This window comes from Coturnix japonica, chromosome 4 (genome assembly GCF_001577835.2).
Source record: "Coturnix japonica isolate 7356 chromosome 4, Coturnix japonica 2.1, whole genome shotgun sequence".
Taxonomy (NCBI): Eukaryota; Metazoa; Chordata; class Aves; order Galliformes; family Phasianidae; genus Coturnix; species Coturnix japonica.
In genome coordinates, this window is record NC_029519.1 from 26870229 (window position 1) to 27013965 (window position 143737).

General features: G+C 39.2%; 2 protein-coding genes, 2 long non-coding RNA genes and 1 pseudogene across 7 annotated transcripts; 4 read left to right on the forward strand and 1 right to left on the reverse strand.

Annotated features, from left to right (window-relative positions):
- Positions 1–1354: 1354 nt before the first annotated feature.
- SMARCA5 (SWI/SNF related, matrix associated, actin dependent regulator of chromatin, subfamily a, member 5) lies at positions 1355–23402 on the forward strand. 2 transcript variants are annotated; one of them, XM_015861134.2, is made up of 24 exons: positions 1355–1592; positions 4035–4109; positions 6889–7055; positions 7748–7848; positions 8954–9054; positions 9930–10109; positions 11146–11301; positions 11414–11545; positions 12280–12348; positions 12907–13016; positions 13286–13512; positions 14639–14760; positions 14841–14993; positions 16390–16522; positions 17194–17342; positions 17581–17700; positions 17948–18058; positions 18578–18691; positions 18850–18972; positions 19123–19255; positions 20224–20342; positions 21425–21637; positions 22070–22180; positions 23102–23402. In XM_015861134.2, the coding sequence occupies exons 1-24, from the start codon at positions 1470–1472 to the stop codon at positions 23165–23167; spliced, it is 3108 nt and encodes a 1035-aa protein (XP_015716620.1). In that variant the 5' UTR covers positions 1355–1469; the 3' UTR covers positions 23168–23402. The 2 variants fall into 2 exon arrangements, with proteins under 2 accessions (XP_015716620.1, XP_015716621.1); XM_015861135.1 differs by lacking the exon at positions 1355–1592 and adding an exon at positions 3931–3948.
- Positions 23403–25763: 2361 nt separating this feature from the next.
- Positions 25764–27871, forward strand: NCR3LG1 (natural killer cell cytotoxicity receptor 3 ligand 1). Its single transcript, XM_015861090.2, has one exon. The coding sequence runs from the start codon at positions 26315–26317 to the stop codon at positions 27842–27844; it is 1530 nt and encodes a 509-aa protein (XP_015716576.1). The 5' UTR covers positions 25764–26314; the 3' UTR covers positions 27845–27871.
- A 278-nt stretch (positions 27872–28149) lies between these two features.
- On the forward strand, positions 28150–31461 carry LOC107313134 (annotated as a pseudogene).
- Positions 31462–32379: 918 nt separating this feature from the next.
- On the forward strand, positions 32380–38228 carry LOC107313170. Of its 3 annotated transcripts, XR_004307257.1 has the most exons (4): positions 32380–35062; positions 35138–35193; positions 35472–35606; positions 37696–38228. It is a non-coding gene; the product is annotated as an uncharacterized LOC107313170 (long non-coding RNA). The 3 variants fall into 3 exon arrangements; XR_001554855.1 differs by having other exon boundaries at positions 32380–35193; XR_004307256.1 differs by lacking the exon at positions 37696–38228 and adding an exon at positions 36265–36361 and having other exon boundaries at positions 32380–35193.
- A 3988-nt stretch (positions 38229–42216) lies between these two features.
- Positions 42217–70370, reverse strand: LOC107313168. Its single transcript, XR_001554851.2, has 5 exons — positions 66822–70370; positions 51705–51811; positions 46729–49133; positions 44780–45250; positions 42217–42450 (listed from the first exon to the last, which is right to left on the reverse strand). It is a non-coding gene; the product is annotated as an uncharacterized LOC107313168 (long non-coding RNA).
- Positions 70371–143737: the final 73367 nt, after the last annotated feature.

Genomic DNA, 143737 nt, shown 5'->3' on the forward strand with positions numbered 1-143737 from the left:
TTGCTTGTTAACTTTGAAGCAAAAATTCTTCTCTGTTTATGATGAAGGAGGAAGCGAGAGAAACAGATAAACTATCCAGGTAGTATCTAGGAAGAAAAAATAATTTTGCCATAGAGGTGAACATCTTTAGTGGCCCACAAGGATCTCAGCACCACAAAGTGCCTTGTTGGATGACCAGGATGAACAAGGCTGGGGTGGAGATGGTACTTTCCTCCCTTCTCTCTACAACTTCTCTCATCTCCCACCAGCTGGTATGATCCAACCTGGTGATTTTTAAGCCAATAAATGGTGGTGTTGAAACATCTCCATCTCTTCCCAAGTGCCCGATTTCTTCCTAAAAGCTGCACTATTCTTCACCAGGGATCTTCTACCTGTGCTTTTGAGTGCTTTTCCTGGCAGACAGAGAAATCAGGTGGGCACTGTGTGGGGATCCCAGCCCTCTGTCCTGCCTGCAGTATGCAGACGGTGCAGCATCATTGGAGGCAGCTCTAGAAGAGCCCTAAGAGCAGAGGAGAGCAGGGAAAAACTGCAACCAGGGTCCTGTTAGATTGGTACCAGTAGCAAAAATGAATTATATCGCTGTGATCTGCAGCTGCTTATATTGAAAAACGAAAGTTGCCTCCCTGAGACTGGCTTCTGTCATGAGGGAAAACAAGCAGCGGAAAACACGAGGTTTGAGAAGGTGATGAACACTTCTGCCACGTTATTCTTGTTTTCAGACACCGGGTGACACAATGGCCGGGCCGTGTCAGAGCAAATTCCTTCCATTCCTTGGACATCTAATTGCAGAGCTGTAATCACAGCACAGCTGTAATTGCGTCACTCCTCCCTGTGTGGTTTCAGGGCTGCTCAGCACAAGGGCCAGGCAGTTTTCTACGTGCACGCTCGCTCCGTGCCTCCATTACCCGCTGGTGTAGCCATGTGTACCCGTACCGGAGCGCTGTGTCGCGGGCTCTGGCCCCGTGAGTGCCCGTTGTTTAGGATCACCATGTGCGCCCCATCCGAGCCCCGATCCGGCTGTTCCTGCCCGCCGTGACGCCGCCGCGCTGCTCCCGCCCCTGCTCCTGCCCCTTCCCCCGCTGCTGTCCCTCTACACGCGGTGTCGCGGCCGTTACCGGCCCGCGCGAGGCAGCTCCGCCCCAACCCGGCTGTTGCGTGGCCGCGCTCGCGAAGGCGGAACGAGACGAGCGGCCCCAACGGCGGCTGAGGAGGAGGAGGAGGAAGGAGGCGGCCCGCCGCTGAGGCCGGGCTCTCGCGAGAGCTGCTTGCCGGCTCGGTTCCTGGTTGGTGGGATCGCGCCGAGAAAGCCGGGGCGGCAGCGGGACGACGGGACGACGGGCCTCCTCGGCCGGCCGCGCACCGGGCTCCGCTCGTAGCAGCCCGACCCCGCCGCCAGGCCGCGAGCGCGCAGCCGGCCGGGAGCGGGCCCGGCCCGTGTCCCGGCACAGCGCCGTGTGCGGGGAGCGATCATGTCCGCCGGGCAGCAGGGAACGCCGCCGCCGGACGAGCCGCCCGCGCCGCCGGGGGCCGGAGGCGGAGAGGCCTCGGGAACGGCTGCCGCCGGCACTGCCGGAGCCGACGCCGCGATGGAGGTGAGCGCCGTGCCGGCGGCGGCCCCGCGTACCGGGCCGGCGGCAGGTGCCCGCCACGAGGGCGGCGGGGCGGACCGGGAGACAATGGAGGGGCGGGCGCGGGGCCGCGCCGTGCGTCGCGGCGCCTGCGGGGGGCGGCCTGCTGCCCTGCTGCCTACTGCCTTGCTGCCCTGCTGCCCTGCTGCCTGCCGCCTTGTTTTGCTGCCTTGCTGCCTTACTGCCCTGCTGCCGCGGCGGAGCTCGGTGTGTCCGCTCCCGAGGCGGGATGGGGTCCTGCCCCCGTGGCCGCCCCGCACGGAGCCCGCAGAACTCCCGCGTGGGTTCGCCGCGCGCTGCTTCCGAGTAACGCTCCCCGGCGGCGCCGGGCGCCTCGGTGTTGGCAGCGAGTTGGCGGCGCTGAAACTTGGTGGCTGTGAAGCGGTCTGTAACTTTTTTGGGTTGTGGGTGCAGGGAGCTGCTGCGGAGCTTTTTAGCGCTGTTTTGGCGGCAGGTGCTTATTTCGGGCTCCTCCCGGGTCCCAGGGATGCGGGTTTTATCGCGGCGCCGTGTCTGTGGCGATAGGAGGAAACCGGTCGGTCCTGCTCCCCGCGCGGAGCTCTGAGTCACGCCGCCCTCCGCCATCGCAGCGCCATCCCAGCGCCGCGGTGTTGAGCGCCGTGTTTTCCGGCTGGGCGAGGAGCCGGGGCGCTGTGCGAAACGGGTCCTGCCGCGACCTGCGGGAACGGGCCGCCTCCGGGCTGTGCTGCCGCGTGGGAGCTGCGAGGCGCGGGCTCCTCATGGGCCCGCCGATCAGTTCCTGGTTCGTGGGGAAGGGAAGAGCTGTGCGTGCCGCAGAGCTTCTGGTTGGGCGGCTCTTGGTAGTCCCGGACACCTCAGAAGCACGCCGGCTTCCTGCTCTGAGGCTCAGGCTGTAGTGTGGCACTGTGCTGCGGTGTGCCTTGCTGCAGGCCTACATGGAGAAAGGGGAATTTGGCATGGAAGTTCCAACAGCCCTGTCTGCAGAACAGAGGTGGCCGGCTGTCAGCTAAAGCAGGACATGGGGAAATGGTTTTAAGTTAAAAGAGGGAAGATTTACGTTGGATGTTAGGGGAAGTTCTTTACTAGGAGAGTGCTGAGGTCCTGGAACAGGCTGCCCAGGGACGTTGTGGATCCCCCATCTGTAGAGGTATTCAAGGCAAGGTTAGATGTGGCCCTGGACAGACAGGTCTAATAAATGTGGAAGATAGGTGGCCCTACCAGGCAGGGGGAGTGGAGCTTCATGATCCTTGAGGTCCCTTCCAACCCGGGTCATTCTGTGATTCTGTGAAATCCAGCGGGTGGAGGATAGAAAGATTGGGTGTAAGGTTAGGAGACCCTTAGCCGTGACTTTACGTTCTCTGTATTTTGGCTGGTGAAGGAGGTAGCTGTGTTAGCACTGTTCCGTTTCCACGGGCTGTACCTGCGGAGTTGTGCGAGGAGCCGCCCACAAACAGCCCGTGTTTTGCCTCCCTTTGTTTAGCGGTGTTTTGTACTTGTGCCTTTGTTCTCCGCCGGCTGGGAAGAGCCGCGTTCAGCTCTCACTCGGCTCAGCCGAGCAGATGGTTAACGGTGGCTCTGAGGGCACTGCTTGTTTCTGTTTCTGAGCCTCTCAGGAGTTAGTGCATAATGTGCTGTTTTACTGTGGTTTAGCAGAGAATGGTTGCCCTGTCGTTTGGGTTCTAGGAGCAGGAGGTGAAATAATTATATGTGGGAGATGATGGGGAAAGAACTGACCTGGTGTAACGGGCAAGATGAGGACAAAAACACACTGGTTGGAAGGAGCAGATGAAGGCAGGAGGTGAAGGATTTGGCACAGATGGGCTGAAGGGAGGGCTGTCCCTCCTGCCAGCATGGTCTCCTGTTACCAGCCCTGGTGTCAGTGATAACAGTTGTTTGACGTTTCAAACCAAACAATGGAAAAAATGCAGTTTCTCTAAATTCCCATGCTGCGTTCATGACAGCTGCAGCCCAGGTTCTTAGTTAGATTTGTTCCTTTGATACAGTATGATGAGAAAGCGGGATATGCTGGAAAAAGGGAAAATGAGGGAAGCACTCTTCCTTCAGGACCAGAGCTAGTTCTTCCCCAGCACTCTCCAGAGCCAGCTGTGGGGGCGCTGGCTCAGCACTCCACGGTGGCCTGAAGAGCTGCTGCACCACAGCTGGTCCCTCATCCACCTGGGTGGGATGTGGTTACGATAGAGCTGAACTGGGTCAGAGGGAGCTGTCTGACACCCTGCGGCAGGGATCTTTGATCCAGCCCCGGGTCACATTACAGTAACAGGAGGCTAACTGCATCAGAGCAGCAAAAGGTGGATGTGCCGGCTGATGTGGATAGATGGTAATTTGCAGCGAGCTTATTCTTTTCTATATAGGTATGTTTTCTTATTCCGGAAATAAGTTTTTTTTAATTTTTTCTCCTATTAGGAATCTTTTAATGATGCATCACCAGGAAAACCAAAAGAAATCTCTGAAGCAGATCCTACATATGAAGAGAAAATGGTATGTAACACTGAGAAATCCATACAGCTGTCCTGTCTTAAGCACTTGTCAGAATGGACTTAGTGTTCTGCTCTTTTGAAATCTGGCTTTGTAAACCTTTGTTGGGTCATTCAGAAATATCTCAGTAATTTAAAACAAACAACCCCTTCCTCTCTGCCCCCCTCCCCACACATACATACACACACAAGAAAACCCCACAGCATTTTGTTTGGTGTTTCCCTGTGGTGTTCTGTGGGAATAACTATGAACGTGTTTTGGTGTTCTTGGAAACATTGTCGGAGAAGCTTTGAAGTGCGTACAAGAAGGCTTACAAGAATCGTGTAATGAGAATTATTCCAGTGTCTTAAACTTAAAAAGCGTAATGAAAAGGAATTGGTCACATTGCTTTTGATGTTGAGTAGAGAGTTGTAGACAAGGAGGAGGGCAAAGAGTTTAGCATTCAATGTCTCAGTCAGAAGGATCTGTTGGTTCCTAGATGGCTGCTACTTCAGTTTCTTCAGTATATGGCATCATTTGAAGGCTAGGATCTTTCACGTGTCACTGTTTAGCACAGGAAAATAATTCCAGTTTTGTTTTTGAACTGCAGGAGTAGAGTCCTCTGTAGGAAAAGTACATTAATTTTAATGTGAGGAGAGGAAAATCAGTTTTAAAAAAGGGAGGGAGGGCATAAGGCTTTGAGGAGTCACTGTGTTCATTCTCAGTTGAAATGTACTCTGGTGGGGGCACTTCAGAGTAGGGAGTTTCTTTCAAGCAGTGCAGTATATGAGCAAAGTAAATAAAAGCCAGCTTTGAAAATACACAGGAGGCTGAGAAGAGGTTTGCTGTGAAGTGTGAGTGGTGCTGACTGTAAGCCTTCTCCAGCTCTTCAGCCCTTTCACATTGTTTAGACTGAAAGGGATTTTATTAGCTTTTCAGAAACCCAATTTGTTCCTTATGAAGCTTCAGTTTAGATTCCTTAAACTTGAAAACAGGTAGTTCCATGTCTCAGATTAGATAGGAGGAAACATCCTTTGTTTCCTTTCACGATATCCCAACTGTAGGAGATGCAACCTTCCACTCCTTACCGTTGTATCACATTTTCTTTCTCTGTTCCTTCCTGTTTTCCTGCTCCTAATCCCAGAGATCCCTAATGCCTGTGACTACATGTGGAATTTCTTTATAGCAAAGCGAAACTGATTCTTGTAATCTGCTACTTCCTGTGTTTCTTCTTAGCACTGAAAATAACCCAGTCTTCTGCTGAATTGTTTGTGCTACTTCCTAGAAGAAGGCAAACTTGGGTTTGTCTCATCCAGGCTCTAAATAGGCACACTGTTAAGGAAGATCGTATTTTACTGTAAAAACAGTCAGAAGATGCACTGCAAAAGAAAACAGGAGAAGTTTCTATCTCTGTTGGTAGAAGAATAGCTCAAGATTGTGTAGTGCAACCTACTGTCTGTGTCCTGCCTTAAAGACACAGACAACGTTTGTTATCTTGTTACCTGAAGCACCTTGAAAATGGTTGTGGTGTATTTGTGCTCTGCCAAAAATTATGGCTATTTCCTTGCTAACATGTTAGAACAAGGAAGCTTCTCGAATGCAGTTTGTATTTCTTATCTTTTGTGCTCCCAGTGAAACAAATAAGGGTTGGCAATAAGGCAAATAAGACAATAAGATCCCAGCTAGTTTAGAAACAGTAATAAACAGAAATGATCTTTGAGGAATAAACAGAAACCGTTCATTGGCTGTGGAATTGAGCTGTGTCAGTCAAGCTATAACTGTGGTTAGAGTGTCTCTAACTCCTCTGTAGCACAGAAAGGATTTTATTGTCTCATCTCCTCTCATCCCATCTTTCTGTCTTTCATGTAGCACAGGATCTGTTTCAAGAGTTGAATATACAGAGGGCTGGCACTGTTCTTGCCAAAGTCTGGAGCATGTTCCTTTTTACCAAGAAATGTGACTTCCTATAACTGTATGTTGCTAAATACCAGGTTATGTTGTGGCAGCTGGCAGAAGGTCTGAGTGGTTGCTTTTAAGCTTGGAGCTGTCTTCTGTCTCAATTGCCTATTCTCGAGTTCCTGCAAACTCAGGATACTTGGAAGAGACGTTAATTCTAAAAAGAACCTGTCTCAAAGGACCTAAACCTTTTAGGTATTGTCTCCTGTCATCTTTATTTGTTCAGCAAAGATGGTGAGCAAAGGGTGTACTCAGTCATCTTAGGCTGAGCATATGTAACAGCTCTTCGTTGCTGAAATTGGTTTACTGGCTTTAGCCATGGGCTTTTCTGCTATCCCCAGCCCTTTTTCATGCCAATTGTAATACTTATCTGACACTACACGGTGGTCATTATCTCACTAAGCAGCCAGGATGCTAATGTGGTAGAAAAGAGAATGGTTGTTGCCAGGTGGGTGAGGCGAATGAGTTTGATGAAGAATCCTGTGCGTGTTGGATGGGTGTACATCTCTTGGAATAGGACCATAATTTTTGCTGGGAGGAGGTTGTTAAAGGGGCTCTACTGCTTTGCTTGGTGACACTCACATGCTCTTAGTGCCAGTCAGATTTCAGTCTTAATGCAGGTTCGTTTGACAGCTTTGATCCTAACATGTAGCAGCAGCTGGCCTTGACTTAGTGAAAGAATCTGTCAGCAACAGCTACATTGCTGAAATTAATCATCTCTTTTTTGTTATCATAGCTATGTATTTGAAGATACAGGAATCTGTATTGTTCAAAAAGCATTTGTTGTCTTTTAAATGAATGCATATTGTAACGTCTCACACTTCTGCTTAATTTCCCTTATCAACAGCAAACAGACAGAGCAAACAGATTTGAGTATCTGTTGAAGCAGACTGAGCTGTTTGCTCACTTCATTCAGCCTGCTGCTCAGAAAACTCCTACTTCACCTTTGAAAATGAAACCAGGACGTCCGCGAATAAAGAAGGATGAAAAGCAGAACTTGCTGTCAGTTGGCGAGTGAGTGATGACATGTAGACCAGCTTGTACTGTAATTAAGGATTTTATTGTGCTTTAGAAGCGTAAGTTAACACTGTCAGCCTTTGTCCTGTTTGGAGGTGTTTTACACTGTACAATTGTGGTGTTTTTTTCCCCCCAACTACCCACTTGTAAATTGTCAAAGAATTCTAGGAGTTACAAGGAATCTGTGATGGCAAAGTACTATCGCAATTTAAAGTATTCCAGTACCAAGGAAAGCTGGGGCAGAAGAGTAAAGCAGTCTTGGCTGTAATTTGTAAGAGTTCACAGGTAACACTGTGTGTCCTAGAGGCACCTTGGAAATCACATCCACAAAAGTGGATTGCCTTCATGGCAGCGTGTATGTCTGCACTACTCCTGCAGCTTCTGGCATATGTTGCAGAACCTTGAATCACAGGTGTCATTTCTTGCCTTGTAGTTCCAGACCAGTACTGGTGTGCAGTGTCTTTTGTGTTTTAGCCCTTTCTAGTCACTTTGCCCTAACACATGACCTTGTTCACAATGTGAGGCATCCTATCATTAAGAAGCTCTTGATCTAAAGAACTAAATTATTTCAATTCATCAGCTTACCTTAAGAGTTCTCTTGCAAGAAGCTTCTTTAGGTGCTCACGTGTATTGCAGACCAATTAAATTTTGGAATCGTTCTGAACAAATCTTCTTTTCTGCACTTTCAGCTATCGCCATCGTAGAACAGAACAGGAAGAAGATGAAGAGCTGTTAACAGAAAGCTCCAAGACAACGAATGTCTGCACTCGGTTTGAAGAATCTCCATCATGTGTGTTTCCTCTTTTATTTTTCTCCCCTCCTTCACCCAAAGTGCTTTACCCTTCAAAAGTTAAGCTTGAAACTCAAACTTCATGCTACTCAATGAGAAAAAGAGTCAACTGGGAGGGAGGAAAATGGGAGGGAAAAAAGTCCAGCACCATTTTGATGAAACATAGTAGGTTGGCATGGGAGTGTTTACATTCAGGCTAGAAAGATGCTCCAGTCTTGTCCTTATGAAATCCAATTGCTATACTGTAGTTAATGAGAAAAAGCTAGCTTTAAGTTGGCGGTCTTAAAATATTCACAGTTCTAACTCATCTTGTGATTCAGCTTGAAGTACGTAATGGCATCCAGTCTATTTGACAGAGAAATGAATATTCTGCCATTTTAATGTGGTACTGTTGTAATGCAATGGAAAGCACAGCAATGACAGCAGAGCAGCAAGTTCCCAGGCTGCAGCAAATAAGGATTTACTCAAACATAACAGCCGTGGGCACAGAAATAAGGGAAAGAAAGCCTCGGGCACATAGGAATCTGCAGAGAGATAGCCTCCCCTCCACTGCCAGCCCTTAAATGAGGTCTAGAAAGGGGCATTGCATGCACCTGAGCTCCCCTGGGTTGGCTCTGCCTTTCCACCATGTGCTCAGTCACTGCTTTAAGCTGTGACAGCATTTCTGCTACAACAGTATTCCGATTTGGGGAGGATTATAGGATTAGAATGTCTGTAATTTGCATCATTGCAGAAATCAGAAATAAAATAACCTTTCACTGTCTCCAGTCTGCTTTATCCTTGGAATATACTGCATGATATTTACTACTTGATTTAGTTCTGTAGCTTAGATGATCAGTGTCAGTTGGCATGCAAGGAAAGGTGAAATTCTTGGACAAGTCTTCCCAAATCATAGAATGGCATGGGTTGAAAAGGGCCTTAAAGATCATCTAGTTACAACCCCCTCATGGTGGGCAACCCTGCCCACTGCTAGATCAGGCTGCCCAGAGCCATATCTAGTCTTGCCTTGAATGCCTTCAGGAATGGGGTGTCTGCAGTCTCTCTGGGCATCCTCTTCCAACATATCATCATCCTCAGTCTTTGTCTATTCTTTCACGTCTTTTAGATGTTAAATGGGGAAAGCTGCGTGATTATCAGGTCCGAGGATTGAACTGGCTCATTTCTTTATATGAAAATGGCATCAATGGTATCCTAGCAGATGAAATGGTATGTATGTAACCTGTGTTTCTACTGGGGGACTTATTGACACCTGTAATACAATGGAATTTTAGTACAGCCGTGGATGTTTTTCAAATTCTATTTTTAAAATACAATATATTCTTCCCAATTTTGTTTTTCTATTATGCTTTAGATTGCTGATATTCACAGGTATGTTAATTCAAATAAACGCAGACACTTTTAGAAACATACATATGAAGGAGGAACCTGTTAAAGTTTAGAAAAGTGAAATCAGGGTGAAGCATTCTATGGAGTGATGTGCTCTTTTTATTTTCTCTACATCATGGCTATTTTGTTGTGGTATTATGAGGCTGCCCTTGTAAAGAGAGCTTCCTGTATGAAAAGAGCAAGAAATGCAGGCACACTTCCTGTATGGATGATCTGGGTTTTGAGTATTTTCAGTTTTGTTTTAATTAAAGCAACACAGTGAAGATACAAGGTAATTCTGTCCAATAGTCAACAGTGCCTAAAAAAGAAATTCTGAAGCAGCTCAGTATCTGTTTTCCCTTTTGATACCGTTTGGCTTACCAAGGTCTTAACTTGAATATTTAATTTCAAGTGAATATTTGTGTCATTTTGTAATATTGACCTCTAAATAAATAAACTGAGTATACCTAATCTACAAAAATAAATTAAGAACTTGCCTTACTTGAAGGAAAAGACAAAGTTCTAACTTCAAAATTCCACATTTGAAAATGCTACTCTAGTACTTTTTCTATTTTAAAGTTGTGCGAAGATACAGAAGCTTCCACTAACTAAAACATTGATGCCTTTTGATGTCTTTCAGTGTATCTTATCCATTTGCTGAGGCTGCTGTGTTTTGTATAGTGTGCTCAGAGCTGACATGTTAATATCTTTTAAAGGGTCTTGGGAAGACACTGCAGACAATCTCTCTGCTTGGATATATGAAACACTACAGAAATATTCCTGGTCCTCACATGGTGTTAGTTCCCAAGTCCACCCTACATAACTGGATGAATGAGTTCAAGAGATGGGTACCTACGCTTCGAGCAGTGTGTTTGATAGGTGACAAAGACCAGCGAGTAAGTTTGGATGTTATTATTGTTCCTGTGTCCATGCGCAGTAAATCCAGCATGTGATCATGCTGCTCTTATCATTCTTTCACAGGGAAGGAAATTGGATTTCTAGGTGTTGAATAGTTTAAGATATGAATGTAACTGGCTCCGAATTCACACGTGTGTTTTGCAGCTGTGGCTTTGTCACCTTACATTTCTTTCCATGGTAAAACAACAGAAACAATTGTAAAATAAGAAAGTGAAATGATTCATCTACAATGCTTTCATTTGTGTGAATATATACATCTGGATATAAGTCATTTGTGTTCTGCTCCATACAGTTTATCATATTGAGTGTAACAGTGCTTTTTAAGAGGATTGTGGGTTCTCATCAAGGAATGGTTTCTGAAAATGTTTGTTAACTTAATATTAGGATGGAACAAGGGGGGTTGGTTGGGCAACTAACAAATCCTGTTTGGCTTGAATTTTGTCAATTAGGAGATACTGATCAGCTACTTACAGCCTCACTATTTCAATCATTTGGTTTTTGTTACTTCAGTATCATCAGTTCCTTGCTAGTTTTTCAGCAAAGAAAATTTCTGTTTTGAAGAACATGGACTGCGACAGCACATGGTAGATTTGTCAGCTGTTCATTTATGGAAGGAGTAATTGCTGATTGCATTAAACTTACACTTTTGGAAGCACAATGTTCTAATTATTATTCTAAGGGCACTTGGGTCGGTGTTTGTTGGGTCGGAAATTACAAAAATACTGAGACTTTTAAATAGTTTAGGAAGTCACTGATCCAGATGTGGTACCCTGTGATTTTTGCTGTGTGTCTTGTTAGAATCCCAAAGTTTGTTCTTTGCTGCATTTCTCACTTTGAGTGAGTTAACCTCTTAACAACTGCCTATCCTTGTAATGGTTTATGTTAAATTGACTCTATAGTGTGTGCAAATTTAGCAGCAATGGTTTTATTTGTTTTATATTTAATTTTAGCAGCGTTACTGCTCTGTTTAATTTTGACAAAGCCTCACTAAAGAACTGTCACCTTGCTGTCTAGGCTGCCTTTGTCAGAGATGTGCTGATGCCTGGTGAATGGGATGTTTGTGTAACATCGTATGAAATGCTTATCAAAGAAAAATCAGTATTCAAGAAGTTTAACTGGAGATATCTAGTCATAGACGAAGCCCACAGAATTAAAAACGAAAAATCAAAGGTAATTTATTCTTTTACTCTGTTGCTTTTTTTTTTATTCTTTTTTCTGTGTTGCTAGGTGATGGCAATACTAGTAATGTATTTGTACTCACTGATGTCTCAATCTCCTTCAGTTATCAGAAATTGTGAGAGAATTCAAGACTACAAATCGGCTGCTCCTAACTGGAACTCCACTTCAGAACAACTTGCATGAACTCTGGGCACTTCTTAACTTCCTTTTGCCAGATGTCTTTAATTCATCTGAGGTAAGTCTTAATTGATGTTAGAAAAATTAAGTGACTGGAAATTAATTTTCAGATTTGAAAACATCTCAACGTATGTGTATATGTACTTTGTATTATCAGTTACTTATGGTGATAGATTGACAGTCAGTAAATGCTTCCAATATTGTATCTTATAAGATAGTAGGTAAGCTAATTTTTACAGCTTTGCTGTTTCTAAGGGCTAATGTGAGCATTGCAGATATGAGGTGTCTCAAATTACAGTGTGAAGATGATCTTTACTGTGTTTCACAGTAGGATTAAATATTGGTGTAGCAGTTTACTTATTACATTTAACTGGAAGTTGCTGTATTATTTGTTTCCTATGAGTTGGGAGATACTATGTACTCCACAGTAGACTACACTAAGAGCAAGAGAACTGCATCACAGTACTGTTTAATTACTTCTTTGTAATAAGTGTAGAAGTCGAAGCCTCATGACTTGTTAGATTAGAATTGTCCTTCAATTATATATATATATTATATATATAATATATATTATATATAATGCTTTATATTTTATATATAAAATAAATAATATATATATATATACACTATGTAGTATATATTTATTTTATTTTATTTTTTAACACCAAAAGGGGTTTTGTGATTATTTATTTTCTGCTTAACAGAATGACTTGAGTCTTACCTATTCCCCATTGTAATGGTACTGCACCTTGAAAGAACAGCTCTTACATGTCAGTCATTTTGTTGTTACAGGACTTTGACTCATGGTTTGATACGAACAACTGTCTAGGGGATCAAAAGTTGGTGGAACGTCTCCATATGGTAAGTCTTCATGCTTTCTGTGTGTTACATTTACCTAAGTTAGGTTGTAATTTTTCTAGTACTTCTTGTGATGAGATTATTAAGGTTATAAGAGCTTATTCCAGAAACTGTGTCACGTTTTCAGAAAAAACCAAAGGATGTCAGTTTGTTCAAAATAAGGTAGTTTTTCTGGGGGAGAGAGGAGAGTATATTCTTCTGGCTCTCAAGGTTCTGAAGATACTTGCATTTAAAATGTTAGCTTTCAAGGCACTGCAAAGATTTCAGCTAAGTGAGGTTTAAAACAAAATTACCTAAATGGTCAGAAGTGTTCTACTAAAAGATTGGGAAAACTTCATAATTCTTGTCCTGAAAGTCATGACCTAGAAGATTTGGAGTCTTCCTAGGAAAACTGATGTATGTTCCCATGTATAACAGCCCGCCTATGTTGAGAGCTTTTTCAGATGATCGGGCAATGGCACTGGCATTTGGGTACATAGAGGAGAAAATAACTGCAGTGCTGTTACTGATTGGTTCAATGTTCAGTTTCCAAACTACAGTTAATGATGCTTTCTTTTTCAGGTTTTACGACCATTCCTTTTACGTCGCATTAAAGCTGATGTAGAGAAAAGTTTACCTCCAAAGAAGGAAGTTAAAATTTACGTGGGTCTCAGCAAAATGCAACGAGAATGGTAATTCACATACTTGAGTGTGCTGTGGTTAAGGCTCAGAAGGAATGTGCTGATTGTGGCTCAGTTATTGTGTGGAACTCAATTCCTTCCACTATACTAGATTCTTCTTTCTCTTCTTATGACATTTATGCAGACAAAACTGTGCAGATAAGAGTGAGAAGAGTGAGCTACCCAATTAAATTAAAGGGGGTGAGCTTTTGAATATACCATGTTATTTCACTTTGCTTTATAGTTACTAAAGAGTTTTTTTTTTTCTTTCTTTCATATAGGTATACAAGAATCTTAATGAAGGATATAGATATTTTGAATTCTGCTGGAAAGCTGGACAAAATGAGACTGCTGAATATCCTGATGCAACTGCGAAAATGTTGCAACCATCCCTATCTCTTTGATGGAGCAGAACCTGGTCCACCTTACACAACAGATATGCATTTAGTCACCAACAGTGGCAAGATGGTAGTACTGGACAAATTACTACCAAAGCTGAAAGAGCAAGGTATGCATCACTTCGTTGTTTTTTAGGTGTTGTTCAGTTCAGGTATAAAAATGAAAATCAGAGTCTTCGTGTCTCCTGCACAAAAAGGAGCACGCTATGAAGGATTGTGGTTGATTTCTAAGCATTACACCAGCTTCTTGAGCACTGTATCTTAAATAATTGATAGTGTCTTCATAAATAACTGAGTTGACAGTCCATTACAGCTTTTTGTGGCTCTGAAGGAGGTTTTGGTATGTGTAAGTTTGTTTTCCAGGGAAGCTGAGGCCACAGAAGCATCAGTTGGTCTGGGCTTTAGGTTTGGTTTCTCAGTAACATTGGCTATGTGTAACATAAAGATGTGGTATATTAGCCACTGCTTTGGTTCACCATCGTGTACCATTTCATATTCCAAGTCTTCACGTTGGGTTAAAGTCATATCCTGTGTGCAGTGTTGTTCTTTCAGGATATGACTTTGTACGGCATATGAGTTTTTTCAATGGATTCCTCAAGACAAACATGGAGGAACACGTCAGCTATTTTGTTTTTTTTTTTAATTTTAATTTTTTAAGTTTTACCAGGGACAAAGCTATGGAGTATATTACTGTTAAGTCACCAAAGAAGCAGAGGAAAACTTGTGACTGGGGAGACATTGCTGAAAAACAGAAAATCCAAACCTCAGCCTTAGATAACATAAAAGTCATTTGTGTTTAGTATCCAACGAATATTCAGGTGGAAGATGCAGATCACCACAGCTGTGTCTCTGTCATCCTATTTAGATGTCATTTGAACAGTGAATATGCACTGTATTTAAAGAATAATTGTGTTTAAAGCATTGGGAATTCTTTGCAGTACTTGATAGCAACTTCTGCAGCTCTGCATTCTGTAATATACAGAAGGGTTTGAAGTCACACTGGATTGCTAATTCTTTCACGTTCTTATAGCTGCTCAGTAAAATAGCATATTTTCAACATATTCTATTTTATGTGTATGTATAGTACTGAAAACTTTTTAAATCAGACTTTTAATTATAACTACTGTTGTTCATGGTATATGCAACTGCTCTCCTTCCCTTTCTAATTTGGCAACTTGGAGTGTTTGATGAAGCTTAAGCTTTGGAGAAAACATAAAGGCTTTTTATCCCAAACAGGTTCACGAGTCTTAATCTTCAGCCAGATGACCAGAGTTCTGGATATCTTGGAAGATTATTGCATGTGGCGAAATTATGAATACTGTAGACTGGACGGACAAACGCCTCACGACGAAAGACAGGTATATAAGTATTTCTCTTACACAAAAACAGCATTTATAAAACATTTAGTGCAACTGATGATAATGTTCTCTTTATTCAGGCTTCTATTAATGCGTATAATGAACCTGGTAGCTCAAAATTTGTCTTCATGTTGAGTACACGGGCAGGAGGTCTTGGAATCAATTTGGCTACTGCTGATGTTGTAATTCTGTATGATTCAGACTGGAATCCACAAGTAGATCTTCAGGCTATGGTAAGAACCCAGATACAAATGTTCTTTTTTCCTCATGTAACTTTCTTATAAATGTGTGTGTTATACAGTGGTGGCATTTTTAAGGTTGAAGTGATCTTTCTCCTGTTTTAGCATAGAAGTAGTATTTTGAAGACTTAGTATTCAGTTCCAGTGCAGCTTAGTCACATTTGGGCTATGCAGTGATTCAAGTGGGGGGAAGGGCCATGATACTCCTAGTAGTGTTTAAAAGTAAAGTAAAAGAGGACTGCTTTCACTAAAAACTAAACTAATGGCATGTCTTAATTTCCCAACTATAAACCGTCCTTCTCTGAGGAGTCAAGTTCAATGTACTTTCACTGTCTCCACTGAAACCTTAGAAAAGAGGTGAATAAAAACCTGAATTAGAGTTTTCAGAAATTGCTTCTGGCTGCTAATAAACGTGCAAGCTCCTGTTGGCAACCAACTTTAATTTGCTGTAATTTTCTTTGAAGTAAATTTTTATGCATCTCCGGACATTGACAAAGAATGTTCATGATGGCTAAAGAAAGAAAGTTGGTATTTAAAACCTACAAATGTTAATTGGCAAATGAAGTCTTTCAGTGACGATTGTATGTTCTCAAGTGTTCTAGCAAAAATAGTTTAAGAGAATGATGAAAACAATGCCTGAAAGCCAAAGTGATGTAGTTCAAATTACCACTAAAGGTGTATGTTTGGAATACTAATTCTTGTAGTGGTTAATGATTTGCCAGTCAGGTGAGGTTGCATTGTATTTTTTTATTCAAATACTCATAGAAGGACTGAATGGTTTTTAGAAAGGTAGCTCTTGGTCAGTACAGAGACAATTGCTAAGGTACTCTGGTTTTACAGGAGGTTGCTTAATGCCAGAAATATCCAATCTTCCCCTTTGGTATTTAACCAAAAGAACCCCGGGCTATTTTGAGGAAAATTGTGTTTACAGACTTCGTTATTATTGGGATTACTTTAAAAAAGAAAGAAAGAAAAAAAACAACACCAACTTGAAATGCAAAGAACAGTGTTGTCCAACCAAATGAGAGAGACAAGAGTACCCAAAGTAAGAGTCGAACCAGGACAGTGCGAGGGAAAGTATGTGCTTTTCTCTGCGGTAAGCTGAGATGGCCAGAGGCAGAGAGTGGCTGGGCTCCGCTCTGGAGACCCAGAACATGAACTCTTTAGCTGCCACGGTTCTGCATGATGTTCTAATGTGGAATGCTGATACCAAAAATCACAGAACCACAACACATGCTATCTTGGGTACTCATGCTACTTGGACTGCTATAAAGCTGCAACTAGCCTACACTATTCTGTGTTACAAACTAGTATATTGAAACTAACTAAATTGATGGTAATTATATATTTGGGTTAAAGCATTAAGTTTTTGTTATGTTATTTTGTGTAGGATCGAGCTCACAGAATTGGTCAAACAAAGACCGTAAGAGTGTTCAGATTTATCACAGACAATACAGTGGAAGAAAGGATAGTGGAGCGTGCAGAGATGAAGCTCCGCCTTGATTCCATAGTCATTCAGCAAGGCAAGTATATGGGGGCAATTAGTTAAGTTTGTACACAGGATGAGTTTTTTGTTTTGTTTGTTTTCAACAATTAAAGAAGTGAAATCAAGTGAATGTTAATGGGAATGTTGCTTTTGCCCCAGCTGTACTCTGAAGATGGAGTGCAAAGACCTGATCCATTTGAAAACTTACAACAGGGGTAGGCTTCTCCTCATTAACTTTTTGATTACTTGCCCAGAAATAAAGTGGATATAGACAGATGTCATTTTTTTAAATTATTCTGTTTAAGAAAATTAGTGTTGAAATGGAAGAAGTAAGACCTTGGTTTTATTTAATATGCAGGGAGAAGTGGTGAGGATATAACCTCATACATAGGCTATAATGGAAAGATTATTCAACAAGGTTTTGTCTTGAAATTGTAAAAAAAAAAAAAAAAAAAAAAAGACAAAACACCATCAACCAAAAAAAAACCATGCACCAGAACAGCCAAAATGGTTCAAATGCAACTAATGTACTGTGAAACAAAATGTATGTCATTCCTGGGTAGATTTTGCTGGCTTTTTATTTATTTATTTATTTTTCCCACATGGAATTTCCCTGCATGAGATGCATTTTCAATTTAAGGCTAAGGGAAGGGGGAAGTCTTCTATTGTTCCTCCTTATGTTGTTACCTTCCAATGCTTTTCTCTTAGGAAGACTGGTGGATCAAAATTTGAATAAACTTGGGAAGGATGAAATGCTGCAGATGATCAGACATGGAGCGACACACGTGTTTGCCTCCAAGGAGAGTGAGATTACAGATGAAGATATAGATCACATTTTGGAAAGAGGTGCAAAAAAGGTGAGATAAATGAAGTATTAAAAGCAAAGAAAGGCACTTCCCTGTAAACTTAGATGTTAGGCATATATTGCTGGCTGACAGCTTTATTATAAGCTGGAGAAAAATATGGTTGTTCTTAGAAGTTTTATATTGGTTTTTTTTTTTTTTTTTTTTCCTACTGTTGCAACTGAGTTTTTGTAACTTTTTGAAAGCACTTTTCTAAATTGTTAATATTCTTTTCTCTCTCCCCTGCCCCCAGACTGCAGAAATGAATGAAAAACTCTCTAAGATGGGTGAAAGTTCACTCAGGAATTTCACAATGGATACAGAATCCAGCGTATATAATTTTGAAGGGGAGGACTACAGAGAAAAACAGAAGGTAACCTTCATGTTTCCTTCGGAGGAAAGCAGTGATCTGCAAGATTGTGCCATACTTTAAAATGTGTTGGTTAAAATACAAGAGAACTACATAAACAACTTTGAATTTAAATTATTTAATAAAGTAGATGTGCTCTTCATTTTATATAAAATTAATAGCTGGACTGAATATTATATAGGACTTAGTCTTGATAATTCTTGGGGGTAGTAGGATTTTATTTATTTATTACTATTATTATTATTTACAGATGGCATTTACAGAGTGGATTGAGCCCCCTAAACGAGAAAGGAAAGCCAATTATGCTGTGGACGCTTACTTTAGAGAGGCTCTGCGAGTCAGTGAGCCAAAAGCTCCCAAGGTGAGTTGACTAATATTAAAAATAAATTGATCAGATAGATGTGGGAAGTTAAAGCTGAAAGCAAGAAATTGGCCTTAATTTATTAATATCACTCTGTTTGCTTTCATAAATTGGGGTGGCACTTAGAGGGTTAAATTTTAGAAAAATTCAAAGGATTTGAGAATTTTATATGGGGAAAGAGCAAGAGAGTGATGAAACCTGTAATGTAAGAGTTCAGGAGGGTGAAGACTTGACTTTGCTTTTTAAGTGGCAGTTGTTTTTCTTTACCTATGGACTGTATGCTTATTTGGTGCACGTGTGAGTCTTTTTCCACCAATCTCTTCCCCTGTCTTCTCTTGTCACCTTTTTACTTGCAGAAGTCCTCATGTTGTAGTGGACACTTGCATGGTGTTTTAATGTGACCTTCGTATAAGTAAAGACAGTATGTTTTGGCAAAAATAAAGGGTTTTTTTGCTCACAAACTAAGCTCAAATTCTGGCTGTGAACAGGAGACAAATAGAGTCATTTTATGTATTTCAGGCACCACGGCCTCCAAAACAGCCAAATGTACAGGACTTTCAGTTCTTTCCTCCACGGCTCTTTGAACTACTGGAAAAAGAGATTCTCTACTACAGGAAAACAATTGGATACAAGGTAATAACATTCACTCCTTGCATCAATACATTAGTAGGGTTATACATACTTGTCCTGCCTTTCACATGAAGCTGAACAGATGATTAGGCTGTATTAACGGAGAGGCTGCTAGCGTCTGTGAAAAGTCATCAAATTTTACTAAATGTAAAACCTTTCAGGTACCTCGTAATCCTGATCTTCCAAATGCAGCCCAAGCGCAAAAGGAAGAGCAGCTTAAGATTGATGAGGCTGAACCTCTTAATGACGAAGAACTAGAAGAAAAAGAGAAGCTTCTAACCCAGGTATGGTTGTTTCTTTAATGACACTGACATCATCTAAAGCTTGATTTGTTTTACTGCTTTATATGAACATTTAAAAAAAATTCTGTTAAAACAAATGTGGAGATGGACAAATCCTGAACTTTGCAATGTTTGCTTTTAATTGCTGCAAAGGGATTTACCAACTGGAATAAGAGGGATTTTAACCAGTTCATCAAAGCTAATGAGAAGTGGGGCCGTGATGATATTGAAAATATAGCACGAGAAGTAGAAGGAAAAACCCCAGAGGAAGTAATTGAGTATTCAGGTAACTTATTTTTCAAGCGCAGTCTACTCTGTATCTAATGCTGCTTTCCTAGTTTAAAATGCCTGTGAACATGCTGACCACCTTACTTCTGGGGCTCTTTTAAGTCTCTCGCTGAATTGTACTGATGGAGTTGAGCTCTACTGATACAGATTTCAGCAGGTTTAGCCCCTGCATAGTTAAAGCTGTACTGAGACTTGCACACAAGCAGTTACTGACATCCTTTAATATATTCTAATTGGATAGCGCTGGTTGCAATTCTTACTAAGTTTTACAGAAGGCATTACTAAGCAAAAAGTGTTGTGGTGGAGAGATTTATTTTCACCAAACAATAGCAGTCTCAAATCATTATACCTTTAATATGAACATCCCATTGTTAAAGCATAAGAGCATGTAAATATTGTGACTGAATAACAACCACTGGTTTTGTGACTGAGGACCAGTTGGCCCCTTAGCCCTGGCCTGTCAGAGAAATGCCTTCTGTGGAGTGCAGCTGCAAGGTTCAGCAACTACTGGTATACTGCTGCTGGTGTACATTCTTTTGCACATCATAATGATGTGACATTCTTTTTTTTAAACAGCTACTTGACTTTTAGACACTTGTTCCTGTCTTTGGCTACTTACTTACACTGTCTCTCCATTTCCTTCCCTAAAGCTGTACTGCTATTTTGTCACTTCCAATTTTAAGACTTCTAAGACTTTTTTTTCTTGCTTTGAGAAGATTAGCTAACAAGATTAGACTTTTGGCCTATGTCACACCTCCTTTAAAATGGAGGTTCCTAAATCTACCGTCTTCAAATTAGTATTTGCAATACTGCAACACAATTTCAGGCACCGAAGTTAGCTATCAGGTAAAGGCACGACCTTTTTTATACAGCAGTGAGCTCTGGTAAAATGGAATAACATCTGCTGTCTATTAAGGCTAACACCTAATGCCATGAAAAGGATCTAACCAGTTTTTCTTCTCTTAGCTGTGTTCTGGGAAAGGTGCAACGAACTCCAAGACATAGAGAAGATCATGGCTCAGATAGAAAGAGGAGAAGCCAGAATTCAGAGACGAATCAGCATAAAAAAAGCACTTGACACAAAGGTATCTGTGCTGTATTTCTTGCTGCCCTTATTTCCATGTGCCAGTAAGGTGTGCTCTATCTCTACCCATGTTACCTATGTTATTAGGACTTTAAGATGACATTGTTGGGCACCATATTGCTGTCTTTCACATATTCCTCAGTGGTTGTTACCTTTTCCTTTTCTGTAGAAGCACAGTTCCTTTGCAGTTTCTACTTCTGAATTTAAATGCTTTAGGTGGGTTAAAAGTTCCTGTTTTGGCTGTTAGCTGTGATGATAACCTCAGGTTCAGCTGAGCCACATACCTTACTTTTCCTGTGATTTTGACCATCCTGATCAAAAAGAATCGCAGCCAGACTGGCAGATTTCGACAGTTTTCACATGTAGTGTCCGTTCTGCAGCATGCAGTTATCAAACAAACTTTTCTTAAACTGCTTGTTTAGATAATATTAATAAATTCAATGTCTAGAAAGTCTACGGTGTGGTGATGTTAGAAATCTAGTTTTCTAACATGGTACTGTTCATCTGCTGAAGAGTGAGGAAAACCCCAGAATAAAGGAAAAGGTAACACTTCGCTATAGAAAGGGAAAGGGGGACTTCACAGAAACCAAGACAAAGGGTAACTGCAGATAGTTTACATTAAAAGGGCAGAGTCAGGGGGAATTACAGACACTTAGTCTAAAGAAAACCAGGGAAGATGCCAATGTGTGAGGGCAGTAACAGCAAGAACAGCAAGAACAACAGATAACATCAAAGGTAAACAGAAGAAGAATTTCACCCAAACAACGGCAAAGGGAATGGGGTCACAGGGAATGTAATGAATATGTAACCAAACTGGGGAGGAGACTATTGATTATGTATTAGTTTGACCTATATCTGTAATGCGCTTTTCTCCTTACGGGGCGCAAGTTTGGAGTGTTAACCCCTTGCGCTAGGGCTGTGTGCACATCTCTTTATTAAACATACTTGCTTTATATCCTAACAGGCTATAGAGTTTGTTTCTGCAAATCATTGCCTGTCGTGATTATTTTGCTTTTATAGAAAACAATTCTATGCTAATTCTACACGATTTCTTAGTGTGTATATTTTACTTGTTTCACTTAGATTGGCAGATACAAAGCCCCTTTCCACCAGCTGAGAATATCGTATGGTACTAACAAAGGGAAGAATTACACTGAAGAGGAAGATCGCTTTTTAATCTGTATGCTTCACAAGCTTGGATTTGATAAAGAAAACGTCTATGATGAGTTAAGACAGTGTATCCGAAACTCCCCCCAGTTCAGATTTGACTGGTTTCTCAAGTCTAGAACTGCAATGGTATGTATTAATCTCATGTGCTTCTTCCCTGTGAACACCCGCACCAACACACCACAGTTATGCAGCAGGTGTGTGCATACATACAGTATAGTCAATTTTTATAGACTTTTCAATGATTTTAAGATGGTAAATGCAGTAATCTTACAACTCTCATGGGAGATGAAATTCACATTTCAAGTCACGGCTGTGTTTCACAATAAACATGAACTTGAATTAAAATAGATTTGATTTAAAAGCCAGCGTCAGTGATCAAACCCGTTCCCGTGAAGCCAGATAATGACTGTCATAAAGTATTTAATTCCTTTTTCTGCTCCCAAGGATTTGCATGAAATACAAACAACATACAATTTAGAGGTATTTGTAGTGTTCTGACATGATGCTGTTTACACTGAGTGGCTGTTTAAAGTAGTGAGTGACTGTATTGTGATTTAGGAGCTACAAAGGAGATGCAATACTTTAATCACCCTGATTGAAAGAGAGAACATGGAACTGGAAGAAAAGGAAAAGGCAGAAAAGAAGAAACGTGGACCAAAACCATCTTCGGTAAGATTTAATAAGATGCTGGTTTGCTTTTGGTTGTGCTTTATTTTTTGTGAACCACTTATTTGAAGACAGTTGGTTTTTCTAATTGTATGGGCAAAGTGATATCTAAAATTCCTTTAAAATAGCATCTAACAAAAAGCCTTATAGGGTAGTGCTAAGAGCTGCTTAAAGTTCACACGGTTACTCAGCTATTACCCTTAGTGGATGGGAAATAAAGTACAGGTTCTAAACTGCACCTGGAACAGCTAAGGTTGCCTTGTTTTTTGATGGCTGAGTTGGTAGACCGTATGAGTTTACCTTTATAAAATAAACTTGGGATTTATTTAGCCTTTCCATTAATTTTTACCCATAACAAAATAGATGTTTCCCAAAGCAGGATATGCAGGCAGGCGGTGCAAACCATTCAGTTCACTTTGAGAATGCTACAGGTGTGTTAACAAATTAGACATTAGAGCCTGCCTTCACTCTCTTTGTGTAGAGGCTCCAAGATCTAGATTTGGGAAATCAAGTGCATGTGCTTGATATAGTAAGTACTCCAAAGTACTGCTAAACACACAGGTCTTTTTTTGTAAAAGAAGTAATCACCTGTTTTCTTGCCTGGATTTTGTTGTTAAAATTGTTGCTTAAAATGGCCCATAGAAGTGGTGCCTAGAGCTATTATTCTATAAGTAAGGAAGCTTTATAACATCCTTACTTGTTTCTAAACATTTCTTTCCTCTATGAAATTATGCCCTTCTAGAACTGTTAGAATATAAGACAGCTGCTATCCGGAGTGGGATGTGTATGTCTGCCACATTGCATTTGTGATTTATCACATTTCTAAAGCTGCCCGGGTTAAACCACCTCCATCTGTTTTGGCTCAAAACGTGCTTATGGATCTTTTTCTGTCACATTAACTTACTCGAAAAACTTCCCTTCCAGGCACAGAAGCGCAAAATGGACGGCACTCCTGATGGTCGTGGAAGAAAAAAGAAGCTAAAGCTGTGAATGCGGAAATTTTATAATCACTAAATTTAAAAAGTAGTTCTTTAATTTACGGGTCTTCATAAGATGTACTGTATAATGCTCAACTATTATGTCATTAAAGGACATCGGGTTCATCTGTTTACTGAACTAGAAGCATAGTACTTAATGTAGTTTCACTTTTTTAAATGCGACAGCTGTGCTGACTTTTTTTTACCATTAACACTTGAAATAATAAATAGACTTCATTTATTAATAATGCTTTACTTGGCTATTTTTTCTTTTTTTCCTACCTCAGTACCTGTTATTTATTCGGTCACCTCAGAGTGGCAGGGTTTGTGCTTTTTGTTTAACATCTCACAGTGTTACAAACACTGAACAGGTAAGGTGGGTTCTTGGGTTTGGTTTGGTTTTTGCAGAGCCATCACCAATCAACCCCCCTTTTTGGAATTTCTGTGGCTTTGATTTTAACATTATTGAACCTAATTTATGCACAAGTATACTCTGTACTTTGACATTAGAGGTAATGCCAGGCATTTCACTTGAGAATGAATGAACAGCAAGACAGGAACAAAATCACACTGACTTTTTGCTTACCATTGGTAACAGCGTAAAAGTAAGTGACACTGAAGCTTGTTCTTCCTTAGATGGCAGAAATACATACTTGGTGATAAGATTAATTTTTAACACAGCTTTCTGAAGTAGGTCAGGTAAACTGTGTTCTAAAAGAGCCTGTTTCTTTCTGGTGGAAATGTAGAAAGGTGACTGCAACTACCCAACGCTCTGGTCTTAATGCCTATCTTCACATACCAGAACCTTGAATTTGTGCAGGAAGAGGGGGAGGCAGCCTGACAACACTCTCCCACTCTCTGGGCTGTTCTTGGGCACACTGCTAACATGTTCACCGTGCTGAAGCTGAAGAAGTCACTGAGGTTCTGAACTGGATCCACCATCGCTCAGCCACCGATTTCAGATTCCAGCAAACCAGATTGATACACTTTACGTATTTTCAGTCAATCTGAAATTACTAAAGCCAGTTATTACCTAAGTTGAAGTGTATTTTCCTTTGCACTTCCTGATAGCCATGTTCCAGGACTGTTACAACTAATTTATCGTGGGCTTCAGTACTTCTTACCTATTAATATTTGCACTGACACAGTTCTCACAGTGCAGCTCTAAGTAAGCTTTTTCGGACACTAGAGGGCAACCCACATTCACGTATAAGAAACTACCCACTGATAGCCTACCGGCAGGCTAAACAAAGCTCTTAGTGGAACTGACTTGAGGAATAAAACTCTATAATCCAGAGATGGGTTATAAAGCAGGTATGTTTATTCCAGCGCCGGGTGCAAGGGGGATAGCTCCACCAAACTTGCACCCCGACTTGTAAAATCGTGACACAGATATAGGTACATCTAATACATAGTCAATGATTTCTCGGAATTCTGATACATATTCAATAGTTCTTTAGCATGCAGACCCCCTCTTGTTTTTATCAGGGGGATGCTACTCCTGGTATTTACAATATCTACTCTCCTCCTTGCCTGATGTCTTCCGTGAGGTCTCACTCCTTATCTGCATCCTTCCTGCTCTCCCAGGCCCCTTGTTTCCTTTACTTGTTTTCCTAACTAACTAAATCATTTTTCTATAAACTACCTTTAACTATCCTCCTTTTAGCCCCCCTTTATTCCGAATTCCAGCAGAGCATCTGTTTCCTGATTCACTGTTCATTTGAATTGAAAAAAGGTGATGAAAACCTGCATCTGTAGTGAAGGGTGAAAAGGGCCCCATAATAAAAGAAAGGGAACACTTTGCTACAGAAAGGGGAAGGGACCTCACAGAAACCAAGACAAAGGGTAGTTGCAGATAGTTTGTGTTAAGGGGGGCAGAGAAAAGGGGAATTGCAGACACTAAGTCTGGGAAAACAAGGGGAAGAAGGCCATAAAGATAGGAGTGTGAGAGCAGCCCGAAGGCAGCCTGCAGAAAGGTGATTAGATACTCACAGGGCAAGATGACACTGATGTGGGGGTGCTCCTCCTGCAAGGACAAAGGCTGATAAAAACAAGAGCTCTCACAGCAGCAGGAGGGGAATCTTCATCCCAAAGCGAGGACGGAGAGAGAGACCCCATTCACCAATGGGGTCGCGGGGAATGTAATGAATATGTAACCAAACACGGGGTGGGGGGAGACTACTGATTATGTATTAGTTCGGCCTATATCTGTAACACACTTTGTCTTTACGGTGCGCGAGTTTGGAGTGTTAACCCCTTGCGCCAGGGCTGTGTGCGCGTCTCTTTATGAAATCATACCGGCCCTGTATCCTAGCAGGCTATAGTTTGATTCCGCAAGTCAATTTGGCACCCCAGATGGGACCTCCTCTGTTCGGCTGCAGGACCAGCTGAGAAGGGGGACGCCTTTGGCGCGCCCCGAGATTTCTCGGAAGGACTCCCCTTCCTCATCCGATCTCTGCAGGAACAGACAAGGACCATCCATCAGCGGACCAGGTATGTGAAACGGGGAACCCGTAAGTCGTGAGGAGACGTCCTGCGCAGGGGGTGAAGGAGCATGTAAGCTCCCCCCGGGAAACGTGAGCTCATGGCTTTGGTTGCCAGCTGGGGTAGGAAGACTCCTTGGGTGAGTTCCTACAAAGGGGCCAGTAAGTTGTATGCGTGGATGGGCATTTTACTGAAGGGTAGTTTGGGTAATCCTTGCTGGGATAACTAGTATTGCACGTTGTGTTGTATGTGGTTCTGCAATCTGTTGTAGGTTACCAGTACTGTGATTTGAGTCAACAGCTAACACTGTTATTCTTGAAATTCTGGTTAAGCTCAACAAACGCTATATACCCCGGTTCTGTTCGAAATGTCAGTGAGTGTGGTGTGAGTGAGACACAGAACAGCTGCGGGGCGAGTGCGGAGTCCCGACCCACGGTTCCATCCTCCCACGAGGGAAACTGCTGGGGACGGACATAGCAAAAGCCATATACGTTGTTTTTCAGTGTGTGTTTGCTCTTGTCTTGTTGCCATTGTAAAGTACATAATCATAAGGTGCATACAGGGGGTGGGAAAAGGTAAACCGCAACTAAAGTCGGGGTAGTGCTACCTCTATTGTAAGATAGTACTGTGGTCTAAGTGTGATAAAGTTTCATCAGATTTGATAGATTGAGTTAAGATGGGGGGATCACAGGGAAAAGAGGTCCCTGAGCGCACACCCCTGGGTTGTATACTGGCACACTGGCGAGATATTGCTGGGAAATCAAGAGGAACCCTGAGCCGGAAAACTCTGATTAAATACTGTAATCAGTGGTGGTTGGTGTATAAGTTGGAGGATGGGGAAAAGTGGCCTCTGAATGGAACTGTAAATTATAACACACTGTTACAGCTTATGCTCTTTTTGAGAAGAGAGAGTAAATGGGATGAGGCAGCATATGCAGATATGTTTTTCACCCTCCGTAACCATCCCGAGTGGCAGAAAGAATGTGGGATGGGGCCGCCGCAAGATCCATTTGTATTAACTGTGGAGAAAGAGCGGTGTGAGACAGGGGAAAGTAAAATAAAACGCTGCTGCTCATCCTGTAGTATCGGACAGCAGTGCACAAAGACAGGCAAGGTTAGGGAGCCTGAAGAATTGTCGGAATATCTCCAGGCTCCCTGGGCAGCGGGGGCGATAGGTGAAGAAGCCCCACTAGAAAGATCCCCTGAGGTGCCTCCTCTTGAGCACCCTCCTTTGCCCCCTGATCCTCCTGTTCCTCCCGCGCCCTCGGCACCTCCTGCCTCCCCTGTAGCCTCACAGACCCTGAGGCAACAGCAACAGCCGTTAGTAATAGCCCCGCTGAGGGAGATGGTGGGGCCACGTGGAATAATATTAGTCAGAGTCCCGTTTTCTTTACCTGACTTAGAATCCTGGAGAGAGATTTGCAAAAACTACCGGGACGACCCACTAAAGGTAGCGAGACATTTGCAGTTTATAATTAGACAACATGATCCGGACTGGGATGATATTCAGCTGCTGTTAGATCAGCTGACCGAAACAGAGAAACAACTGGTCTTAAAAACAGCACAAACCCTCACTGAGGACAGTTTGCAAGGAACAAATGAAGACATTAAAGACCATTTCCCATTACAAAATCCTCGCTGGGACCCAAATACAAAACATGGAAGGGAGCTTTTGGAGAGATACCGAGAATGGGTAATAAAGGGAGTAGAAAGAGCTATCCCTAGAACAGTGAACTGGTCTAAATTATTTGAAGTGAAACAGGGTCCCCAGGAGACTCCCTCGGAATTCCTTGAAAGGCTGAGGAATGTAATGAGAAAACATACCTCCCTGGACCCGAGGTCTGAAGAGGGCATACAGCAGCTCGTATCGTTGTTCACAGGGCAGTCTGCAGGGGATGTAAGAAGAAAACTGCAAAAACTAAGAGCACCAGCTAGTTGGAACTTGGAAAGTTTGCTAGAGGAGGCTTGGAGAGTGTTTAGCAATCGGGAGGAGGTAGATAATAGAGAGGACAGAAAGGTATTGATGACAGCTTTGCAAGAAACAAGAAAGGGTGGGATGAACAAAGTGAGGAAGCCCCTGGAGAAGGACCAGTGCGCCCTCTGCAGGAAAAAGGGGCTCTGGAAAAATGAATGCCCGCTGAGAAAACAGAAAGAAAAAGGGGGGGCATGGAATAAGATCCAAGCCCCGGTGGAAAAGGACTGCTAGGGCGAATCTACCCTAGCAGATTCAATGGTTAAGATAAAGCTAGGGAGTAAACAGCAGAGCGTGGAGTTTCTAATAGATACTGGTGCAGCCTGCTCAGTACTAAATGAAGAATTAACTCCATTAAGTAAAGAATTTATGACTGTAAAAGGGGCCACTGGTCAACCCGAAAAGGCTTTACTTCCTTAAACCTCTGAAATATAAATTGGGGAAGCAGGTAGGGATACATCGATTTTTATACCTACCTGACTCACCACATCACCTCTTAGGACGGGATCTCTTAGAATTATTAGGGGCAGAAATAAAATTTGAGGCAGGAAAGATGCGGTTTAAAGTAAGGGATGATTCTTTAATTGAGGTACTTAGTCTGGCATTGATAACAACCCCAGGGAATACAGGGATGCCTGAGGAAATTAGTAATCAGGTCTATCCAGGGGTATGGGCAACGGAAACCCCAGGGCGTGCAAAAAACGCCCCTCCTGTGGTAATTAATATAAAGCAAGGAGCTCAACCCCCACGAATTAAACAATACCCCCTAAGGATAGAAGATAGAGAGGGAGCACAACCATTAATTGATAAATTCATGAGACATGGGTTATTAGTGGAATGTGAATCTAAACGTATGTAACACCCCAATACTCCCGATTAAGAAACTGGACAGGAGCTACCATATAGTGCAGGATCTGAGAGCAACTAATAAAATAGTAGAGGATCTGTATCCTCTGGTAGCAAACCCATATACACTGCTTACAAAACTATCTAGTGAATTGGCTTGGTTTACCGTACTGGATCTAAAGGATGCATTCTTCTGCTTACCTCTGAGCCCTGAAAGTCAGCTGTTATTTGCATTTGAGTGGGAAAACCCCAAATCACAAAGGAAAATGCAACTGACATGGACAGTGCTTCCCCAGGGATTTAAAAACAGCCTGGATATCTTTGGGAATCAGCTAGCCAAGGATTTGGAGCAATGGGAACACCCCTTGGGGAAAGGAGCTTTGTTACAGTATGTAGATGATCTATTGATAGCTATTGAGACAGAAGAAGCATGTGTAACATGGACTGTAAGTCTGCTGAATTTTCTGGGGCTCAATGGGTATGGAGTCTCCCCGCAGAAATCCCAAGGGGCCGAACAACAGGTAGTCTGTTTAGGCTACGAAATCACAGCAGGACTAAGGATGCTGGGAACAGCGAGGAAGGAAGCCATTTGTCAGACCCCCGAGCCCCGGACTGCAAAGGAGCTGCGCACATTCCTGGATCCATAACTATGGACTTCTGGTAAAACCACTCTTTGCACTTTTAAAAACTAACCCCAATACTCTCACTTGGGATGGGGAAAGCAGAAGAGCCTTTAAACAGTTAAAGCGTGAGCTCATGCAGGCTCCTGCCTTAGGGTTGCCAGACACAACAAAACCATTCTGGCTATTCTCATATGAAAAACAGGGAATAGCCTTGGGAGTTCTAGCTCAGAACTTGGGGCCCTATCGAAGGGCAGTAGCCTACTTCTCCAAACAACTGGATGAAGTAAGCAAAGGGTGGCCAAGCTGCTTGAGAGCAGTAGCTGTGCTGGTGTTAAATGCTCAGGAAGCACTAAATTTACTTTAGGGCAGAAAATCACAGTCTTGACATCTCACACTGTTTCAACTGTGTTAGAAGTGAAGGGTGGGCACTGGCTCTCACCACAGAGACTCCTTTAAGTATCAAGCCATCCTAGTGGATCGGGATGATGTGGAAATGATAGTAACTAACATTATCAACCCAGCAGCCTTCCTCGGTGGAACCTCAGGAGAACCAGTACCACATGACTGCCTGGTGACCATGGACGCTGTGTATTCCAGCTGACCAGACCTGAAGGAGGAACCACTAGAGGATGCTGAGGATTCTTGGTATACTGACGGTAGCAGCTTTGTGCTGCAGGGGGTACGCAAAGCAGGCTATGCTGTGACAACTACAAACAAGGTAATAGAATCAAAAGCCTTGACCCCAAATACCTCTGCACAAAAGGCAGAGATTATAGCTCTAACTCGAGCATTAGAGCTGGCAGAAGGAAAAAGGATCAACATATGGACTGATTCAAATATGCCTTTAGTGTGGTACATGCCCACGGAGCAATATGGAAGGAGAGGGGACTATTATCAACACAAGGAAAAGGCATTAAACATGCTGAGGAGATTTTCAGGCTCCTGTAAGCAGTACACCAGCCACAAAAGCTGGCCATTATGTATTGCAGAGTGCATCAGAAAGGGGAGACACCGGATGAAACAGGAAATGCTTTTGCAGACCAAGAGGCAAAGAGAGCAGCAAAGGAGGATCCGGTAGAACTGCATTCTCTGATTCCAGATGGTAAAATCCAAATTGATAGTGAACCCAGGTACTCGAGGAAAGATAAACATCTCATAGAAGATCTAGGAGGGCAAGTGGGAGAGGGAGGATGGGTCACTACTCCACAGGGTAAAATAATTATTCCCACAGCCATACTATGGGCAGTGATAATGGCTGAACATAGAAAAACTCAATGGGGAACTGAGGCACTGTATAAATATTTGGTCCAAAGAATAATTGCCCGGAACTTGTATTCCACAATTAGGCAGGTGACACAACAATGCGAGATATGTTTACAGAATAACCCCAAGTCAGGTCATAAAGTCACCCTAGGGCAGATAGGGAAAGGGAATTACCCGGGACAACAGTGGCAAATTGATTTCTCAGAACTCCCAAGAAAAGGGGGGTTCAGATATTTATTGGTATTAACAGACACCTTTTCGGGATGGCCAGAAGCGTACCCCTGTAGGACTAACAAGGCTCGAGAGGTAACAAAGGCTCTGTTACATGAGATTATTCCGAGGTTTGGGGTCCCTGCAGCAATTTCATCAGATCGTGGCCCACACTTTAATGCTAAAGTGGTCCAACAAGTAAGTTCACTATTGGGAATTGATTGGCAGCTACATACACCATACAGGCCGCAGTCCAGCGGTCAGGTGGAAAAAATGAATCACCTAATCAAATTACAGATAGTGAAATTGGGCCAAGAGGCTGGGATACCCTGGCCTCAGGCATTACCACTGGCACTCTTACGAGTTCGTACCAAACCCCGAACCAAGGAAGGACTGAGCCCATTCGAAATCCTTTATGGGAGGCCTTACCCTGTACAAAAGGGAATCTCTATGCAAACTGGGGAAGAAGTATTGAGTGAATATGGTAAATCTGACAAAGCAACTAAAGAAAATTGAAAAAACAGTACTTGGGGCCAGGGCACGGGGCCTAGATAGCCCAGTGCATAATATACTACCAGGCGACTATGTTTATGTTAAATCCCTCTCAGATTCACCAAAGTGGAGTGGGCCCTACCAAGTGCTCCTGACCACCCACACGGCAGCAAAGGTGAAAGGACTGACGCCTTGGATACACCACACCCGCCTGAAGAAAGCTCCCAGACAACAGTGGACGGTGAAAGAGGAAGGACCACTGAAGATCAAAATCCAAAAACATGTATAACAGCTTGGTAATTTTTAGCATGACCGTGACAACAGTCGTAGCCTGGCATGGGAACAGCTACCTGAAAATGACTGAGAAAATTGGCCAGGCTTTCAATAAATCTTGCTGGATATGCACGGCCCTCCCTAGAGGAGAGGGAAGAGTGCCTATGTATGGGGTGGCAACACTAAACTGGACAATTCCAAGCTGGGTGGAATATGGGAAATGTAAGTTTGGTCTAGAAGACAAGACAAACCACAGAAAGGTCCTAGGTTTGAGTTGCTAATCTTAGATTCTACTAGGTCAATCTTTGTAGATAGAAAATTTGATAAGGGGGTGGGGGTGGGATGGCGAAACTTAACGGGCATAGGGTGTAGTTGGGAATATGGGAATTCAGGAATAGTAACAGGGATTGTTAGAATTGGGAAATGGGCACAAGGTGAAGGAGAACAGATGAGGCATCATACTGGGTCTCAGATAAGAATATTCTCGGAATTGCAAGGATGGCTACATCATTTGCCTATCAAGAAAAGATGCCCAAGCCATGTAAATTACCAAATGGGTATTGGTGGCTGTGTGGGGATGGGCATGCTCGAAAAGCATTACCTATAAATTGGACAGGGACATGTACTGTAGGATATTTGGTACCTCAAACTACAGTACATGAAGACACCCCACGAGGACTTTTAAGAACTCCCTGGATTCGAACTAGGCGCACATACAACCCTCTAGCTAGGTACAATACAGGATTCCATAGCTTCCTGAGAGTCCTTATCCCAGCTCTAGGAGTAGCTCAGCTAGAACAGGCAATTGTGAATATCTCAGCTACTTTAGAAATAGTAGAAAATGCCACAACAGATGCATTACGAGCAATCCAAGAAGAGGTATTGCTGTTTATCTTGCTCCACAGCTGCTGCTCTGAACAGAAGAAAACACCAGAAGAAAACAGGAGCTCTCACAGCAGGAGAGGAATCTTCATCCCAAAACAATGACTGGGGGGGAGGGGGGAACTGTTTTGCCAATGGGGTCGCGGGGAATGTAATGAATATGTAACCAAACTCGGGGGGAGACTATTGATTATGTATTAGTTTAACCTATATCTGTAACACGCTTTTTCCTCATGGTGAGCAAGTTTGGAGTGTTAACTGCTTGCACCAGGGCTGTGTGCACATCTCTTTATTAAATCATACCTGCTTTATATCCTAACAGGCTATAGAGTTTGTTTCCAGAGCAGTCTGGATAGAGAATATACAACAGTGATTAAGCTATTATTCAATGACAAAGAATGAAAGCTCACTGACACCTGGCCTAAAAAGGCAAACATCTTGGTTAGAAAGCACTTGAGTAAACAATAAGAGAACTCTTCTTTACACTGTTTTATTCAAAACCAAATGATCCAAATGTCATCACTTCACTTGCCTCTTTTCTGATCTACTCTCTGTTCTTTTCTCACCGGACTAAAGCTCCTTTCACAGCTCCCAAACGTAGCAGTAGAGAGGCATTTACATAGTCTGGAAGTACTTTCCATATTTCTTTATCACTCATTGCCTACTTAGTGTCACTTACTGTATTGTTTTGAAATGTACATGGGAAAAAGATAGAGCTGAACGCTGTAGGTTCCATTTGTGTAGCCTCCAGTAGCAGATGTGCCTTCATTACAGACATTTGCCCAGGCACTTACAGAGTTTTGTTCTCTGGGGATATCCAGAATCCACCTGGATGCCTGTCAGTGTGAGCTGCTGTAGGGAACCCGCTTCAGCAGGGAGGTTGGACATGACTATCCCCAGAGGTCCCTTCTGACACCTATAATTCTGTAATTCATTAATCTTTCCAAGCTCCTGAGTTCTGAGAAAACTGCTGAGAAGTGCATTACAAGCTTCAATTTAAAGTGATTCAGCTCTAGAGCCCACGTGTGTAACTGTCAGGGCCCTAACGAGCCCCGGCTGCTCCAACGAGGCAATGACTCCCAGGTGCCTCTTGGCCCCGGCCATCCACCCACAGCTGCACCCAGTCGGGAGCCCAGGGCAGGGCCCGCCCCAAAGCCTCTTAAGCTCCGCCGGAGGCTGCTAGGAGCAACCTGGAGGTTCTTAGCCTGCAGGAGTGGGCTTGGTTCCTTTGTCCTGTCCTGGCGCTGTGGGGGTTGAAAAGCAGCGTGAGGGTCTGCTTTTGAAACGGAACTTTGGGGTTTCGTTTAATGTTCTCTGTTGTGTTGTTTCAGGCTGCTGTGAGCCCTCTCGTGGTAAGGATCAGCACAAACCGGTGAGCACTTCTAGCAGTGGGGCCGTGGAGTGCTCGGGAGCTGTTATGGGCTCCCCGTCTGCAGCAGGAGCCTGCCGGGCTGTCACCCTGCTCTTTGTAGGTGCTATTGCCAGGCTGCCCTGGCTGTTTGGAGCCGGTATAGTGTTGTTGCCCGGCTCCCATTGCATTTTTTGGGGGGGTGCTGCTCAGTTCCCCGAATCCAATCACAGCCCTGGGTGCTCTCAGCCCCAAAGGGTTCTTCAGTGGGTGCTTCAATTCTTCCTGTTGTCACTGGTGGGTGTGAGTGGGGTGAGACCCTATTCCTCCAGCCTTGGTGCTGCTGGGAGTAAGAAATAACACAAATGGCTGCTGAACCATCGGTGTTCTCCTATTGCAGGCTGAATGAGGGCTGCAGCGCGGCCTCTTGTCAGCCTGAACTGGTGAGAGTTGAGAGTCCCTAAGTAAGTTCTTGCTTTTTAGGGCTTGTGTAGGGTCACTGCCACATGGCTTTTGAGGTCTGCCAGGAGGCTGCTGCCCAGCTGCCTTGAGACTGAGCACGGCCCTGGGGTTAGTGCTCATGGTAGACTCAAACCACTATGTCAGCAGTCAGGTAAGCAAGTCTGCCAGGTGTGTGTGTTCCAGAAGGCTCCTGCAGTGTCTTGAAGGTAAAATGTCTGAAAGAGGCTCCTTCATCCACCATGAGGAGAGGGGTGCTTCTGGAGCTTGCCCTCCCTGTTGAGGAAGGGTGGGTTGGGGATGTAAAGACTAGGGGCGGCCTCAAGTGCGGCAGAGTTCAGGATCTCGTGTGGAAGATGTAGAGCAATAACTAGGACTGAAATACTGGGCTTTGAGGGAGACGTCTTTGTCCTCTTAAAGGACCCATGTGGAGGTGTCTCCATTGTCAGAGCATTGGAAGGGGTCCCATGAGCAGTTGTTGATACTGGAGTGTTACATCCTCCATGCTCAGGAGCACTGCATTCCAAAGGGTACGAAGCTGAGCAGAATAACAGGAGAACTGCGGGGTGAACGAGGAGCTTGCAGATAAACTCTAAGGGGAGAATGTAGAGATGGGATGAGGAAGGCTAAGGCTCGCTTAGTGCCCCCTTTGGGAGCGGGATCAGGGCTAACAGGAATTTGAATGTTTCTCAACAGCAAAAAGGAGATTAGGAAACACATGGGCCTCTGCTTTACAAGGTGAGGATGTGAGAAAGAGGAGCAGCCAAATGCATTTTTTACTTCAGTGGTTGCTGCTGAGATTGCTCCTTGGGAATCCCAGAGGAAGGAGTCTTTGAGGAAGGACAACTGAGCCCTAATGGAATATGCCTGTGAGTACTGAGAGAGCTGGCAGAGGTGATTCCCAAATAGCTCTCTATCACATTGTCTATGATCTTTTTTGTAGGAAAGATGCCTGAGAACTGGAATACAGCCAACATCACTGCAGTCTTCAGAAGGGGCAAGAAGGATAGACTGTGCAACTGTAGGCCAGTTGGCCTCACATCCATCCCCAGAAAGGTGACTGAACAACCTGTGTGTGGAGTCTGCCACCCTGGTGGCCCCCAGAGGATGTTCATGGAGCTCTTCCTACAGTTTCAGGGCTGGAGTGAGGATCTTAGCAAGCAACTGTGGTGCCTCTGTGGAGTGAGGTGAGCTGTGTCCTTTTGTCCCTGACCTGTGTGTGCTACCCCTGGGATGAAGTTTATGGATGGAACTGGGTGCCAAGGGAGAAAAAAAAGCCTCTTGTTTAAGGGTGATGGTGTGCTTTCCTTTCAGGCAGGTATTCTCCTGGAGGAATGGAGCTGATAGAGCAAGAGGTGTGGGATGTGTCACATGCAGTGGTGGTGGGGCTCTGGCAGCCCTTTTCTGCCAGAGTTTGGGGTCCTAGTGCTGTTTTCTGTAACATGGGTGCTTGTTGTCTTTGTAGGTGAGGTCCAGTGCTCCAGAACTGTTTGCCTCCCTGCAGTCCCAGTGCAGCTGGTGTCCCAAGAAAAAGGTCATGATCCTGGGTTGGGAGCTTCAGTGCTGGACTCCGTAGATGTTGGTTCTGCTGCTTCTACAGGTAGGCATGGGATGTTGTGGTGTGCCCTGTAGGTGGTCTTGTGGTTGGTGTCTGTTTCATACTCCCTAGAACCCTATTTATTTTTGTTCCCTTTGAAGTGCTGGATGAAGTAGTGTCATGTGTGGATGGTAGGTTGTGTTGCAGCTTGATTTTGTTAAGTTTGTGTTGGTTGTTTTAATCTGGGGCTTGTGTGGATGTAGAGGTGGGTTGCTGTGGAGGAGTCTGACTGGTTTATGTGGCAGCTTGGTTTCCTTGCCTTTGAGGTCTGTGTTATTGTATGTTCTGTGGCAAGTTGGTTTTCTACCCTTGGTGGTGGTGGTTTAAAGCTGTGGAGTCTGGATTTGTGTCTGCTTAATTTCTTTGGCTTGGAGGTTAGTGGTTGTTGAAAGAGTGGCTGTAGAGGTGGGTGAGTTGGGTGCTGATTGCTTTGAAGCTTCAAGGTGTGGTGGCTTGGGCTTGGTCTATTTAGCTTTGAGGGTGTATGGCCTTTTTTTTTTTGGGGGGGGGGGCTGTTTCCTGGGTTTTGTACTATCTTAAAGAGATTTTTTTTGGGGGGGGGAGCAGGGGGGCAAGTTTCTTTGGCTTGAGTGTGGGTAGCTGGGGGGGGGGGGCTCACTCAGTGCTGGAGTGTCTCCTGTGTGGTGATATCTACTTTAAGGTGGTGATTGTGGTCCTGGGCTGGAATGGACCAGTATTTGGGTGGAGAGGAGCTGGATTCTGTGCTCTGAAGGAGGAGAGTTTATTTCAAACTTCAGGTGAACTCCTTTTGAAACAACCCTTGGTCTGTGAAATGCACCTGCAGTGTGTGTCTGAATAGGCATCCTGTGTGTGCTATGGGTGGTTTACAGTATCAACACTCTAAGTAGGCTGAGTGATTATGAAGGAGGGAAGTCTCAAAAAAAAAAAAAAAAAAGCTGCTCTCTGCAACTTTTCCCAAGAGTAGCTGGCAAAGAAGTCAGACTAATAGAAAAATAAAAAATGGCAATGCCTATGAAACATCCTCTCTTAAGAGGCCTGTGAGGCCAAATCACTTTTTCTTTTTAGCTCTGCTAAAAAGAGCTTTCTACATTTGTCTATCTCTTTGCATGGGTGAAGTCTTAATCATAGTATTTAAGATGATGCCTCTTGTGAAATATCCTGAACTGTAGAAAGACTGTTTCTACCAAAGGCAGAAATGCTCTGTTAGGTGTAAGAACAGCTATTCCTAAGGATCTGTACTAAAATGGAACAGCTAGATGTTGCTAGCTGAAGTTTTTGTGGTGGAGACCTTTCTGTCTTCAACTTGAAACAACAAAACAAATCCTGGCTTTCCACAGGAAAAAAAAGAGGCTCTGGTTTCTAGGTAGGTAACTCAAACTAGTGCTTCTCAAGGGAATCCTTTAGGTCAGTTCTCAGTAAGTCAGTTCCTGTGAACTTTCATCCCAAACTGAGACCAAACTGTAATGCAAACAACGCAAAGATGTTCCCTTCTGTATTTACCTTTTTAATAAAAGAAAGAGAACTGCATTTGGATTCTGCCTCTGTGTTAAATGTTTGCATATAGTGTATTGTATTTCTATATAAGAGATAATTACTAATTTGCTTCACTGTTAATTAATTAATATCTCATTCAGCCAGACAATTTGGGATAGAAGATGGAGTTAGTTTGCTTAGCTGTGATACTGCTTCCCTAATGACTTAACTGATTGAAACTCTGTTGAAGTGATTAGGTTATTTTGCTCATTAGTTCACGATAGCTGCAGGCAGTTAACATGTCACTCCTCATGATAAATAGAACACATACATTTTAGACAACTCTCTGGGGGAAAAAAAATTGTTACTGAGCTTCGAGAGGAAAGTTTTCATTAAAAAAAATTGTGAACTCAATGAAGTGCATGTTTACTTTGTTTATAGAATCATAAAGCAGGTAGGGTTGGAATGGACCTTCAAATTTTGGGTGGTCTCATGCAGAGCTAGGAGTTGGTGTCCAAACACTTGAACTCAGTCAAACTGGAGCCATGACTGTTCCAGGGCCCACCTCCATCTGGGAAGAAACTTTTTGCATCTCCCATCTGACCATTCCCTGACACAGCTCTATGCTTTTCTTCAGGTTCTGTCATGGCCACTGGAGAGCAGAGTCCAGTGCTGCCCACCACTTCCTTTGTGAGGAGCTGTAAGCCAGTGTGAAGCCTTCCCTCGGCCTCCTCTGCTTTGGGCTGAATGAACTGTGGGACCTGAGCAGCATATAGAGGGCTGCTGGACAAGATTTATTATATCTTGTATCATAGAAGCACAAAGGTGGTTGGAAAAGGTCACTAAGATCATCTAACCCAACCATCAACCTGTCATGGTGTTGTAGTGTTGCTGTCAATATTCCACATCATAACATCATGTGCAATATGGATCATTAAAAGGTTCATACTCCAGTTCTGTGGAATAACAACGTCCTGAATACTTAGCTCTTAGAAGAAAGCTATGTATCCCAGAGGACTTCGCGGCCAGAGATAAGTCACAGGAGGGGGACATATATAATCTCACTCCCAGGCTGGAGTTTTCTCTCTCACGGAGAGATGTTGCCTAGTGTTCACAGTAGGCCTCTCGGTTTTCGGGGGCTCTCTCTCTCTGTTTTGTTTAATTTGTTTAACCTCAATCATATTGTATTATATTGTGTTATCTTGTAGTATCATATTTAGTAAAATAAGCTTTCCTCCTTAGATTGCTGCTGCTGTTCTCGCCAGCTAGGAAGCATTGCCAGAGACCCAGCTATTGACAGAGGGATTAGCAGATGTTTGGATGAAGCTGCCACCCTCTGGGACTGACCTAACAGCTGTGAGGGAAAGGTACCCCTTCAAGGATGCTTTGAAGCCTCAGATTATTAAGTGGGATACCATCGAAAAAGGTATCCAGTACCTGAGGGAAATGGTTGTGGTGGGAATGTTGTATGACCCTGATCCACAAGACCGTGATCCTGAGAGTGAGGACCAACCCTAGCATGTGGCAGACTCACAAGTACAGCACCTAGATTTACCTGTGCCTGTGACACAACCCCTCACTGCCACACCAGTAGCCTCTGAAACAGTCCAAACACCTATCCTTTTTATGAGCATCTCCAGGGGCAGTGACTCCTCCAGCTCCCCAGGCAGCCTGTTCCAATGCATCACCATTCTTTCAGAGAATATTTTTTTTCCTAATGCTCAACATGAATCTCCTCTGTCATAATTTAAGGCTGTTCCCTATCACTAAGCTACTTAGAAAAAGAAGCTGACCTTTACCTCATTGCAGCCTCCTTTCAGGCAGGTATGGAAAGAGAGTTTTAGCCCTCCTTTGGACACTTTCTAAAAGTGGTTTTTTATTTTATTTTGTTTTTTATTTTAATACTGTGGTATTAAAACAGCACTCAAAGTGAGGCTGTAGAGCTCATCTAGTATGGCCAGGCTCAATGCACCCCAGGGTGCAGTTGGCCCTCTTGGCTGCCAGGGCACACTGCTGACATGAATTCAACTTGCCATCAACCACACTCCCAGATGCCATCCCAGGGGGCAGCTCACCAGCCTCTAATCCTCCAGTCTGCATATATGACCAGCACTGGCCTATCCCTGGTGCAGAAACTCATCAAACATCAGGTGGTTGGTGATTTAACAGCCTACTACTGTAACAAGATCTCTATGCAAAGCACTTCTACCCCTGAGGAGTCAAAAGATCCTCCTGACTTACTGTCATCAGCAAACCTGCTTGGTGAAAATGATCAGCTTCTTACTGTGAGCAGTTTCAAAGATCTGACCCCTGATCCTTCCTTACTAATACTGAACACTGATCCCTAATTGCACAAGGCATGAGGAACCTCTGACCTTCTTCAATATGTGTGATAATTACATGCATAGTAATCTCACGTCCACATCAAGTTGGGTTACTAAGCTGAGAAGATAAATCCCTCCCCACAGACCTTCACAGTGAATGTTGAACTACAGGGATTTTTAAATAAGGAAAAAAAAACCAAACAAAAAAAAAAAACAACCAACCAGCCAAGGACAATAGTAGGTCTTTTAAATTTCTTTACCAAATACAACAGTTCATAGGTTCTTAAGCACTATACACAACAGAAAACAGTGATAGAAGCAGGAAAAAGAAGGAAAGAGAAGGGCTTCAGATACAGTCATGCAAATGTTACTGCTTACAGTATAAGCTATTTAGACTGAGACACACTGGCCTTGAGATGTCAGACAGAACTGCTTCCCTGAGGGAAGCTGAATTGCTTATCCTTTTACATGCATTTCCCAAGGGACAAGATCTTGTAAACTTCACAAGCCTAGCAAGAACTGGTTAAATGAATTCCAAGGAAAAGAAAGGATCTCATTAGCTGGTAAAATAAGATGCTCAAACAGAAAAGTGTGACTCGCTGAACCCTGAATCATTTATGCTGAGAAAGGAGGTCAAATCTGAGGTTTTACTTGGAGAAGTTGCAGAAAAAATTTGCTTGATACCATGACGAAGCAATCATCTAACTCTTAAAGCAAACTCAATTGCCATATCATTAATCCAGGGAATTAATTTAATTGATTTAATTGATTAATAACAAATAAGAAAATAAAAAATCTTCTAAGAAAAAAAGGAAATAAAGCTGTTCCAGCGGTGTGCTGAAACAAGTACACTTTATCTCAATGCAAACCTCTGTGTCCATCTTCCAGTTTTGCTAAAGATAGGGAAAGAACTTTGAACTTGGCTTCTAAACACTGAATTACTGTATTAGCCAGTTTATCCCTCAAGCTAAAGATCAAAATGATCCCTGTCCAGAAGAATCCCTCATCACTTGGAATTTCAGCCAAGAGGCAAAACATTCACCTTCAGAGAACAATTCTTATGCTTTGAAGTCTAATCTTAAAGAGGCACTGAAGTATGCACAGAATCCCTATAAAATGCAAAGCATGTTTGAAGCAGTTCTCTCCACAAAGGGATCAGGTAACACTATACTTATCTGTCAGGACTTGACATTGAATGAAACAGGTTCTCTGTAAGGTCCCCTCTGCCCTCACAAGGCCCCACCTGTAGTCCTGTGCCCTCAGCATGAGAAATACTTGGAGCTGGTGGAGTGAATGGGTGCAGAAAAAGGCCATGAAGAAGATCAAATGGCTGCAGCACATCTCTTGAAAATAAAAGTTGATGAAATTCAGTTTCTCTTGGAGAAGAAAAGGCCTCACTGCTGCCTCCTAACACTCTAAGGGAGCTTTTAAACAGGAAGAGTATCAACTTTTTACGTGGTCTGTGTAATGCTGTAATGTGATACAGAGCACAGCAATAACAACAGAGTAGCAAAGTCTTCAGCTGCAGCAAATGAGAACAAGCCTAAATGCAGCAGCTGTGGATAAAGAAATGAAGGAAAAAAATAAATGCTTACCCTCAGAAGATCTCAGATAGGTAGGGATCCCCAGACAGATTACTCTCGCCTCCACTGCCAACCCTTAAATGAAGTCTGGGAAGGTGTGGATCCTGGCTCCACCCCTTCTGATCATTCAGGTATATTGCATGCACCTGAGCTACCCTGGGTTGGCCCTGCCTTCCATCAGGTGCTCAATCACTGCTTCAGGCCATGACTTGGCATTTCTGCTACAGTCTGACAGTGATAGGACAAGGTGGGATGTCTTTTAAACCGTGATCTTTAAGGTCCTTTACAACCCAAGCCATTATTTTATGATAGAAATGGATTGAGGGAGGCTAAGACAATTTTTTTTTCTTTTTGTTTCCACATTTCACAATATATGATTGCATAGAGGTAGAACTTCGCAAGCCATTCCTAAGTTAAGAGCAGAGCACTGATGTGGTTTTTGACCAGAACTGCTTTTGATAAAATTTTATTCAGTTTTGGAAAAGTATTCATTGTACAAGTGATGCATCAGTATCTCCAGCAATTTTCAATTCCTCAGGAAGGCTAAACATTGGAATTAGTCAATAATCGCATCGCTGAATTCACAAACTTCTATTACCTTTTTTCTAATCAATGTTCTAACAAGTAATAAAAAACAGACCATAAACTTGTCATCTAAATTACTTACCAGGTTGGAGGGACTGATTCATGACACAGTATTTAAATAATAAAGATGTAAAGACTTGCCTAAACAAGACTACCAAAGAAAGATGAAATGGATAATCAAATATACAAGTATTTTTTCATCGAGAAAAGCGATCCAATTAAAAAGTCAACATTTGACTATCATAACCACTTAACCTGGTAAATGATTTAATATCATATTTTGAAATGCTCTACTTACTTCCTTGGATCATGCCAACTGGCTTGAGGTAAGCTTAGGGGAGTCAGAAAAAAGGGGAAAAAGAAATGCCAGTTCCTTCCAAAAGGATCAACAGATCCTCTTTTCAAACAACTTTGCGCACACACACACATATATATAGTGTATGTACATATATATATATATAATATAGTGTGTATCCACATATACACTATATATACTGTGTATATATACACACACAGTATATATACACACTATATAGTGTATACTAGTATACAGAGTATATATATATATATTCTATATACTCTCTCTATATAACTATATATACACTCTCTCTCCCTATATACACACAAACACACACACAACTAGAAAAACATACAATCTATACTCAGTACTGTTTCAAAAAAGTACATTTAATACATTTTGCATGGGTAGTCACATTTGAACCCTCTTTGACCTTTTTCCATCTGTGATGTAGTCTGTGACATCATGCAGGTGGCATAATGCTGAATCCAGTTGGTTGGCAATTGGAGCTTTTGCTTTGCAGTCGGAGCTGGTGCCTTGAAGTCAAGAGCTGCTGGTTAGACTTTGTGCCAGTTCTGGGCCTTGATCAGCAGTATTTATGGCTGTAAATGGGTTAGTGACTGGTGAGTAATGTTTTCGCCACCATCTTCCTCTTCTGTTGTGGTAAATAGTTCATAGCTCAGTCTGTGGGTTCTATTTTGTTTCTAGTTCTCTCCCTCATCCCACCTGAGAGAGCAAAGGGTGCTATGGTGCTGAGCAGCATAGAGCCACTAGGGCACAACCTGTGCTGCTCTGGTGTCCTTGTCTGTAGGAAAGAGGCAGCAATGCAAAATCAGGTGCATCTCAGGCCTGGCCATTAGAGACCAAGGTGGTACACATCATCTCTGTGATGTCAGGTAGTTTCTTGAACTAGAAAATAACCCCTCCATTAAGAACTTAAAATGGAAGATGCCATAGTGTATGGCAGAACTGTAGGACATGGGTGAAGAGCAAGCACAAAACTTACCACCATCCCCTTTCTGGGATGACGATTTTGAAGGAAGCCCCAAATATTTACCCAAGATCTTGCTCAATTTTAAGTCCAAATGGTCTCAAGGTCTCTTTTTCTCACCTTGATGTAAATGTAACTAATGTACTTCCCCCAGCTCCCTCCCTTATAAGAGCTGTATCAGAGTATGATTTTCACCATTGGATAAGTGATACAGCATTTGGGCCTAAAAAGGCCCTTCTTGCTTTATTTCTTTGAGTTTATGCAAACAAGCACTGGGAAGGGGCATCTAGGTTTGGTTCTCTGATGGGCAGCTGCCCTGAGCACTGCTCAGTGCTACTCAGTGCTCAATACTACTGCCTATTACGTGAACATAGAGACAGCAGCGACATGGTAGATGCTCAAACAACACTTGCTATTGTGACAGGGCTGCTGCCTGCCACCTGGCTCTTCTGGGAATCTACTAAGCCACCTGCCTCTTCTTGGAATCTACTACACTGCCTTCCTCTTCTTGTAATCTACTATGTTGCCTGCCTCTTCCTGGCAACCGGCTCTTGTGATCTACTATTCTCTCTGCCTCTTTTTTGGAATATACTGCACCGCCTGCCTCTTTCTGGGAATATACTGTGCCATCTGCCTCCTTCTGGGACTATTCTATGCTGCCTGCCTCTCTTTTGGAATCTACTACTCCACCTGCCTCTTCCTGCAATCTACTACACTGCCTGCCTCCTTTTGGAAACTACTCTTCAGCCTGCTGCTTCTTTGGAACACGCTATGCCACCTGCATCTGCTTTTGAATATGCTACACCACCTGCGTCTGCCTTTGAATATACTATGTCACCTTCGTCTTCTTTGGTATATTCTATGCTGCCTGCCTCTTCTTTGGAACATACTGAGTCACCTGCCATTTCTACAGAAGACACTACGCCGCCTGGCACTTCTATGGGCTCTACACCACCACCTGTCTCTTGTATGGAACATACTATGCCACCTGTGTCTTCTGCGGAATATACCATGCCACCTGCCTCCATCTGCAATATACCAAGGCACCTGGCTCTTTTTAGAATAAACCAGGCTGCGTGGCTCTCTTTGGGCCATACCGCTGCGCCTGGCTCGCTTTGGAGCATACCATGTCGCCTGGCTCACTTGGCATACACACCAGCTGGCACTCTTTGGAACATACCATGCCACGCGGCTGTCTTTGGAATATACCTTGCTACCTGGTTCTCTTCAGAATACACTGCACTGCCTAGCCCTCTTTGGACTAGAGTATGCCACCTGGCTCTCACTGAAATAGAGTATACCTCCTGATGCTTACCATTAAATTTTCAGCATCTCTGTTTTTATAACTGTACTGAATTATCTTTGTTGTATCATAGAATGGCTTAGTTTGGAATGAGCCTTGGAATCACCAAGTTCCAATTCCCCTGCTGCTGGCAGGTGCTCCAGCTGGGGCCCCAGGAGGGCAGAATAGAGGGGGATAATCACCTCCCTCTCCCTGATGGCCAGCCCTCTTCTGATGCAGCCCAGGATACCAAGGGCCTTCTGGGCTGCAAGCACACACTGCTGGCTCATGTAAGTCTTTCATCAACCAGGACCCTTTAGTCCTTCTCAGCAGGTCTACTCTCTAGGAATTCTTCTCCCAGTTTGTATATGTATCTGGGATTACCTCAACCCAAGTGCAAAACCTTGCACTTTGCTTTGTTGAACCTCATTAGGTTCACAAGGAAGGACCCACCTCTTGAATTTATTAAGGTCCCTCTGGGCAATGAACGCATTCATAGCAGGAGTTTGGGATGGGGTGCCTGCTGGAAGGTTCTCATTCACCACATTCTAAACCTTTTAAAATATTGCCTACCAAGATGGTCACTCACAAGCACTCATACACAAAGTTCATCTGGCACAATGCTCTAATTAGAGTACACTCAATGAATATAAGGTACCTCTTGATGAAGTTCCATCAGCTGCCTCCTCCCCTGGACCAGTTATTGCAAATTTCTACTCCTTCACATTCCTCCTTTTGTTTTGATACTGAGAAAGCCAGTATGGCCATGTTCTCAATTTCCCTTCCTTCCATTCCAGTAGGGGAGAGCCCACCAAGCCACAGTCTGAAAAGACAGTGTGTCGCTTCTGTTCTCCTCACAAAGAAGTGAAGAAACCACATTTCATATATCAATCCACATGTCTCTGCTCCAGATTGCTTGGGCATGGGTAGTCCAGTCCTGAGTGGCCCACCATGCAATCCAAAGTGTGAGCCTCTTGGGTTATAACTAGCCACAGCGCTCATAATTCAGCTCACTGGCGACCCTGCCCCTCTTCAAACCAGATGATTTCAGCTGAGGTATGAGATGCCATTAACTTGGATTTCCTCTGCTGGACCCATCTGTGTACCAGGCATCTGGATACTCAGAACTCTGCAAAAAGAAACTCCATATGAAACACATATTTTACTATTCCCTGATGATGAGCAGATGTCAAAAATTGGTAAATGGTTTAATATCATACTTTGAAATACTAACCTTCTTAGATCATGCCAATTAGTTTGAGATAGGCTTAGGGGAGTCAGAAAAAGGGGGAATGCCAGTTCCTTCCAATAAACAGATCATCTTTTCAAATAACTGAACCACTGTACATTACTTTCACAGTTTTATGATTTTGGGTTATTGGTATTCCACATCATAACATCATGTAATGCACAGGGAGTTAAAAGAGTTAATGCTCCAGTTCCAAATGCCTATCCAAAGAGGGAAGAACAACAACAGAACAGTGTGAACTGGAATTTACTATTTGGAATAAAGATGTGTTTGCTGCTATATATAAACAAGTAGTTCAAACCAGCTATACATGTATCCTCAGGCACATTTAATTTTGATGACACAATATACTTGCCAACTGACCCATTTTTTCCACATTTGGCTCTCAGCATTATCATACACTGCACCTTTTTGTATAAACTGACATGTCTAGACACAATATTACATCTCTCTAAATCTGCATATTCAATATTTTATGCAGATGATTAAGTTTCAGATTTGATGTAGTAACGTGCATCACTTTTTTCTTTGAATTAGAACACCCAGATCTTTCCAGTTCATTTAATTCTCTAAATTTCCTGGTGAGATTGCCAGAGAAAAAGTACTATCATGAGTCTGGGACATCCCCCTGCAGTATCATCATCTTTGTCCAGATAAGACCTAACTTCCCAAACACTGTGCATACTGCTGGATGTAGCAAAACACAGACCGCATCCACACGTGCCATCAGACCATGCACAATGCTTGTCTCATACCCTGCCTCAAAATCAAGATTCCACTGAACTCTTGTTAGAAAATAACTTCCACAGAGTGGACAGATAGTTAAGACCCAAACCCACTCACCTAACACAATAAAGGCATCAAACATACACATTACCCAGAAGCTCTCATTCGTGTCACTGGCCAATTCTGGTTCAGTTCTTGTATGAGCAGAAGTGTGGACTTTTAGGGAAAGAGCTGATGATCATCATATCACAAGAACTGGACACAGAACTGTTAGCCAGGTAACAAATCCACTGGCACTTAAGGCAAGCTCGACACACAGTTCAATCAAAACATTTGCTATTGCATTTGCCACCCACAAATTCCTGCACATGCTCTAAAAAGCTTTAAAGGTTCTGACATCTACCCAAAGTCGCACCAGCATGACTGCCAAGGAAAGGTGGCATCAAAGCACTCAGCCTCCACCACTACTACCCTGGGTGCAGGAAGAGATGTGAACTCAAAGCGCTCACTACTCCACACAGCAAAGCTCCTGGCAAGGGCTCGCTGCCCAACCCCTACAACCTCTACTCTCCCAAAGCACCCGAGAGCACAAGGACAGTTAGAGACAAGTGTAAAAGGGTAACTTAACTTACGAAGTATAGACTGGGAAAGGACCGCTGTGATTTCTTCAGTATTTTATGCTGACGTTGGCAGAGAAGACATTCAAAACAGCACACCTACAGAAATCTCTCTTCACTCCTCTCTCTCTGTTCAGCTACTCGAGTCGCTCAGCCTGAAGAAATCCAACAGTTAAAAGTTTATCTCCTTCATTTCCGAGTGATACGGCCGGCTCTCCTTGAACGCGTCCCACCGACGCAGTAAAAACAAACAAAAGCAGGGGAGGGGAGAATCAATCTAGTTTGCGTCTGAATCTTCTTAACTCAGCGTTTTCTGTAACGGCTGCTCTTCTGTCAGCAGCTCCCATCCCCACAACAACTTGCAGAGCGTGGAGTCATCCGTCTGGCTCTCATAAATCGCATATCACAAGCAAAGCAGGGAACAAACACAGCCTGGTTTTCGCTGAACTCCCCAGGCACCAGCCGCACAAGTAACCTGAGGTACAAAAACGCTTTGAAAACAGTCAGCCAGCCCCACGCTGTCTGCTCTCTATCACGCATGTGGCTGGGCTGGCTGACTCCTCCGACAATCACTGCTCGCAGGGAGGCGCCGGGCAGCCCTCCTCCCCCCGGGGAAATAAAGCGAGCCTGCAGCATCCCTCCGAGCATGAACAGCCTTTCAGGAAAGGGGATTTAAAATAAAGACTTGTTTAAAGAAATAACAAACTGTGAATTACTTAAGACAGTTCAACAGTTTAGCAAGTCAATTAGAACCACCTGATGTTTATGAACAGCAAACAGGACGCTGACTCACATACTTCAAACACTTACAGGCGGGAAGTAAGCACACTGCAGGTTTCTTTGATTCATGGACTTGATTTGCTGTTGTATTTTCCTCTTAGAATTAGTGGAGAGCTGCCTGATGGAAAACCTCTGAGATGATCCTGTCCATTAATTACAACAACCAGTATTTTAATCAAAAGCATCATAAAGCCTCTAAAAGCGCTCGGAGAGACTGGCGACTTGAAGCTCCTTAGGCCACTTTCACACCCAATTTTCAGGCATTTAAAGGTCTATGGCCCTGATTAGATTCAAATGCCAGAGGCTTGAGGGCTCATATACGGCTTTTTTTTGATAGCTTAAGGTCAGTACTAGACTGCATTGTTTTTCTAACGAAAAACTGGGGAATCTTTTTTTTTTTTTTTTTTTTTGGCTATGCCAGATAAAGCAATTTTGTGTTACTTGAAATAAGAAAGTTTTTTTTTTCTTTTTTTTTCCTCTTAAAAAAAAAGAAAAAAAATCAAGCTTTATTTAGCCTTTAGTTTCACCAGAGGAGCTTTGCAAGCCATTCTACTGGGAACGATCTCACTCAGTTAAACAGTGAGAATCTCTAAGCGAGGCAGCTTCCATTAAAGCATGAATCGGGGCAGTGAGTCATTAACAAAATGAAAACATCACTGTAAACAGTTTGCATCAAAATTCCGAGTCTTGTCACTTGCCCCATCTCTCTTTGCTAGATCTGACTTGCGGAATCAAACTCTATAATCCAGAGATGGGTTATAAAGCAGGTATGTTTATTCCAGCGTTGCGCAGCGCCGGGTGCAAGGGGGATAGCTCCTCCAAACTTGCACACCGACTTGTAAAACCGTGATACAGATATAGGTACACCTCATACATAGTCAATGATTTCCCGTAATTCTGATACATATTCAATAATTCTTTATCATGCAGACCCCCTCTTGTTATCGCCCATCTTATCAGGGAGATGCAACTCCTCTTCTGATACTTAAAACATCTAATCCCCTCCTTGACAGGTCTCAGGGAGATCTCACTCCTTATCTGCATCCTTCCTGCTCTCCCAGACCCACTGTCTCCATTCCTTGTTATTCTAACTAACTAAATCATTTTCTGTAAACTACCTTTAACTATCCCCCTTTTAGCCCCCCTTTGTTCTAAATTCCAGCAGAGCCTCTGCTTCTTGCTTCACTGTTCACCCCTTTCCTCCTTTTCCACTTTGCCAGAGAAAGCTGAGATGCATAATAGACCCCACTGTCTGATCTGATGTCTCTTACACCTGGGCACTGTCAGTGCTTTGCTTTATATATCATCCAGATTTAGAAGGATCACAGTGGGACCTACAGAGGTAAGGAGAACCAGCAAACAGATTTATGTAGCATCATCTAGTTACCTAAAATGCTCTATTCGCACTGATGCCTAAAATCATTTGACTAATCTTGTTCTTTTTGACACGCTTTCTTTATGGGAGCAGTACGTAATCTCTTATTTTCAAAGACTTCTTGGAAGTCTGACTTCTTCAGCTTCACAGTTGACTTACTTTGTTATATCTGAAATGTGTGGTTTTAACAAATCCCACTTGTGTCTAATCTTTTCTTCTCAGACAATCAATAGGTCCAATAGTTACATCAGCAACTTGAAAAACTCTGAAAAATAGGAACAAAAGCCATATTTCTCTCCACTGAAGGCTAGTCATTAATTTATTTCCTTGCCATTCATTTGTCTCCTAGCTTTAATACAGAACTATAATCCTTGAACATGGCACTCAAAGTACAATGCTTAATTATAACAAAGGAACAAATACCAAGTTATTTCATGATTAAGTTTTCAAACTGCTACAGGAGAAAAACTCACTCTGCTCTCAGCACAGTGCCACAGCTCACAAGGGTCGTTGCATCTTGCTGTCCAGGCAAAGCTCCTTTCTCCTAGTGCTACATGACTGACTTAACTTTGTTTTTACCCACACTACCAAAACAATGGCATAAGGAACTAATGGAGTCTTCTGCAAGTAGTCTTCCTCTTAAAACTGATTCTGCCTGCATTCTCAAACAGATGAAGGCAATTAAAGAAAAAAGGGTATGACTTTTGTCACCACTGACTGGGCAAACTTGAGGCAGGAGGAAAGGGATTTTACTGAATGAGTCAGTGTTTTTAACCTTCGGAGTTTAGGTGCTAGTTACAAAATGAAATAGTCCAAGGCAGCAAAGATTGTCTTTGAAACGGTAGCTTACTCCTCTTGGGACAATGACTCCAAATGCAAAATTATCATAAAAATTTGCAGACTCAGAACAAATGCAGTAAAACAAATTTAAAACAAATTTTAAAGCAAATGCAGTAAAACAAACTTAAAACAGTAAAACAAAAATATTTATNAAGACCGTTTCCATTTATTTTTATCATTGACAAATGTTATTTTCAGGTTTCAAATCAGGATGCTTTATGTACATGATTTTATGTAGATGAAGAGCAATTTCCAAATGATGTTTTAAACCTGTTCTCTGAGTTTGGCACAGCTGGGTTCCACAGGTGCTTACTGACTGTGTTACATGTAATGGCAAAATGCGCTCTGATTAAATAACTATGCACTTGGCAACCAAAATATGAAGCTTATCTGGCAACTCCCCGAAAGCCTGGAAAGATTCTCTTTTTTTTTTTTTTTTTTACTTCCTTCTCTTTCAAACAAGGAATTATTTTCAACAATGCAGAGAACAGAAGAAAAGAGGAACAAAAATTTTGAAGCAACAGAGAAAATTAGAACTTTATATAACTATCTTAGTAACTCAGATGTTTGTATGTTCAGCATCACGAAATTGCTTTGGTTTTAAGTAAAACTCTTCACTGCAATGGCAGGTGGCCCATCTTAGAGTAAATCAAGTGGTGCAGATTTATTTGAAAGCTGAGATAAGCCATAATTCCTGTTCAACTGAAAGATGTGGCTGATATGGTGAATGGTTTAACGTTTTCTTACTAGTCTTCTACATCATTTGAACAGTAATAACAACTCCGAACTGTAGTTTACAAGCTGGTTTCGCCAGAGAGATATTCAGGGAAGCATCCCTGGAGTTCAGGCTATAAACCACTCCAATTTAGAGCATATAAATGAATATGAAAAGCAATTTATTCACTACCAGAGCTAATGAGATAAAAATCTGTATACCAAATACCCTGAAAGCATTCAGGAATGAAGTGGCAGCAAATCCCTTAACTAAAAGTCTGCATTCATAAGCAAACCTGCAACGTTTATTATTTCCTATGACTTTCCATGCTGTGTGAAACTATTTTCATCTCATCAAGGTTTCATAAAAGCTATTTACTAGCCCATATGAGAAAAACATCTCATATTAAGCAGTAGCTGCACTTAATGCAGGACTACCAAGAAGACCTTACAGTTAACATCTTCTATCATTTTGTTTTTCTATACAAGAAAACTTAAGTTTCAATTCCCATTAATCCCACACTTTCCATTTCGCATTACACATTTAATTTAGTAATTATTTTGGAATAATTTTGATTAAAAGAAATTATCTGTGTGTCTGTAGATGAATGCCTAGTATTTTCTAATTGAGGGGTCTAGATGTCAGCTGTTTACAGTCAAATAAGCCTTACATTTGGAGTTTAAGGCCTCTTTTAGAGAGAAACATTGCATTTCTGTGCAAGTTTAAGACATTTTTGCAGTATTTTGCTGTAGCTTTGTGTGGTGTGAAGATACTCACAGTATTGGTAAGTAGCTGGAAAAATCAGATACATTTACAGACAAACAAACTGTTTTTCAGTAATTCCTTGTATACGGTGACAATAATGAAAATAACCCAAAAGGTTATTTACAGGAAAAACTCACCCATATGGAAGCCTTCGGTCTGCTGGGAACCACTGAGGCAATCTCCACCAAGGAGCAATCTCCAAGAGATGCTGCCTTAGTGGTGGTCAGCCCTTAAATGAGGTCTACAGGAGGTGGAGTCAAGCTCCAACCCTTCCCAGAGCACAGCTAAATTACTCTCACCTGTGCTCCCACAGCTGACCCAATACTTGCCTCAGCTGATTAATCAGATGTTCAGGCTCTGATTACCAATTTCCCATACACCTTGCATGCCCAAAGTTGTCCACTTTTCCTTATTTTCACTTGAATTTATTGGAGATGTCATCTCTACCTATGAATTTTATCCTGCCAGGTATCTTTTGCCTTCTGGACCATTCTCTTAGTCAGGTTTTATTCTTACCTTCTGTCCAGGGTTTGCTCTGCATTCTGTTTTCCCACATCTTCTCAGGGTAATACTTCACTGACAGTCAGAGTAAAAGATGACTTTTTCAAAGCTTCCTAAGAAACCTGCAATTTAAAACACAGGATTTGACAATGGCCCATTTGCTAATATTAGTCAGATTTGACTCAGGCAAGCTTTATTTATTTCAGATGTGTTTCCTTCAATCCAAATAATTCAAAAATTCTAGATGAATTTTTCTCTATAATTTCCTCTGCCTTCCATTTTTTCTCCAAGATGTGGGTAATATTCGGAATAATTATTGTGGCAGAGCTTGTAATGAGAGATCGAAAGAACAGTAAAGAAGGATCAACAAAGAGAACGTAACAGATGGTTAACAGCCCAAGAGACCATATTTCAAGGTGTTAATTAACCATCCTGTTGTAGCAATATGGGAATAAAAAAAAGCATTTAGTTCTTTTAATATTTGGTCATATCTTTCAGAGTATGGATATCAGTATATCTTCCAGAGAATGGATTTATTTGTAATAGTTGCTTATTGCTAAATGAATAACCATAAAATATTCTTAGCTCATGTTCTCTTCTTCAATAAAAAGCTGTATTTTTTTAAATTATATTCCAGAATTTGCAGAGAATGAGTGCTATTTGAGACCTGTACTTCCATACCAAGAAGCACACACAGCCTTAGTGATACTTGAAACTGTGAATTATTTTTTCTTTTAGTATCTTTCTTGGGGCCACTCTGCCACCTGCCTACAGCTTAATAGAACTGTGCAATACTTCTCAGATTTGCAAAAGCTAGCTGTATTAAACATATGCAAAAATACACATAGGATGAAGGCATGAACCTGTGCTTCTCCACCTGCATTTTGTCAAGATCGTACTCATAAATGCTTTAGTCAATTGAAAGTAAAAAGAGCAGTTAAACAATGTTCTTTTTAATAATTTGCATAGATAATTTGCAAGAGCAACGTAGGGATGGCTAATATAAAGATGTTAACCAAGATGGTGGTAAATAGTCAAAGGTTATTAGCAAAGGAAAACTCACCAATGTTGATACCTTGACCAGAAAGCTGAGGCAATCTCCACCAAGGAGCAGTCTCCAACAGATGCTGCTTCAGTAGCGGTCAGTCCTTAAATGAGGTCTAGAGGAGGTGGAGTCGAGGTCCACCCCTTCCAGGAGCACAGCCAGATTACTCTCACCTGTGCTCCCGCAGCTGACCAACACTTGCCTCAGCTGATTAATCAGAGGTTCAAGCTGTGATTACCCATAAAAGTAAAAATTCACCTCAACTCATTCACATCATAACCAGCTCCCACAGCCATCAGCTTTGACAGATGTTAGATTCTTTAGCTTTCCTACACTTGTCAACTCCATGTAGCTATTCTGCCCATACCTAAATGACTTAGTCACCACATAAAGGAACATCTTGTCACTTTTCTGCCTTTGAAAAAAAGTCCTTCCTTCATGCTCTGTGGTAGGCAGAACTCAAGCACATGAATGGAGACATCCTCTGATGGTAAACTAGGAGTATCTCAATCCATTCAAGAAAAGACATACTCTATTTTTATTCAAATAACATTTGTAATTGTTCAGAAAAATCTTATACTTTGTTCTCTTCAACTTTTGCTCATGAATTTGTCTAACAGGTATTTATCCAGTATTTGGGAACATGGACTATAGTTATTGAAAAAGGGCAATGAGAATTTAGGAACAGATCCTGGGTCTATCAAATGGGAACAAATACAGATAGATGAAAAATAAAACACAGCTCAGGAACAATTTACCACAAAGCAAAATAATTATGTTTAGTAAAACATAGTCTAACTACATAATCCTAACTTCTAAGATCTTTTACAAAAACTTGACTTGGGGTCAAGTTGCATTAATAACTAAAGCAGCAAGCTGTATCATGATTTGGTGCTGCGGTTCACTGTTAGCAGTCAGCCTGTGATAAGATGCAATTTTAAGTCTACAGTGTAGACAGTAGATATAGAATTGGGTATCTGCACTTGGATTTTATTCTAGGGAGCACCACAAGAAGCCAGTGGGCATGCTATGGATGATCTGACTTTGGGTGGCAGCTAATGGTAGACTTGTACTTATTTGATAGGCTAAAACAGCACTGAAAATCTAGACATTTCCTACTTAGTCATAATAAAATACCTTTCCAAAGCCTCATGGGAAACTGTAAGGATATGTTCATAGGACTTCAAGAAAAAATGAGTGTTCTAATTTGTTTTTGCTTTGGACTTATAGCTACAGTACATCCACGAAGCACTGGATTATTTCTTAGCATATAACGTAAGTAACTTACTGTAATGACAACCTCAGTAAAAGTTGTCAGCATTTTTCAAAGTAAATGCTTTTGCCTGCAGTCTCTGAAGACACAATTACAACCAGGCCAGGCTGATGCTTCAAAATCTGGCTTTAATAAATCACTTGTGAAGCCAAATGTCACCTGCATGAGAGTAATGCTATCGTAACAGTAAAATTCCAAGTTCAGAACTTCAAAATTCATCCTGCTAGACACATTTCACCCCTTTCTCTATTCTGTAGATTATAAATAATATTTCTATGTGCTCAAACAACAGATTTGGATCAGATGTTCAGCCACTCAATCCTTGCTCATCTTCATAAGCAGTTCTGCTCAAGAAAGCACCTGGGCAAGAGATTCCCAATAGTACAGGACCTAAAGCATGTTCACTGGCACTTGAACTTGGAAGCTTCTGGAGATCAAGAAAAAAGTTTGTCCAGAACTTATTAACAATTTAATACAACTTGTAAATGATCAGACAACATCAGACTTTTTAAAAGTGACCCAAAAGGGGCATTGTACTGAGTAGCAGAGAACATTTTTGCTTACTGGAATGCATATTTCAGCACAGTCCCTAATACTTCAGCTAGGATTTCCAGCTTCAATAGTTGTCTCCATTTTTTAACTTTTAAGCCCCACAGAGCAGAACTCACTTTATTTTATCTGAACTGAAGGTGTGACAGCACTGCTGTTATTTCCTAAGAATGACTTAAAGTCTATGGTACCAACTTTGAATCTTGTCTAATAAACGTGGTTTGGGAAAAATTACAGAGTAGGAACATTATACATAATGTTATACCCTTTCTATTTTCTGAGACTGCACATGTAAAACTTCATCCTTGACAATGCATGTCAAAGTGATCCATGAGAGATTGAGCTGGTGTTTGAGATGTCTTCTCCTGTTTGTAGTTCCACAGCTGGTCTCATGTTAGATCCTGTAACACTTGCCTTGGTACTGACCTGTAAGCCTATAGCTGCAGGGGTAGGAGAAACAAGGCGCATGAACAACTGCACAATTGGACATTTCAACAGCACTTTGCAGTGTGTTCATAACTTTTTTTTAAGAGCTTAACAAGTACAGAACTTGCCACCCACTCTCTTTCCAAGCAGACAAACCATATGAAGTCAGGTCCAAAAAACATGAGTTATTACAGATCAAGAAGCAGTACGGTAGGGCAAGGGGCCAGACACCTTTCTGCTTAGATTCTGCTTGGCTTAACAGAGAGGAAGATTTGAAATGGAGTAACACCCACTGATGAGCTTGGACGACAGCACAGAGGTCCCTCGGGTCTCGCTGTGCTTTGTGAATGTACCATAGAGCTGTGGAGAGCAATGAGGTCTTTGCCAGGTTCTCAGCCTTGAAATAGTGATACTGCACTGTTTTCCTGTTCACTTCAGCTCACAGATCCCAACAAATGTAATAATCATACTAAAAGTTAGAGGAAGTTTTAAAGAACTAATTTCTTCTGGCTTTGAGCTCACTTTGGTTTTGTATCAGAAATGTCCTGAAAATTCTGCCTGAACCCAGGAGTTACCCCTTCTTTCAAAAGGGAGTTGCATAAATCAAGACACTGGCTGTTCCCATGCTGATTTTCCAGCCCTCTCCTCCTTTTGCAAAACATATGTTCTCCAGCTTAGCTAAAGGAGAAAAACTACATCTTTCTTTCAGTTGTACAAGCCAGCAAGGCAGTGCTCTGCATCTTCCCCTGACCACCATGAAGGAAGCAAGATCTCTGGCATCCAGTTAGGAACACCCAGAACTTGGATATTCCCAATGGTTCATACAGTAATATATATATATAGCAGGGTTTCATTTGTTACTTTTCTGGCATACAGTCATTCTGTGCTGGCGAGCTCATCAGTACTTAGCAATTGCTCCTTGCATATGTGAAAATATTTCTTGGATTAGAACTCAGTCTCTGTGCAGCTTATTTGTTAAATGATACAGTAATAGAAAATTTATTTCACACTTAATCATTGTTAACAGAATCATAACCGTGACTGAACTATCTTGGACATACACATTATATTCAATATCATGTATAACAAAAAACACTGTATTTAAAATTTCTATTGAGTGTCAATGGTTTAGTTACAATCTACAAAATTACACATAATGAATCTCATAACATTTCACTTACTAGCATTTCAGTCTATAATAAATACTGAACTGGGAAGTGCAAGAAGAGTACCACATTAATTTTCATAATGGCTGCAGTCAATCTACATAAGCCTATGTAAAATGCTATTTCCAACTCTGTGAGCCTTTGATGCTTATTTGGTTTTAAATGCTTATTTGGCTATAAAAGGAAAGCCACGTCTCCAAATAATGAAGGAAAAGGTTGTCCTGGGTCACTAGTCCATGGACCATTCAATTCTTTCATTGATTACAGCTAGTTTTGTATAGGTTCATAAAGATTTTGGCAAGAGAAGCCTAATGTGCAGGCTTATTTCTGATGGTCGTACAACCCATAACCATAATGAACTGATTATCTTTGTGAAGCAGTTGCACACAGTAATTAAAAAGCAGCTAAGTCTAGCTTGTCAAGCACTGTTGGAAGGACATTTGGATCCCCTGCAGATCAAAAAAGAGAAGAGATAGTGTCAGAGTAAGAATGTACAGTGAATCTTACGATAGATTAACATCTATGCCACTGAACTAAAAACAGGATTGAAATAAGGCCACAGATAAGACATCTGATATTGCTTCAAAGGGATTCAGACTTCTGGGCCTCATTTAAATGAAAGTAAGTTATATTTTACCCCAGGACCAGGGGTATGTTATACCTGAACTGATGGCTCAAGGAAATATATGAGTAGACTTGGGGTGACAGCAAAACAATCTGTCCATTCTTACCCAGGAGGGGAACAGATCTTGTTCTCAGCTAAGAGTAAGCTTGGTAAGGAAACTGACATGTGAGATCTTGTTGTGAATATGATTTTCTGTAGGTAAAATATATATATATATATTTTTTTCTGGAATCACATCTGAAAAGTAGGCTCTCTGAGGACAAGAGCAATGCACTTAGGGGTTCATGAGAAACCAGAGATCCAGCCTGAAACTACAACCAGGGTCTGTCCCAGCCTTCCAGAGAATGGAATGGATTTCTGAAGGCGCATATGTGACCGTCCCTCAGCTCCTTTGGTGCCATGCACTGCCATGCAGAAGCAGCTGAGATCAGTCTGGCATAGCTGTGTGCTATCAGTTTCTTTATGGACAGAGGTCTTTAAGATCTTGCACTAAAATACCAACCAAATCCAACAGGAGAATGGAAAGATATAAAATAAGCTTTTGACTTCTGCATTGCAGTTAGCCATCTATGACAAGAAAGAAATACTTCTTGGTTCTCTAGTGATAATTGCTACTGAAAATCCTGAGCATTAACAGTATGTAAAATCCCACCTGGAAAATCCACTGTATGTTTTCATTGCTCACTTGATAGTTCTCAAAACATTCTGACTTGGCAATGGGTACAAAAATAAAGATCCAATGAATAGTTTCTAAAAAAACTTGATTTAGTACAGATCGTGTTTAATTCTGTTTACAGAGAATCCTGCTGCTGGGAGAAACTGGTCTTAGCATTGACGTGTTAATATAACATTACCGAGGGTGAAAATGAACCGTGTCACAGCTATGAGAATGTTTAAGCAGTACTGGCTACTGAATTTAGTAGATGTGTTATGCAGATATGCATATTTATTATATCAGAACCACTCACAGTGGAGCAAAATGTTTGCAGGAACAATTAATACTGCTACTGAGAATCTTTCTCTCAATCTCTCTACGTACATAACAAAAAACACCTTGTTTTTTGCAGCTATTTTCTACCTGCTAATTCCCAGGATGATGCATGTTGAATGTAGGATATTTTAACACCTGGAGAATGCAATAGATCGTAACACTTGAACTGCTTGTTAAGATGAAATATTCTGCTTTTTAGAGTGTTTGAAGGTGTAAGGTGATTATGGCTTTCACAGTTTGTGTGGGTACTGCACTCCAACTACTGTGGTACACTCAAAGCCACAGTGGAATAAGTTGATCCATCTCACTGGCTTGGGGTTATTACTTGGTAGGACTATAAAAAGAGCAATTAAGAAGGAGTTCAGCCCTAAAGTAGTTAGCACAAATGTTAAGTGTGGGGGGTTTTTGTTGTGTTTTTGTTTTTTCGTTTTTTTTTTTTTTTTAATGTTTTTAAGTGGTTACAAAAACCCACCGTCACCAGTACTTTGTCTTATGTTAGAAGACTTGTTAAGATATGTTATTGCATCCCCATTCATTGAAGTACAGTTTTAAGGAATTGGATCACATCTCAGGATCATGTAATACTGAAAAGATTTGCAGGACAATATTTCCCTTGGGTTTTGCTCCTTTCTTCTGCTTTCTGTTCTGGCTACACAAGACAACCATCTAACTGCTCATTATAATGCACCAGGTGCTTCTAGATTTGCATCCCCAGGTACAAGTCTGGGTCCTGAAAATGCCATGCTGGACCTTCATCAGCTGGAAATATGCCTTAGGTGGTAGAGATACACAGTGAGGCTCTAGGTAGCCTAAATGCAACATGCTCAGCTGAAACTTTTACCTACTAAGAAAACTAGGCAATATGGAAGAATATTGCAAACAGTGGCATATGATGTGACTAAGGAGGAAAAAGCAGCTTTCCTGATTACATATCAAGCTGAAATTTTTAAAACTTTGAAACTAAAGTAGATTTTTGGACGGGGGACATAACGACAGAGCAAGCTACTACAAGTCAGGTGCGATCATGACACATGTTACAGCTTGGTCTTAGAAGTAAAAAGATGAGAAGGAGGAACAGTCAGCTAATAAAGCTCAGACATTTGATGTTTACCAGAACAACCTATTTCAGCTAGTACAAATAACTGCTATTCCTTTTTACTAGCAGTCAGTATGATTAAAGTCATTGTAGTTCTTTGTAAGTGGGGAAATGGCCACCCAAAGAACCTGAAACTATCTATCCATAGCATATACCAGATATACTGAGAATAGATTCAACCAGGCGATAGAAACTGTGAGATAGGTGGGATATACTACAGCTCCTAAAAATCCTTTGGATACTGCCACAAAGGCATCAGTCACACTGTTCCTGAAGGGAAATAAAGTTTATTTCTTATATGTGAGGTCTAAGCATGTGAGACATATGTCTGTATGTTCAGTGCCATGTTAATATCACAAAATACTTCCCAAACGACGCTTGGGGAAGTTCTGGGCTAATCGGAATTTACGGTAATTGTAGCAGTCAACACTGCCCCCCAGTGGGAGTTGTTCCAACTACAATGACCTCACGTCTCGGCATTGATTAACGGATTTGGAGCACATCGAGGAAAACATAAAGAAAACCAAGCTAGTTAGCGTCATCCCAGCAGGGCAGAAAAAAACACTGTGAGATTACTAACAGTCAGAAACATTTTGCAAGAGACTTGGCAGATGTTTAAGCATTGGTAAAAAGAATCAAAACTACCATCACAGCAGATTTTGGGTAGCCCACACAGTATAACAAAAGGTAAAATCCTTTCAAATCAACAGCCCACACCACCAGTCTCAAAGCATCAGGCGATGTTAGCCTCTCTCTACACAACTGATCTCAGTCAACACACCTGACACATACAAGAAGATCTCGATCTCATTCAAAAATAACTGAGGTCCTTTTGGGGTTTGGCTGCTGGCATCAGCAATGGCAGGTTCCCTGCCTTTCTGTTGCCAGCAACACAGGAGGTTTCACACCAGGCAATTGCAAATGTTTGTGTCAAGGGTCAGCTCCATGGCCTCTTACCTTTGCCACCAGATCTCATAGCTGGCTGGCATCACAGAATCACAGAATTGTAGGGGTTGGAAGGGACCTCTAGAGATCATCGAGACCAACCCCCCTGCCAAAGCAGGTTCCCTACACCACTGGCATAAAATTCTTCTACTCTTTCAGAAGCTTCCAGTCAGGTTGAGACTCTCCTCTTCACCAAGTTTGCTTCCCCTTTGACCCTATAACTTTCACTTGAAATAATTTATATTGCTAAATCCTAAGGTAGTTTAATTGTGCCTCCAGGCATTGATTCAGTTTCTGTGTCCTTTCAACAACCTTGTGTGTGTACATGTAGTTGTCAGATGCCATCAAGCTTCACTCTTCTCTATTCTGCACTGACACAGCTCCAGTACTGATCCCTGGGGTACACCACTAATGCCAGGCCTCCAGCTTGACTTCGTAATACTGCCCACAACCCTTCAAGGCCAGCAGTTCAGCCAGTTTTCAGTCCACTTCACTGTCCACTTATCTAGTCTGTAATTCATCAGTTTGTCTGTGAAGATGTTACTGGTGACAGTCTTGGTACCCTTACTAAAGTCAAGCTGAACAGCATTCACTGCTCTCATCTCCTCCACCAAGCCAATAATCACAAAGGAGGTAGCTATCAGGTTGATGAAGGATGACTTCCCCATCATAAATCCTTGATCAGTGTCTTTTCCTGCTCATGATGGACACTGCTTCCAGGATTAGTTGCTCTATCCACCTCCCCAAGGGACCAGGGTGAGGATGATCAGCCTGTAGTTCTCTAGTATTCTCCCTTTGGCCCTTCTTGACAGGACTGAATGACATTTCTTTCTTCCTCAGGTACCTCCCCCAGTGGCCATGACAGCTCTCAAAGATTACTGAGAACCAACTCTGAGTCTCTCTCCTCAGACAACTTTAAGGAGTATCTCTGGTTTTGATGTATTAGTTGCAGGCTTCTCATTCCTCATTTTCAAGAAAGCTACAACAGTGCAGAAAGCAACCTACATTTTCATTTTCTTCAGGAATAAATTTTTCACTGCAGCACCAATGGAATAAATACCAATTTACAGATTACTAGTCACTAGATGCTAATGACAAGTCACTCAATAACAATAACATGAAGTAATCAAACTTATATCACTCCATTGGCTGGAGGCAAAAGCTGAATGTTGACTTGAACAACAGCGATTTAACATTTTGCCTTTGTTTTGCATGCCCACAAAGAAAAGGACCTGAAGGAAAAAATGATGGTTTTGCATTTGATCATTCATCAGAGGCATTTCTTGACTTGAAAACTGAGACTAATTCTCTGATCACTATCTTCCAATGCAATTTCCTTGCTCCAAGCCATTCCAGTGAATAGCTACATACCTTCAGGAAAGCAGAAAGATGTTCAGTAGTGATGGAAAAGGCACCTAATATTGCATAATATTGTAGCAGTCCTAGTGAAGCTGATGTTGTGTGGTATAGCTCCTACATGGAAGAGCTCCTCCAGCAAGAAGTAAATGTGAATTTGTGTTTTGGCCCTCCATTTTTTTCTCAGGAAACTTTCAGATGATAAACCATTTTTCCCTTTGGTTACTCTAAGTAAAAATGCCGAAGTCCTATTTATGCTTTTCCAGGACTTAGGCAACATACAAAAAAAAAAAAAAAGGTGGGATATGAGCAAGCAATGAGTCTGTGGGTAGGCTCTATATGGTGAAAGTAGAAGGGAAAGTGTACAACAGATCCAGTCAGAGCCGTGAAGCAGGCTGTTCTTCCTTTTGAAATAGTTTTTCTTTCCTCCCATCTTTGCATAATCTCTTTTATTTTGTTCAAGTGAAGCATCAGGAAATTCTCCCTCCTCTTTTTAATTCTTTTTTTTTTTTTCCCTCCTTTTTTTTCTTTTTTTCCCCCCTCCTAATTGAAAAGAATTGCTGGTACTTGGTTTCTGGTGGGAAAAAACACAGACTGAGGCACAGTCCTGGCTCATGTCTCCCACATTATTCACTCTGATGCAGTTAGAAGCCAATGTGCACTAATTGCTGTGATCTCTCCATTTGGCTTTTAACTTACATAGCCATCTGCAAGAGAATCTCAGCCGCTTTCAGCAGACAGAAGCACTTGAAAACGGCAGCCCCCTAACATTGTTTAATTTTTATAACTCTGAGGTCACGGAAGAGACCACTAACTGTTTCAATGAAACTCCATAGGATGGGCTTGGCTGGATGATTTGTTTCTGCTTTAGGATTTAATTTGAACAATATGGACTTTTTCCCCATTAGCATAAAATAAATCAGCACTTTGCACTGGTTTCCCACGCATCACTTTCAACAGGCTGCCAACATTAAGATCATGTGGATAGATGACAAGCACTCAGGCTACTTACATCTATTAGAGTCCACTGGTCACATCAGCTTTTGATTTTGACAATTATTCTGTAAGTTGTATATCACTGCTACTCTCCACAGTCACCAGTTTAACATACACATACGTCCTGTAATTCACCCACATGGCATATTTAGACAGTCATAAATTCTAATTGGGTAGAAGGAATTCAAATGCTTTCCTTTAGCAAGGGAGATATTTCAAACACACCGCAACCATATTTGCAGAATTTCAAGATCAATTATCAGAATTCATATTTTCTTTCCCCAGCTTTCCATGCTGCCTTACGCACATTGCATTATGATCTTGTTTTATAAGTCTAAGACATATTTGAGACTTATTGAAATAGAGACCTATTATTTCAATTCATCTTCCAAAGAATGTGGTATGAAACAAATGATCCAAGTTAACAAAGGTAACCTTCCATCTTCTCACCCCTCGCCCTCAGGAGGACGAGCAGCATCAAGTCTGTTGCACCCTACAATGGCGGCTCCTGCTGTAAAATGGCAGCCCCATAATAGTGCTCTTCCTGTCTCCTTCGAGGAGCTGTTGGCCAGACTTATCTTTTTCAAATGGCCACCAAGGAAAGCATACTGAAGACGCTTTTCTTACCTATGCTAATAAATATGGCACCATGGAAAACAAACAAACACACACAAAAGCAACAAGTTATTTTAAAGTTTATCTATTCCTGTACCCATTACATTTGTGACCCCATCACCGAATGGGCAGTGCTGTCAGGTGAACCTCATTAAACCACTGTACCTTTTCTGAGGGCAGACCTATAACGTGGCCACAGCTCTGCAACTGGTGTGCACTGGGCATACAGCCTCAGTAACTGGCCCAGGATGGACAGAGGGCCTAATACACTTCCTTATGTGCAAAAAGCAATCTGAATAGGTAAATGCCAGTTTTACTTGTGTAGCCACAAGTCTTGCCACAATGCTTCAGAATAACCATGTTTTCTGAATTTTCTTTTTTTCTTAAACTATTCATGAAATAGGACACAGGATACAAACACTGGGGGAGATTTACAAGGAGGAAAAAAAAAGAAGAAGGAAGATAAAACTAACCAGAAACTCAACTATGGCATGCACACAGGAAAAGAATGTTAATTCCTGCATTTAGTTACAGCAGACAGTATTGGCAATCTTCTGGGTGTGTCTGTATGAAGAGCTTTTCTAAAAACTGTTTTGGAAACTACAGCAGAGGTTCCAAATATTTACAAAACATTTAGAAAGACAGACTACCACTCAGCTTCCTGCAGCAAGTGAAAATATTTATCCTATCTCTAGTATGGGGCTTTACCTATACCTAGACATTTCTATGATCATCTTTCTTCAGATCTGGTTATCTCCAGTCAGAATTATCTGCAAGGCTTCTTGCCTAATGTGGTCTGTACATTGCTATCTGTAAGCTTACATACCAGTCTTAGCTACAAAAGAAAGATGGACTTGCTGAAGAAAAAAGTTGAGTACGTATCCAAAAACTACAACAAAATAAACTGCAGATGCATCTCTTAAAATTGTAGCAGATTAAATATGTGCTTTTTTTTCCTAAGCGCTTCATGTTTCAGTTGGCAGCTATAAATCACATTACTAACCCCTAAAAGAACACTTACACCAATGCATCACAATTTCACGCAGAAACTATTCTGAAAATGAGGGGATTTTTCTTAAGGCTTTACATGGATAGACTAAACATTTCTAGATTGTATTAAATATACAAATTAGTTGCTGTCCAGTGGCTAAATCACTCAGGTCACATAGAAAAAAAAAAGAGTTGTTCTACAGTCACATCTGAACTGTCATGTATGTATAAAAACATTATACATCTTTGTGAGCAATTCTGATTAAATGAAATATTGAACTAAAAAGTAGCTTCAGACTTTAACAAGTGATCGATTTCATGGTATCACTGGAGAGTATCACTTAAAGCACAGCTGCAACCAGCTTCTGTGGATTCCAACTCCTCCTTTCCTGCATTTGCCAAAGACTTCAGTGATGTGACAGCTCAAAGATGGTTTTTGTTCCCTTAGTGGCGCATCTTCAGAATGTGTATATGTTCCAATTTCTAGAATAAGGTATAGCTGGGAAAAATAGGTTGTTTTTTGTTTTGTGCAGGAAAGGAGAAAGATTTGTGCCTCAGAAAAAGAATCTGATTAAGATGAAGAAACCCCAGTTCTCCAAAACCAAAAACAATAAACTCTGCTTGAAGATCTTCCATGAAACCATTTGTGCAGTTTTCATATTTTCAGTCTGTCTCTAGAGTGATGACTGAAGATTTACACAACTGTCTCATCTGCCCTTGAAATTTGGGTTCTTCTTTAGCCTGCTTAATTCCCAAATTCCACTCCAACCAAGGAAAAGACAGTTTTGATCAACAAGCTGTTGCAACAGCAAATCTTTCAATGAAATCTATCAAAACCATTGCAATAGATCTAAAATAAGATGCTGAAGCATGTCAACCAAAAAAATTAGCTGCAATTATGTATTGTGTTATCCTCACTGCACCTTCTAAAGCAAGCATTCTTTAAAGCATATGTAGAGCACGTTTCTGCACATCTGCAAATATTTTCATCAGCCTGAAGTAAAATATAAGAATTTCCCAGTGATGGTAAAATGATTGGGAGCAGAAGAAAATAGTAAGATATTTTTCCTGTCAGAAAGCAAAACAACCTGAATTGATAAAATGAAATAGAAAAAAAGAAGTTAAGGTGGAAACAAACTGGTTTATTTACATTTCACTTCCTGTGCGTTTTAAAACTTCTAATGTATCTGGTTATGGTACTTTTTATTCCCTGTCCAAAAAGGAGTATGTTCAGTTAAAGTAAGTAAATGTAGAAATGTTAACTTATAACATTAACAAAGTGCATGTTCCAAGTAAATGATGAAATATTTCATTGTTTTAAAAATCGCCTTTTTCCCTATTGTGGCTGAGCCGATGTGCTAAAATAGATGCATGTTTGATGCAGAGCTTACACACCAAGACTGGGTATTTTGAAACCTAGCTGAAAACTTCAACGTCCAGTTGAATAACTCAGGGTTTCAACACCCCATTTTTTACAGTTATTTAAATTCCTTAGACATGTAGAAGTTTTTGCCGATTTCTATTCTAATCTGCTTTCACTAGTGAAGAAGTAATGACCTATTTAGATATTACCTCACATTCAATTAAGACACCACTTGGAGTTGGGTGAAAGATGAGGGAAAGGTTCAGAAAATGTAGTTTCAAATTATCTGCTCATATTTACTAGAACTACAATTTCTTTGGACAAAAACTGTGTCACCAGAAGATCTCCAAAGTCTCCTCCATTAATTTTGTAGGAATACTACAGAATTCTACTTCTGCTACTTTAGATCCAAAATGTTTAACTCTGTGAAGACATATGCCTAGTGCAGTGAGAACAGCTCTTTGAAATAGCAAAAATATAATACCATGGCTAAACAACATCCCGTTACCCACCTCATTCAGCAGCAGGCCCACATTTTCCCTAGTCTTCCTTTTGCTACTGACATACTTAAAGAAGCCTTTCTTGTTGTCCTTGACCTCCCTCACCAGATTTAATTCCAAGTGGGCCTTAGCCTTCCTTGTTGCATCCCTGCATGCCCTGACAACATTCCTATATTCCTCCCAAGTGGCCAGAGCCCTTTTCCACATTCCATAGACTTTCCACTTGAGTTTTTCCACAAGCTCCTTGCTCATCCATGTGGGTTTCCTGTCACTGTTGCCTGATTCCTACTGCTAGGGATGCACTGATCTTGAGCTTGGAGGAAGCAGTGCTTGAATGTCTATCAACTCTCTCGGGATTCCTTTACTTCCAATACTCTAACCCATGGGATAATATCCAAGCAGTTCCTTGAAAAGGTTAAAAGTAGACTTCCAGGGCTGCAATCCTACTTATTGCCCTGCTTTTTTCCATGTAAGATCCTGACTCCACTAGTGGGGTTGGTGCATACAAGGCTGCCCCTAACCTTCACTTTCCCAACTAGCCCTTCCTTGTTTGTAAGAACAAGGTCCTTTACAATAGGTCATTTACAATACAATTTTATATTAAAAATTTATTATTATTATTTATTTGTGAGAACTGAGAACTTTATCAGTCAATTCATGAAGCAAAGGAAGTAATCTGCTTGAACACCATGCACACTGGACTCTGTTCAAAACAGCTTCCAAAAATGTGAGCCTGTTCTACAGTTTAATATTTTTTCTCTGGAATGGACTGAAGTTGGGTTAACAAAAAAAAAAAAAAAGGGTGATAAAGCAGAACCTGGCTTCTGCTACAAAAACAAAACAAAACAACCATCAATTACACCACCACCAGCAAACCTGCCAACGGTTAGCAAGAACTCTCCTCAAGAACAGGAAAGAAAGATTATTACGATCCTTTCATAAGAATATAGTGATAATTACTAACTTGCCCAGCTTGCATTGCACCACAAAGATAAAATACTAAGAAGCTTACAAAGTAAAAAATACAAATTGCTTGTTATCTTAAAATCTACCTGTATGCCCACACAATCAGACTGCAGTGGTGTTGTACAGAAATTGCCACAGAAATTGCTTCTACCATTCAGAAAAAAATACAAGACTTACATTCAGTAACATCCAACCCTTTGGACAGAACTCCTATTTCCTTTTTCACTTACTATGTAAGATTCAGAGACTGCAAGATTTTTCTATTCCATCATGCCAGGAATCTTGGAAAGAAAACTTTTAATGAGTTGATTTCAATCTGAGATGAAAGTACCAGTTCAGTTGGGTTTCCCTCTTAAGAAAAAATCCTGCAAGGGAAATAAAAAGAAAAAAAGGAATCCTATAATGATCTTTTCACAAGCTGGTACCAATCTACTAACTTACATATAATTGAAGCCTATGCCCAACAGCTGTGTTTGTAAAGCTGCTGAAGGCACAATTTTTTTTTCTTCTTCTTTTTTTAAAGGAGAATTCTTACATCATCAATATTTGGGCCAAAACACACTGAGTTCAGGATTGCTTTGAAGTGCAATTTTGTTTTTCCTATTTTATAAGGACAGTGTTGGCTTTGAGTAATCAGGTCAGATATGAGCTCTTATTCTGAAACTTGCTGGTCTTTTCTAAAATTTGGGCACTTCAAAGCAATATTCATGACTTTGGTCTGTACTCATCTTTAGTTTTCAAATAGTAAATATTGTGTTGTGTGATTTCACTCAACTTCAAAACATCTCCCTTCCATTTTCTTCTGTCTTGCTCTTGCTTGTCAAGCCTCCAGCTCCAATTGTCTTCCCTCCTCTCAATGATCTCTTCTCCAACTTTGTGGTTGTTGGTTGCTTATTATCTTGGCTGCATCAGTTCTCAAATCTCAGTCCTCCATCTGTTCTACTCACTGGCTTTTTTGTAATCTTTGCTATTTCATCCTTATACTCTTCTGGAATTCTTAAACCTATTTCTTCAGTTTATGTAAACTGTTTATAACCCTGATCTTATCTGTCCTTCACTCTCACCCTCAGGCATCTGACATTGTCACTAAAGCCTTTATATCTGAAACAGAGTATTAATCCCATAGTCTTGCTTAATCTCACCATTTCATTCACATGCTCCCAGCTCTGACTTTAAATTGAAAACACAGCTTTTGGACATTGCATTTTAGAATTTCTTACATCTTAGCAAAGGGGGACATCTGTATCTGCATTATTTATATTCAGCAAGCATTTTGGTCATGTACTTTGTGTGACTACATAAAATTTGCATTGTTCTCTGTATCCACATCACCTCTAAGGGTTCCAGGATTCTGTGTGGTTAAATAACACAAGGGAATTTTGGAAGATCATATTTTCCTCTGATGGCTCACTCTGAGCTGAAGTGAGTACACACACAGCAATGATATTTTTAGCTGTGTCCAAATGAAATTTTTCTATGGTAAAAGCCAAGCCTGCTCTAGAATCCAAAGGCCCACTGCTATATCCACTTTCTTCAGTTAATACTTGGCTCAATTACATCTACCTCTCTAACTTGACATTCAGCTTCAGGGATTGTTTGTTTGTTTGTTTGTTTTTGGGCACTATTTACATAGCTGCAAAATACTCAGTGCATAGGAGCCTCCTCTAATCTGGAGTTGTCATTAAAACATACCTAATGTCTTACTGACAGGAAACTGAAGATTCTGTGAAAAACATATCTGTTCTCATAAGAACATATCCTGCCATCAGACACCGCCTTCTGAGGAGGTAGGACTGAACTGTGGCATCTCAGTCAACCAGCACAGTCTCACACCAACATGTAATGTATCTCATCAGCAAAGGGATGCTGCTCCATTTCTCAAGCTTGGGAAAATGAAGGAGAAATTTGGAGAAAATTCCTGGTGTTCTGCTCCCACTTGCAGCAATGTAAAGGGCAGAGAGTGAAGTGCTGTAGTAGGAGAACAGCATTATAAAACATACTCCTCGATGCATATGAATAAAATCCAATAATTCCATTTTTTTCTTAATTGTCTGGATTTTGTTCAGAACAGAGCAATGAACAGAATTCATTACAAGTCCATGTGAATTGGTCTCAGGCATCCATCCGTTCAGCTGGCTGAATACTTGAATCTAGTATGAACATCTTGGAGTAGAGCAGAGAGGGATTACAATACTGCCCTACAATTCATGACTTTAAGACCTTTTCAGGCCTCATTCACAAGTACATCTCACTTCTTGTAACTTCTATGAGTGCCCTTCATCAAACCATGAAATAATTGTGCATTTAAACCAGAAATGAAAGAAAGTTTTAAGATCCTAAAGGCATTAAGATGGAAAGTACAGTTTTTTTTTTTTTTTTTTTTTTTCCCCCCCCCCCCCCCCTTTCTTTCAGTAGTTGTTTTCTCTTCTACAGCCCATCAGATAGCTTTGCACAGTCATATCCCGAGTTGCTGATTCAAGCTGTTTTATGAGAAGTGGACAACTGTGCTTGCCATAAACAACCTCTCCAACACAATACATTGCTGTGATTTACAAGTAAGTGAAGGGCTTTGCTGCTAATCCCCACAAACTCTTTCAGGACTGGCAAAAAATTAAAGCAACTCTACCTTTATTTCAAATTCAAGCTATTTTTCCTTTACTCTTTTATGGATATTTGCTATGTTTGTATGGGCAAGTAAATTATTTGAATAGGTGAGAGCAGCATTCACAAGACAGGATTTTTGCAGGTTACATAACTCTGATTGCAAGAGGTGAGCAGACAGTTCAGTTGGCATACAGGTTGCAGTTTTGCCATGAATTCATGGCCTATGGCCCAAGTTGGCATTGGCGGAGCACCAAACTGAAAGCTCTAGCTTGCTGAGAAGCAAAATCATTGAGGCCAAAAAATGATGCCAAACCATCTATTGATGTTCTGGATAGTTTCCATCCAAAGTTAAATTTTCAACTATTTTCTCCATTAGCATGCAATCCAGTGGTGTTGCCAACCATATTTATAATTAGCACATACAAAAGTACTTGATTTCTTCTACTGGCTTCCCAGCAAATACACCTGCATAGGAAAAAAAGATGTACTCCATCCAGAACAGCTGTTAGTAAAATTTGTGAAAGAGAACTAAGATCTAGATACTGAAAGATACTGAAACTCTTATGATCATTTCTAAAATCAATTTAAGTTTTCTGACAAATAACTAAGTAGCCTGCAACCAAGTAATCACATTTCTCTTTTGCTTGATTAGCCTAAAAAAGAACAGAATGAAATTTCTTCACCTTAGCTACAACAATGCAAACTCATCAGGAGCCCAGTGGGAAGAAATCAGTTTTGATTCTTAGGGGGAAAAACTGTATGTTGCTGAAGATATGCCAAATTTATATTAATAAATTTCATTTCAGCAGCACACAAACCTTCTGTGACAAAAGGTTTCAAATGCCTAAATGGCTTTTTAAAATGATGTGTCTCCACCCAAGATCCTTATAAACTGCAACAGTGAATACATTAAAACAACTTTTAAAATCAGGGGCTGAATTGAGCAGTAACTAAGGAATTCTCTCTCCCTACCTTTTCACCTTAACCTTTCTCTATCTTCCTAATGTGTTGCTCTTCATGCACACAGATTGTTCCTGCAAAATCACATCCAAAATCAAACACTGAATCTTCAGTCACTACAAAACCCAGATGTTGATCAATGTCTATTTCTTTCACAAAAGTACCACACATATGTTTGAAATAAACTTTTTAAGAGTTCAATAATATACAAAAGTACTGCTTACCTTTTAAAGGGCAGCTTTTTTTTCCCCACAGCTCTAAGTCTTGCCTGATTGTATGAAAAATGCAAAACTTGAACAAAGTAAATTCATAATCTTCTTTGAAAAACTTAAACATGCTACCCCCTAACCCTAGTTATACGAGTTTCTTTCTTCTGTCCTGTTTCTGTTCAGCTACTAAATTTAGCTAGCCATAACCTCCTATTTGTCTAGTACTGAATATACAGGTTTCAAAGTTGATACTTCCTCTTGTGTTTATAAAACGTTTTGCAGTGTCACTGTTTTTATAGGAATCCTTCCAATGATTACAGATAATTTTTCAATCAACAAGGTCTACCATCGGTTTTGAAATTCAATAGGCAGATAAAAAAGCAAATCCAGATTTCTGAGCCACATGAGTGTCTCAAGGTGCTAGGATTCAAAATGCAGTAGTGATGAATTCATTCTTCCTCTAATCACTGTAGGATCAGAATTTGGGATGTCATGTTAATCATCCCCACACAAATCCCACCTTAAAATTTACTAATTTAAAGCCAGGATTATACATCTTGATCAAAACATATTCTCAGATTACAATAGGGTGCCTGTAACAGGGCACAGACAGACTGCCTAGGTGTAATGAGGCTGATGGATGAATAACAATATCACTATTCATAAACCCAGACCCTGCCATATCTGAGCCATCTGCTGCTGAAATTGCAAATGTGTACCAAAGGATGGTGGATTGTTTTTTTCCTTTGGTTATTCAGAGAGAGATTTTCATTTGACATCCCTTGCAGGCACTGTGATGAGGAAAAACCAGAGGCTAATTTTTTACTGGCTTAGGACATTTTGCAAACTCATTATAATATGCAACAGTGAAATTATATTCATTGAAAAAATATGCCTAACATTGAAACATTAAAAGGAATTTCTCCATTAATGGATTGTGCAAAGACAAGAATTTTGCCGATTATTATAAATGAGGAAGAAACAATGTCAGCATATATAAAATTTTATAAAACAATATCTGGTTTACCCTTGGAAATTCACACTTCAGCCATTCAGTGTGCACACGTTCGTGTGTAAGAAACTTTCTGATCCAGGCAGTGCATGTGATTCTACTCATATGGGGAATCTCTGAATGACAATCAGCATGTAAACAGCAAAAAGAGAAGACACTGACGCATTCCTGACTTACGTAGGGTGCTCTGCTGGGACAGAGCTTTTTTCAGATGCTCAACATGATTTCTCTGATTATCTTTCTCAGACCCCAGAATTTTCCAGAGATGTAAATGTACAATGAGGAATTACAGTGCAGACACAACCTCAAGTTAATAGAAAGATACAAGAATTCACAGCGCTGCTGATATCCAGCCTCATCAGAATTAGCATACAGAACTCATCAGTGTATGTTTGCAAACTATTGAATCAGTTTTGTTTCTTGCTTCCAGAAAAGTTTTGCTAATATTCAACAAGTTTTAGTAAATCTATATAAACGGTTACAATTTGAATGAAATAATAAGTCAATGCGAAAGCATTTAAATTACACAACAAAGCTGCTGTCCCCTTAACTGCATAGAAGATATATTCCCTATCTCCACTCCCAAATTTTTGCTCGTTTCCTGTTGTGAGCAATCAATCACTAACACATATCAAGAAACAAGAAGTCCTATCACTATCCACCCTTGTTATCAGCTGTTCCCCCTCCTTTTTAAATGCTCCCTTCAAGTATTGGGAGGCCACAGTGAGGTCTCACTGAAGCTTTCTCTTTTCCAGGCTAAACATGCCCAGTTCCCTCAACCTTTCTTCATGGGAGAGCTGCTCCAGCCCTCTGATCATCTTAGTAGCCCTCCTCCAGACCTGCTCCAAGAGCTCCACATCCTTCCTGTATTGGGGGGCCCCAGGTCCCCCAGGACACAGTACTCCAGATGGGGCCTCACAAGCAGAGGGGGACAATCACTTCTCTCTCCCTGCTGACCACCCCTTTTTTAATGCAGCCCAGATCAAAGTCGGCCTTCCAGGCTGCAAGCATATACTGCTGGCTCATGTCCAGCTTCTCATCCCCCAAGTCCTTCTCCACAGGCTTTTCTTCTGTCTTTTTGCTTAAACTTGCTTTTTCATACTGCCTCCCCAGTGTTTTGTGGCAAGCTGCTACTGCCATCCACCCCATCCGTTAAGGACAGTCTCTGCTGATCAGCACGCAATGAAACTGCAGTGCGATGGGCCAAGCTTTGAGAGTGCTTGTGTCAAGCCATATGTTGCACAGTCTTCATTTACACAAATAATTTCAAGTTCATAGGCAGTTTATTGGCTAAGCATTCAGCATCCAATCTTATGGGACCGGTCACCCAAGGTAGTGGAAATTTTACACAAATGTATTAAACAATGCAATAACAAAAAGTGAACACAAGATAACAGTCAGTATATTAAACCCCTAGTAAGAAGTTCTGTAAAATATCAGATAAAATACAGCCACTACAAAAACATTTCCAAAACTGGAGTCAGTCACCTATAAGTTTGCAAATATCTAATAAAAAGCAACAAAAACATGGTTTATATTCATTATTCCCAGAAAATAATAATAAAACAATCTTTATTCTTATTTCTTCCACATTCAGTTTGTTGCCTAGTGCACCTTTGATCTGGTATCTAGGAAGGCATTTAAGGATAGAACAAACTTCTATTTAATGGAAAAAAACCCACTACCGCGTAAGATGTACATTTAAAAAAAATATATATATATGAGGCAGCTACAGCACAACTCTCCCATCTTAAATTTAAAGGATTTGCTCATGAAGTAAACACAGACAGTAAAAAAAACAACAACTTGTATGTTCTTATTTGCATAGAACATTAATAGATAAATCAAGCTGAGAGCTGGTATAGCATTCTTTTCTACTGCTACTAGAAAAATAACTGGCTTGGTATGATTTGCAGACAATCTGTAATTTCCTTCATACGTACACTTCTTGGTATATTTTCATTACTGTGGGACTTACACATTGCATGCTCTCAAAAGTATTTTTCTTCACAGAAGAATATGAGGTACAAACATGCTAACAATGTTGTCTTGACGGACAGGCTCTCAAATTTAGAAATGAATTTAATTTGCTAAGGCTCACAAAGGAATGTTTTCATAAAGCAACCTCAGATTGCCTCAGACTTACCTCGTCAGTTCTCTTTCTCCTGACATGCTACAGCAAGGCAGCTCTTAGGGCAAATGTCTGCTGGCCCTTTCTCTTCCACACTGCCCACACTGCTCAGGCAGAGCCCCATCACAGTCACTGGATGCTGCGTGTCTCTGACACAGTAAGCGCTACTCAATTAGGAAAATAATGATGGTATCCTTTCAATAAAATTTAGGTTTCAGTTTTACTTAGTCTAGATGATTATTATTATTAAGGACTAGAACTAGTGTAAGAAAGGTCCATCAGTTATATAGAGGAATGACAGGGTTACTCACTTCAATGGATAAATGTTATCAACATACTAACATATTTTTCACATTCTATACAAATAGTCTTTTCCTGAAATTTCCTTACTCCATTTCCTATAGAACAGATGATGGGCTGAATACAATAGCAAAACTTTGTTCAGGCTACAGAATTTGGGTAGTACTTTTGTCACAACATGGGTTTCACACACTTAAACTTATGTAGCTTCTCAGAAGTACATGCCAAGATATGATTTTACACTGCACTCAGTGTGGATGTTTTTATTTTTGCCTAAGGTCAAGGTGAGAGAATATTCTGTTATTCTGTTCCACGGGAGCATCTGCAAACTGAGAAACTGTAACACAGTTCTACTATAGATTTACACTCCAGCCTAAGACAACATAATAAGCTTATGACAACAGGACTTACATTTAAATGACCAGCTATTTACACAGTTACAATGCAGCAGCCAAACACAGAGCAGTGAGTAAATTAGTTTGCATCAGTCAGGTTTGATTAATCACTGAAAATACCTGTCCCTAAATAAATGATACATCAAATGTATCATTTAGAAACAGCATTAAACAATAAGGCAATGCATCTAGACTAATAAATTAAACAGTGTCTAGGAAACTCCCATCAACTGGAATACTACTGTTTATTCATGTAACTTGACTTACTTAGAGCCTCCTAGGAGCTGTTCCCAATAGGGAGCACAACACAAGCATAAACATGGATTATTTCAGCTAAATCTCAAAAGTTGCAATATTCATGTGCCAAGTTTAATTCACTGGTATAGACATAACTTTGTGTGTCAACTTTGGTAACTAAGATCTCTTTAGTTTCAATAATTTATTTATTTTTAATATTCTGCCCTTGTGGAAGGGCCCTCTTAATAGCTACCAACTAATAGGACTCTGATTTCTTCTTTTCTCCTGAAAAAGATGTAAGAGAAGAGAAACAGGAAAATATTACTGGAACATAAGTAGGATCAATATACATTGTTTCATACATAACATACCAAATACTCAGTGAAGGCCAAAAATACCAATTATTGTTTCCCACAGTCTGAAATATGTATTGATGAGCAAAGAGTTTGTAAGGCCTGGGACTCTGCAGCAGTTTCACCTTGTTACACTACATTGAATGCATGCCAGATCAGATGGTGTTTAAGAATCTCCCTGGTTTCAGTGTTTGCCCCAGTTTTAATGCTTTCCCTAAAGGAACTGACTGAGACTCTTTTGGTGACAGGGCTTTTTTGTCAACTAACATTCCAGATTATTTTGGAGTGTTCTGAAATGCTCACTGGGAAAACTGCTGACTTGGAGTCCCATAGTAAGGACTTCTGCCATGCAGGTACACAGACCAAATGGTCCCACAACAGCTCTCCCACTGTCACTGAAATGCTCTTTCAAATGGCAACTCACATCAGTTCTCATGTCTTGATGTTCTTAAGGTCACCTAAGCTTCACCGGATGGGGCAGAAGTCAAGTCAAATGAATCTTGCTGTTCAAGAAACACAATTATGTTATTATCACTGTAGCATGCACCTAAGCAACACAAACACAAGATTAGTGATTTCAATATAATAATAGCAATAGTTGTTCTTATATTTTTTTTCCTTATATTAACTTGCTTTAATAATACAGTAGCGTATTTCTGCACCTTAAGTGCAACTGTACTTTTTCTTATTATTAGATAAGTTATGTAATATTTTGTCAGCAACTATTTACTTTATAAGACTATGGCTACAAGAGCATCCAAAGTAGGTCAGACAGATGAACTGTCACATCTGACGTAGGGCTTTTAATGACAAAAATAGTCATTAAAAAGAAAATAAAACTGCAAACCAGGAACCATTCCTACTAAAATTTGACCAGGTACTGACCAGGAAGAGAGGTTATCTATGGTAAAGTCTGATTACAAAATGTCTGGAGTTAAGAATGCAATTGAGTGGTAATAAGTAAATAAATAAACAAACAATCCCATCAGAGAAGCAACTACAGTGCAAATGAGAACCAGAAAACAAAGCGATAAGTAAAGAAGACTGGATATTTGACACTTCATTTTCTACTGTCAGTATTGCACATATAAACAAATCTGCAAAAGGAGAAACTTACCTTTGACAATTTCCGTGCATTCCATATCCCAATAATTACACAAATAGAGAACAGCACAAAGGAAATGCTGAGTCCTGCCACTGAAAAACAAGCAGACAGTTATATATGACTAAATCATTAAGCAAAGGAAAAACATAAATGCTTTCACTGGTGGTGGGTAATTATGCAACACTAAATGCTACAATAAATGCTTTATTTTTCCAACAAAAATCTCATTGAAGTCTGAGTATGTACAGAATTAAGCAAAGCATATTATGGCTCATTATTGTCGATGGTTTTTTCACAGCACAAAGAAATTTTCATCTAGATTAAAGTGCAATAAATCAGCTCCACAGAACTCACCTCTAGTACATTCTAAAGCACCTGTTCAGTCACAAGGAATGATATTAGGATTCAGAACATTTCTGAGGGGTAACAGCTTTCAACTTGAGAGCTTGCAACGCCTTCCTTGAAAAGTCTTTTAAGTCTTTTTTTCTTTTTTTCTTTTTTTTTTTTTTTTAAATTCAAAAATGAAGCAGATTTTCCAATTTTCTCAAGAAATTCTGTGACTCCACCTTGAAAATATTTGGAACACTTCAAGACCAAGGCAGCCTTAACTTTGCTTTTGCAGAAACTTAAGTAATGTGCTACTTTAGTTTGACTACTCTTTTCCTTTCATGTTTCCTTCCTTTACAGTTGTGATTCAACAGTACAACAAATTAGATACATAACACAAAGGAAAGTTATCATGTCTAGTTATTCATATAAACAAAAAGCTGCGTTAAATTTTAATAAATGTTAATAATTATGTTAATGGTATTTTCAATTAATATGAGCATAAGCAAATAACGTATGCTAATACTAAAGTAATGAAGTAAGGTTAAATAACATTTACTTCTGGTCTCTAAACAGCTTTGTAAATGCAGTATAATAACATTTTACTGACTTTACCTCTTCTATCACAATGTGATATTTATCTCCAGTGTTAGAATATCAACAACTACCATTTTTTACACTATAAAATAAAAAAAAAGCTATAGCTTTTATTGAAATTAAAAGAGTCCCATGCAATACTTATTGTAACGAGGGAAGCAAATTACCAGGGCTGGGTCTACAAGGCTATTCTTAATACTCAAATAAATCTCCAGAGAAATATTGTGATTTGCAATTAAAGAAGTTTCTTTGATATGGTTTCATTGAAACAGAGGTTTTTTCTTGCGTAATGCATGTGAGTCTACACATGCATTTGTTCCCTATACCCAATGGCAGTAGAAGCTGGAAATTCAAAACTTGGGTAAAAAAAACAACAACAACCCGAATATTCAGCAGAATTATACACATTGAAATTGTCAACCTACCTAATAGAGATGTATTACTTACTGCTGTTAAAAATAAAGAAAATGAATATTAGAAACACAAGTAAACTGTACAACTACATATAATAAGGCTGAAGGCTGTTTTCCCTACCATTTATTTATTTATTTATTTTGGTGACACTAAGAACCAAATTTATTTAAGTGGTAGAAACAAATTAACTCACTATTTTCTTCCAAAATAATCAGTTATGGCTATTAACTACTTTGCATCAACATTCACTATAGGCTGGTTTATGTGTATCTTTCTTTACATGTGTTTTATCTGTTTGGAAGGTAATATATTCACAGCTGGATATTTACATGTATTTTCAATTAGCATAACCAAGTCCAAGTCAGAAAGCTGGCTTTCTTCAGGTCCTGCCACAAGCAGATCAGTCATTTGCACCCACAGATAAATAAACATGACACTTAGGCAGCGTGGGAGGGAATTTTTCTGCTGTGACCTTCTTCAGTTTTCTTCATCTAGCACAGGATTCCATGCTATCCACAGACCATGAAAAGAAAAGCATCTGACATTTTAAACAGAATGACTTATTTTCTGCTTCTTGATAGACAGTCATTTATGCTGCGTTATTTGAGATGCCTCAAATACATTCTCTGTTTTTACCTTCCACTTCTGTAAATGCAACAGGAAACCTGTTTAAATCATAAGGCTACACTGCAGCTAAACTGATTCATGTTCACAACTTTTGAGTAGAAAGAGCAGACAAAAGGCACATCATTATGGAAGTCCCACATTCACCTTTATTTCAGTGCAGCAGTACTAGTAGAGGCACAACCAGTGAACTCTCAGCAGCCTGCTCAGCATTTAGTACAGATTAGAGTACAGATAAATACTGATAAAATACGAGTTCTGCTCATAACATCTTGGTACCAAAGTGACTCAGTTCTGTCTAAGTGTTTCCCCTTGTGAGTGGACCACAGAGTCGGCCCTGTGCCTATGGCATAATGCTGAACAAAACAAGATCCAGGCACCTGCAACTCCCTGTTTTTATGTAACTATGCCATGCTGCACATCAGTTTAAACATGAGATTTGGGTACAATTGTTCGAGTGAATTAGCAAGTTCCCATCTGTTAGCAGAGACATAGTAAGTGCATTCTTAGGTCACTGCAGTCAGCAGTAACGCATACTATTTTAACTACTAGGTTTTACTTTACACCTGAAACATCAGTGCTCCTGATGTCTATTACCAGCCCTTATAGGATGGAAGGTTGCTTGGCCCACACAGGGATGCAATCAAGTTTGATTGTGCTGTCAGTCTCACCTGTTGAGGAAGCGGCACTTCCTGAGTCTAGAAGAGAAGAGAGCAAAGTTTTAAACTTCAATAGCTCAGGGCTTAGGCAGCAGGCTTAGTGACAGGTAGCTGAGAAAAGCAACTTCCATCACAGTGACAGTGTGAAGATGAAGGAGAACAAATCAGACTTCAGACAGGAAGAGAGCCAGCAGGAAAGGCACAGAAAGAGAGGACAACTCTACAAGAGTCAGCCAGAGGGAGAAACAGGGAAAAGAAAAGAGTGGTATCACAAAGCTCAGGCATGTGCAATGAGGGAAGGACTGACTCAGGACTTGGAGGAAATAATAAATTAAAAACAGATCTGGATTTGGAAAGTAATTACGTGTTGTTGATTGTTGAAAATGTTGTGTGGAATGAGAAACAGGTAACGGTGGTGTTGGTGGTTCGCTTCCAGGCTCCATTGCAGCAACACGCACATGTTTAACACAATAACCTAAAAACAAAACAATTGCTGGAGTATGCCACAATATTTATTATTAAGGTTCGCTCACAACTTCTGCTATAAAATGTTGCATATAAATACATAACTTGGACAACCTTGGCTTCTATTTTGCATTTGCAATATTTGCCTTCATCTAAATTTTCTGTATGAATATTTTGTTTGAAATTAAGATATTTCATTATATTGCAGTATTTCTATGGTCTGGACCTAGAATATGAAATCCACAAAGCAAAAATAGTAAAGCTGCAGCTTTGACTATATATATATCCGGGCACCTTGAAAATTAGCAAAACCATTTGCATTTGCTTTTATGGGGTTTGAAAGGAGAGTACACTTTGCCTGGAATTTTTATTGATATTCATTCTTTTTCTCACTTTTCTTCTTGCCTTTTACGCTTATTAAATGGCAAGTGATCATTTTAACATAGATGAAATGCATTACATCTCTTTAGTTTACACACAAAACCAGCCTGCCTTACACATTTCCTGTCCAACTTCATTTGTAAATTAATGAAAAAGAATTGTTGAGGAGAGGTGAAAGATACGTTCCCTTAGCTTCACCTGAATGATAAGGAGAGAGGAAAAACATACACTTTTAAAGTGACTGGAACATTAAGCTGATGCTTTCTTGCATTGTTACAGTTGTGACATTAAAAACAAAAGGAAACCTCTTCTGTATATGTAAGTATGTATGTATATGTAAGTATGTATGTATATATAAGTATGTATGTATATGTAGGTTCAAAAAAATGAACATCCTCAAACATTTTGCATAATTCTCATCTCCTGTGAGTCCCTGTTAACTTACATATTCTTCCTAGCATTATAGCATAACCTCCAGAGCTTCTCTGTAAGGGAGCACCCACGACACTGCAATTAAACAATAAAAACCCAAACAGTACTTAGAGGAGGAGGCTGCCTCTCTCCAGCAATGAGTTTAAGTTGCTCAGATGTTAGGATAAAAGTTTGCCTTGTCACTGAAGGTTTTATGGGACTCTGCCAAGCAGAACGCTGCTTCACAGAACGTGCCTAAAGATACGTATATCTTCATTAACTCCTTTGAAGAAAGATGGCATAAATTGTTGGCCAGGCCTATGAGCATGTGTGCTCTCATGATAAGAATGTACATTAACCACTTTACCCTCAACACCTCCCAGCACCTTCTTAAATCATTGGTCTATTGCTGCCTTTAGTATGACTGAGTTTTAAAGAAGAAAGTCTGTTATGTCTTTGCACAACTTCAATCCTATTTTTTTTTTTTTTTTTTTTTTGCTTTTTATCAATGAAAAGGTATTAAAGTGAAAAGTTATGAAGCTTCAACCAATCAACCATAAATTCTAACAGCTAAAGCCCTTTTGTTAGGCACATGTTGTAAAGGGACTTTGCTGTAATATATTCAGTCACAAATTCTGAGCATTAAACATTGATGTTTTCACTGCACAAAAAACAATATAAGGGGCTGCAATCCTGAAAGTTGTTAGAATACAAATTGTGTAGTTGGGAAGAAGTTAATGAAATCCAGAGTGTGATACCACACTTTCTCAATTTTGCTTTGTAAATTTACTATATCTTCGTAGCAAAACCTGGTATTTAAAGAACAAGAAATAATTGAATCAATCAATGTGATACCGCTGCTGTTCTTGTTAAGTACCGGCGCTAACAATTACAGGTGTCATCTGTGTGTGCTGTCATTTTTCTAGATCTACTGCTGATAGAACACTGATCGTTACTGATGTTAACATTTATTTCTAGCATTCATTAATGAAAATAAAATGCTGCAAGAAGTCTTAACTTTTACTGGCATGAGTCTCTTTCTATACATGCAAGGGATTTCTTTAAATACAGGAGACTGACTTACTCTTCAGATTTGATTATTAGAGGTGCTGCAGAATTTTGTATGGCAAAGTACGTTCACGCTTTTTAACTGAACTTTATTTTACCAACAGAGATGTAGGCAAGGAAATCTTTCGTATGGAAAAATGTAATAACACACTGAGAAACAGGTTAAATGAATCTATAATGATTTATAGATCGAGTCAAATTAGTTACAAGATAGAAAAATTACAGGAGCATCTTCAAAAAGAAATTGAAAGTATTGAACTGAAAGTAAAGCTGAGAAAAAGAGACAAAAGAAATTTTCACCTACCTGTAAACAGCAGGATGAATGTAGGCACTGTCTTACACATCTTCATTTCTTTGTTTTGTACCTGTTATGGTGCAAAAAAAAAGAGGAACTTGAAGAAGCCCCACGTCACTGTCCCCACAGCAAAGAAACGTTAGTTGTTACCCCCAAAGCAGGAGACTTCAAAAGATTAACTCAGCTGCATTTATCATTTCCTGAGCTGCCTATTGGCTGAATCTGACTGTTTTGAAAAGCAGCAGTAATTAGCAGGGCTTAGATGCTACATTGGCTGTGTAACTTCAGAAACTCTGGATGTACTGAAAAGAATTTACTTACAACAAGGTGAAAAATGCATAGAGCATAAAAATCACAAAGCCAACAACTAAATGACAACCTCTATAGATCCAAAGTCCTGCACTTTGGACAAAACAACCCCACACAATACTAAAAGCAGTAAAGCAGAAATGGATCTGGGAGCCTTATGTACAAACTTACCACAAACTGAACCAAAACTTAACATTAAACCCTTGCAAGCATCTTAAATAGTCCTCAACATTCGTGACCCATGTCTCAGTTGTGTAAGATGTAAGTATCCTTATACATAATTCAATACAAAATTATCAAACACAAAATGCTTCCAAGACATTTTGAAATGTATTTTGAATACTGAAATGTATAACAAATACTGAAAGTTCTTTCTTTTTAGCATCACAAAATGGAACTAAAATACACAATTTAAAAGTGTCTTTGCATGTAGTCTGTCATACTAGTCATCCAATGCTTAAAAACACCTTAATGCAGCCAACTGCCATATTAAGGTCTGTAATCCAACAGGGCTCTGATTCTAGAGTAGCCTTCTTAGTTGGGTTAGCTCTGAGGGCACGGGTGCAAACAAAAAATCCATTTTCATAACTGTACTTGGTTTACCTTTTATTCAGAAATTTGCTGTATCACCAAAATATTAACCAGAAATATTACCCCACAACTTTTTACAGTCTTTCTGTAAGATTGACTTGAGTAGCACTGAATCCAAGCAAATTAACAAGGGTAATGTGCATCTGGGTGAACACTGTTGTTCTTCAAGACAACATGATGTTATATTAACAATGTTATTTTTTCTGCCCACACAGCCTTATCTTTTCTGCTGAACATTTCTTTATCAGGTCATAGCAGACCTTTGCATTAAGAAATGCTGGGACAAAGTTTTCTGCCTTCCAAGTCTGTTGCTAATTACAAGGACCATCCTTTTTCTTTCAAAGACCTCCCAAAATATTGCATAACAGACTTTTTCAGACTTTCCTCAAAGAGTATCTCAAATTAAGTTTTCTGTCTCTTCTAGTAACACTTTGCATATTTATACAGGAGTAAGAAATCAATATCTACATGTATTTCCTGTGTACAATAAGAAAAGCTTCTATGCAGACTCTCTAATAACTGGAGAACTAATGCTTCTTCTACAGCCAATCGAAAAAGGCAATTTAGAGAAAGAGCCTTATTAAGGTGTTGTGAATTTCTGGATTGCAAAAGCCTTTCCATCAGTTCAGAGGAATCCTAAGGGAGACTTTTGCCCAAAGTCTGACTCTCATTTACTTGTCTAGTTGTCCTTTTTGCCTACTTTTCCTGCCCTCAGACACCTACAGTGAATACACCTACAGGAAAGAGGATAAAGGTACAGAAAATGTGTAGGATGAATGCTTGCAAGTAAACATAACAGAAAGCTTCCCTTTGACCACAGAGGAGCTCTGGAAGCCATAAAGGTAAGCACTTTATCAACAATGGTTCAATTTCCCTCAGTTTTAAAGTGTAAAAGTCTACAATCCATTATTCTCTGACAAAATTCTCTTAGTGCTGACAATATCCCTTTTCAAATGACACCAAAAAGCCCACATCTCTTTAGGACATATCCCTCACCTAAGCCACTTGACTTATCAGAGGGTGCTGGTTCCTATTTATCTCATTACTTTTCCTGAACTATTGCCTGTCACATGAAAACTTTCAAAAGGAAGGACTGTAGGCAAAGCAGTATATATGCAAGAGTCACTTGTTGTCTGCAGTGGTTGACTTAACACTAGCATGTACCAACCCTGCTGTGGAGTAAACTATCAGTCATTAACATCATAGAATTAGTGCAGTTGTATTAGTGACTGCCCATCACCTGAGGGGTAATAGTACCATCAAGTGAGTGGAATAAAAAGCAAAGAAGCACAGCATTTTACTATCATAAAAGTTGCCCTTTTTTCTTTTAATGGCCTATTATCCTATCTTATTCATTTAACATTGGCTGAATGGGGCAAAAAGCTTGTCTCAACATTTATGCATAAAGAAGCTGGCTTGTGTATGTTGTAAAATATTAACTGTCTTTGATAATAATTGTTCCTGTGAACAATTACTGCAGAATAGCATTAAATTATCCTTATAGAGTAACTTGCAAAATGTCTAAAGAGTGAAATGCATTTCCTGTAACTTCAGTGTCTGGTGATCTGTCAGTGGCTCACTGACAGATTTAAGAAACTTACGACCTGAAGATCCACTTTTTTGCATTTCTGAAGACTAGTATTAGCAACAGAACAGCTGAAGTGGTAAGTTGAAAAATCCTCTTATTTGTCCAGTGCCTCACAGTAACGCTATGTGATGTCAAGTCAAATAAATACACTATACTTTTCATCCTCTAAACAAGCCTCTTAGAATCAAATTGAGAAATGATTATGCTAGGAAACAGTCATGTGGATCAGTGTTAGCAGCACTGATTGCATTTTACATAGCAGATTAGGTTCTACTTACAGAATTTGATTGCTACTGTTTTCAATAGTGTGGAACCTTCCAAATATTTAGAAACTTCTCAAGTATTACATGATTCCAGTGTCACACACACCAATTTTCATGTCTACACTACTGTATATAGCTTGGAGATGTGGAATGATGCAAAGTAGCAGATTCTCATGAATAGACAATTATGACTGGGAAGAATAACAACCATTAAATTACAAACTGTTTCATGTTTAATGATCTATTTGCAAGACAGCTTCTATTTAGATAGATGTAAAATAAGTGAGATAATTCCCAAACTAACAAGCTGCAGATTAAGCCATAGACACTGTAGTTCACTGGTGCCTTTTCCTGTTACACGTACATAAGTGCATGTATATTCACAGTTATATTTGCTTTTCTCAAGCAAGGCCAAGATGGAAGTCTACAGACACCCCTAGTGAATTGTTTCTCCAAATTATTCCTTTGAAGTACAGCCTATCCCCATAGAGAACAAGCTGCCATGTTCTCACAGAGCTAGTTGCCACTTCTTGTTGACTTGTGCATCACTCTGTACAGAAGAAACATTGTATGGTGCCACCATTTACTACCGAGATAACATGCAAGAAATTTTGCCTACTCTGATCTGCAGTAATTTATAGGCAGGTTCTCTCAAAAAAAAATATGCAGAGCCTACTGGATGTAGGAAGTAGGGTGATTAAACTATACACTTCATTTGTAAAAAAAGAACCTGGAATATATTTATAGATATAATATAGATACAGCATAGATTCTGGATGGCTGGATACACTTGATTATTTACTGCATAGAGGGCAGAGTTAAACATGCACATGCAGGAGACCCCACCATTGACTCCTGAGAGTGGACTCCCTCACTTTCTAAACAACTTGAATCACGGAGACAAGGAGTCTAGGTGCAACTTAATTGAGTCCTAGTCCCAGACTTGGTCAACAGTTTGTCTAAAGGTTGAAGAGGCCCTCCTGTAGAGACACAAGGAATTATTCATGGGGTAAGTTATGACTCATACTTTGTTTTTAGGTGCATGTTCAATTGGCCCTCAGCTGTCAAACTAGATGTCTGCTATCAGCTCTTTAAGACCCCCAGTTTGAGGCAGATTTTTGGTCCTCAATCTTTTTTAGCAAGAGTGTTAAGAGTGCTATCAGTACTATTGCTGATTGTCTTCCTGCACCAGACCAAAGGAGGACAATGGGAGAAAGAAGGGCGGGAGTGGAGAGGGAAGCATGCAGTCTCAAGTAAAGATAAGTAGTTTGTTTCCTGCTTTCCTTGGCGTAAGTACTGACACTGTGTAAGAAGTTTGAGTGTTGTGGACAGCAAATAGAAAGCATGGGTGTCTTCTAATCATATTTTACTATGTTTGCTTTTTGAATGGAAAATAACATGTTGGCTTTTTACATTAACTCACTGTCCCAGATGTCTATATTAAGGACATTAAATGCTGTTTAATTTAAATAAATGATCCTCATTATACTAGAAAGTGCAGATGGGTGTAATACAAAATTTCAATCATCTCAAAGCATTTTCAGTTTTATTTAAGTCTATGTTGTTTCTCCTGCCTGCCAAAGCTATGGACACCCCATAACACTTAACAAAAACACAGAAGATGAGATGTACATTGAATTAATTCCCTCAAAGTTATTCCAGAAAACGATCCCATTTTTTCTTAAGAAGAATCTTTCACAGGTCTGGTGGAAAAAACAGCACCTAAACCAGATGAAAATTTGCCTCCTGTAGCAGAAGTCTCATACTACCCTCATTTTTGTGTTTCTAGGTTTGTTTTACTGTGGTACAGCTCTTCATTCACTGACTGCAGGTAGTATTTTGAAATTAGAACTTGAATATAGCAAGAATATAGAACTTGCTGAAGTGAGAGACTGTTGGGTGTTGTTTTCTCTTCTCACATAAGCATTTCATTCAGGAACAGTAAAATGCTTCATCCTCACTGTGTTTTGTAACAGAACAACGCTGACCCCCTTGTGTTTCAGTTCCCTTGATCTACTGACCACACGTTTTAAGGAGAAGTTGACATCTAGCATGTCAGTTATTTTCAGATATCAGTCTTTGTCATATTCAGAAATCCCGAGAAAATAAACTAAATGTATGATTATAAATACATGTGAAATCTGAGCTGTCATCACTCTCAAGGATTTTCCATTGTGGCTGCTGCATTATTTTTAAGCTAAGATTTCACAGATGTTTAGCAGGAGTGTTTAGAGAATAAAGCATTTCATTTTTTGATGGCTGAAACATTGTTAAATCTAACTCATTAGTAATCGAGTTTATTAATTCCATGGTGCCTGATTTGTTATTCTTAGTTGTTTAAATGGAATTACAATAATGAAAATGAAATTTAGTGAGCCAACACAATTTTGAGATGGCTTGAGAGCTGTTATTTCAAATTTTCACATACATTCAGTTATTCAGAAGAATAAAAGGTGACAGAGACCCCCTGAAACAATACTCCTTGTTTGTGTTCACTCCAGTGTTCAGAAACCAGCATTGGATTTTTATTGCTGTAAGAAAAGAGGAGCAGAGCATCAATTCTCCTTCACATTATGCTCCTGCTAACCAGTAGTTTACTGCATGCATAACTGACAAGTCTGATTTAAATTACAAATTTAAATTATGATTTAAATTAGGAAGAGGAAATTTTAACCAAAATGTTGATGTTATTTTTCCCTGTTAATTTGTGTAATTGGATACCTCTTTTTTTGATCAAGCAGGATGATAGCAATACATTTTAGTTAAAGTAAATACAGTTTGAATACACTTACTTAGAAACCCAATTTTTCTGACTGAGAATTTTTCTGATTGAGAACGATGACTGATCCATTTCCTATGTCCTAATATGCTTCATTTTTACTTATTAAATTAATGTCAAATTGCATTTGGAAGAGAACTGTATTCCAACCAAAAATGCACAAAGATGTCTCAAAATTATAAGATCATACATATTAACACTGATAATTAGTATTCTCTTGATTGTTTTTTTCTTTCACTCAGGCTCAGACTGTGAATGAAGTAGTCATTAACAAAAACTTAAAGAAGGAAATAATTTCTCTTAATCCTCAGAAGAGGCTGCTAGTATCACTATAGGCGTGTGGTACCCTGCAGCCTCCAGGTACTTAAACAATGCTTCCCACCACGTTTACCATTTGAGTACTGTTTTTCTGTGTAATAAATATCAATTATTAATTAATAACACTGTCATAGCTCTCAAAATAAATTCCCAACCTTCAGATCCAGATGAATATATACTTAGTTTAAAAAATAAAATATATTTAATTTCCAGAAAAATCCCAAATTTGAAGCTAAAGTGTTTGCATTTTTTGGCCTCATAATATTTTCCTTTGCACCTACCAGAGGACAGGACTTAAGGCTTCATTATATTCACCACTTCTGACTTGTCATGACAGACATGTAAGCCTGGGTGGAAAGACTGTGAATTATGAAGTAAGGCAGCTAACAATTGTTGCAAGCAAAGACCACACTTCCTGAACAGGCTCCCTGGGGCAAAGGGATCAACAAACACAATGCACTTTTCTTTCTATGACACACTAATCATTGTTCACCTGTAGTACGTTGCACCACTGTATTGCTTCCAAAAGTGTGCTTCGTCTGTTCTGAAGTCCCGTGCCTCTACTAAAATAATAGTTCTGTGGTACTTTGTATGTTTCAAGCTACTGTAACTCACCGTCCTGTTAATTTATTACATAAACTGCAACAAGCTCAAAGAGTTATAGCCCTGCCTTACATTCACTGCCCATAGTCATCAAACTACGTCAGAAATGAAGTCATATAATTGGCCTTGGCACCAAACATGCAGGTTTTAAGATTGCATTTACGTCTCTCTGTGAGTAAATAGATTTGGTATGGCACATATTAGCAAGAAGACTAACTTTTGTACACACTTCCTTTTTTTCCTACACACTTTTTCTCCCTCACACCCAAACACACGCGTGCTTTAACTCAAGAGATGCTCAGTAACTAAAATGCTAAAGCTTTCTGACCCGAGGCCACTAGCCCTCCCAGGACACATCAACAAACAATTGAAAGAGCTAAGAGTTTTAAACATCTGCTCTCTGGAGAAAACATCAGAATTCTGCAAATGTCTGTATGGTGACGAGTGAGATGAGGCCTGTGTGCTACCATCTCAAATGAAATGTTGATCATGCTGGCTGCCTGCAACCCTGAATTTCCTTACATAGTGCTGCAAGAAGTTGCTCTCATTCATACAGGACCTTCAATTATGAATCCATCTCTAGGTCCTTCTCCTTTAAAATGTAATCAGAGAAGAGGACAACTGCTCACCTCTTCTGCAACAGGTTACAATTCAGAGCATTCATAGACTCAATTCCTTTATCAATATGAGAAGACTAAGAGTCCACAATGCTGGTGTCCTTTTAAAACTGGATTACAGAGTAGCAAAGTGTTTAATGGTTGTGGACTGGATGGGAGAGCAAAACTTTTCTTGATATCGATTAGTGTAGTTCTGGAAGGAGAGATCTGAGATTCCCAGCCCTGTTATATGCATGATTTCTGTAGTTTATCTTGCTGTGTTTTTTGTTTTTTGTTTGTTTTTTTTTTTTTTGTTGTTGTTTTTAATAGAATACATAACCATAATGCATTGATGCATATGTTCAGTTATTAACTCATTTATCATTTTCTAGTGCAACTCCCTTAAGAGCATAGTTTAACACACTTCTGTTAAGACTGTTCAACATAGACTATCTGTTCCTTCCACATCACCAAGTTAACAATTGCCAAATAAAATTTCTCATTAATTAGTCTGAGTGAACTAAAAAGATTCACTTCAAGAGAGACATTCATACATGCTTTAGAAGTGAGATCTGCTAAGGCCCTTTCCTTAAGTGGGATGGGGTGCCTGGACTTTTCAGCTGTCCATAGCTCCCATAGTGGACAGGATAGCTGGGAGGTTCAGAATTGCCTTGCATTTTGATCTCCATTCAACAACACTGCTGTGAAGGAAATATTTGAGATACATTTTCCTATCTTTGTGTTTTCCTACAGGAAACAACAACCTGAATCACGCCACACTGTATTGTATCAGAGGGATGCTGTAAGAACTAAAACCTCAAGCTCTGAACCACTGAGGTCTTAGACTAGTATTTAAGTGAGTTAGTACTGAGGTGCCCTATTCTCCTGGCTAAATTCCAGTTGGTTAACGACAACATTACCTACTTGATTCTCATTTGTAGCTTGAAAGACATCTTGAGCTTCTGCACTGCAGTCTGCACTGGCCGAAGAATGAAACTTCTAATCTAGGTTTGATTCCTTTTCAGAGTGAAGTAGTAACAAGCACCTGGGACAGATTATCCAAATATTAATATTCTTACATAGCAAGTAGTTTTCAGACATTTTGATTTGGCAAACTTTGTACTAAAACACTGTATTCACATTTACAAGCAAATTATTTTCTACATTCTTATAATTTGCATAAATATTTTTGCTCCCCCTGCAAATATATTCCCGTCAATGATCCAAGACAGCAAAATAAATGAAGAAACTAAACAAATGTAACTTACTGTTTGTCATAGAAAACTTAATATTTCCCTGCTGTTAATGAAGCCTGAAATTAATTAAATGCACAATGTTCTTATATATATATACATTGCACTTTAGATGCTGTAAAATGAAAACCAATGTCAGAATTTCAGCACTGATGAAATGAATGTTTGTTACAGTATTTCACATTCACAGAAATAAATGCTTTGCAGAAACTTTGAATATCTTTTCCCTTCCTTGGGCACTAGAGGTCACCAGTGGTACAGACACAAGGAATGGGACTGGTTTAATGAGACTCAGCAGAACAGAGGCCTTAGCCCTCTCCCGTGACTTTGATTTCGGTTGTTACTGTTAGTCCTTCAGCATCTCGGTTTTTGTAAGCGTGAAATTATTTCTTTCAAGCCCCATATGCCTCCGATGTACAATTATGTATCTATCTGAAAGGGATGTTGCCTCTTGAAAATATGATTTATTCAGGCCTCTGATACTTGAGAGTTCCTTGGCTGATACCTGCTGTATTTGAGCTCTGAGTAATGTTGTTGAGACAGAACCACAGAACACCCAGCAGAAACACATGTTGTTTCAAACGAAACAGCATGGCCCATTTCAAGGAAGAAACAGTGCTTCTTTACTGGTTCCATGTGTGGTGTGCGCAGGGTTCACTGAAGCAGAACGTTCAAGAACACCAATTGCATTTTTTGAGAAAGAGACCACACCATCTTTTAATGCATTCAGACTTTCAGTTTCTGACTGATGCTATGACAAAAGCCCGCAAGTTCTCATGCACGCACAGAGACTCAGAAATGCTCAGCAATCCTTAGAGAATATACATCTATCTTTTAATCTCTAGAAGATGCAAAACTAACTAAAAAACTTTATCAGATAAATAGCTAAATTTAATGACTGCCAAACTTACATATTCTATCAGCTATTTATATAGTGCTTGATACTAATAATGTCCTAAATATGAAGCAGAGGTGTTGTTTGTTTGTTTGTTTTAGCAATGATTCAACACATTGATCTGCTAAAATGTTATAAACATACTACTGTAGTTATAGAGATAGACTAGAAACAAATAGCACCACCTAACAGAAAGTCTTCTTGGAACACTGAAAGTTCTACATGGTTTAAATATCAGCTCAAAGATTGCTCTGTCAAAAGATTTCATAAAATTTTGGATATTAAACTTGTCAGAGATTTAAACTTCGGTAAAAAGTCTATTGAAACTCTAAGCCCTGAAACCTGCATTAAGTAGCAATACCACAGAGAGTTTTTCATGCTTGCTTTCTTCACCTAGGTTTCATCTAACTTTGAAGTGCTTTTACTTTGAGGTACAGAAGCTAAAGAATTTTTAAAGCTAAGCAAAGTTAAAAATTAGGCAGGCGGAAGAAATCTTACCCTGGAAAGAAGTAAAAGCAACTGGATGCTGTATGCTACATATTTTCACTACTTTGTTTAAAATAGCATATTAGTGTACTTAAAACTCTTCAGATCTGTGTGTTATTTATGAAGCTGTAAACATACAGAAAAGCACAAAAGTCACATTTTCCACTGCACCCAAGGAGATAAATGTAAAATTACAGCTACATATTGCATCTCCTAGACTCTTCTACAGCCTTCTGAAACGAATGTGAGAGCACATGTGAATATCATCCACATTATATACATCCTTGTATTAGCAAGACACAAAATAAGAACACTACAGTATACAAGTTAATGTACTACTTATGATCAAAGACAACAGGGAAGACAGCTCAGCTCAGCAGGGAAGACTATCAAGGGGTTGTGTGAAGCTCTGTGAGTCAGGCTGTAGATCTGGGACACAGATCTTGGGGGAGGGTCTTGCAGGCTCCTGCAGCTTCTTCTCGTGGGCTTTTTGCCCTTTCTCATCCTCTCCCTTCTCCTGCTAGCCAAGAGCAAATGTCATCTGAGCATAACTGGAGCATAATGTGGCTTTGCTTTCACAGTGCCATGCCTGTGCCCAACCCCAGGTTACTCTTATACACACAGAAGAAAGAGGATGAAATGCCAGCAACAACTGAGAACTATGTCTGCATGGGGACTTCAGCATGGGGAATATCTAATTGCTTTCTGCTACTTTTGCACCACCCAACCGTACAAAGTATCTGTACATACCAGATATGGTCTTTACTGCCTGCAGTATTTATTTGGTAAGTCTGAACTGCATCTGTTTAAACAAATGTAATTTTTTTCTTTTAGTGCATTCATAAAAAAGCTGGTACCAGTGAAGAAAGGGAGTCACATACTGGGTTTCGAGATGCAACTGTGCAACAACTCCACAACATGTTAGTTTTCTGCTGGATCAGTTTCTTGCTGTCTGTACCTTCTAGTCAGGGAAATCTGTGTTATGTTGGTACTAATGCTGGTGCTGGCACAACACAGCAAGCACAGAAAGAATGGATGGGGCCAACTCGTTTGGCAAAAGTCTGAATCAGATTGACTGAAAAGTCATACCTGAACTGCAGCATGTAGCTTATGAATATGCCCATTGAAAGATAGAAGTTAGCTTCAAAAGACATGAAAATGGGTCCTAAATTTCACCTTTCAAATTAAACATCTAGAGGTGCTGATATTCAGGACATACTACTAGACTCATCCCACAATTTTGTGGATGTGGGTCTCAGCAGAGAGTAAAGCATATGAGCTGGGGCTATGTGGCTGGGTTTGAAGAACCAAGGGTTTTTTCTTTGCTGATCTAATGGAAGCTTTTGACATTTTTACTGTAATAATTCTCAGCAGATTGCATATTTGTTGAATATGTGTAGGTCCTGGAAAAGCTCTTCTGTATTTACATAAACCTACTATAAACAAGGCTCATTTACCTTCATCCACCCATCATATAGCTCTGGAACTAGAGGAAGTAAATATTGGACCTGGCAAATATAATATTTCATGCCTCTGGTCCCTTCCCATTTTTTTAACTTTCATCATCTTCCAAAATTATGCTTCTGTTTCAATTATTCAGTTGTTTTTTTCCTAAAAATGTCTGCTTGTTAAGAAAGCGCTGTTCAATTGAAAAATAGCATTCTGATTAGGAAAATATATGTTCCAACTGTGAAGCCAATGTGGTGAACTCGCAGGTAGGCCAAGTGCTGCACTGTTCTGACTCTTTCCTCCAAGTATCTGAAACAGCTAAAACCTTCACTTGTTTCCACAATCCATCAAAACATTTCCCAAGTCTTGGCCTTGCCTTACCTGCTTTGTACTAATCTCACTGAGTAACTTCATTTAATCAGTCTTCCATGGCTTCCTCAACAGCTTTTACGTTGCTCCCCACAGTTGGGCCCGGGTCTGTGCTCAAGAAGGAGTGCCTGCACCCATCACCCTCAGCTCATAGGAACCTGGATGCTCATTGTTCTTATGAATGAGAAGAATAAGAGCTCTGGCTTGCTGAGTAAGTCAGTGTAACTTTTGGATCACATATATTACTCAGACCTGAGAACAGAGAACACATCTCTGCAGCATCGGGGAGGTGACAAAAGTGGCTCAGAGCTCCCTGTGTGCTGTGTTCACAGACCTCAGCATACATCTGCAAAGAAAGCTGTTGAGGCTTTCCACCAGTCTTGTGCCATACTAGGAGTGAAGCTAACCGTCATGCTTACCTCTGTTGTCAGAGTCCCTGCAGTCAAGCCAGGAATGTAAGCGCAGGCTGATATTCAGCTGTCCTGAGACTGCAGTTGCTGGACTTCAACAGAAATCAACTTGTAAGGCAGAGACTGTTGGTGGGGGAAGGGACAGTACTATATCCATGGCCACCCACTGCCTAGAAAAAGTCTGGCAACAGGGTTGTTATTCTTGTTCCATTGGCAATCATGGGACTTCTGCAAGACTTGATCCTAAATGAATGCATTTTTCTGACCCAGAGTCCTTTTATGTGGTTCGGTGTGGAAAAGTGCCATGGTATTTGTCACAAAAAGTCCTCGCTGGCTAATCTGTTTTTAGGATTGTTGATGGTTTATAAATTAGAATTATTAGTCAAACATTGCTCTGTGTGTGAAAACTGCTAGTACAGACTGGGGCCATAGGACCCACCTTTGTATCTATAGCAAATTGTTCTGACACAAAGGGAAGGAAGGTAAGCAGAGTAAAATCAGAAGTGTACACAAGCATTTACTGCTGACTTGTACTCTAACATATCTTAGTTGTTGTACTGTCCACATAACTTCTATTCATCATCTCCAATAAAAGTGAACTTATTACATACTGAAGTCTTAGAAGGTCTCACTTAAATAAGCCATAGGCTCTCTATTTTCTGGCTATGTTAGAACATGGCGTGCTGACAATTTGAAGATTACAGAGGTAATACTAGGTAAGTATACTATTTATCTTTTAATTAGAGGACAGGTCCATCAGTAGAGTACTGGCTTGCTGCTCCTGATATGGAATGCTTACCCTACAGCTGAGCTGACGGAGGCAAAAGGTGGTGAAAAACTCTTCCTAGGTGCATGTCCATAAATCCCAAACTAGGGAAGTTCTATTACTGACAATAGACTGAAATAATGAGATAATGAAATATGGCTTACACTTCCACATGTCCATGTGTTGCTATGCTAATCTGCTTTTCAGATGTAACACTGACAGATTTTCATACTCTTTTTGTTCTGCAAACTCATTTATCCAATTACCATGAGTATAATCACCTATAAATATATATACAGTGCTAAATTCCATGAGAGATATATATTTGTGTCTTGAACTTTAGAACACTGAAAACAGTGAGAATGTTTCAAGTCATACAGACCCCCTAACTTTTTGTCATTCCACAACTGGTTGAGTTTTGGAGCTCCTTAGCACATTCTCTGAACAGACCTTCTTATATTAAAACTTTCTTGGTGAAATGTAGCATTTATGACAGTGATAAAAACAATTTAGATTAATTTTTCAAAAGTTTGTGAATTATTTTTGTGTTTTTCCTTTCTTTTAAAAACAAACAAAAAAAAAAATTGAAACTCAGAAATGGGAATATATGGAAAAAAGGGAAGTAAAAGACCATGCTGGTTACTCTGGAAGCTTTGAAAGTAAACTACTTGTAAGTTCTTCATGGATTTACTTTTGTATGTGTCTGTGTGTGTGTGTGTGTCTCAAATCCACAGAAAAACACATATGTTCAAAGCTTTGAATGACTGCCCTGACCTCCAGTTTTTCCGGTGATGGAATCCAAATTCTGTACATTCCACTCCTTTTCCAGGAATACTAACAATTAATACAATGTGCAAAACAAAGGACAAAACTAAGGATCAGATGGGAGGAAAAAAAACCCAGACTCCCATTTACACTAAGACAGAGCTACACACTAAAGAGTAACCGTGCATGTTGTTCTCCCCATTCAGTTTCAGTTAAGACTGTATTTCATTTGTATTTCAGCCAAAGGATTTTACTATCTTCTCTTTTACAAAGCAACCTGAAATGTTTTATTTGTGTTTGGCTAAAGATATGAAAAGGTTAAAAACATTTTTATTATTCACACTTGCATTAGAGCAGGAAAAAAATGTCAGCTGCATAGCATATAAGTAAAGATTTTCTATTAAGCTTTCAGTTTATTTGGGCATGCATATGTGCATATAAAGTATAAATATGTATATATGTGCAGTATATAATGTAAAATATCTCTAGAGCATTTGATAAAGCTGCTGATAAAAGCTGATAACAAGGTAGAAAGAAGTCAGTCACAGAGAACAAGTGAGTTTTCTCACTGGAAGGTGATTGTCAAAGGGCTGCTACCGTTCCCCACTAGCCTTTAACTCATTTATAAAGGATAAAGAAAAGGGGTGAATATTTTGTTGATTATGCAAATTTATTCAAGGTAACAGAAATGGGGTTTGACTGTAGAAAAGTTATACTGATTTGAATGACTGGCTCATAACGGCAATAAGATCCAATGTTGATAATGCAAAATGATGTCTGGACAACAGAACAATCTTAATTTTTTAATATCAAATTACAATTTTTAAGATGATTGTTAACACTCAGGTATTTGACATTTGTGATTGTCAACTTCTGCAATTTTTTAGTTTAGAATAAACACCTATAAGAAAGCACCAATTCAATGCTCAGGTTGACTTTTAAGAGTTATTATCAAAAGAAACACAAAGGGAATAAATTTCAGAATATAATCATGCCACTGTGTTATTCTGAGGGGAATCCCCAACATCTCTCAGGCTAACAGAAGAACTAGGAAAGTTTCACAGCAAGAAAACATTAGATGGCATGTTCAAAACAGACACAAGCACCTGATATTTTCACAGCAGTATCTTCTGGATTCTAAAAGTAATTCTTTAGAAGAAAATTCTAGTTGTTTTAAATACAGCAATTCCACCCCTTACACACAAAGTCCCTGGACCACAAACTGGTGGAAGCTGACACAGTGCTCTAATCAAGAGAAGCTGTACTTTTGCTCCTCTTCATCTCTAGACAAACACCAAAGTTAGCCAATGTGAGGAAATACATTGCAACTTAGAGGAACTGTTCATTTTATTAAGTAGGATTGTTCCTATATTCATTAGTTAAGCTTTTTCAAATGATATAAAAGGAGGGTGTTAGGAAGAACACACTTCACCTGTAGAATACTGACATACTAACACACAACTAAGATAATTATTTCCAAGCCAAACTGAGCTTCTAAAACACCAGCAAGCACAAAACAAAACAAAACTACAAGTGTGTTCTGCAGCAGTATCATTTAATGTCTCCTAATTAACATTCCTGTTTCCTTGATATCAAACTTCTAAAGGATGTGTATGTGCAGATTATAACAAAACCTGCTGTACAGATAGGGGACAACAATGAGTGAAGTTCAGCTAGTGTTGGGGCACCAACCTACCATGCATTCAACCCTGTAAGAAAACAGGTTTTGTCCTTATCTATAAGGATATTTATAAAGGTTTATAAATATAAATATAATATAAAGTTATAAAGATCGCACCTAGCTGAGGATAAGGACTCACACATTTGCATCTTTTACAGGTAGACTTTGTAAGCATCAGTGATTTTCAAAGTGTTAATGTGCAAACAAGAGATCTTCTATCACAAAACTTTATCTAAAAACAGAAAACATGTAAAGACAAGAAACAAAAATGTAAAGTGATGAAAAAATGCATACTCATAGCTTCCAGAGCTTTGACCATCACAAACTGCCACTTACAATAAAAGGTGGTATCTACCATATAAATTAATTGAAGAACTAAAACAAACAGAGTCTATAATCTGTTTGGGGATGAACCTAAGATCTTAAGTTTGTTAAAATATTTCCCTCGTTTTTGTTCTGTTTTGTTTTTATTGGATTAGTGTTCCCCAGTTTAGCTCACCTTGGTTAGTCAGTCTAAGTTGAAATAATTTTTTCTGTACTATGGACACAGCTTAAGTGTCAAGGTTAGAGGTGATTATCATACCCGTATTTTTCCCAGTCTAAGCCCAGATGTTCTTTTTTTTCCCTATCCCCACTCACCATCTCTTTTCTTTTCATTTGTAAGATTCTGTAAAATCTAAGTCACATCCAGTGCAGAGAAACAGAAGGAATTTCACGACTGGACAGAAATACACTATCGCAAGACAGAAATTACTAAATTTGATATTAGTTGCAATTGCTTAAAAGCCACTGCTTCAGTCATGGTTTAATACTGTTTACAAGAAAAGGAGAGGGATGGTCAACATATGTTGTGGAAAGAATGAGTGACACTGGTGGAATGAGTATTAGAGATCGTGTATATTGCTCATCAACAAGACATCTGTTTTCAACTACGGAGCTTTATTCAAGAACTGCTGGATAAATTAAAGTACCATGATATCTAAGTACCTCTGCTACCTCTTGTGACAGTCACATAATTACTCTAAATACTGGTCCTGTATTCCTGCACTAATAATGTATGTGATTCACTGATGTCAAACTTGGAGTTAATGCTAGAACATTTCAGCCATCATGCTAGGCTAAGCCAACATGACAGGGGACATCACTGACCTAAGTCCAATTAATTTAAATACTGGAATTAGAGCAGGACAGATAAGAAGCGTTAAATCCCTGAAGAAGAATTAATCCATAAAATCTTTTCCCCTATTTTGCTAAAAACGGTCCTTGTAAAATACTTACTTGCAGAACAACAGTCTGAATTTTATCTGTATATTGTCACTGAACTTGCTTCCTGCTCCACAGGAACCTTTAAACACAGAAAAATCAATTAAATATCCTTTGAAAGGTCAGATGCAATGCAGACCAAATGCAAATGAGCTCCACCTGCAAAATGTTTCTTTTAAAGATAATTCACTGATACTGGGAGGGAGGGGATATTTATATTGCAGTCTTACCCCAAAAGGCCACCACATACAATGTTCCCACTGACTTTAATAGTCATAGTAGGCTCAGATTTATGGTTGGGTGTAGGGATGTTTCAGTCTTCACCTCTTCACCTCTTATTAGCACTTGTCTTTTGCTTCCTTGCCACAGTTTAAGCAGTCCCAGATGCTCTTCAGTTCCAAAGTCCCCCTCTAGCTCCCATGAAACCAGAAAAAAAAGTATGCTGTGGAGCATATTGCATGTGGTAGAGATGGAGCTGGGGAGATGGACGAGAAGATACGGATTGTCTGAGAACAATAAACTGATGTGCAAAGGATGCCCAAATCTCACTGCGAGTATCAATGTAAAATCTAACCTTACCTAAATATATAAAAATTATTAGCTTAATGCTTTTACCAGTACAAGTACCTTCAACAAAACTCAATCCATCTCTTAGTAAGAAATTATAGTGGTGAAGGGATAATACATATTGATAGCTTAAATGTCTGAAACATTTATAAACCCACAAAAATTAAAACAATTTTCCTCTGCTTCAGGAATTAATTCAAAATTACAGCAATTAGATTTGTTATAATTTCAATGATAAGAGTTAATGAAACAATGAAGTCTTTCTATAGCATAACAGAATCAAGGCTAGTGCCACCTTATTTAAACACACCAGATTTACTATATCCTAAAGATGTTATTTAAAAATACCATTTACATTGCTATAAATCTGGAAGAGGTTCCTAGAAAATATCTTAGGTTACAGTAACACAAGTTACAACACAGAAAAATTGATATAATTCTCTATGGAAATGAATATACCCTTCTCAGAGTACTATACATTTTGAAGTTATGAATGATTCTTTCCAGAGTGCTGTGGTAAACAGGAATTTTAGCTTAACTTATTCAAGCTATAATTAAGAAAGATTGTCTAGTTGCTATTTGTCTTTCAATCTCAGCCAGAAGGACAAGATTCATATATAGATACACAACCAGCTCTCCAGTACGCTTTTTCTTGCTAGCCAAATGCCTCTCCCTTTTCTGGCAAACACACTCTGTCCTTTTTATTGTGGAGCCAGAGACTGTGCCTTTAATATTACTACTAAGGTGCAATACAGGATGCAATTTGATAAGACCATGATATAAATGCACCAAATACCACTGGTATTCAGTGTCGAAACTCCTTTGATTTTTTTTTCTAATCAATTCTCTACATCAGTAAACAAAAGCCACAACAACAACAACAGGAAAAAAAACTCATTTGCTTATTAGACTGCCAGAGATCCCAAAATCTAGTTGATATCTGTTTCCAATTTGTCTTTGTGGAAAGGAGGCCAAAGAGTTGCTTTTCTTCATTTTTGCAGAATGCAGCCAAAATGTAGTCTAACCTGGGTGCACCCACCCACACTCACCAGAATATGCATTCTAGCCATGACTCAAGTTAATAAATTTGATTAGCTCGCACAGTACTTCAAGCCAGCAGCCCACAAAGCAGGTTCAACCAATACCTTTGCTTCACTCGCTGCTCTCAGCAGACCACCAAGGCTCTAGTTTGTATTTTTTAAACCTGGGTTAAATTGTGGCATAACCACAAACCATTGTATGTGATTAACAGTGGGGTTCCAATGACTGACTGACAAACAAAATCTTAGCACACTGAGTCTGCTTCTCCCAGTAGTAAACACATGTTATTAATGAAATGATTCTAACAGGCTACACAATTGGAAGCTTTTTTCTTGATTGACAGACTATGATTTTTCTAACAGGCCAAACAAAGAAGGCATAAAGAGTACACTTGTATTTTTTACTTTGTGAAGTAAAGGCATAATGCTATTGAAATCATTTCTACATTCAATTATAACCTAATGGAATGCTTCTCTGGCCAATCACTGAATGATGGATTACCTCAATACACATTCTGTTACTCTAAACAGAAAGGAACAGTGCTCTTAAAAAGTACTGCCACACATCCTCTGCTGCTTTCTTTTCACTGCTGTCCCACTCCTCTGTTATCACTGATGTAGCTTAGCATGAGTATGAGACAGTTTGACCATGCTTCCCCGCCTCAAACAAGGATGAACTACTCATCCAATACGTCTCTACTAGCATAATTAATGACATAATTGTCATCACAATTTTCAAGGCCCATAAATTAAACCTAGAACATCTAGGCATTTGGCTACATAATCAGTAGTTGTGCTCTTCAGGTTATTAAGCAGTCTTCACTATTTCTGTGTCTGTCCTGACTATTCATATGTATGCATCATTTGTCAGACTGGTGGAGGACAAAGAGAAGAAGTTTCAGTCCATACTGCTGTCTAAGGTCAAAAATGCAAGATAAACTCTAGTCTCAAGCTGATGAAACTAAACCAGCTAGTGGACAGTTCACCCATTCAGATTGTCACTGCACCCAGTGATGATGTTAGCATGTCATTAGTAACGTACATAATACATAAAGTACTCTTATGGTAAAGTTGTTCCTGTGCACAAAAAAAAAAAGTTTGGAATATTTGCCTTACACAATCTGTCATTTTGTCAGAGAGAAAAAAAAAAAAAGATCACTTTTCATACAATTCAACATTTCATTTCAAAGAAACAAGAATGCTGATGTGAGATCTCTTTCATGTAAGAGGTTAGAGTCTATCTGCTACAAGTGAGTCACTGGTATTTCCATACTCTGCTATTCTCCCTGGATGTGGAGTACAGCATGCTGAACTATCTAAATTGCTACGATCTGGATAGAAAAGTGTTTCATTGGTCTCTTACTTATTATTGACCTCTATTGGAGACTGATCTCACATATGAAAATTTTGCAGGCTTCTTGGGCAGAGAAGTTAATTTATTTATTTACTTTGGAGGAGGAAACAGAGACATAGAAAAGACTAGATGAAATGAAACAACAGTGGTGCAGCCAGTCAGGACTGCCAGGCTTGGCTATGCCTTACTATAATGGTCCGTGAGGGACAACATGGGTGCCTTTCAAACAACTAATGAAGATCTTTTTGAATGATTCCTGTAGTCTGATATCTACTGCAAGTTTATAAACCCACTCATGTTCTTACTCCTTCCTGTTCATGTGGGAATATGATGCTTCTTCCTCTGCATTTTTAAGAAGTAACCAAACTCAGAAAGACAGCTGTCTCACTGCTGCTGTTCAACACCTCCTCCTTTCTGTGGCTAGATAGTAGCTGCAGGCTTAACCTAGAAGCTCTCCTCATATTCTGCTCCTGAGAATCTCTACTCCCAAGAAAAGGATAATTACTCTCCAAATGGAACTTCAAGGAAAGAGATAAAATATTTTTACCTTTTCAGTTACTTCTGCATTGTCTTTTGTCTTCCTCATTAACAAGAGTGACAAAATAGAAAATGAGCCATCTGTGAACTGCTTTAAACACTGGCCTCTATTTCAGTCAAGGCACCTTTGTATCCCTCACAGAACAGTGTATTCTAAAGTAGGTGAAAACCCAAACATTAAGCCTTAGAAGTTAACAAGTAATTGTCTTAAATCTTAAACTTAGTGAAATTAACTTCAATGGGATTAGTGGCTTAAATGAACTAGTATAAATGTTGACACTAATTTTCATTATTATATACTACAAATCATGCTAAAGGTAATCTGAGATATTGCCAACTAGGGGATCTCAGAGACTGAGGAGTGAGAATATGAAGTCTGAGTTTTACTGCTCCAGCTTGGCTGGCTGAGATGGGGGCTTGACTCTCCTACCATAAAGCACAGGCACATCCTGTTGTCAATTAGACTCACCGGTATTCTGTGGCAGCAGCATTGAGCCCCTGGGATGTTATATAGTTTGTTTTGCTGTGTAAACAGTATGAAGTAATCCAGGCAGTGCAGAACACAGATGAACAGACAATTTGCAGCATACTAAGTAAAAGAATAAAAGTCTGTGTGTGAAAGTTAGAGAATAAACAGTAACAACATCCCTGGGATATAATATCCACAGATCTGGGATCATCAAAAGTATATACAGAAGAAAGTTCAGGGACTAATTAAAATAAAGTATATCCATTCTTTTCTTTGTCTGCGGATACAGTAGAAGAACAAAGTGCAGGAAGAAAAAAAGTCAGTTATTCACTCTGATTCTAGCAAACACTGAATACAACTTCTGGATAGATTTTTTTTCTTTGGTCCTGATGCAGGACTTTGTCAATTCCTTTAAATTTTTTGCCTACTCATTGTTATCAGAAAGCTCTGAATCAGGTTATGAAATCAAACCTTCGATCTGTATCTTTGTATTTATCTACATGGTGAACGTAAAGTACAAGAAGGTTCTTAGAATTTTTTTTAATTGGTAAAGCCTCTTTTCTTTGAAAAAACAGTCCTACACTGTATCAGAAAAATCCCTCTGCTCATGATACTAGCATAAATAAAGCGGGATTGTAACATTTAAGAATGTGCTCCTAAATCTTTCTCTTTTCAGATGCACAAGTGTGGGATATGCAGGAAGTTTAGCATCTACTGGAGCTCACTGATCAAAAGAAAAATTATCTAGATCTATGTTTATTAACAATGTTTGTGTTTAAATAAAACTTTCCACAGCACACAAACATCAAAATATCTCCTCCAGTCCCTTGGTGCTCATTGTTTATGGCATACAGTGCAGAATATGCCTTCCCACCCTCTCATTTATAAATAGTCCGTTACTGATGGTGGTTTTCTATTATCAGTTTTACAGCAGAAAGTCATTCTGACTTTGAAACTTCTAGATAACACTGCAGAAAAAAACTGCATGGTTTACTGTTTTGAATGGAAACTTGAGAACCAGGACTGCTGGTTTCTGTTCCTCTCTCAGTCAGCACTTTGCTGTGTGACTATGGACAGGTTCCTCAATTTTCTTTGCTCTACATTTTCCTGTCTGCTATTTTCCATATCCTACACTCAACCTAACTTTGAGTGGGTGAAAGCAGTTTTCTGGAATTCTCTCTCATAGCTCACAACAGAACTGAATCTAAGTGGCTCACTGAAGGCAGGGATAGTAAAGAAATTTTTGCTCAGGTGAATTGTTTTGTAGAGAAAAGACCATAGATAACACAGGAAAGAAAACCTAACCAACAATGTGAAAATCCCCATGCACTCCTCAGTATATCCATGATGAGGTGTGGGAAAAGGAGATATGGAGATGCATGGCAAAGAAAGAAATACAGCAAAAAGAGAGATACAAAGATACAAAAAGGTACAGTAAAAGAGTCCTTCCTCACAGAGCTAAATAAAGGAACATGTAGTTCCCTATCTCTTACCTTCACATGTTTTTTTCCCACTAAAATGTGGAAGAGGGAAAATAAAATTGGAATGGGGAATAAAAAAGAGTAGAAAAGAAGGAAACCATAAGCAGGGATATTAACAGCTAGGTAAAACACAAGTATTGCTAAAGTGCGGAAATGAGAGCCACAAACAACAATCTGGGATTAGGGGCTGAAGAAAGAGTATTCCTGACACTACAGGGAAGTTTCCTTTAAAATTTATAGGGAATGTCCTCACTCTACAATTCAAGTTTTCACAATTCAAGTGCTAAAAGACACATACCTCAAAGACTGGAGAGGAAACTCATGGAAAGTTTCAGAGACAGATGACATGAACTCCCCTAGGACCTGCCTAGCTGACTTTGCTGGGCCTCTGTTAGGTGCACAACACAACCATGGGATAACCTAGAAATGCTGGCCCTTCTGGCTGGCTTCCTCCAATAGACATGAAAGTCCCACAACCAGCTGCCTATGGCTACCAACTTGTTGCTTATCAGTTGATAGGATTCAGCAAGGAAGATATTACTGAAATTTTTGATAGCTGCAGACAGCCAGATAGGAACAGCTTGGTCATTTCTCTAATAGCACTAAAATTACTTGATAGGAATTATCATCGGTGTTTAAGTTCTCTCTCTCCTCCTCATTCTTTTCTATCAGGAAGAAAAGACCAGCTCATCATTTGGGAAGGCCTTTGCAAAAACAGTTGACATAGAGTAGACATATAGATTCAAGGACCTCATGTTGTTTTTCTGTAGGGAAAACTTTGAGACTTCCTCAACAAGCAGTACTGCTATAAAAACTGAAACCCCTTGTCTTGCATCTCACATTTTATGCAGAGATGGAAGTTTATCCTTCTAGAAAAGAGTGAAAAAAAGGGTTACTATTGTACAAAGCATGAATCTATGGGGAAGCAGTGCACGCAGATCCAAACTAAACTTATTTTTGTTCTTCTAATATCACACAAATACAACAGAAAATTAGATTACTTTATGATACTGTGCAGAATAGATCAGCTGAACTGAATTTAAACTAAGTTCAGAAACAGAACTGTACCCCATCAAGATGTCTGATCTGTAATACTTCATTTTCTGGTTCAGTACTACACTGTCTGTGAGAAAACATAGAACTAGTATCTTTGAACCCTGTACTATTCACATGTTTTGAAAGTGTGTGCTGTTAGTTCATCAGAAAGGAAGCCATCTTCCATCTTATTATACAAAATATCATTCAATTTCAACCCAATTAAAACAAGCTGAGCCCCAAAATTTTAAGAACCAATCAGGATCACTGTCTGCAGAAGAATATATTGGAAATGTACTTAACAAAGATGTCCCTTGATTATCTTCTTCTTCTATTTCTGCACTTTTTAACTTTTAAAAAAAAATAATTATTTACTCATAAAACTGAAAAATTCACATTTTTGTCTGGTTCTATTTAGTGTTGCACTGGATAAATTTCTGAAAATGAAAAAATATGAAAATGTTAGTTTATAGATAGACAAATGGCTCCGTTACCTCAAAGCCATCCAGCAAACCAACTTTCTATGCTGGCACTATGCAGGCTTAGAATTTTCCAAAACAGAAATTACGCTAGTAAGGATGACCTTGCTTCAATATATATACCGCACTTTTCACTACTGTGTTCATATGATTATTTTCCTCAGTTTCTGGATTTTGATGAGATTTTGCTCATATTGTTCAGCTCTTTATATAGCTGATATGACACACTGGTCTATAGGACACACCTCAATAAAAAAGATAAGCACCCTCCCAAGTGAGACATTCCAATTCTGAAGATGGCTAGTGCCAGGTCAGAACTGATTAGGGACTTTACTATGTTATCAATATCAGAAATTGAAAGCATTTATCAACAATTAGATTAGTCAAGAGACACAGTTCTAAGGTACAAAACTGCAAGCTATGCCAAAACCATACCCTGTGCAAGATCCATGTTTGTGAAACTTGAGCCAACTAAAAGCACAGTAGCAGAGCAATACAGCTCTACAGAAATGTTGTAGTTGGCTCCTATGGTATGTGCCTTCACTTTTCCGTTACAAGAAATAAAGCTTCTATTAGCACAGGAAATAAAAGCTCTTGACAAATTTACCAGCTAACTGACTGCTAACTCAGGTTAGATCTTCTGTAAACAATGGTGCTCCTGAACACTGAAGGACAGCTTTCTTTGGGACTGTGCTCTATCAGTTTTAATTTTACATAAAGCTTATAGCAGATATATCTCACACTGTTTGCAGACACAAAACTCTTGGCAAGCCAGAGGTGATTTGCTTGGTGGTCAAGGCAGAGAAAAAGTGGTGTTTTCTCTGGTGCTGAGTTGCTGCACCCCTTCACACCTTCACAGCAATAACCCTTTCTAAATTAGCTCCCCACTGAGGACATTTCATATGACAGGCTTTTCATAAAGATTACATTCCGGTCCTCCTCCTCCCGCTCTTTCTGAGACCCAATCATTTGGGCAGGAAGTAAAGCAAAGGAGGAAAAATCCACCAGTATCCAGAGGAGGATATGGCAACATAAAAAGGAAAAAAATATCATGAGTTACTACATACCCTTTCTCATCTGGTAAAACTCCCCTGAGGTTGTTCCTAGAATAGAGTCCCATTTGTAGATCAGTTCGGGAAAGTAATTCTGCTTTTCACTGTTGTCCCTTCAGTGTTGAATTTTTTTTGTTACTCATGCCATCCATGTCACTGCCTAGACTCTGTATTTCAGCCTGTCAGACAAATCAACTCTGCCACATCTCCCCCTGCATAACCCTTGGACTCCAGGGATGGAGTTACAAGCTGTTTGTCTATCACTTACCACTTATACTCCAGAGGAATCCAACTGTACAGACAGATGTTTGGCTTGCTTTGCTTTCTCTGGAGCATTCCTTCAAAAACTAAAGCCCTAGGAGACTTGTTCATCTATATATGAAACTGACGTTTCTAATTTTCACAGTTGCCATTTTCCTTCGTTTTTATAACAACATTATGCTTACATGTTCATATACATTTGTCCCAACGAGTTAATGTGAGTATTGCATCCTAAAACTACCCAAACTAGAATGAAACAGAGGTGGGGCATTATTTTCAGACAAAATCTGCAACAGTTAAAGAATGACAATAAAGCTATTGAACTTAGAACACTGACCACACAGGAAGTTAAAATATATAAGGCAAAAAAACAAAGGTTCTGAATAACTACTATTTTACTTCCAAATATTTTAGAAAAATAAGCATGTTTCTAGTAAAAAGAGAACACAGAAAACTGAAGGGTGCTGATATTAGGAAGAGTTGTTTGAAGCTTTTAATAAAAATCATTTGGCTAAAATTTTTTGATCCTGAATACCTTGCAGATCATGGAATTTCTCATAATTTGCCACTTTAAGGCTTTTTTTAAAGTGGTTACAAGTTGCCACAGATAATGCGCTCCTCTTTGACCAAAATAAAGAGAGAAAAACAGATATGTCTGCTGTAGCAATGTGCCCAAAACCTGAAAATAATTGTGGATCCCCAGTGGCCCACCCACAGACTTACAAGTTGAGCGGGTTAAAATACTTCTGTCTAGACATTAACTTTTGCACATCTTTGATACAATGAAGATCAGCAAAATACCCTGTTAACATATTAAAGGCTGTTAACTACCATATATCGCCCTTAAAGAGGTGACAGAGTCCAGTGAATACTAAACTGGGTCTGGAACAAATCTATTGCCAGCTATCCTAACAGACTTATGTGATCTTAGAAAATCACCTTATTTCTTAATGTCTTGGAGAAAGAGTTTGCAATAATACTTCCCTGTCTGTTTAGAGCATTTAGTAATCCACATGTGAAAACATATTCTTCCTTCATATATATTTCATAGTACGTACATTTTACAACAGAAATTCTAGAACTTACTAGATTTTCATTCAGTAATAAATATCAGCATATCTTTGCCTGCCAACATTCCCATCTATTTGGCTTAAATATTTTTATATTATTGCACTGCTATTCTCTGTAGAAGTAGAAACACAAGAAGACTGTATGAATCAATAGAAATATTTGGGGGCTACGTTTTCGGTCCAAACAAACTGTCCATCTAAAGCAAATGGAACATACCAGAGCTGAGAATCTCATCCTGGAATCTATCTATGGATACTGACATTATCTAAACACTGTAACATACATGTAATCAGTAGGAACTGCTACTGTTAGCTGTTATGCTGTCTGTGGGATTCTAGTAAAACTTCAGCTCTTCATACAGTTGAAATGGCCTCAAGAAAGTATCCTTCTCTTGCCCTTTGCTGATCCCTTTTAAATAATAAGGGGTGGGTCTTCACACTTTTTTGAAAAGGGGGAAGCTGCTCTAGTCTCTGATTTTATTTTTTTTTTTAGCCACGTCTGCTGGTTGTATTCACTGTGTTACGTACAGGGTGTAATGGAGAAAACAGAGTCATTCCAGGATGTTAAACTCATTTTCACTCTTCGCTCAAGTACATTTTAAACAATTTTTTAAAATGTGAAAAACCACTGCATTAACACACTAACACAGACAGCCAGGTCTGCAGGCTACAATTTAGCCTTCCACTGTAAAACCAGGTAATATTATACATGCCACACAGACCAAGCTGATAAGTAAGTCACATTTGTTCCATAATTGTATGTAACCTTCTCCATCATGGATTTTTAAAATATCTACAGAGTTCAGAGAAAGAAAATATATTGTGATGAGATTATTTGTTGGAAATACTGCAAAAGTATGTCATATAATAAAGATGACCAGTTACTCATTCATTATCTTCAGGAAGGACAAGAAATAAAGCAAAACGGGTGTCATATTACTTCAAGGCTTTCTTCTGCCTGATCTGGATGAGAACACGAGGCTTCAGCATAAAGGAAGAAAACTGGAAACTGAACTGTCTGGTTTGCAGTTGTGAAGACATCAACATCTGTTTCTGGTCTTTAGCTGAAGAATCCTTCCAACTGATCATTCAGATTGAAAGTACATTGGTTTGTTTTCATAGGTCCATTTCTTCCAAGTTCAGATAAAACAAACCTCTCCTGCGAACCTAATGGTTTGTGCTCTGGATTCTTCCAGAGTTCACACGGTAGGGACTCTCTGTACTATAATGCTAACATGTTATCCATCTCAAAGAATACAAAGCTGTCTATGCCATTGCACGATTTCTCTAAGTTTTCTCATCTAGTTAAAAGATCTGGTAAAAGTGTGAGAAAGGGATCCTAATGAATTCTTTATGCTCAGTGGAAAATGGGTGTATGTGCTTGTGCTTATATACATGCAATGACATTTATCACAAAATGTCAGCTACAGCACTCTAGAAGAAAATCCAGCACTTCTCTGCTTGCAAACTGCTCTCCTAGGTATGACAAATACCAGTAGTTCACATTACAGCTCTGCCTTAGCCATGAATTCTAGGTTTGGACATAAGATTCTTCAAAGTTAGTGCCTGTATATATCTGGAATTATGCTTAAATCCCGTATCCAACAAATAGCAATTAAAAATAACTTTGCAGTCTTATTCTCTCTTAACCTATACAACTTTTCTGAGACTTCCCTGAAAGCCTGAACAGGGACAGAAGGACAGCATAAAGATTTCTTCCTGGAGGAGGGTTTCAATGTATTTTCCCAAGGAAAATGAATCCATAAAAAATGAATCTTAGAATGGGATTCCCATTCTCTGTGGAGCAAAGTACTCTCTCATTCTTAAGAATAGAAAACTGTAAAATCAGGAGAGGTTTATTTGGAGAGAAAAAATGACAAATGTAAAGCCATTCCAAATCTGCAATAGATTGCAAAATATTTTACTTGAACATTTTAATAAACAAAAAGTTTTCAATCTCTTTACATCTCAGTGAAAGTAAAATGAAAAGAACCAGGAAACTACCAAATCTTGTTTATGAAAAATACATTATAGTCACAGTAATTCATCAGCAAGAGCAGTTCTATGAAATTAGCTCTCTTTGACCACTTGTATAATTTTTCAGGCAAACTAAGCTAGTCAGGAAAAAACCTGTAGTTTAACATAAGATGAATGAAAATAATATTTCTTTCTCATTTTACATCTCCAGGCTGATTATATATACAGGACAATATCTACCGTTTCATCATCCTGTTTCTCAAGAAAAAAAAGTGAAAACGTTTTCTTAAAAATATATATATATACATATACATATATACACACACACACACAGACACACGCACATATATTATTTTCATATATATATTATTTTCATTTATTGCTATTTTAATTTCATTTTAAACCCAGAAGATCAATGAAAAGCATTAACACAGTGCCTTCCGAAACATTTATTTGTATGCTTTCAGAAGGGCAAAATGACAGCTGATGCACCACCGCTGCAAATTTGAGAGTCAGAAAAAGATGCTATTGACAGGCATTTTCACACCAGGTCTCGTGTGTTTTTGAGAAGTTGCATCAGTAGAGCACAACAACCAGAACCCTAGGGACACACCCTTTATTGGTATCCTTTCTAACTTACAACCCACACAGACAGGTCTGTTGCCTATTCCATAGGTAGAGCTTCTTGTGATCAACCTCCTTCCATACGTAGTGTGTCTCTCTTCTTTGTTGTTTATAGGATACAAATGCATGTTTTAATGCACCTCATTTTTAATTTTTTTTTTTCTATCTGGAGTTTTGTCTCATGATAAACATATTTTTAAATTATATTAAAGAAGCTGATTATTTCAATTTTCATTAAAAAAATGGAAAATACTGTTAGGTCCAGTTTGTCTCAGTGGATCACTATCATTATTTTCAGCAGTGTATGTATTAGACTTGCTTGATTAAATCAGTAGCAGTTGTGCTGAAAAAGGACTGGCAGCCACTGAGCTTCTGAAATGGCTTTAGGCAGAAGCAGCAAACTACATCTATCAATCACATTTCATTCAGAAGTCAAGAGATTTAGATAGGAGAAAAGAAGCCCTGGTTTTCCAGTACCAAGAGCATCTGGAAACTCAACAAACCTCTGAGCAATGTAAGCCATGGAGGTACACAAAGACACAAAAATATAATAAAATACTATATTTTTATTATTTACCTTGAGCTATACACAGTCTTTTAAGTGCCAACTGAAGAAGATTCAAAAGGTTTACTCTGATTTCTAGCTGAAGTACAAATACAGACTTGTGTGTACATAATGATCAGAGTTTTATTTCTGTTCAGTAAAACAGTTTTGTTTGGAACCCAATCTTGATTTTGTTGCACCAAATTTAAAAAACAGCTACAACTTACTGAAAGGTGGTCCTTTCCTTTGCCAGGCCATCCATGCCTTTGATGAATAGTGATTGATATTAAATGACACTCCATTTCCAAGTAAAGGGCATAAGAACTGGATTGGTTTCTTAAAAGGCTGAAAACTTACTGGAGTAAAAACTGGTGGTCTGTCCTCATGTTTGTCACGTAAAAGGCAAAACACCATGCTTCTGCCTTGCCTGATACATTGGAAACTCCAAAGTTCTAACAGTGATGCAAACAAGGGTTACTCAATCCTTACTGATCTCCTTCTTACAGTTATACCTACCAAGACTCATGAAATCTTCTATTTAGTTAATTTTTTAATGTAAAAGTAATGTATTTACTATCTCCATATTTTTCCAGGGCATTTTTTTAAGTTATAATAATATTTTGCTTTTGACCCTAGCTATTAAACTTGAGAGACCATTTATGCGGAACTCAGACAAAGAGCATTTTGTTGGTGTGAATCAAGCTTGTCTTTTATATGGAAGGCTGCACGATAAAAATACATTATATGACTGACAGGTTTATCCAGCAATTTTACTGTATCACACTGATACTTAGAAGAGCAATGTATGAGCATGTTTCAGATAAAACTCGTATCCAAACATGACTATCGTTATTAAGGGAGCTTGTGGCAAAACAGCCTTTTCAAGACATCTTGTTCTATGTCCTACTTCTGTTGCAACTGAGATAATGTACTTAACTGTTGTGAACTAAGGCACTGAGACCTTGCTATTTCTGAGCTAATGAAAGCTTCTTTCAACACTCCCAAAACAGAAAAGAATATCTCACTGAATGTAGTCATCTATTATATCACAACACTATGGGATACTGAGGCATGTCCAAGTATTTCAAAGTTTTGATTACTAGGAATCCTGCAACCTGCACCACCATTGATCACTGGCTGATTTTCAAGCAGCTGCTAAACTTGCTTCTATGCATATTACCTCTGAAAATCAATTCTATCATTAGAAACAAAATGCCTTATATTTTGTCAGGATAAAATCTCCATCTACTTAATAAATAAAGTATATTAATATCTGATACAGTAAATAGCTGCTGTACACAAAGCTAAGTCTATAGCTATACCTTTGAATAAACAGTAAGCACAGTGGTGCTATCAAATTTCTTGCACTACATAACATAGCATAGCACAGAGTAGTTGAGATGGAAGAGTAAAAACTCACAAACACATGAAAAAAAAAAAATAAAATTCTACCTTACTTGCCTGATGATTAACAACACAACAATGCTGCTACATTACAATAATGCTATTGAACTCTACAGTATTGAAGGATAATAAAGACAACCAGTAGATGAGCGGGACGTACATAGACTGTTACATATGAGCTGGCTTTCAAGAATCCCTTTTTAGCCTATGGAGAAAAACTGTAACTGCTCATTCCAATGTTACACAGATTAGATGACATACACTCAAGATGCATGTTTATTTCCATCGATTTTAAAAGGATTTTAGACTTGTAGTTCATACGCTGGTCTGATATTGCTGATTTCTAAAGTTATCCAAGGTGAATCCTGCCCTCAACACCTGAATGACTGAAAGGAATATGATTTGAGCATGCAATGCCGTGTGAAAAAGAAAGAACAGAGCCTGGGTCTGAGAGGTTTCATGAACACGTTTAACTTAGTACTACAATGAACCAAACCACAAAAATTTGAGGCTTGCCCTTCATGAGTTGGCAGAGCAATATTTTTCAGTGCACTGTTTTTGTGATGATGTCGGAATGATTATTTTCTCCTAATCAAAATCTGAATGTATGTGACATTTTGTTTATGTCAGTCCTCTTTTTGTTCTCCATGTGTATAAACAGATATCACAATGCTAAACAACTACAATTTTGTGCTACAGACACAGATGTGGAGCAGAAGGGAGGCTTCCAAAAAATTTGCTGTTGTCAAAATAATATTATACCTATCACATTGCACAATGGCTTTTCAGAAGTTCAAAACACTGCTCACAACAAGAATCACCAGTGTCTTGGAGGATGTAATAAAGAACAATAAAGAACAATAAAGCACAATAAAGAACATCTCACACCTTGAGTTCTACAGCAAATACATACACAGACATATTTAACAAAGATTCAGACTAATTCTAAACATCTGAATTTTGTCAGAATTTCAGAGTGCTGAGGAACATCATTTGAACAAATCCAATTCTGTCCATACAATGAGACCAAACTGCATCTAAACATGTTTAGCACTGTTACTGTAATTGGACTTCATAGCAAAGGAGTTATTTGTGATGCTTTCTCATAAGAACATGCAAGTACATGTGCGTTTTAAATCTATTTATTTTATAAATAGCTTAACAAACAACTTTAGAGATTGCAGTCCACCAAGGTGAAGCACTCACTGAAAATACCCTTATCAAACCAAACAGCGGCTTGCTTACCCTTTTATTTTTTTTATCTGTCTTTAACCAAAGATGTGAGCATATTACAGCTCAAGGTGTGACAGTGCTACTTATAGATACTTCTGAGCTACACCTAATCTTGCCATCAGCACTGTAAATGTAGCAGCAAAAAGTTCAACACAAGCTGTATAGCTCCATGGTACTCATAACATTTGAATTAAAGCTATCTATGCTATGTCTCTTTCTACTGCAGTTGCACTTCTGACTGCTTTGCAGACAGATTGATTTTGTGTATCTAAGGCAAATGGCACCCTGGCTTGCATCAGAAATAGTGCAGCCAGCAGGAGTTGGGAGTTGACAATCCCCCTGTACTCAGCCCTGGTGAGGCTGCAAGTCAAGTACTGTGTTGAGGTTTGGGCCCCTCACTACAAGACATCGAGACCCTGAAGCCTGTTCAGAGAAGGGCAAAGGAGCTGGTGGGGGGGTCTGGAGCACAAGCCTCATGAGGGGTGGCTGAGGGAGCTGGGATTGTTTAGTCTGAAGAAAAGGAGGCACAGAGGAGACCTTATTGCCCTTATCTACAACTCCCTGAAAGGAGGTTGTGGCAAGGTGGTGTTCGGCCTCTTCACACACAAAATTAGTGACAGGATGAGAGGGAATCACAAGTTGCATGAGCAGAGGTTCAGGTTGGATACTAGGAAAACCTTATTTTCTGAAAGGGTGGTTGTGTGCTGAAATGGGCTGCCCATGGAGGTGGTGGGGTCACAGTCCCTGGAAGTGTTCAAGAGTTATTTAGATGTAGTACTAAGGGGCATGGTTTAGTGGGGAAATACTGGTGGCAGGTGGATGCTTGGACTACATGATCTTGGAAGTCTTTTCTAACCTTGGTGATTTGATGATTCTGCGACTAAGTCAAGCTTTCCTTATTCTACCAAGACTTATGCTGGCACGGTTTATTTCTGTGTATAGTAGGTCAATATACTCTGACTTCATGTTCAAGACTCTAGAAGGACAAGGCTGGAAAGGCAGAATAAATCATCCTAACATTGGAAATAATTACTTACATCTGAATTCTGTAATCCTTATTTGAACAAAACTCATGTAGACCTTGTGGGAGTTCAGCTCAGTTAAGGACTAAAGTACTTGGCCCTTAATTCCTCTTTCTGACCTGCTATCAGATCTACTTCTATTACAAGAAACATCTGTAATAATACTTTACACTTCCCTGCCATCTGGACGCTTCAACAAATTCTCTCTAAAATTACTATTAAGTATTGTTATTGAGGATTTCCAGAAATCTGCAAGCCAGTAATACAATGCTTATTATTATGGGGTTGCATTGATAAATACCATCTATTAAACAACGCATGCATTTGTCAACCAACCGCAGAGAGTAAATTAAAAGTGACTGATGCAGGAATGATGATTTAAAAGAATCATAGATACCTAATACCATATAATGTCAAATTCAACTACCCCCGCTTGAAACTTGTTTTGCTTTTCAGACTCTAGAAATCACTTAACAAACACGAGACCAGAAGTCTGAGAGGGACAATAATGTGGTTTCTGTTTATGCTTGCTAGCTTGCCCGTCTGTGTTTATCTGTGGGCTGCAGCTAACTGATCACATACCATATCTGTTCCACTGTGGTAAACCAGCACTATTTGCTTTGTTATTTTCCTCAAGGTACTTTTAAGAATGCTCCCAGGCATCAAGCAACAAATTACTTTAGAAGATCCTGAATGTGATCATGTTTCATCACACAAAATGTGGCACATGGTAAGTAAATGCTCAAATATGCATATGTAATGATCTGCATAATAAACATGTGAGTCATTCCAAAATAGAATTCAATAAGCCTATGTAATGTAGGGAAAGAAATCACAGACTCATCTCATTATATGAGGACAAAGAAAATAGAACAGCTGTAATATCACGAAGAAAGTGACTGGCAAATAAAGAGAATATGTTTGTGACAATAAAAGGGAAGAGTCTATTTTCTGTCCCCGACTAGTGAGAACTCATCCCTCAGTATGTGGCACACTCATATCTAGACTCAAGAGTAAATCTTCATTGTTTTGTTAGATCTTTCAGAAAATTAATACCACAGGATTACAGTTTTCAGAATTTCTCTGAACCTACCTCTTTACTGTAAAATCATACAATATTTTATGGCTAGGTTTGTCAGCTGTTATATTCTCTTGTATCTTCCTTCTGTGTATCTTCTGTGATAAAGCAACAACAGTGCTGTATTTTCTGGACACTTCTAGCTGTACCTAGTCTATTATCAGATGAATAAATGCTACATTAAGGCTTAGAGCAGTTGAAGTTCTAGAGCATAGAAATATGAAGGGGCCTAGAGCCAAATCAGTTACTTTGGCTTCAAAATATAATTTAAGACCTAATTGTGTTAACTCTATCACATTACAATGTAAGGACAGAAGGAGATAAAGTTGTCTTAATTTTTTTTTTTCCAGGGTGCAGTGACTTGCTGAAGCATTTGAATAGCTTAGAAATATAAAGTACACACTCCACAATCATAAGGCGCCCCATACATGTTCTTTTAAGAGTATAAGCCTGTCTGAGAGTATTGCCTTAGAGGAGGGGGAGTGAAAAAAAAGTGAGACCGTGTGTGCTGCCTAGCTGCCTACAACTTTTGGCAGTGGATCAGACAAACAAGTTCAGCAGAAAGCCTATGTAATTTTATTGGACCACACTGTCTCAAGCAATTAGAAAAATATTTGTAAAGCATCAGATGAGAAGGGGAAACGTAGAGCCCAATAATGCAAAACAACGTTTATAAGACAAAAAATGTGAAACTGGAAGAATAAACACAATTACTCTACCAGCACCTCCAGTTCTTCTCAAGTTTACTTAGTCTAAAAGCAAAATATTTTCCTGTTGCATTTAAATGGATTCATAGTTAAAAAAACAAACAAACAATCATGTAAATGTATACGTATAAAAAAGTGCTATATACGGATTCTTACAGGGAAGCTGTCGGTGCTCATCAAGAGATGCTACATGAATGCACTTCATGTGCTGATATTCACATGCATATTTAGGCAAGGAATTCAAATCTGTAGCTGTGCAAGAAGGATAATTTTTTAGTTTCACAGGTGCTTTTTAAAGGAACTACAAATCCAATTTATGTGTAAACTGCTCAGATAAGCTAATGTTGTAAAAGTTAAAATCTTTCCTTGAAATTATTATTTACTGCTTTTTAAATATTATACTGGAAAAAAAACCACAACACACTGGCAACTTACATAGTGCAATCTTAGACATAAAACTGTAGACAGACATATGCATTCCTTTTTAAGTTGCCGGCAAGTCAGAAACTTGTCTGCACCTTAAGTTGGGACATTTGTTCTTTTCTACCAAGTAGAAATATTTCATTTTCTGCCCCAATTAACATCATAAGACCTGTCGCATTAACTGTTCTGTTAAAACTCCAGCTACTTAGGCATTAGTGCATAGGGAAGATTTATCTGTTAATTCTCGGATAACACAGTACTGCCTGACTGTTGGCAGTTATCTGAGTAATAGGATTGGACAAAATGCAAATATTACTATGTCCATTAAAGGCTCTATCAAGATTAATGATGGCCATTAATGAGTCTGAAGAAGATCCTGAGCTCCCTGGAATTCGGGTGTGTTGTGCATACCAATTCAAACCTATCTTTAGCCAAATGGAAACTTGTAGTCTACAGCTACTCCCTGTGTAAAGAGGCTCCCTGTTTCAGCATGAGCCTTAATGAAAAACACGGACTGCCAAGTACAAGTGATAGTACGAGAAGTACATTCTGAAGAAAGAGTCATAGTGCCTAATGACAGAGGCAGAATTTTAACAATACAATCAACTTCAAGCTTGTTAGCTTGAATGATGGCAGCCCAGGCTGCTGAAGAATACTGCTGTTCCAAAACTGGAAAGTACTCTCTCTATAGTGAAGACAGGGATCCAAAAGCTAGAACTGCTACAAATTTCAATAGTTTGTAGACTACTACAGTTACTCAGTTGACAACCTAAGTGAAAGCAGGAACTGGACTTTATAACACGAACCATCAAGTTTACCTTCTGGGCTTGAATCCAGTGCCAACATACTCAAATGAAATCCAGAGAGAACAGTTTGCATTGCCCAGATAGTCCAGTTTTATCTAGCTACACAGCAATTTTTTTCTGGGCAATGGCAAAAATTATCTGCTTTAGCATACTTTTCCCACAAGTATATTCACAATGAAAACAAGCTGTGAATTTCAGAATAAGCATAAGTCTAGAGAAAGCAGCTCTGTTTGAAGTTGTGTTTACAGTGAAACTTTGGCAGTCCCAGAAAACAGCTAAGCTCCAACTTCCGTACATCTATATACTCTGCAATATATCTTGCATGGACTAGAAATGAATCCTTTGCATTCCAGAAGCATCAAAGAAGGACTGCTGAACAAGACTAAAACTTCTGTGAGTGATTGGTGTGGAGGGTGCCATAGCTGTTACTAGACAGTAAGTTAAATGTCCCAGCAGCGCTGTTGTTTACCCACACCTTCTACTGTACTCTGAGCACTAAGAAAGAATCCGTGCTGAAAAATACTGAGAAATTATATTTTTCAATATGTATTAGATAGTCTGCTGAGCTAAGAAGTAGAAAAAGCATACAAATAAAAAGTTGATACTATACATTCAATTAGTAGCATGATAAAAAAACACAAAGACAAAATGGACAGAAAAAATAAACGGAATTAGATGAAATGACAACATGGAAGAAAGTAGAGACAAAGGAGACAAAGTGGTGTGGCTGTATGAACACACTGCAGAATGGGTTTCTATGATTTTATGAAAAACAAGTTCAAAGAAATTTATTATATGAGGAAATTACATTCTGAAAGAAGTACTCTGCAAGTCAGTTTTCTATTGGATGTCTTTACTGACCACACAGAATTCTCTTTCTTTCTTTCTTTTTTTTTTTTTTTTTTGAGGCTTAATGCTGAGCAAATACAGGGTAAAGAAACTTTACAAGAAGTATTTACAAACTTCCAATTGAATCAAACCTCAAAGTACTTTAGATGGTATTTGGTTTACCTCATCATTCGTACATGTAATTTTCATTATTTGCAAAGTATTTGCAAAGAAAAAAAATACTTTATTAATACTTTTTCAGAATATTTAATAGAATTAAACTGTAACACATCTAAAGTTTATGCCTGGGAGTTGCATAAGGGATGAAATGCAATGACTAAGTTTACATTGGTTGTTCTGAAAATGATGCTTCCTATGGAAATGGATAATAGGAGCACAGTAACACTATTTGGTAGAACAAATTCTCAGCTATAAAACACTATTTTTCAACACAGTTACCACCACTACCTACACAGTTTCACCAGCAGTGAACAACAGCCTGCCTGCCCTAATCATAAAAATCTGCACCAATGGAAGAGACACATTGTCAGTGTTACCACTGTTGAAACACACTATGAGTAGAGAAATCAACTGCCCATAGACGGTGTGTTCCATCAAAGTACACTTCCTATACAAACATATTTTAAAGTTAAGGATTCGTACATTTAACCAGAAAATATGTAAGGCATTTAAAATTTCCTAGCTTAAGTTATCTTGTGCTTTCTCTCTGACAAAGAGAGCCCATCCTGCTCCTGAATGGAAAAGATTTTACTAAAGTTTTTCAAGATGTCCTTCTTCTTACAAAACTATGTCTCTCAGCTAGAAATAATAACATTCAAAAAGAATTCAGGAAAGAATAAGATTAGATATTTCTATGGCAAACAAGAATATCAAAAGTTATTTTTAAATTTGACTTTTTATTTTGGTACAATAAACTCAAGTACTTTAGGAAATAAATAAGATAAATATTTGAGTACATGAAGTATCAATTTTGATGTAGTATTTTCAGTCTTCAAATATGGAGTGGGGTTTGATATCTGTATGCTTATTTATTTATTATTTTATTGTATCTTCCTGCAGCATCAGCTACTGGTCACTGCCAGGACAGAGGGCTTACCCAGACTGCTCAATGTCTTGCCTTCAATACGACAATTCGTAAGTTGCTGCCCATTAACCCAGTAATTTGTCTTGAAAATACTTTTATTTTCCAATCCAAAAGGGAGGGGAAGCAGAAGAATGACACTGCCAATTTCTCCAGCCTTATTCACTGCTTTTTCTTGTTAATCTCTGCATGTTTTCTTCATAGTATGTCTCTGGAAATCATGCAGCAAGCAGCATCATTTTTACAAGGCAGGAAACAATCTCATGAAGTTGTGCAAGGGCACGACTTCACCATCCCAATTAAGTGAAAGAGCCTCGCAGTGTCCCACACAGAATCACAGAATGGCTGAAGTGGGTCAGGCCCTCTGGAGGCAATGACACCCAAACCCTGCTCAAGTAGGAACTCTCAAAGCAGGCTGCCCAGGCCCATGTCTGAGTGCTTTCTGGATATCTCCAAATATGGAGGCTCCAACACGTCTCTAAATAATCTGTGCTTAGTCACTGTCTAATGAAGGGTTCCTGATGTTCACTTCATTTCTCTTAATTTTTCTTCCCATATTCACCAAAATAGATACTCTTTGTGTACAAGTGTGGTTTAGGGACTTTATTTTAAATAAATGCGCAGGGTAATTGCTTCATTTTCTGATGTCAGTAAAAATGGCAAGAAAAGCTTTTCTCTTCTATCTCCTTAAAATACAAATCAACTCTTCATACAATCCTTAACCTGACTGAGTATATATGTAGCATGACATGACTGCAAACATCCTAAAATGTAAGATACTCAAATACAAGATAAAAATACTGTTTCTGGAAACACCCCAAATAAATCCAGGACACAACTGTGAGAAGGTCTGCATTCTTTTGCTCTTTTTCCCTTTTAATTATCTCCTCAAAATGTTAACTACATTTGGCAATAGATGAAGAGTATGAGTCTGCAATACAGCCAAAAAAACAGAACTAAGAAAATGCTGTTTCAACAGAAACTAGCTTGAATTTCTATAAAGACTTATATGTTAACTTCACCTAGAATAAGTTACTAATACCGAATGCCAGTTCATTCTAGCTGTTGAAGTATGAAGCAGTGAAACAACCCATGAACAAGAAAAATACACACAGTGGTTCTGCAGTATGCACTAAATAATCTGAAGCAGGAGTCAGCAAAAGCAGCTCTATTTTCCAAGATCCCACAGTGACTTTTTAAAGAAGGTAGGACAGAAGAGAAAATGTATGGATCATACTGCTACACTGAAAATGGTAAATGGAAGAGGTTTGCAGATGGTCATACACAGATGCATTAGTTCAAACTTCTCAAAGGAAAAAAAAAAAAAAGGAAAAACAAAGCCATCTTTGTCTTGCTTACTTGCATCAGTTGACAATCACAGTCCATCACAATCAGCTTGCACTCAGGTATAATAAACAGTATTGAGAAGACTACATTTTAATGTGAGAGATCTAATTTGCTGCTGATAAGTGACATGTTCAAACCCTGACTGTAAACTCATCATAAAACGCGTTCTCTTTCAGTTCTACTTAGATTAAAAATAATGCTGAAAGATAAGCTTTGGCTCTTGTACTCACTACAGGCACTTCAAAAGGACACGCAGGGAAAACTGCATGCATTTTGATTGACTTATTCAGAATGCCTTCTGGGTGCATCCTGCAAACCAAGTTAAAGAAAGCATGTGCATATTCCCATAACATAATGGTGCTCCATTTCTGTAGCGCATATGGGGATATACATGTCTGTGCAGGAGACACAGAAAAAGAAAGAGGAAATTTCTCACCCCATTAGGCACTGAGTGCTTCCAGAAGCTCTGCAAAGCATAACAGCAATTTCCTTCCCTGCCCTGCCTCCCGGGTTCATCTAGTCCTTACACCATCATAAAAGCAGGAAGGGTCTACAAGGGAAAGAATCACACAATTTGTGAGTTATTTCTTATACTTAGTGCTCAAGCATCTTCTTGTGGAAACCTAGGACTCTGAACTGCTACAGTACCAACATTGTTACATTTTAATGTTGTGCTTCTCCATAGCAAAAGCCTGTGAAGTCAAGATGAAGAAATTCCTGCTTTGATGTATTCTTTTGCATTAAAGAGACATAGTAATATGAATGAACTGCCCACTTCCACTTCTCCCCAAGTGTAAACTTAACAGATTAGGAGATCTGAATCATACTTTCTTTCAAATACTTCTGGGGAAGCCAGTTTGCCTCCAAATATTTGTCCCCAAACTAAAACAAGTTGAGCCTTTGCAAAAAAAAAAAAAAAAAAAAAAAAAAGATTGAGTTGGATTATTTTATTACTACTTTTCATTTTCCTATAATCATTAGGTTAGATCAGAAAGGCAAGAAATTCATTTTTGCAAGGAAGTCAGACAGCATAGTTCCTGATCTAAGACACTGAATATCAAGGCAGTTTAAGAAATGTTCACAATTGTGATAATTTTCAGGCATTCATCCAAGACTGGTTGCTTATTAGAATATAAGAAATTAATTGGAAGGACACAATTCTCCTTAGCCACAGAAGTAATTGATTGATTACATTATGCATAATTTGTTATTCACAGAAAGAGCAGAACACAGCATTCTACGGGCCAAGATAAAGAGTGTTTGTGTGTGTGTGGCTGAGGGGAAGGGGCACAGCAGGGGAGTAAAATGCTAAGAATATCAGTGCACCAGATGAGATGTCAGTGGAATAGAAAGTCATCATAGGATAATGGTCTCCTGCTGCTACATGAAGGCCAAGGCAAAGCAGATGTTGACTCAGAGCAAAGAAGTTTATTTGTAAAGCACAAGACACTGATCCTGTCCTAGTAGTTATTCTGCTAAACTGCTGGTAAAGTACCAAAGTATCATTCATTTCATTTGACAGGAATTTTTAAGAGTGCATTATTTACTCTATTCTACTAGTGCTTGTTCTTGTTCTACTTTAATTGACATGAAGCAAAAACCAACAATAAAAACTCACTTCACAGCTTAGTGCTATGTTCCATCTAGCACAAACCATAAACCAAAGTACTAGTTGAAAGTACAACTTGCAAATTACACTCAATTTTTGTGGATACGTAACTTTCTGTCTGATGTTACTTTACTGATATCTTTCTAAATGGTAAAATGGCTACATATCTAACAGGGCAATTGACTAACTTAGATTTCATCTACTCTTGTAAAAAGTTGTCCTGAGGTGGAAATGCAGGAAGAAAAAGAAAGAATTCATGAGTTAGGAATCTCACCATTCTCTTCTGTAAAGTGGAAACTTCCATTTTAAAGCTCAGACAAGACTGACAAGCTGCAAGATAGATGTCATGTTTAAAGTTTTAGTTCCACTTACATCAGTGACAATATAATGTATGGCTACTAATGTGTGATTCCATCACACGTGCTAGTCTGTAGTACAGAAAATGGCCTGTGCTAGGCTCCCAAGTCCCTGTACTGCTCTAGAGAAACAGTTACTCTTTTAAGTCACTCAGGTACTTCAGAACTGTAAACCTTTTCATCCTTCAGTAACCTCTTAGGTGTAAACAGACAGCATTTCTAAAAAAATGAGCTCAACTGCTAAACACATTTAATCAATTAAATAACATTATTTTTTGCATTATTATTGCATTAATTGTTATTTAATAAATTAAGTATTCATATACTTATTTCATATACTTTCCAGCATGCTTATATCAAAGGATAGTTCATACAAACACACAAAATGTGTGTTCTTGCAACAACCTGAACAACACAATTATTTCAGAACTACTTGGAAAAATACACATACTGCTGTGCTTGTAAATTACTGATGTAAGAAAATAAACTGCCACTAAAAAATAGTAATTGTATCACTGACCACAACCAGTTTTAAGATACTACTTGCTCATTCTGGTCATCAAGAGATTATTAGAATGGGTTCATTAAAATGTATTAGCTAATGCACCTGCTAAACACAGCTTAGTTTCTCAGTGTAGACAGACCTTTAACCTCTTTGAATTTTTGTTCACCAGCTGTAAAGTGGGGATAATGATGCTTTCTTTCCTCCATTTTTTAACTTGTCTATATATATAAACTGTTAACTCTGTAGAGCAGGAAACATCTTACTGAATGTTTTACACCACCCAGCACAGTGGACCAGCAATTTTCACCTATAGACTGAGATACTACAATAAATTCAGTGCTCTTAAGAATATGCACATTTAGGTGAATCCATTTTCTTAATAGCTTTTTTTTTTCCCTTCAGCATCAGAAGAAATACATCATAAAGTACAAAAATGTATTGTATTGCCAACTATGCAAGCTATCATCAAGTAGCCAGCAAAATTTTAGAAATAGCCTAAATAGATTTTTAAACAGAAACAGTAAGGTACAATAAAACAAGGAATGAAAATATAACATGTTTTTTTATTGGGAAGAATAAAGCAATTGTCTTCCTAGCAAGTTTATACATCCAAGTATTTTCAGTGTTCTCACTGCAGTTAAGGGCAGCTCAAGTTTAGACTCAGTTTTCTCATCAAATACAAGATACACATAACATCCTTGTAAGTCCCTAGGAACTGTGCTCACATAGATGAGGATATTCCTAAGCCAGCTGAGTATAAAACTGGGCCAAAGTTTTTCAGAGTTTTTGTGCCTAATATTTGGTGGTGCCACTGTTATTGTCATCCACAGCTAGGAAGTTCAGACACATGCACAGAAGTAAAATTACCAGAACAAGGACTAACACGAAAGTGTATGAACGCTGATTCTAAAATTTAATAGAAATTCATTACAATAATTTAACACTGGCAATGGATTTGGCTTAACACAAGACTTAAAGGTCATTTAAAGAGAGCACCCTGCTGGTCTAACAGATCATCGTGACATCGCCCCAGCTGGTGGTCTGGACTGAATGGGTTTCTGCAATTCCACCACTGGTTCTGCCACAATAAAACTTAATTATTTCAACTGGGCATTGCCCTTTGTTTAAGTTTTTATTTATACAAAATTGGATGCTATCAGTAGCACCATTGGCAGCTGGGAGTTAACTTTGCTTGAACTTCTTTATAACACTTTGATAAGTCACGGAATACTAACTTAATCATTAATTGGAATGCTCTTGAGTAGTGTATAATACTTAAATTAATCATTTGGATACTTGTTTAAATGCCAGCTGGAGTCAACTTACTCCACAGGCAATAGATCAGGACCTAACTGGGCAGATTCTTACTTGCATAGTTTTACTTTCTTCTCAGGTAAGTTGAGCAAGCTCGGGAAAGTCCACACCAAATCAGGTACATCTTAAAGCATCTGTAGCCATGGATAAGTCCACAACACAGAAGGCAGACCTCTGAAGGGACTGTGGTTCATGGATAAAGCCATGCCACAGAAGGTGCATCTCTAAGGGACTGCGGCCAGCGGACATGTCCAGGCTGAAGGAGGGACAAGGTTTCTTGTAATGTTAAACTCTATGGCTTGATCCAAAAGGACAAAGTTGTCATGGATATACCTTTAAATTTTTGTAACCTATGACCTGAGATGCATGTAAACCAATTTTAAACGTGGATGTCATTATTTGTAGTAGACTTTGGGTAATATTTAAAATACATTACTTAAATGCTAATTAATTTAAGTTTCTAGTTAAAAGCATTTTCTACAGTAGTCAACGTTAATGGAATATGTAGATGTTAGCTGTTCTCTGGAACATCCTGTTTAGAACTGTTTCTGAATCCTCTTTGCTCTTCTCTAGTTAGTCATATTCCCCTTTTCTCAGAAACTCATGGGGCTGTGAAAAAGAACAGCAAATCTGCAGACCACTGGTCATTTACTCCCTGGTAATTCTGTGTAGGTTGCTCTGAAAGTAATGCCTCCTATTTATTTCCCTGGAAACTACAATAGACACAAAGAGCACAATAGCACTGTTTGATAGAGCAAATTCTCAGCTATAAACACTATTTTTCAACACAGTCACCACCACTAGTTATGCATTTTCACCACTGACAAACAACAGTCTGCATGCAGCACTCATAAGACTACCAGCAGAGGAGACCTACTGTCACTGTTGCCACTGCTGAAACAAACCATCCACTGCCTCACTGTGCTCACATTCACTGTTTGGTCTCCAGAAATGTTCAGTAAGCATTAGTTAATGTCAGTAAGTGCCATTTTTTTTTTTTTTTTTTTGCATGGAAGAATTCAGTCACATACCTTTTCTTCATACACACTTCATGTGAGATGCCATTTTGTCAGACTCTCTGCTGCCAACTGTTGCACAGCAGCCACATAGATACATGGGATATTGGTGGGAAGATTCAACATCTACTGCTATACCATCTGCCTTTGATGTTCTGGGCTAACATAAAATAGGAGGCATTAATTTCAGAGCAGCCCTCATATATGTTATTCTAAAGGAAACACACTGAAGATGTTATCTGAAAGATAAAACTCAAGATGTTTAAGAATTAATGTCTGGTAAAAATAAGAGAGATTTCAGATTCAAACATGTTGGCTGCAACTAGATGTTCCTGTCTGAGCAGCACAACACAGGTGAGTTGACTGAACCACTATTTATAGGGTGCATAATATAGGTGAAAACATGACACGAGGTGACTGTCAAGGAGCTCACAATTTGAGCATAGCAATTGCAAGTGAAAATTTCTTTGAACAGGCACAGAAGTGAAGAAAAGGTGCAGTGGGATGTGTGCATAAATGCATGTGTGTGTGCATTTGCAAGCAAGAAAGCAACAGAGTGAGCATACACAGAGTTGCATTCAGGTGAATCAGTCGACAGCCTGGTGAATGCAGATTTCACCATCTGGAAATGAAGCTGCTGTTATGTTTACTAGAGTTCTCACAAAGAAGATTGATTACTTCCAGACTGCCCCATTTGTTGGGATGGATTAACATCTGGAGAAAAGTCATGTTCCTTCTTGCAGAAATTTCTACTAGTTGGATCCCTTTACTGAAGCTTGCAGAGTCCTGGAAGATCTGATCAAGTCTTTACACTTCCTTCACAGCAAAATTAAGTCAAGAAGGATTTTGCCAATGTTTCTTACAATACATAGTTACTTTCCACTATAGAATGACAGTATGTAGCTTACCTTAAGAAGCTTATACTACTTGATCCTTGCTAAAGGAAAAGTCTCTTAACATCAGTGCTTTGGTCAAAAATCTGCTTTGGTGAAGACAATGGTGGGAAATTCTTCTAAGACAGATTTATCAGTACATCAGTATCAGCCTGCTAGGTTTTGTTGTTATCCGTTTTGAGTAACTTCCCAGAGTTTTGAATGAGAATTATTCAAGAATTATAAATATTGCAAGAATTAAATACTCAATATCACAGATACCATTGATGAACAATGCATGTATCAGTCTTTTTTTGTACACAAAAATAAAGTTGTAGCTAATGAAAACTACAAATTTGCATTTTTGTTTGGCTATTAAGCAAATTCTGTAGATTGCTTCATTTAATTGTACATGATTTTGAATATTAATCATAAGAAGGCACATTTGAGAGAATTTATGTTTCATATATTTTTTCCCATTATAGCATGGACTATCTCTTTGCACATAAATGGGAACATGATGGTTCTGGGAAAGCTTTATGCCCCATCCCAATTTTTTTTCTTCATATATTTATTAATTCTTTCAAAGAGGATATTCTCATGGGCAAACACGGGCATTAAAACTCAAGTATTGATGCGAATAAATGAAAGTTACTTTAAAAAGAAAATGGAAGATTGTTTTTAGAAATTAGTTTCTAATCTTCAGTCTGATTAAGAGTTGTCTCCATAGATTTCAGAGGAAAAAAAGATAGCTTTTATAAGCTCCAAATCACCAGTTTGTTTGTACTTAGGAAAGTGATTTAGTACATGTTTAACTTTAGGCACATGCTTAAATTCCATTGATTCCGATAGAAATAAAGCAGATGTGCTTGGAGTTGATCACATGCCTAATAGTGTTGAATTAGGGCCCTTATACTTTACAAGTTCAATATACCAAATGTTAATTAATCCTTGCTGCACTTCTCAAGGAATGTTTCATTACAAAATGCATCTAGTAGGAGTTTGCCCAATAACTCATGTAGTAACTAATTAGTTTGCACTACAAAATGTAGCTGCAGACCTCCTACAGTGTCTCATTTTTCTTGCACTGCAGAATTGTCAATAGGAAGGAGGTGCTAATGTAAAAAAAAAAGTTTCTTGTCAGTAAGAGAACTTCAGTAAATGCTTCTATGTGGTGCATTCATAGCAAGTAGCCTGTATTTCAACTATTATTGGTGGCATACTGAGAATCAGAAAATAAATACGGTGAAGGCAGAATGTGTTATTAGTATTCAAAACAATATAAAAAGGAGCTGAAGAAGTATGGCAGGGAAAAGGAGAAAATCTGATAGCGTGCTTTAAGAATAAAAGCCTCATTACCATGGAAAAGTCTGAGACACCTAGACTTTGACACACAAAATTTTTCAAACCTTTTATATCAAATAATTATAAACAAGAGCTTTGAAGTATTTAATTGAAATGTGCCAGTACTTTGCAAGCATAGCTCATATAGGAGAGTAGGAGGGCACTTCCACCATGTCAAACTGCCAAACAGATGATATTTTTTTACATTAGAAAAGAGCTGAGTAAGAAGGAGACTCTTTATGTCTTAGGTAGTTTGTGGTCAGTATGGTTGAAAACTGTGAACCAAACACAATCAGGCTTTCACCAATCCCACAACAAGTTTTCAGGGTTGATTTCATTAGCAAATATACAAATGCCTCCAACTAGGCATTTTAGCTGGTTGACTGAATCAAGAACAGATTAAGCTTTATAGTTCTAGTGCAAAGTATCCCCAGACTTAAGCCAATGCCAGATTATTTGCTAAAACACTGATAGCACCACTTCATTACTAGATCTACATAGTTGCACCACCCCCCTTTAAATCAAGTTTATCAGTCGTTAACATTGCCATAGTAAAAGCCTTTCAGTATTCATTAATTGAGGAGGGGAGTCATATTCACCCTTTTTGGACAGAGGAGAAACTACTTGGAAATGAGAGGACATCTGACTTTCCTCTCTCTCCCCAATAAGTTTGAGAATATATACAAAAAAAAAAAAAAAAAAGAATATTTTAAGAACGAATAGCCCAATTCCCTTATTTTTATTTTATTTTTTAATACAAATAGTCTTAATGGCCATGAGGTTTCTAAAGAAAATACCAGCATCCAGCTTTATTTACTTTGAAAAGCAAGAATCTGATGTGGAACGAAACACTCATTAGAAATAAGACATGATGAGGAGCTAGACTGTTTTTTCCTCATACTCCTGTAATTTCTTTAAAGAAGTGCTGCCTAAATTCATTTTTCCATACTCTTTGCTACACCCTTCTGACAAAACACCCTCCTTGACATCTCCCTTAACAGGTTCTGTAGTACATGGAAAATAAAACGCCTTCCCCAGGAATACCCAGTGCCAATACTGAACAGGCGCCTATAGACAAGAAATCTGTTGTCTGATTTATATGTCCTGATGTAAACTGGGGTAAAAGGTTTCCCAGTGCCAACGGGTTGGCTCACTGGAATAAACATAGTGGTCAGTGGCCTGAACCTCCTGTGGCCAAGTGTGTCATTAAAACCTGGTGGTCCATATGTAAGGTGAAACCACGGCCATATAAACACACATGCCATTTCCCACACGTCCAAAGGAATGCTAGAACCTACTACTTCCCCACTGAGTGATGCTGTTTTGTGGGCACTGGAATCTGGGAAGAAAACGTAACAGGCTGCCTTTTTTGCTCTCCTCAGTATGAAATTCAGCCGCTCCCCAGGAGTATTTCTGTGGTAGCACAAATGACCAAATGAAGCATCAAAGATCATGCCCACAACAAAAATGGCTGATTAAACCGGATCATACCAAATCCTGAACATCCCTCTAATGCTTATTCCTAGATAAACTTTTTTCAGTCATTGAAGAAAAGCATATAACACACTGAATTAAACATATGAATTATTTCAGTAACTCACAGAAATTATCAGTGTTCACAATGTTAACCATTATTTGGGAGGAAGGCTAGAATATTCTTGCAGGATCAAAGCCAGGTTTAGTTAATTCATCCTTGTAAAACATATCTCTTCAGTGACAGAGAAACAGCACCAAATCAAAATGAAAATGAATACTATGATGGAAAACAGAAAGGTGATGAACCAGTAACTAGTCATTTTCAAAGCTAAACCTAAAATGAAGTATTTAACTGACTAGCTGCCTGGTTACCATTGCTTTCAACTCTCTAATATGTCATCTGATAGGCACTGTCAAAAAAGGTGTCACATCAAGAACCCTTTCATGGAAGGGATGAGCGATCAACACAGTCATCATTTCTTGGCACACATGGCCCAGCCACGTGTAGGTCCTGAGAAATGTGTTTTCAAATTCATAGTAAAAAAGAGACTGGACAACATCCCCAATGGCAACTTCCTCGTGACTTTCCTAGTGTTTACGAAGATTGCTCTGGATGGGAATGAGTTTTTCTCAGAAGAGCCTTTAATCCCACTATGAATTCCGCCATGGAGTACTTCAGACATGATGTGATGTGCTGCCTGCAGGATTACTCAGGTAGTGGCTATGCAACTTTTTTAGGATGACCATTTTGTATGTGGTCCATTAATCGCGGCAATAGCATGCTTTCCTTTGATTCTCCAGCAGGCCAAAAATAAACAACAACATAGCAGCTGAATTATCCTACAAGTATTTATAGAAGTATTTATATCCTGATATATTTTAAGAATACTAATTGTTTATTTTAGAATGGCTCTTTGTTCTAATTTTCCTAATTTGGAATGGTCTTTCGTTAATGCTTTAAAGCCATATGCTGTAGTAAGGCCCAAAATAATGTTTAATATGTATCTTAAAAACTGCAGTGAGTGGTGCAAAGTAAACACTTATGTTTTGATTAGCTCCAGTCCATGTTATGTGTCAGAACAAAAACTCTTTAAAAACATTGGCCTAACTATATTGTAGGACTTACGCATAATTATTTCAAAATACACAGAAAGCAGGAGACAGAAAAGTAATGAAGAAAATAAGCAAAAAAAAAAAAAATTAAGAAAAGTTTTAGATAATACAAGCAGAGCATTTTCTGTGGGACTAGCTTCTTTTAAATCCAACTTATTTATAATGGTACCCTGCTTTAAAAAGAAAAGGAAAAAAAAAAAAAAAAAAAAGCAGCTGTATATAAACTAGATAGCATACATAGTTGTTCTGTTTAGAAAACAGCAAAGTACCATGTAAAAAACTCTCTGTTTAGCCAGCCCACCCACTATGAAATGGAAAAAAAGAAAAAAGCTGACATTTAGAAAACAGGATGTACTGAACAGTTTTCACTATTGTGCCCAGCAAACCTGATTGAGCTTTTTGTGTAAATTCTACAGTATGGGCCCAATCCTGAAAGCTGCCACCTAATGGGAAATGAAAGGTCTTCAAGATTCAAGTTAAAAGAATATTATGAGTTGAACATTTCTTTATAATATGGCCTTTAAAAAAGGCTAGTCATCTGTGAAATATGAAATCAAACAGTAAGTGTGACGCAAATACAACAACAGCTACACCTTTTGGAAAAGATATCTTTTCAATCTTACTACACATATGACAAAATATTGCTCCTGACAGACCAAAAGAGAGCTTTAAAAGACACTTCAAAACAATCGTAAGTACATATAAACATAAGAAGAAAATCTAAATACTGTTACATAAAATTTTGAGAGCTCAGATTTTCCAATGTGTTTGGAAAACGCTAAACACAATGAGGTCCAGATGCTGATTGGAGTCAACAAGCCTAATGCAAAGCAACTATTACATGGAATGTAGTACACACAATGTATATATGCATGCATTTCTGGTTCAACACACTGCAATAGGGAGCACATTTTTGCGGAAAAAAAGAGTAGTAAGGAAATGTCACTCTTTATTTAGCCAATCCAAAATCATTCTTAAGAACAGGCGCTACCTTTGTCTCCACTCCTAGTTTGCCTGCCTGTCTCTCTGCCTGTTCAGAGTCCCTGGTGCTTGGAAGCTTGACCTAGAAGGCTAATAGAAACATGCATACACAACCAATAATGTTGAGGTCATGTATACAGAGCTCTCCATGGTCTCCACTGAGCCAGCTAAAGAGCTCTCAGCTCCTCATCACTGCCTCCTGAAGGAGTCTAATTAGGCCCTAAAATCGGCCAGCAGAGATGCTCATCTGATCTCTTCAGCATGTTCCCAACTATGTGAGATGGGTTAATTTAAACAGCAGGTCTTTTTTATCCACCTCAGTCCTATAGATGATAAAGTCAGCAGATAAGGAACAAATTTAAACAACTGCAGAAACATAAACAAAACTTAACTGCAAGCTGAGTCATTTTTCTAAAAAGCACATAGTCCAACAAAGTCATCCTATAATAAAATCCCTGCAAAAGGCAAAATTCAGTGGCAAGGAGTTTCTTTCTGGGTACTGACAAAACCTTATTCACTAGACAGTGGTTGAAGGGGATTACACTGGGGCAATCACAAAATCAGCCCGTGTACAGATTTGTGTCAGCTTTGCATCTCAGAAGCAACAGTATACTGTCAATCCAATGGCAGGCCAAGCAATTCAGCTCCTGACAGCACTCATTGAGCAGCAAGTCAATGCCAACCTGGAAAAACTTTCCGAAATTAGACAAGAGCTTAAACTTCAAGGAACAGAGGAAGATATTCTGAGGAAACCACTGCTTTTTAAATTCTTTCCTTTCTGACAGTGAATAGAAAGTTGGAGCTGCTGTGCAGGCTGGCAGTGGAGAAGGACAAAATGAAGAAAGCTTCTTCTCATCCAAAATTACTAGTGTTATCTTACTTTCCATTCATACTGCTGAAAGATAATAAGTTACTCTAAGAGCATGTATTTTCCCTTTGTTTTCTCAAGGATATAATTCTTTGAAGAATCACTAACTGCAGGAAGATCCCTAGGAATAAGTCCTGAAGGGCACCTAGAATAATGGAATTGAAGAATCACAGTATCGCTAAGATTGGAAAAGATCTCAAAGATCATCTAGTCCAACCATCCACCTATCACCAATATTTCCCACTAACACATATCCTCAGTACAACATCTAAGCGCTTCTTGAACACCTTCAGGGTTGGTGACTCCATCACTTCCATGGGTAGCACTGCCTGACCTTTTGGAGGAGTTTTTGATAATGTCCAACCTGAATCTTCCATGGTGCAACTTGAGGCTATTACCTCTAGTCCAATAGTTACATGGGAGAAGAGGCCAATCCCCCCTGAGTTCCATTTCCCCTACATAGCCTTCCAGCCATTCTGCTCCAAGCCTGTAGGATTGGCTGGGATTGTAGTGGTCAGGGTGCAGGACCCAGCACTTGGTCTTGTTGAACTTCATCCCATTGGCCTCAGCCCAGCAATCCAGCCTGTCCTGATCCCACTGAAGGGCATTCCTAACCCCAGGCAGATAAACACTTCCTCCTACCTTTGTGTCAACTGCAAAATTACAGAAGGTGCACTCAACCTCCAGGTCATCAATAAGGATTGAACAGGACAGGCCCTAGTACGGACCCCTAGGGTCACCACTTGTGACTGGTCACCAGCAGGATTTAACTCCATTCACCACCACTATCTGGACCTGGCCAATCAGCCAGCGCTTTACACAGCAAAGAGTGAATCTGTCAAAGCACAGGCTGCCAGCATTTCCAGGAGAATACTGTGGTAAATGTGTTTGCTTAGCTTTAAATCATCTTGCTTATGAGAATCCTAGTTTCAAGTTATCATTTTAATAAGGATAGAAAGACCGCACATGGAGTTTTAAATATTATCTCTCCAAGTACAAGAAGATATTTCATATTTCTATTGTTTGGTGAGTAGACTGTGTATTTCACAAAGCAGATGTAATTTAGGCAGTACGCTCCAGTACAAGCGACAAGAGTTCTATTAATAGACCTTTACCATTAAAAACATTCTAAAATTATATCAAATTTTAGATGCATGAGCTATTGTTCCCATTAAAAAATGTTATGAAACTTTACAGAACTTGACTTCCAGCAGTAAAAATTAGCAATGGCAGTTTGACTGTCACTTTATATATCCATTTGCCCTGGAAGAAGCAATGCCACAAAAAAATCGTTATGATAAATACTCAGAACTTTTTCTACTCACTTTTTACTTCTTCACTGTTGGCTTTATCATGCTTAAGAACATGGATATTTGAAGTTTGGTCTAAATGTCACAGAACTGAGAGCAAACAAAACTAATCCAAGTGTCATCGTACAATGACATACAGGAAGAGCAGATGAATAAATCCTTGTTTTCCTGCAGTCTCAAGGACTACATGTCAGGAAACTTCTTTTTTAGGTAGTGTACAACTCTATTGTAGCTGTGTAAAAATGTTAAAGTTATGCTTCGGTCTTCATATATGACTTCTCTCTTAGGCATACAAACAGTTTCTTGGCAATACCAGTAGGCCTATTCTTTGTTTATGTTGTTTTCAGAACTACTATAGAGAGATGTTAAAAATTGCATGGGTTTCTTATGCTCGCTCTGCCAAATTTTATGGTTATTACCTGCCTGTTTTTACTCAGCTGGAGTATGGTAATATGTTGCCATATATTTGCCAAAATGAAATGAAAATATACTTGTATTCTTTTAATTAAATGACAAGCACAGTAAAGAACTTGCAGTATGTCAATTGGGCTAAATATGGTGCCCAATAAATAGTAGGGGATATATGTCAGAAACTGCATTATCCTGTAACAGCAGTGCCTCCAAAATGCCTTGCACAAAAGCAGGTAAAGGTGCAATACCACTGTCAGGAAAAAGTGAAGCAGAATCTATTAACTCTGAAACCTGATAAAGTTGCAGTAAATTTAAGGTCTATCATTCTGTATCTTTGTTAAATGTGGTCTTAAAAATATTTACTAAATGGCTAACCACGAGACTAAACAAAAGCATTACCACCATTGTAAATCAAGATCAAGGCAGTTTCATGCCAGGCAGGGAGGCAGCTGATAATTTAAGAAGAGTGCTACAGATATTATGAGAGGTGAGAGATGATGACGATCCCACTGCTGCTTTTTCTTGCGATGCTGAAAATGTATTTAATAGAGTAAGATCAAATGCTGATATCTACAATATGCCTCTCGCAAGTTTTGTTTTGGATTAAAACTCAGAAACCTAATTAAAACAATTTACTTTCACCCATTAGCCTTAATCCTTATGAATGGCTTACTGTCTTCTCTGGTTATTTTACCAAGAGGCACTTGAAAATGATGTCCTCCCTCTCCTGTCCCATTTTGCACTTGACCTTGAACCTTTGGCCATCTCTTGCATTTTCATGCTGAAAAAGTATTTGGCATCCAGAAACTGTTCGTATGTGTAGGTGACGTCCAGACAGTTTTTAAAAGGCAATTTAAAAAACAACAAAAAAGACTTCTGAAGAAATCACTCAGTTTGATTTTCATTTACATTAGTATCCCGTTTCACTCCTGTATAACAGCAATCTATGGCACCATTACTATGTACTGGTGTACTGCAGTCATAATATCATAATATCTAAAATATAATTGTATCTGAAGTGTTGCTTAGCTACAGAAATAGCTGCTTTTCAGGACTGTAGGTTGAGGCTTAACTCAAATTGATCTCAACGGGAGTCAAGAACTTTGCTTGTTCAGGGTCTTTTCAAAAACCTAGTCATTCCCAGAACTGTTCCCAGAGCTGTTTCTGTAAGAATCAGACCTATCACTTAATAGATTGAAGAAACAAAGTTCTGCCAACTGCAGAATGACGTTCCTAATCATAAGGACTTATCTTTTAATCTTCAGCAATTTTTCAAAATGTAAAATACTTGCAAGTAAATTTGGAACTCAAACAAAAGGAACAAAAAGACATGCACAGCAAAGATTAAAAGCATAGGAAAGGGTTTTAAAACTGAAATCTTTTAAACTGTAGCCTTTCAAAGAGACTGTTAGCATAAAGAAATTTGTATAGGGACAGTTTCAGTTCCTCTCCATTTAGAAGCAACATGCATTTGCTCTAAAGAAACAGACTATATTCTTAGCAGATAAATTAATATGCCAGGAAATTACACTTACCCAGGTTCCTATTCATCTGTCAAAGAAAACTAGTATCCTTAAAGATACTTCCAAATAAATCCTTAGCAGCATAGTTGCAGGCATGAAAAAAATAGACTGTGTGATATACCTATATACGTCAATCTAAGATGATCCATACATTTCTTAAAGGACTGTCTTTTGTCTTCTCCCAGTGCAAATTCTATTCGCTCTAACAAACCGAAGATTAAAGGCTTCATAACTGAGTTTTTCTACTCAGGAAGATCAAACTAAGACTGCAGAATTGGGTCATGTACCCAAGCTGATAGAAATAAAATATATTACTCTGAACTTTACTTATTAGAACACTTTGTTATTATTACATGTACAGTTAACTACACATCTAGATTTCAATTAATTTTAAATATATGTATTGCAGGCATGCAATGCTATTTTAAAAGGCAGTCTTCCATCCATGGCAAATCCGACCACATACTAATGAAAAGGTTTTCCCGACAAGGTAATTCCACCTGGCCAGCTTTGAAAGTCTCTAAAGCCAGTACATGCAAAACAGTACATGCAAATATAAACGAGCAAAAGATACAGCTGACTGGGCTTTACGACTCGCTCAGTGGATCTGTACACATCAGAGACTGTCAACAGCTTTGGATATATCAATAATCCACGTATAGTAGCATTTCCAGAATTCAAGAAAAACAAGTCTCATTCTTTGGTAAATCTGAGACAACTGGATGGTGCTGAAAGTAACAACCCTGACATATCTTGAAAGAGAGAAAAAGAAATAAAAATCTAAACAAAGATATTATTACTGAATATTTACTTCATTATGAGTAATTTTTGAATCCTCTCACTGTACTGCAAAGATTTCCTTGCTGGCATGTGCTACTCTGCCCATCAGTTGTCAGAACAGGAGGATGCATGTTGTTAAAAGCAAAACAAACAGATATGGCTCCAGGTAAAAAAAAATAAATCTCAGAATGCTTTAGGCTAGAAGAGACCAGTGGAGGTCCTCTGCTCATGCAGGATCACCTACAGCCAGTTATGCAAGAGCACGTCCCGTTGGGTTTTTATTATCTCCAAGAATGGAGACTCTACATCCTCTCTGGGCATTCTTTGGCAGTGTTTGACCACACTCACAGTAACAACACCACAAACAATGACAAAGTTTTCTTGTATTCATAAGGAGGCTTACATGTTAATGCTTTTGATTTGCGCCACTGCCTCTTGTCTTGTCACTTGCTGTTACTAAGAAGAGTCTATCCAAACCAAGCTCCTTTCTTCCAGAAAAAAAAATAAGAGTATTTCAAAATGAGATCATACATTACAATCTTTCCTCCACTTAAAAAAAAAATAAATAAAGGTGGCGGGTGAATATTTATTAAGCATATGCAAATGAGAGAATGTAGGCATCTAGATCTTTGCAATTCTTTCCCTTTATTTATTTAAAATACTTCAGCAGAAAATGGCCCACTGAGATAAAATCTTTTCTCTCCAGTGATGTCCTAGAGCAAGAGAAATGCAATATGTATCATATTTTTTATTTCAACACAGAAAACAGCTGCACACAATATTTTCTTTAGAACAGAAACTGTAAATCCTTGCCAGCTGAAACATATTATATTGAGTGCAATATCTGATGTTCCTCTATTCAATATATGAACTTGTATGACCACTTACATTAATTCTCAAATATATTTACCGATATTGGGTGCAGGGCATATTTAGTAGCTATATCAAGTTTAATGCACATAATTATATAAATAAAAACTGATTTGAAAATTTTCGTTTTGAGTACAGAAGGAACCAAGGCTTATATGTGACACATTTCACTGTAACATAAAGAAAGAATAGTTTTCAATAAAGAAAAAATGGTGAAGCCTTCTTTGAAGAAATCACTTCATTGTTTTCTTAATACAGACACAAAGATGAGAATGTGATTTTAAAGTCTCAGCTGATACTTTGCCCCAAGTGCTGTAAAACCAAGGTTCTCATTTACTGAGCTAAACAGCAATCTCTCCTTAATTATTTTTTTTTAATTATTATTATTATTTGGTAGTTATTTTCCATCTCCCTCAAGATCCTGATATACGTGACATCTCTGAGCTTTGAACAGGTCTGTACTCGGAAGATCAGAGAAAGATCACATTTCCTTAGTAGCAGCATTTCATGCAGCTTGGTGGAGCTTCTTCAAAAGAAGGCACTCAATTCCCATTGATTTTTTTGCAGCATATTTTTAGGAAAACCTCATTTCTTGCATATAGTTTCTAGCAATGACTGCTTTTATACCCTAAGCAACTTCTTTACCCACTGTTACAGACACTCCTCATCACTTGAACACCCAGAATGATTTCTTGGCTCCTTTTTTGTGAAGGTTACAATAAATTTCACATGCTCAAATCCAACGCTCTGACATTTGTTGTTGCCAGATAGTTCAAATGTCTTTTCAACCAATAATAATATTGGTGTCAGCTGCCAGGTCCTTTCCTTTGTGAACTTTTGCCCATTTAAACTAATGGTGTCTTATTTGTTTTATGACTTCTTTTTTTCTGGTAGCTGCTCCTCTGTGAATCCTTCTCTTGGCTATGTAAGACATATGTCAATCTGGAGGACACCTGCTTTTTAGTGCTTGCTGCCAGACCTATTTGAAAAGTCAGATCTCCACTAAGCACATCAAATACTCTAGTCTCACTAAAGCAGAAATGCTGTGAGTTAAGTAAATGGCTTGACATTATGCATAATCTGATCTAGCTGCAGATGCCTGCCAAAAGGGGAAATCCTGATCCCTACCCCACTACCCCAAAGCCCACTGGCCGGATGCACTTTCTCTCCCCTTATTTCCATTTAGAAGTAATGGTCCATGTTCTTCAGGCTGAACCTGTTCTGACAGAAAACTCATTTCCCTCTCCGTTCAAAAATGAACGATGTTTGCTGGACAGACAACCTGCCAGTGGCACAAAGTGCTAGACCTAATGTCAAAGAGAATTAACCTCTGACTAGGAGTAAAAGGAATAGGGTAGGAGGACCTCCATTTCTGGTGGCAGCCAGCAGTCGGCTGATCATGTGAGAAAAAATGGTAACAAATAAATTAACGAGTCAAGAAAGGACTCAAATTTAAAGACAAATATATGAATCAGCTGACATGTACGTATGACAATTTCTTATAAAATATTTTGGCAAAAAAAGATGGCATTGCCTAGAAAGATTAATCCAGCAGAGCATCTGAGCATCAAACCTCCATCCCAACTGTGGTTTTCTTTGACAGTGAGATCAAGACAGCTTCAAGGTCAATTCTTAGAACAGTTATTTCCAAAGAATACGTATCGGTGCTTTCCATAGAAAGAACTTTACTGTTGTCATCCCAGGATCTCAAGTTATTTGGCAAACTGTAATGAATTAAGATACACAGCTCATCTGACTATGTAGGGAATATTTATAAAAACATTTAAATCAGAAAAAAAAAACCAGAATGTGACTTACTCAAGATTATTCTATGACAGAATCAAACATAGAATGGAAATGACTTACTTCTTGAAGAGAAATTCAAGCAACTATATGATAGTCATTAACATCTATATAATTAAATATTTCAACATATTGATTGGTGAAGGGCAAAAATTGTTTGGTCCAAGAAGATGCATGTAATAATAGCCACTAAGCACATTCAACAAACTACCTATTCTAATAAAGAAGCTCCCTGTACAAGGCAAGTATATGCCTTGAGGATTAAGAAACAGATTTAAGCCTGACTCTGGCTATATATCTGTGATAACAGTTAACTGTACTACACACTAAAACTGTATCAGGAATTCCAGCAAGCTTTTGCTTCCTGGAAAAGCATCTTACTGTATGTTTTGGTGACATTGAAGTCAAAGAAAACGTTCCCATAAAATAACAGATGAAGATCTTTTAGATCTTATGACTAGCTAACAAGGAATCGTGAGGAAATTCTGACCTCTGACTCAAGAGCAAAGCCAAGCTTTATTGGAAATGATGCTTACAGAATAGGAACAAAAAGAGAACAAACAAAAGAGGCATGTTATAATCTTCTTTGCTCTTTGTAAGTGATATTTATCATGGTACATACAGCAAAAGCAAACTGAACATTAGTAAGACTGACAGTAAGACCTGGTAGTTATGGGTATGGGTTACATGAATTGACAGGACTAGCTAATGAAATTGGTTAGATTTTTTTTTAGTTTGCACCGTGAATTTTCTATGATATGAACCTATCTACTTAGTCCTATCGCCTCCATGAGTAAGCACTAGTGAGTGTTGTGATTACAATGCAGCCTTAACAAAGTTGAAAAAGATTGATGAAATTTCAGTGTAACATGCATCTCCAATGAGGATAGATTCAAACCCCATGTGGCATCTGGTAGTAATACTGCATTGCAACAAATAAAATACCAGTAATAATAATTTAGATATAGTATATACTCTCCTTTAAGGCATCTGAAACTGACTACTGTTAGAGAATAGTTGTAGGACTAAATGGACAGTATTCAATACAGATGTAAAACTTTACTCCCAATGATTACATTTATACGTGGGGTTACATTTATATGAGGAGAAAAACAAACAAACAAGCAAACAAAACAGAATAAAACAACAATAAGACAATCAAATAACAAACAGACAAAAAAAACCCAACAACAACAAAAACCAGTGTCCTTGGTGAATAAATGGAAGGTGACCAATAATTTACCTGGACATGTGCAGGGCCTTTGACATGGTCCCCCACCACATCCTTACCTCCAAATTGGAAAGATGTAGATCTGATGTGTGGACCACCTGGTGGATAAGGAATTGTTTGAAAGGCCGCAGGCAAAGAGTGGTGATCAATGGTTCTATGGCCAGGTGGAAGCTGGTAAAGAGTGGTGTCCCCCAGGTGTCTGTCTTGGGACTGGTGCTCTTTGACATCTTTATCAGTGACATCGATGATGGAATTGAGCGCACCCTCAGCGAGTTTGCTGATGACACTAAGCTGAGTGGTGCAGTTGACACACTGAAAGGAAGGGATGCCATTCAGAAGAATCTCAACAGACTCAAAAGATGGGCCTGGGTGAGCCTCTAATGAGGTTGAGCACAGCAAAGTGCAGGGTTTTGCATTTGGGCTGGAGGAATCCCAGGCATATATACAAACTAGGATGAGCAATCCTTGAGAGTAGCCCTACAGAAAAGGACCTGGGGATCCTGGTGCATGAAAAACTTAACATGAGCCAACATGTTAAGTTGCTGTGTGGTCTTGCAGCTCAAAAAGCAAATGGTACCCTGGGCTCCATCAGAAGAGGGGTGGCCAGCAGGGACAGGGAGGTGATTTCAGACCCTCTCTACTGTGCCCTCACGAGGCCCCAGGTGGAGAACTGCATCCAGTTCTGGGACCCCCAATACAAGAAAGACAAGAGAGCTGTTGGAGAGTGTCCAGAGGGGCCACAAAGATAATCAAAGGGCTGGAGCACCTCACCTATGAAGACATGTTGAGGGAGCTGGGCTCATTCAGTCTGAAGAAGAGACGGCTGCAGGGTGGCCTCATTGCAGCCTTTCATTACCTAAAGGGAGCCTACAAACAGGAGTGGAGACAACTCTATTACAAGGACAGATAATGGCAGGACAAGGGGAAATGGTTTGAAGTTGAGAGAGGGAAGATTTAGGTTGGATGTCAGGGGGAAGTTCTTTACTATGAGAGTGCTGAGGTGCTGGAACAGGCTGCCCAGAGAGGTTGTGGATGCCCTTTCCCTGGAGGTGTTCAAGGCCAGGTTGGATGGGGCCCTGGGCAGCCTGGTCTAGTATTAGATATGGAGGTTGGAACTTTATGATCCTTGACATCCCTTCTAACCCAAACCATTCCATGGTTTGATGATTCTATGATAAAACAGCTTTATCTCTATGTACTGGCATACCCAGTACAACTTATACTCAGATCTTATTATCAAAAGCCTCAGTTGCACAAAAGCATGAAATTAGTCAGCAGATGAGAGAATGCAGCTGCCTGCAACTTTCCCTGAGTTGGTCTGTATCTCTACTTAGGTAAGAATATCCCAAGAGCTACCCTAAATTTTACCAAGTATCAATCACTACAAAGAATTTCAGAAATTCAAATAACTGTACGCTCTTTTGGCTGTTAGCTAGAGAAGGCAGATTCTGTCATGATACCTGGAAATTATAAACTTGAGAAGGAATATTTCTGGTGAAATCTAAAGCTACTGAATGTATAGCCACTTCATGTCCCCCAAACAGTTGACAATGACAAGAAGTCACTATGAGAATTGCCATAGAATACCTACTGGAGTGAAAGTTGAGCTTATAGTCTAGAATGTCTAAGTTGAGTTTGCAACCTGCAACTTTGAACTCCTGGAGTACTAACACAATCCTCATAAGTCAAAAATGAAGAGGCTGTCTTCACAGGAGAGAGAAAAACATCCTCAGTCCGTACCATTTGATTTATACTTGCAAACGAGAGCTAAGCCAGTTATATGTGTAAACAAGGGTTGAGCTGATGTGTTGTTTCTCTCTCCTCCATTCTGGGAAATGACTGTGGGTGATCCCTCTTCTTTCTTTACCTCCCACTGTCTCTTCCTCCTCCACCAGGGGAAAAAAATCTGTTTGCCAGTAGACAGTGTGAATACCAGCTGAAACACCTGCATGCCAGACACATACAGCTGTTCCTCTCCCATGCCTCTTGCTGACAAGGCATCTGTGCTGCACACCACACACACCAGTTTGCATGCTGTAGGTAAAGGATCTCTGCAACATATCTAAGTAGCCTTTTAGCATTATTATTCCCACTGCTCTTGTGGAGTTCTCTTTACTATCCTGCCTGAAGAAGGGAAGTTCTCCATGAGGTACAGCAGCCCAGAAAAAATATCCTGCCTAGCCCAAAGCAGTGACTTCTCAGATTATCTTATGGCACAATCACCACATCATTCTAGGGTTGGGTTACAGGGCAGCATAAAGTCAGGACCCTCCTCTAACCAGGAACTACAAACATTTATAATATTGGAAGCAGGCCTCATCTGCTACTTCAGGACACCCTTGCTATACTTTTTGCAATTTCTGCTGCTTAAATAACAGCATCAGTGATGACTACTTTGCATTTTTTTGCTTCCTGGTTGTACAAGAGCCAGGAATATAATAAGGACAACAAGTACTTCTACCTTGAGATTTCTAAACTTATTTCAGATGGCCCAGAAAACAGGACAGGAGGACAAGATGGATCATCTTCAAACCAGAGTCAAGGAAAATTACAGATCTCCATGTCTTAATACTATGAAATAGAACTGTATCTATCTATCTATCTATCTATCTATCTATCTATCTATCTATCTATCTATCTATCTATATATTTTCCCCTAAAGAAGTTCATGTAAGAAAGGAAAAAGGATTTTAAAATACTGCTCAACTTATTTTCAGGCATTTCATTTGACAAGATGCCTTCGCCGTTTTTGAATTTATTAAAAAAAATAATCAAATATTACATTTGTGTTCCAAAAGGTAACAACAAAATATTTTCTTTTAATACGTGACAAAATAATACAGTTTGAATTTTTAAACAAAGTATTTTTCATCTAATAATTCACCAAGATTTTGACTTTCTGTAAATTAAACACCTAATTCACCCACTTCTATTTTGTGTGTCCTCAACACATATAGAAATTGATGCCTGGGTGTATAAGTACAGATTTAGGCTCTAATATTTGTCATCGTGAATTTAAAACTGCCTACAAGACACAAAGCTACAAATATGTAAGACAGAATGCAAAGATATACACATATGTGGTAAAAAATGGCCACCTTTGTTTTGTCAAATATTTGATATCCAAAGAATATAATATGTAGGTTTTTTGGTTTGGTTATAATTCTTTTTCTACATGCTTGTCAATAATCCAATAGCCAGAGTAAATATTAACACCACATCCCATTTTCACTTACAGTAGATTCCCTCAACTTACTGGAGCTGGCTGAGATCTAACAATGGATGGAAGGAATGCCAGTTCTTAGAGCTCTGTATCTTTTTTGTTTTTAAATCTTCTACATGTCTTTCTAAAAGGAATCCTCACTGTCATAAGGTAACTAAGAACATTTTTCAGGAAAACAAAACAAGACATTTGCAAAATTCTTGTGATTAATTTTTAATTCCTCTTACATAGCATGAGAAAAATGCTGGGAAAACAGAATTTTTAAGTGCTTTTTTAAGTCTCCAGAACACCTTGATATTTCTTTTTTTTTTTTTCAACATAATTTGGTAGGATTTGCTTGTTTTTTAACGTATCCCCGCAAATAATATTGCCTGACAATAAGCAAACAGATGCAGAGTACCATAACCTGCTCATAAGTTATTAACATGTAGTAAAATCTTGCCTTAAGAAAACAGGATGATCTCCATTGTTTTGGATAATAGTAGAAAAAGAATATTCATAATATGGCCCACAGTTTCATCTGCTCAATTGGAGATAGTAGTGTAACTAGTCTTAGTCAGTGATGCTTAAATTTTGTTCAAACCAGTTTCCCTTTGAAGTCCTATGCAACAAAGAAGAACAGTATTATAAAGTTAGGTTAACATGAAGAAAAGTAGGAGATGGGAAAATGTAAACAATAAGTCCCATAAAACTCACAAAAAAACTTGTACATTTTGAATTGCTCTTTGGTAACTGATAAAAAAAAAGTGTTATGAAGCAAATCCTTCACTGGGTCACTCGCTGGGGAGACTGGTAAAAATAAATTGCACAGCTCTAATTTTCCTAGCAGCTTCCATGCTATTCTTTGAAACTGAGTAAGAAACCCTTGGCCTAATCCCAAGAGCCAATCTATAGTAAATAGTGCACACTTAATGCCTAAGTTCCTTTTTAGCACCATTCAGACAGTGACTTCAGCCACACAGCTTAGTCATAGCAGACATTTTTGTGGTGAAAGCATTAAACCCACATGCAGCTCTCTTTCTGTGGCCACTGGGGGTCATGCTCCTTTCCCATTAGCTGAATAAATCATAAAGTCTGCACAGACCACACAAGAAGTGAGGCTAGCAAGCCACAGGCAGTGCCTACAGCCTGCTATTTCTTTTCAGAATTAAGAAAAAAAAAAGAAAAAAA

Coding starts and splice junctions, on each gene's coding strand:
- NCR3LG1 (XM_015861090.2), top strand. CDS start 26,315: ATGGGGGGATCACAGGGAAAAGAGGTCCCTGAGCGCACACCCCTGGGT.
- SMARCA5 (XM_015861134.2), top strand. CDS start 1,470: ATGTCCGCCGGGCAGCAGGGAACGCCGCCGCCGGACGAGCCGCCCGCG. Junction 4,110..6,888: donor CTACATATGAAGAGAAAATG/GTATGTAACACT, acceptor CCTTATCAACAG/CAAACAGACAGAGCAAACAG. Junction 21,638..22,069: donor TCAAGTCTAGAACTGCAATG/GTATGTATTAAT, acceptor ATTGTGATTTAG/GAGCTACAAAGGAGATGCAA.